The following is a 142,087-nucleotide window of genomic DNA, read 5'->3' on the forward strand; positions in this document are numbered from 1 at the left end:
TAGGTTAACAGCTAATTAATTACAGCTTATTGAATATCACACTTTCATTAACAGTCCCGTTCTCCGAAGGTAGTTAATAAAGCATCTCCTCCCCTGAACACTAGCACCACACTCCAGTACATTCTTCAATCCTGCTCCTGGTCACCAGCAGAACTTGCTGGTGACCAGACTCACACACGCGTATGCGCATAATACGCGAGTAGCATACCGACGTAATTTCAGTAAAAAACAAATAAGAATTTTTTAAAAAGACTTTCACTTACGTATATGTAGGTCTACTTGTAATTGAAATCCATGCGCCGATATTTCTTTGTAAAAACTCCTATCACTGCATTGTAAACCTCTTCATTCTTGGCCTTCAGTTCTTTCAGTCTCTGAGACTCGAGAGAAATTACTGCCAGGTCTGAAAGCCGTCCTTGACGAGCCCTATTCCGACTATACGTTTTTATCCGTTTCAAAGCAGAAAGGGTCCGTTCTACCGACGCAGTAGTGGCTGGAATTGTCAGGACCAGCTTCAGTAGTTTTGTTGACTCTGGGACCATTTTCTCTAGATCGCTGGGAAATCTAGCTTCGAAAAATATTTCCATTTTCTCGGCAGTTCTTGTTCCCTAAATGTAATGGTGGCTCGCAAATAAGCAGTTCTCAGCTAGCTACTGGGCGAACCAGGCGAACTTTCAGGGGCAAAAGCGAGGAGCCTCCCCCGTTGTTTTTGACTTCCCTATGCAGCTTCCCTATTGGTCAATGGAACTGTCTGTCTCAGTGTGCCGGTTCGAAAGCGAAAATGACAGCTACTTAGCTAGCGTTAATAAAATTGCAGGTAATAAGTAGCTAACGTTAGCTAAGTTCTAGCTGCAATGTTTAAACTACGGCTAATTTCTGCATCAGTTTCACCAGAAGCCCCCCGAGCCAAAGGCAAATACCGTTTTTCAGAGACCGTTATAACGTTGTCGCTACACTGAAGTAGCAAACTAAAGCTAGACTAACGCAGGTAGACATAGGGTGCTAAAATAATCCTTTGATATGCTTAAATATAATGTTTTTAGCTAGCTACAGGCATTTTGTTAGCGTTTCAGCCCTTGGTTGCATATTGTGGCGCCGATTGTTTTCCCCTCCGGTGGGCGTGGTTTTCAGATTATGACGCGTTGCGCTCTCTCTATACAGTGAGCACCATAATTAATTGGACAGTGACACATGTTTTGTTATTTTGGTTCTGTACTCTAGCACTTTGAGTTTGAAAGGTTACAGTGACAACGAGGTTGAAGTGCAGACTGTCAGCTTTAATTTGAGGGTATTTTCATCCATATCGGATGAACCGCTTAGAAATGACAACACCTTTTGTACATGGTCCCCCCATTTTAAGGTACTACAAGTATTTGTTGGAATTGGCTTCACAGATGTGTTTCGTTAGGCAGGTGTATTCATTTGTGTCGTTATAGTGAATGCAGAAGAGAGCTGTCGATGTCTAGTCTTGATTCTAGACTTTGCAATTGCTTTTGGAGATTGCTGTTGGGGTGTGACAACATGAGTAAGACAGCAGTGTCGATGCAAATGAAGCTGGCCGTCATAAGGCTCAGAAATGAAAATCAATCAATCAGGAACATTAAAAAAACCCTGGGCATGCCCAAGTCAACAGTTTGGTTCATCATTAACAAGAAAAAAAACAACTGGTGAACTCAATTATGTCAAAAGACTCGGTAGACCGAGGAAGAAATTACTGCCAGGTCTGAAAGCCGTCCTTGACAAGCCCTATTCCGACTATACGTTTTTATCCGTTTCAAAGCCGAAAGGGTCCGTTCTACCGACGCAGTAGTGGCTGGAATTGTCAGGACCAGCTTCAGTAGTTTTGTTGACTCTGGGACCATTTTCTCTAGATCGCTGGGAAATCTAGCTTCGAAAAGTATTTCCATTTTCTCGGCAGTTCTTGTTCCTTAAATGTAATGGTGGCTCGCAAATAAGCAGTTCTCAGCTAGCTACTAGGCGAACCAGGCGAACTTTCAGGGGCAAAAGCGAGGAGCCTCCCCCGTTGTTTTTGACTTCCCTATGCAGCTTCCCTATTGGTCAATGGAACTGTCTGTCTCAGTGTGCCAGTTCGAAAGCGAAAATGACAGCTACTTAGCTAGCGTTAATAAAATTACAGGTAATAAGTAGCTAACGTTAGCTAAGTTCTAGCTGCAATGTTTAAACTACGGCTAATTTCTGCATCAGTTTCACCAGAAGCCCCCCGAGCCAAAGGCAAATACCGTTTTTCAGAGACCGTTATAACGTTGTCGCTACACTGAAGTAGCAAGCTAAAGCTAGACTAACGCAGGTAGACATAGGGTGCTAAAATAATCCTTTGATATGCTTAAATATAATGTTTTTAGCTAGCTACAGGCATTTTGTTAGCGTTTCAGCCCTTGGTTGCATATTGTGGCGCCGATTGTTTTCCCCTCCGGTGGGCGTGGTTTTCAGATTATGACGCGTTGCGCTCTCTCTATACAGCGAGCACCATAACTCATTGGACAGTGACACATTTTTTGTTATTTTGGTTCTGTACTCTAGCACTTTGAGTTTGAAAGGTTACAGTGACAATGAGGTTGAAGTGCAGACTGTCAGCTTTAATTTGAGGGTATTTTCATCCATATCGGATGAACCGCTTAGAAATGACAGCACCTTTTGTACATGGTCCCCCCATTTTAAGGTACTACAAGTATTTGTTGAATTGGCTTCACAGATGTGTTTCGTTAGGCAGGTGTATTCATTTGTGTCGTTATAGTGAATGCAGAAGAGAGCTGTTGATGTCTAGTCTTGATTCTAGACTTTGCAATTGCTTTTGGAGATTGCTGTTGGGGTGTGACAACATGAGTAAGACAGCAGTGTCGATGCAAATGAAGCTGGCTGTCATAAGGCTCAGAAATGAAAATCAATCAATCAGGAACATTGAAAAAACCCTGGGCATGCCCAAGTCAACAGTTTGGTTCATCATTAACAAGAAAAAAACAACTGGTGAACTCAATTATGTCAAAAGACTCGGTAGACCGAGGAAGACCACTGTAGTGGATGACCAGAGAATACTCTCTATGGTGAAGAAAACCCCCCTGACAACAGCCCAACAGATCAAAAACACTCTCCTGGATGCAGGTGTAGATGTGTCAAAGTCTACCATACGTAGACGACTACACCAGCAGGACTACAGAGGGCACACTACAAGATGCAGACCACTGATAAGCCTGAAGAACAGAAAGGCGAGATTACAGTTTGCTAAAAAGCACCTAAAAGAGCCCCAAGAGTTCTAGAACAAAGTCTTGTGGACAGATGAGACAAAGATTAACATGTACCAGAGTGATGGAAAAAGGAAAGTGTGGAGAAAATAAGGAAATGCCCATGATCCAAAGCATACCACCTCATCCGTGAAACATGGCAGAGAGGATGTTATGGCTTGGGCCTGTATGGCTGCCAGTGGAACAGGCTCAGTTGTCTTCATCGATGATGTGACTGCAGACAGAAGTAGAACAATGAATTCTGAAGTCTACAGAAATATTTTATCTGCTCAGATAAAACCAAATGCCTCCAAACTCATTGGACGGCACTTCATCATGCAACAAGACAATGGCCCGAAACATATTGCTAGAGCAACGAAGGGGTTTTTGCCGGCCAAAAAGTGGAAAATCCTCGACTGGCCAAGTCAATCACCGGATCTGAATTCAATTGAACATGCATTTTACATGCTGAAGAGGAGACTGAAGGCAAAAAGTCCCCGAAAAAAGCAGGAACTGAAGATGGCTGCAGTGCAGGCCTGGCAGAGCATCACCAGGGAAGATACCCAGCGTCTGGTGATGTCTATGCGTCGTAGACTTCAAGCAGTCATTGCATGCAAAGAATATGCGACCAAATATTAAAAATGATTACTTTATTCTACATTGTTAAACTGTCCAATATTCTTTGATGCCCGAAAATGGGGGGGGACTATGTACAAAAGGTTCTATAATTTCTAAACGGTTTATCCGATATGTATGAAAATACCCTCAAATTAAAGCTGAGTCTGCACTTCAACCTCATTGTCATTGTATCCTTTCAAACTCAAAGTGCTAGAGTACAGAACCAAAATACCAAAAAATGTGTCACTGTCCAATGGATTATGGTGCTCACTGTATTACTCAAAGAGCGCAGCCCTGAGACTCACCTTTAGATCGAATGGGGAAAAAAGCAGAGACGGGGCGGCCTATCCTCCAGCATTCTCTTCATATTTGAAGCAGCATTAGCAGACATTTTCTAATCAAAAATCTTAAAACCATTGCAAACATACAGAGAAAGAACATAAAAAGCACAAAACATACATGCAAGTTTTTTTTAAATGTCTTTATTTCAGAAAAGCTCAATTCAGTGCTTTTCACAGGGTAGGCACTGCCTACCTTGCCTACCCTGACTGAACGTCACTGAAACGTATAATTCAAAATCATAGACCCAAACAATCCGTCCTCGCATGCGACACATTCCACTCTGGCACTCTTTCCTCGACCGCGTAATTATGCGGCGGCGGATGTTACCGACGTGGGTCAGACAACAAATAGCCATTAAAAAATCATTTAAATTTATTAGAACGCACATCAGTAGCTCCCTAAAATGCTATATGGACACTGACATCATCAGCAAAGCAGCAAATACAGTATTTCTTCAGATAGTCAAGGAAGTTAAGTGTCAAACAACTGGTTTGGTTATACACATCCATCGTAGAGATCCTTCCTACTTCATAAATCACGGTCTGGTATGGAAGCATGGAGAGCCACAGACAAAAAAAGCATTATCTGTCCTATTTGGAAGCACCTAAGATCACCACTAACCTACTGCATCCACCCAGACAGGCCTGGAGCTCAGGTGCGTCCACTTTTCAGGTACATTCTCTAGTGAGCCAGGCACTACTTTCCACACAACAAACTGCAACTTGTACTACAGGGGATAGCACTGACAGACACCCGCCTCTACCTTATAACTGGTAACCTGTTAAAAAAAAGCTTGGGCCAATTTACTGTAGGCCACACAAGTCCAGGAAAGATAAACATAATTTTAAGATAAACATAAAAATAGAAGGGCAGGCCTGTCTACACTTCTTTTAAATAAAAAAAGTGTTTGTTATGCAGATACTTTAGAAAAATATATATTGGTGTCCAACGTGGGGCTGTACATGTCCAAATCCCACCCTAATTTGGAATGTCCAATTTGCTATGTGCAACTGTGGTCCCAACTCCCCAACTGGGAGAGTGTAGACATCCGCAGTTCCCTTCCAAAACACCAGGTGTCACCAGCCTGCTTCTTTTAACACCGCAGGCCACGGCCAGCGGGGCTCGCTAAATACCCGACTGTCCCCTCCCATACCCTGGGTGAGGCAATCGGCAAATTGCAAATCACCCTCTGGAGCTACCGGCCACAGTCAGCACTGACACAGTCCAGATTCAACCTGAGACCATGGAACTCTAATACACTATTTAATAATACAACGCATAGTCAGTAGATAGGACAGGACCATTACTTAGTGGAAGTAAAAAAAAAAAAAAAAAAATAGAATAATTTTCACAGTGTAAATGCTCTTTTCTGTCACTGAGTCAGTTATACATGAGTCAGTTTAAAGTATATTAACCCATTTCCTCTATGTGCATTCCTTATTTGGTCATTTAATTGTAAATACATGAAAGCAAAATGTTCCTTTCTAAGGAGTTAAATATCAAGTCAAATTAGTACCTTCACAGGGAAAACATTCAATACCAAGAGCTGTACATAAAAGACAAAAATCAATCATTACATCAATCAAAACGGCAACCAATGTAAACAATTTAAAATCATTAGATACAAAAGCAAACACAGTCCAGCACCTGTTAGTGAAAATTCATCCACAGCTGATTATCAGCAACAGAATTAAATCGTAGGTGTCAACACACAGGTTGTAGCAGACCCACAAAGAAGAGCACAGGGGTTGGACAAAATCACAGACATACCGAAAGAAAAATGAATCGGTATCATTTGGAGCAGCCGATTTCACAAATCAGCCGTCAGCTATCAACATTAGCAATGTATTGGTCAACGTACACTTATCAAAATGTTGATTGTCAGACCTCTTTTTTAACTGAAACATACTGATAATTGGCATTCAAAATAACGTGATTAATCTGTGTACCTCGCCGCTTTTGACTTCGGACCTTCAGACTTCTGAAGTGTGGTGTTTCTGTTATTTTGTACAACCCCTGTAACTGTCAGAGTTAAAGCAGACACACTGTCCAATTAAAGTGCACCGCGACAAATGGCACGGCATTGTAACAGCCGCAGAGGAGGCGGAGCCTGTGCAAGGAGGCGGAGCCTGCGCAAGGAAAGCCTCGGTGTCTCCGCCTCCCTCACAGAGAGCAGAAGTAGTTGTGCAGCGGGATGGCCGTGACGCCGGAGACGGCGATGCCGAAGCTGTCTCCCACGCTGGCGGCTGACATGGCGAACTCCCGCTCTCTGCTTCCAGTCTGCAGGGAGACAGTCACACAGGACGCTCAGATAGGGAGAGGAGTAGGGGGTGAAATGGGCAAACACACACACTCACGCATATGCATAGACACACATACAAACACACACGCACACACACGCATGCGAATAGACACACACACACACACACACACACAGACGGCCACAGAGAGACACACAGAGAGACAGAGAGAAAGGAGGAAAAGAAGGAGATGGACTCGCCTCCTTGCTGATGAAATAGAAGGTGTTGACATAGGCTGCACCTCCAAGCAGACCCTCATAAACAACTATGGCAAACACCACAGGTGCACTGGGGAGAAACTGATAGTACACAGCCACTGTCAGGAGCCCAGCATTCACACACTGCAAAAGAGGGAAAGAGAGAGAGTTCATAAAACAAACTGGCCCATACAGTCCTTCAATACTGAATAACAGAAATGCGGCCATTCGTGAAGCACCGAGCAGTCTGGCTCCATTGTAATCTCTAATAACAAAAGTGACACATAGACAGTAAAAGACAGGAAAACAGACTGTTCACTACATTTCACTTTCACCACTTTTCTCTTATTCCTCTCTCCCTTCCTCCCTCCTTCCTTCCACCTCTCCACTCCTCCCGCTCTCACCTGCAGTACAGACAGGACCCAAACTCTCCTGAGTTTCATGCAGAAGAGAGACGAGCGGGAGAAGAACACTCCGATCTGGTACAGAGTCTGATACCTGTCACCACAGAGAGAAGGATGAGTGTAACTGACTGATACCTGCCACCACAGAGAGAAGGATGAGTGTAACTGTGACTGATACCTGCCACCACAGAGAGAAGGACGAGTGTAACTGTCACTGTAATTAAGCTCCCATGATGCACTTGAAGCCAAATAAGCGGCTTTTAACATTACAATTACTCAGTCTCGTCAGAGTGACAGATGAGTTTCAATTGAATTTTGGTTATGAATGCTCAACTCCCAATTTTACAGTTACTGTTAGAGCCCAGACACTAAATAAGCACACCCTTCTTTCATTTGAACTAAGTAGGTAATGAGTTTATCCAACAGAGCAACTGGTTACTATGTGACTGTAATGTAATGTAACTGTAATGAGTGTTTATCCGGCAGATTGACTGGCTGCCAAGTGATGTAATGTAATGTCATTGTAATGAGAGTTTATCCTGTAAAGCGACTGGTTGGTCAGTGACTGCAATGTAATTGTAATGAGAGTTTATCCTGCAGAGTGACTGGTTGCTAAGTAGCTGTACTGTAATGTAATAGTAATGAGGGTGATCCTGCAGAGTGACTGGTTGCTAAGTGACTGTAATTTAATGTAACCGTAATGAGAGTTTATCCTGCAGAGTGACTGGTTGCTGAGTGACTGTAAGGTAATGTAACAGTAATGCTGTAGAGCGACTGGTTGCTATGTGACTGTAATGTAACTGTAATGTAACAGTAATGAGGGAGGGACTCTGACCAGCGATACTGCTCTGCATGGGACATGTAATATCCGGGGAAAAACAGCAGCTCCAACTAGAGGAAAAAAAGAGGAAAGGAAGAGGGAAGAAATGTGTGTAAATGAGCTTCTCATTAACTTTTTATACACAGATTGTCTATTCAAGTCGTGTTTCCCCATTATCTTTAACAGATTCACAATTCTAATGCAATACCCTTTTGTTTAGTTTCTATATTCATTATGTTTTCAGCTTTTTCCCAAGCAGTACATCACAGTGTTCTTGCTGTTTCTATGTCCTACCTTTGTCTAAGGTGGTCAACTTATAAGCACTTTAGAGGGTTTTCCAAACACGTGATTATAAATTTCTTATTTATCTTAAAACTTTTTAAAAAGTTTTTAAAAGTGTGGGTGTGGCCAGTGTAAGTGCGGCCAGTGTGGGTGCGCCCAGTGTAAGTGGGGCCATTGTGGGTGTGGCCAGTGCGAGTGGGGCCATTGTGGGTGTGGCCAGTGTGAGTGGGAACATTGTGGGTGTGGCCAGTGCGAGTGGGGCCATTGTGGGTGTGGCCAGTGCGAGTGGGGCCATTGTGGGTGTGGCCAGTGTGAGTGGGGACATTGTGGGTGTGGCCAGTGTGAGTGGGAACATTGTGGGTGTGGCCAGTGCGAGTGGGGCCATTGTGGGTGTGGCCAGTGCGAGTGGGGCCATTGTGGGTGTGGCCAGTGTGAGTGGGGACATTGTGGGTGTGGCCAGTGTGAGTGGGGACATTGTGGGTGTGGCCAGTGTGAGTGGGGACATTGTGGGTGTGGTCTGAGATGAGAGGGACTCACCAGGCCCTGGTTGATGAAATACTCAGCAAAATACACAACGCTCAGAGGAATGATGAACTTCAGCAGACCCTGAGAGAAGGAATGGAGCAAACACACCCTTATATACAGGACAAACAAACACCAGCCCTAAAGAACACACACGCATATAGAGGCCAAACATACACCAGCCCTAAAGAACACACACACATATAGAGGACAAACAAACACCAGCCCTAAAGAACACACACACATATAGGCCAAACATACACCAGCCCTAAAGAACACACACACATATAGAGGCCAAACATACACCAGCCCTAAAGAACACACACTCATATAGAGGACAAACAAACACCAGCACTGAAGTACGCACACGGTCAGGTACATGCACTACTTGCAGAGCCTTTAAGCCTTTAAAAAGCGCACATTTATGACTTCATATAGAAATATAAATGGGCTACACGATGCTTAATGGTCAGATTTGTCAGTAATGTGGGAACAGGAATGTTTGTTGGGTAGAGCAACACAGGTGTGCACAGGACAGTGCAGAGACTCACTCGGAGGGCAACAAGTCTTTCTGCGCAAGTCAGATCTCCCGCATCGCCTGGATCTCCTGAGGCTGAACCTGAAGAGGAATAAACTCTGATTACGGGGCCACGTGCAAGAGGTTTGGAGTGAATTCCATGTCAATTCAGTCAGTTCAAGAAAGGAACTAAAATTCAATTCATGAACTAAAATTCACTTCATCAACTGTTAACTGTTATTCCATTCAGGAACTGAAGAAAGGCCTTGTGTTCAACGAGGATATTTCAATTCGTTTTCTGAAGTGACTGAAAAAACGTGTGTAACCCCAACTCTGGTGTAGTGTTGACACATACATTGGAATTCCCATCCAAATCTTTTCTCTTCAATCCCACTGATCATCTCCATGTCATTCATATTTTCCCTCTCCTTCCTGTCTCTTCCCACTCCTGGTTTCCCTCGGCACTCCGGGACCCTGTCGCGCTCACCCTCCTCTTCCTCCTGCTCTCGCTCCGCGTCGTCAGGGACCTCCGTCATCAGGGGCCGTCTCTCCTGAGCGCTGGGGTCACGCAGAAGCCCCTCCCCCTTTCTGCTCCGCCACTGAGGAAAAGAGGGCGGGAACTCCAGGAGGAAAAAATAGCTGCGGGGAGCAAATGGAGAGAGGTTCCGCACTGACGCGCTCACGTGCGACGCTGCACACTCAACAAAACTCCGGCATTCCACCGACATGCCAGATACACTCCAACAACTCATTTACACTATAGCCATTTAGCAGAAGTTCTTATCCAGAGCGACTCACACAACTTTTTCTACATAGCATTTACATTGCATCCGATTATACAGCTGGATATATATACTGAAGCAATGCAGGTTAAGTACCTTGCTCAAGGGTACAACGGGACTCGAACCTGCAACCTTTAGGTTACAAGACCCTGCTTCTTACCCATTATACTACACTGCCACCCACACTGCAACATTCCAACAACGCTCAGAACGGTAAAATGAGCCAGCTGTCACTCACCTGGCAGCCATGATGGCCGGGACCACCAGCATAATGAGCAGCGTTGCCCGGGGCGACAGACCCACTTGTGTGAGAGCGGAGTACAGTAATGCTCCTGCCACCCCTGCACCACCAGTCCCGGACCCCCAGCCCCCCAACACCGTCCTGACGAAGACAAGGGGGCGGAGTCAATGACACAGGGCTGAACAATGCACTCTACCACACTCCTGCTCCACCAGTCCCAGACCCCAGCCCCCCAACACCGTCCTGATGGAGGCACAGGGGCGGAGTCAATGACACAGGCCTGAACAATGCGCTCTAGCACACTCATGCATGGTACCAGAAAACTGTAGTGTGCGCACACACACACACTGTGTGTGCATGCGTGTGTGTGTGTGAGCGTGCAGACATATGCACAGGCGTGTGTGCATGCACGTGCATGTGTGTATGTATGCATGGGTGTGTATGTATGCACGTGCGCGCGTGCGTATGCATGCGTGTGCTTGAATTTGTGTGCGTGCGTATAAGCGTAGTTACCTGTCAAAAAACACAGTGAGAGAGAGGAATGACAGCTCCCCCAGTCCAGAACTAACACTGGCAAAGATGACTCCTGCAGTGAGACAGGTGGGTGTGAACAGGACATTTATTGTTACGCAATAACCTGTCCTGCACTGCCTAGGCAACCTGTGGTGTACATGTCCACTGCCCTCCCCACTAGCTGCAATAAACTTACTTCACCACGCTCATGCAAAAATTTGCTCAAAAACAGACCTAGAATGAGATACAAAAACAGAACTGTCCAATCTAATATTTCATACTCACATACTTATATTCTGTTCACAACTAACAGTGATCATGTTAATAATTTGAAGCAGTACCCAGAATGCTCATTCCCACAGTGGAAGAGAAGGACACCAACAGGAAACTGGAAGCTGCCGCAGCAACACACAGCAACACACGGAACCTGTTGACCGAAATTAGCCCAGTTAGTTAATACAACCAAAATTTTCAACACTACTTCTGTGATGGCAGCGGTAGAAAATCCAGGTTCAGAAAGTAAAAGTCCTCTTCAATATTTTGCTTAAATTACCTGGGTTTGCTAATTAGCACAATCCAGCCAGGAGGTAGAACTAATTAGTGAAATCATCTTGCTGAGGTCATGGGTGGAAAAAACGGACTTTAACTTTGCGACCCCAGGACCTCCCACCTCTGAGTGACAGTTAACAGAAAAGATTTAAATGTAGTAAAGTAAACTTTTACCCATAAGGACACTTGTGGATGAAGAAAGGCGCAGCCAATTTGATGAGGAGAGTCGGAAGAATATCGGCGAGGAGCACAGCCTAAAATTAAAGTTAGACGTCCAACTGTGTCACTGGCCTCGGCATACCATGCACAAGCTGACAGTTCACTGAGCCTACAAGGCAGTGCGAGGTAAAACAAGCCGGCCCATTAAATTTGCCAAAAAATGAATATTTTTAAAAAATGGAGGAGTTGTATTTTACCGCAGTAGAAACTGGGTTACAGTCATAGCGAGTGCTGTTGCTGTCATTCCTTCCCTCGGGTGTAATGAGCGATGCAGATAGGGTCTACAGACGGTGGGCAATGGAGAGTTAGTTAATACAATACATAAAAAATGAGTAGTAAACCGCTGGGCGGTTGCTGACAGTACCACGCGACAGACACCGTCACGCGGATAGTCTTACGTTGGTAGTGGTGTTGTGCGTCTCCTGTTGTTTCAGGATATCATGGGCGGCACTCAACATTACTACATAGGCAAAGTTGTTGCACAGTCCCAGCAACCTGGAGAAAGAGGTGGAAAATACCTCCAATGAGATTGCTTGAGGACACAACATACAGTATGGACTTCAAGTTGAGACATGAAGTAGAAATGCGTTTAATTCCGATGTGAAAATCTTAGATTATCTAACAACTCACCAAAACCCGCTTACATTTCTCCAGAATGACACGCGACCTATACCAGCGATGAAAACACAGAAAAACAAAAACAGGGATAACTGTCAGTTTGGCTGTCATTTTGGTAATCGGTAGTGGCACGTAACAGGAAGCAAAAAAGAATAATTACCACGTGAATTGGAAGTCACAATAGGTACGTGGTCGCCACTTAAAGTTTCCGTATGGTCCATGGCGAAAACAAATAAACACACGCCTACGCTGATGATATTACAGAAATTATGTCTTAAGTTACCTTTGAAAATCTACCCGGAAATCTGCCAAATCTAAAGATTCTGGTAGTTTTATTTAGCGATTTAGCTAAAGTATCTACATTTATTTTTTTAGCTACCGGTAGCTACTAGCCGACTACTGATTATAAAAATAGGCCATACGTCTAAGCTTGCAAGGAAGTAATCTAAGTAATCAAGCTGTACATCCGATAGCGAACGAGAAGTTTAACGCAAATTAGGTCAGTAGACAAACAGGGCACCAGTTACTACTTTCATTTTGGTTTAGGACTTCTACACTGTCTGTGGTTCATTGCCGCGTCCTTCTCGTTTTGTTTTACGCATAGAACGTACATGGGAACTGGCGACGGTAGGAGGAGCCAGGCGTTGAAGCTTAGGAAGTAAAGGGAACCAGCAGCCTCTACTGCGCATGTACAAATACGCAGGTTGTGGGCGAAACACTGGAGCTCGCATTAAAGTGAATGGGGAATATCACACTTTTGAAGGCAAAATATAACTTCCCCGATGGTATTTTGAAAATATGTTATGTAGAGAACGATGCACGTGAAGGATCCAAAAGGATAATCGCGGCATTATCTATCGTTCTTTCCATAAACAACGAGAATAGGCCATAGACCGTACATAGGAACTGGAGAGGGTAGGAGGGGCCAGTCGGTGAAGTCTAGGAAGTATGCATGTCTATGGGATACGCGCATGTGTGTTTGAAAATAGGTGTGGCCTACAGTTCAGTTCACAGTGTGGTTATAAATGACGATTTTATGGAGATCCAGATCGATTGTGAGGTGCAATGGGTACCCATTGTCAGCATATGAATAGTGGATTTCATGACACCTTTTCACCATTTTAGGATTGTTTGTCAATCTAGTGGATCTGGAGTGTGGACTGAGGAGTCTTAAGGCTTATTTACAGACTACATGAATCATGAATTTCATCAACAACAAAAAAACCTCTAATTTCTGAATCAACATTCCAAAATTTAATTCCTATATCTCCTGTACCCTATTTCAGAATGTTATTAACATTAAATTCTCCCCCTATCTCGCAAAGTAGTCCTACATATTCCTCTTTAACTATTACATTTACTATAATGACATGAAATACTGTTTCTTACTCTCAACCCTAACCACACCTGCCAGATTCATGTTTCTTTATGATAAACAAAGTTTAATCCTGTGTGACCAAGCCATAATCTAGTAATAACATCCTCCTCTTTCCTGTTTCCCCCACCAGACCTTATATTCCCAACCAGTGGATTAATGACAAATGTCACCCTTTACTGTCTCTATTCCATTCATTCTGCCTGACCTTGTCCCCCAGCATAATGTTGCAACATTCCCTTTATAACCAAACCCTACCATAGCACCGTGGTGTCTCAACCAAGTTGATCATGAAACGACTATTTTCATGATAACCTTGAAAAGTTTTCTTTTATTGTTTAGTGATCAAAATCAAAAATGTTAAAAGTGGTACAAACCACACTCTCTGGTCCTTCCCTGATCATAAATTAATATATTGGTTTAATAATTGACCATTCAATTGTCCCCCTATAATTATATTGTTGATAAATGACAGTAATAGTAATGTTTTGTGCTGAACTATGATTTTAAAAAATACTGACATGTTCCCCAGGGCTTTGAGGCCTGGGAACCACTGTGAGGCTGGAAATCAACGGCTTGTTGTCAAATTCTGTGTCCAGGCAGTATGTCTGGCAGCTCATGGGCTAATTCACCACACCTCCACTGCTTTGGCCGTCTAGGACAAAGGCTTTCTTTCTTTCTCATTTCCTGCCCATCTCCCTGGGCTCAAGGATTTGTCGCACATGGACTACCTCTGCTGGCTAGGGGTGGGCCCATGAAGGCTTGCAGTGAAAGCCCTGACCTCCATGACTGTAGTTCTTTTGCAGTAACTTACTCCTGAACTCCAATACTGTACTTCTTTTGCAGTAACATACCCCTGGCCCCCTCTGTCATTTTTCTGTGTTCCTTCCTCATCGCTCTCATGAATAGTGCAATATGAATTATATGGCTGTAATTTAACCTCACTCTGAGATAACTAAACTAATGTAGCACACCGATAACAACCAGTGGAACAGTGCTGATGGTGATTGATGTATGTGTTCTAGAACTATCTGGAAAATCCTACAGAGGCATACAAAGTGCAGACAGAAATTATCCACCAATAACCTTCAAGCTAGTTTGTTGTTACTAGTGTACTCCATGGTTGACAGAGGACTGCATTACGTGTAGCTTCCCCTGATAGTTATGGCGACTGTACACAAACCTTCCTCAAACCGAACCTAACCTGTGTTGCGTAAGCCTGGTGAAACACAAAAAGGATAACCTCCGGGTCTCCACAGTGTCTCGGCCACCTGCCAAAATAACCCATAACAACAGGAAAAGGAAGTGTGAGCTCACCGCCCAGCTAACACACAACCTTCTCACAATGTTGCTGCCTTGTGTGGCAATGTTATAACATTGACAAACATTCCGGTAACATTGTGACAACATTTAGTGTTAGCTGGGCTTTGTCCTCACTTAAAATCCAGCTCAACTCCAGTTCCCATCAGCCCACATATGGACCTCTAGATATCCCCTGTGATGGACCTCTCTAGCTTTTAATGCTTCCTCTGTGTCTACAGGGAGTGTCCAAGGAAGTATATTCCCTGGAAAAGAGTAGGGGGGCGGGCTCTTGGTGGTGGGGATTCCTGGCAAGACCTTATTTGGACGTACAAAGGGAAGTGTGTAAAGTGGAAGGCTTGCTCAGGATTGCATTTAAGGGAAGACCAAATGAACATTTGAGGGGAATCTGCTTAACAGCTCTCCTGGTACCATAGTCCTCTCCTACGAGCATTTTTGGTATACATCAAACCTCTCTTTATGTTTCTTTTCTTTGTCTTATTTTGTTAGAGTGTACGTTTTTCCCTTCTCATAGAATAGCATTCTTCATTTGTCTTCCTTTGTAGATAAAATGTTTACCTTTCAGCATTGTTGAAACTACCTATCTTTGGTTATAGCCAACTGTCATATTGTGCCATTATAAACTGTTTTCCCTTTTTCAGTGCATCTAAAGTACGTGGTTAGCATATACGCTGACCGGGGCGTGCATCTCTGTGAGGACCAATCAGAGCACTGGTCTTATATGTGGGTTGGGGTAATACTGTGAGAGGTTCAGTCACCGCATATGCAGCTGCTCTGGTCTAGCTGTTCGACCCAGTGTCCAGATGGATCCCAGTGTAATTCCATATAAAATAATAGAGGGATCATAGTCCAGGATATTTAGATAGCTTCACTTACCAGATGGAGTAACCTTAGTTAGGGTTCCCTGGTTCAGCTGTTATATTCGGTACCTGGACATACACATTTTTTCAGGTTGAAGTCGCTTCGTTATGGTGCAGAAACATTACTTGCAAGTTTCCCAAATGAGTAGCACCTTTACCTGCTGTCAGAGAACGATTAGATGAATGCCTGGCAGCAATACAAAGTCTTGCCGCCCATTATGTCAGCACGCCTCGGTCAACACACGTATATGCAAAAGCATATTCAAACGAACATTCACGTTACAGGATTTGAAGTTGTTGGAGTCAGATATGCTTTTTTTCCTCCGTGTGGCCATGTCTAAATCTTTACAGGTAACTGCCCTGAAATCTCTCTCCTTTTCCCTTCTCCACCTCGTCCAATCCTCACTAGTCCACACCCCACATTTAAAGATACGCATCATATCCTCTTGCCTCAGTTGTTGCAATCACCTCGAATGCAGCGAGAAGCCAGTAATACAGTTATGGGTTTCAACCTGACCAAAATTTGCAAGCGCTCAACAATTAATTTGTCCATGTTGTCTTCGTGTTTGCTCGCCATGTGACATGCATGATTGACGAAAAGCAACTGTACATTTGTTAAACGTACTGTCCGTAATGCAAGGCTATGGGCTGATCTGTTTCAGATCTGCCATTTGTCTGCTTTGAAGCTAAAATTAGACATGCTGCTGTAACTGTACTGACAATTGTTGGTCTGTATTCATCCAGAAGATGAATTTCTCAGAGAGGGTAAATTATATGTAAAGTAGACATAGTCACTGTGGTTTGTTGTAATACCTTGAATTACTTTACTTGTTACAGCTTTCTTTTAATGCAGAACAGAGCTTAAATTAAGATTATTTAAACATGGGGGATAATTGATGAACTTGATAAATTAATCAAATTGGTTATCCAACTTGAGAAATCACACACGCACACACGCTCACACACACGTGCGTGCATACACGCACACACACACACACACACACACGTGCGCGCATACACGCACACACACAGGAAGGCAACACCACATTGTACCCGCAAGAGGAAGAAAGACGGGGAGATCTACAGCCTTTTATGAAGCACATATCAAAGACAACAAAGCGAAACATAATTGAGCAACACAATTGCAGGGACTGATAATTACAACACGCTCATAAAAAGAGGGTCTACCTGGCACAATGCAAAGCAGAATAAACTCCACATCATACAAATGAACAGTTTACATATTTTTTTATGTTAGAGTGAAAAAGTTTACAGCTTGTACTGTCTGTGGAACAGGGGTGTCCAATCCAATCCGAAAAGGGCTGGTGCATGTTTTTGTTTTAGCCAAGCACGATGACGCCTGATTCTACTAATGAATGAATCAGTCTTCAATCAAGACCTCAGTGAGTAGAATCAGGTGTCTTAGCGCTGGGCTAAATCAAAAAACTGCACCCACACCGGCCATTTTCGGATAAGATTGGTCACCCCTGCCGTAGAGAAATGGACCAACGGTAGATTCAGAAACTGTGTTTTAGTGCATAATGTCTGTACTCTAGCACAAACACAGACAGAGGGTCGGTTGTGCACTACAGACCTCCTCTGTACATTTTCAGTTTGCCTAGGAGGAACCTTCCAACATACAGTCAGATATTCCTTGTCACACGCCAGCGTGCCACCCCAGGGAGGGTGATGCGGCAGTTCCGGGAAACACCATTGGTTGCACATGGAGAGAGAGAGAGAGAGAACGCACCCACACAAACACAAAAGGAAATAAATGAACATCTTCGCCCTGCATGGCCTCTTCATCCTCTTCCTCCCCCTGCAGTTTCTCGAAGTCTCCAGTCTCAGAGTTCCACATGCACTTTATTGTCACTTTGAATTCCACCATCTCAACACTGAAGAGTTTCAAGATCCGTGCCTGCTCTGGTATCTGTGCATCCCCATCTTTACACACCACATGATCCTTCAGCAATTTCACCAGGCCTTTCTTGAGGGCTGTGGGCAGTGCCAGGTGCCTCAATGGAGGCTCCATAGAGTGGGGGAACTGAGTGAGGGGCCCTTAATCCAGAATTATGGCCATGGGTGCCTTGTTTCCTGCCCGAGCAAAAACCATCTCCTCGAAGTTACTGAAAAAATCTAGCACCTCTTCCTTGGTTTTATTAGAGAACAGGACCCCCACTTCGCCTTTCAGGCACTTGCTGATCTTGTGTAAATTGTCCTTGTACTCGTCTGTTGGCCCCTTTCCCAGAGCGATCATCATGACTTTTTTTCACCAAAAAAAATCTACGGTGTTGCCATGCCATCCAGATGTCTTTTAGTTTGTTGTTCCTCATGCTGGCAACGGTGAGAATGAAGACGTATCTGTACACGTCCACACATTTCCGTGACTCTTAGTAAGTTCTGTTTCACTTCCAATCCCTTTTCAGTTGTTTTTCTTATATACATTTTCCTGTCCCTCTTTGATTTTGGCATGGTTGTCACGCTGGGCTGTATGACCCCTGCAGAAGGACTCCGTATTGCTGCTGTTGTCAGAATAAGGCTGAACAGCAGCTTTTCCGCTCATTGCGGTCGGTGCAGCTCTCTTGGTTTGGGGCTTCCCCGGTCACAGCTGCCTACTGGGAAGAGAGCACACTTTAAACGCCTGGACTAATTGGTAATGCACTCCAGGTGCGTGTCCCTACTTAACCAGTGGACGTGGTCCTTTAATTGCCCTGAACCTCTACCAAGGACCGAAGCCTGCCACATATCTATTACACGCTTTACTGAAGTTCCAATATACAGTCAGATATATCAGTTACATGCTTTACTGAAGTCCCAACATACAGTCAGATATATTTATTACCGGTTGTACTGAAGTTCCATTCCACAGCTGACAAATAGATGTGCATATTATGAAAGCATTTTCATAATGCTAAGCATTCCCCTTCTACTTGTAGAGGGCAAGGGTGTAAGTTTAGTTTTAATTTTGGGGGGTTGAAACGCATTGGCCTTGAGAACTGAAACGGTTTTGGGGAGGGGGGCATATTCAGAAATATCTCCATCCTGGGAGATATTTTTGAAAAGAACAGCTGTGAAATTATAAATTCCGATGAATTCCAAAATACTTCAGAGTACTGATCAGTATCGCCCAATCACAGCGTGAAATCCCCACTTTTATTATATGAAGTCATTTTTCTAATCATCATGCTATTATTATTATTAGGGGGTTATTTCATCTGTTTTGTAATATTGGGGGTTGTAACCCCCCTACTCCCGCCCCCCCCCCATAAATGCCATAAATGATAGTTTTCGTGGACCTTGGCGGAAGGTCAGTTCCATGTAATTCCAGCTCCCATTCATTCGATAAATGTTTCACGGCTAACATTAGCCCATTCCTTTTATAATTATTTTGTGTTTCAAAGCACAATATAATTGCAGGGAAAAGGTGAAAGGTAAAAGTGCTTATTGCAGGTGTGTGGAGCCAGGAGGTAACTGTACAATAAGATCCACACACTCCCAAACAAATGACACTAAAGTTGCTGTGGTTCTGACGATAGCCTAATGTTGAAACATTTGCTTTTTCCTTTTTTTTTTGTACTTACACAAGTACATAATTAATATTTGCTGGACCCCAGTGTGTTATTTTTTGTGTGCGGGCAGCACTTCCATTTTAAAGTAAAATATACTGTCATTTCCCTTTCCCTTATTAATTGTAACATGGACAACATGAACTGTGACTGACACAAAATGATGTCACAAAGCAAGCAATGGTGGATAAGATAATTTATTTCTCTATTTCCAGTGTTTACAATATGCTCAATATCTTCTTGCCTTAGCTGTTAGAGACAAGAAAAGGCTCATGTGTGGAATCATGTAATTACATCACAAAGGAAATGGAATCCTCACACCTTAGAGGTGCTTGGAGACGGGGGGGGGGGGGGGGGGAGCAGAGACAGGAATGGGGGCGGATGATTTCTGGATCTTCCATCTCCCGCACCAGAGTCGGAAAGCAAACGGCCATGTTTGTGGGACGTGCTTCTCTCTCCCTCGCTAGACATCGAAATGGCATCACTAGTACAGAATGGGAGGTGGGAGGAGTCTTAGCAGAGTGAACGTTACGGGAGCCCTGGCGGTTCCACTTCCTTGGGGTGTGGGGGGTGAGGGGGGGCGGTGCGCAGAAAAGCGTCGGCGTCTAATAGGCGTGGTTGGCCACGAAGAGGGACTCCCCGGCGGCGGCGCCCTTGTCCCCGGCGGACACGTATTTGCCCAGGGCAGCCTGGCTGTTGTTCTGCGGCAGGAGAGAGACAGACGGGAGGGGTTAGCACAGAGAACAAGCCCCTGACTGCACTACACCAGGGCGGCTTTGCTAGGATAGACTACGGTAGGCTAGGCTACGTAACAGGGCTCTCTTGATGCTCTCTTGTTGTAATAAAGATCATTAATTTATTCATTCACTCCTCCTGGCAGGCCTTGCTTGACTGCGCTACACCTGAGCGGCTACGCTATGCTAGGCTAGGCTAGGATACGTACCAGGGCTCTCTTGATGTACTCCTCCTGGCAGGCCTTGTCTGACTGTGCTATGCCCGAGCAGCTACGCTAGGATAGGCTACGGTAGGCTAGGCTACGTACCAGGGCTCTCTTGATGTACTCCTCCTGGCAGGCCTTGTCTGACTGTGCTATGCCCGAGCAGCTACGCTAGGATAGGCTACGGTACGCTAGGCTACGTACCAGGGCTCTCTTGATGTACTCCTCCTGGCAGGCCTTGCCGTTCTCCTTCTTGCCTCCCCAGGCCTTGAGGGCAGATGCCTGCAGGGCGCGGCCGTAGGAGAAGGTGAGGGCCCATGGCCTGTGCAGAGGACACTGGTTGATGGCGTTCAGGTGGATGGAGGCCTCCTCCTCACTCTGGCCACCAGACAGGAAGGTGACTCCTGGGGGAGTAAAAGAGCCGAAGAGTGAGCCTTCTGACACCCCCCCCCCAAATTCTGCACCCATTTTCAGAGCATGCTTATAGATCTGATATAGCACAAAGAACTAAGCCTCTTTCTTTTCGAATTTCCTTTGGGGATAGGAATGTTATAGGTATGCCTGTGTAAAGATTATCTGTATAGTAGAATTTACTTTTTATTATGATAGTAATCGTTTTTTTATTTGGCTAACGTTATACTTATTGCTTAAAAACAGGCCTTCTTTGTCTTTGTGGTGATATTGCACTTAAGCAATCCTGAGTGTTACACTGATGTTTTCTGTGTCGCTGTTGATAAGAGTGTTTGCTACGTGATGATAACTGAAATATAACAGAAGGATTTGAGTGAAGTTCAACTCATAAAAGAGATAAACAAAGCAAACTACTGAATATTTTCCAGTGAATATAAATTAGTTAAAGGAAAATTCCGTGCTGTTGTCAGGAAGTATTTTCTATGAAAAGAGTGAATTAACCACAGGAGTGTGCGCTGACGTGCACTTCTCACCGGGAACTGCAGGGGGCACTGTACGACGCAGGGCGGTAACAGTAGCCATGGCGACCTCCTGGGGAGTGTACTTGTGGGAGCAGGAGTGTCCGGCGGTGACCATGTTGGGCTTGAGCAGGGTCCCCTCCAGGTAGACGTGGTGGTCGGACAGGGCCTTGTAGACGGCGGCCAGGACCTTCTCGGTCACGTACTGGCAGCGCTTCAGGTCGTGGTCGCCGTCAGGCAGAATCTCGGGCTCCACGATGGGCACGATGCCATGCTGGGGGGGGGGGGGGGGGGGGGGGGGGGGGGGGAGGGAGAGGGGGGCGAGGGAGGTAGGCCGGATTCAAGATTAAATCACCGGAACGGAACCCGCGATGCCAACTGGCCAGCTTTGGTCTCGCGTGACTGGAATCCATCGGCGGATTAAGGCTTGAGGGACGTTTCTATGGCCCACATTCAGACATGCCAGCTGCCAGCTGCACGCTTAAACTCAAGCCGAAAATGCAATCGATGGAATTCGTCTGAAGAGCTGGGAGCTGCTGTGAAAGAGGCGCCCCCAGAAAAGACCAGAATCAAACGTGTTGATGAGATAAAGGGTCTGTGTGTTTTACTGGTCGAACTGGACACTACGGCACAGCCTCACAAACCCCACCAAGACCTCCTCATCTTCCTCCTCAGGACCTTACCATCTGGCAGATGCTGGCATATCTGGCCAGGACGTTGGCGTTCTCAATGATGGCCAGGCGGGAGGGGGTGGTGGGGGTGATCTTCAGCACGCAGCGCCACTTGGCAAAGTCGGCGCCATCCTTCTTGTACTGAGCACAGCGCTCGTACAGTCCGTCAAGACCTGAGAGAGAAAGGAGGGGAAAGAGAGAGAGAGAGAGAGAGAGAGAGACAAAGTGGAGAAAGCAAGAGAGAGAGAGAGAGAGAGAGAGAAAGAAAGAGAAAGAGAGAGACAAGGTGGAGAAAGCGAGAGAGAGAGAGACAGAGAGAGAGAGAGAAACATGGGAGAAGAGAGAGAGAGAGTCAGGAACACGCAATACATGGCAGGAAGTGAAGTGGGAGGGTCCAGGGATTCATGACTCAGTCAGATCATCAGTTGAAATACTTTAACCCTTTAGATTGCAGTAAAATTCCTGTGCATACATTTTTACCAAAAATGTATTTTAAAATTCCTATTTTTTCACTATTCTTGTATGCTCTGGTTAGCAATATGCTTTGTAGAAAATTCTCAGTAATCTGCAGTGGTTTTACATTCTATATTCTAAACAGGAAGTATTATAGATATGTATTTGATGCTTTTATTTGTCTGTGTGGGCAGGGGAAGGAGTCTCACCCTGGGTGGTGGTCTCGCCGTTGGTGCCGGCCAGGGGGACAACACCCTTATCGACCTTGATGCCGACCACCATGCCTTTCTCCTTGATCAGCTGGGGGAAGAGCTTGCCATCGTCGGCCTTCTGGTAGAGGGTCTCGTGGAAGAAGATCACGCCTCCGATGCAGGGCTTGACGCGGTCGTCGGCGGTGAACAGCAGCTGCCTGTACAGCCTCCTGTTCTCCTCGGTGTTCTCCGCATTGATGCTCTGGAAGCGCTTAGCAACGCTGCCTGGAGTGAAAGGAGGCGGGGTCAGACGGGTTTCCAGTCAGCTCAACACACATACACGCTTTTGTTACGTGCCATTTTGATGCTTTATTTCCGTTTATGTTTTCGGATTTCTCAGTAAAACAGTTTATCTTTCCACTAACCAGTTAAACAGTCTACTTATCTTTTTAATCAGCGAAATGATATATATATATTTATTACCTCTACAAAAATCTAAAGTTGTAATCTCTAGGGTAACACAATCTCCATTACCCGAGGAGCTAATATTGATTTGTCAGTGTTCTCTATGCCCGTGCTGTTAGCGTATTCACCTGTGGACTCGTCCGCAGCGAGGATGCCCTTGCCGGGAGCAACAATCCTCTGAGCAATGTCACTGAGCTCCTTCTTCTGCTCAGGAGTCAAGAAAGGGTAAGCGTGTGGCATTCTGGCTCTGAAGGAAAGGGAAGAGAAGCCAGCGGTACGAGTTAAGTCTTGCTTACGCACGTAGCGCACAGCGACTGGGCCAGCGCTGTACTGTGGCCCACATGACACAGAGAGACAAGCTGCTGGTCAAAACACAAAATCTTAACAGAAAAAAATAAAAACATATCGAATGAACAGTGCTTTTAGATTCCAAAGAGAACTAAATTAATGATAGAACAGACTGCAGATTGTCGAGGATAGCTCACACAGCCGACGGAATTTCTAAATGTAATGATCAAATTAATTATTTTACATTAACAGTATAGCTATTAATTACTGGGCTGTCAACACAAAGGACATGAGACCGGCTGGACCAGCTACAATGACCTTCAACTGACGGAAGTATTCTGCACCACGGCAGGCGGATGCCATGGTGAAACTGATAGCTGTAAGCATTGAGCTCCGAGCATGAAATTTTAATACTGCCACTGCGTCGCCTAAAGCAGCGCGAGATCAGCGCTTCCGCTCAGGAATTTACTCCTATAGGACGTGATGGGAGTTCCTGAGCGTATATAATGACATTTACGGGTGGGTATATTCTGCCACCAGCTTCATCGCGGATATTAACGATACTTTAAGAACACAACGCATGTGGTTATTCAAACAATGTGCGTGTGTTATTAAATTGGTTTCAGCATTCATCCGGGTAGATAGGTTTTGCATTCGTCCTTGACGCTGCATCTATTTGACCTTGTCTCTTGCTGTTCTGGGAGTTGCCGGAATCACGAAGCTACAAAACCACTAGTTCAAACCCGGAAAAAGATTGGATTTCCAGGGAGCATTTTAAAATGAAAAGTATTGTTACGTTAATCGGAAACGGTTGCGCTGCAAGTAAACGCGCCTTTAATAAACAACTCACCAGTCAATTCGTCTGCGTAGAGAAGTCCAACCGTACCTCAAGTGGGAGACGAGAAAGCGTAAGATGGAGTTTTATAAGAGCTGATAGTGTGGGTGGAATTCGCGTTTCTGTAAATGACTACTGGACAGAAAAGGGGGCAGGTGCTTGAGTTCGGTGGACAGACGAGATTGGTCTCCTAAAGCACAGTGGGTAGGGTTTATCCAACTGAATGGCGAATTTTCTGATGATTGACGTGTATTACAAAATGGAAATTAAAAGAAGGGGGGCTGGGCATCTGTATTCGAAGGCGTGTTCTTGAGACCGACACAGGGAACGGGGAGTACCCATTGAGTAACGGGGAAAAAGAATTCGCAATACGTGACAGTTCGCACATCCCGTGTGCCTTTTGCAGCAGCAAACGGCAGTATGAGGGTGTTGCAGTCTTGTTTGAAAGCATCACTTTTAGGATGTCGTCATAATGATCGTTGCGCGCCTAATACCAACATTACGGTCTTATGCACAGTTACTAGGCGCATCATTCAAGGTTCGGCAATAGGCAGTTACGAGCTGTCGGTTGTTGAACAGTTATTTTTCTTTATCATCCTTTATGATCCTTTCTCGGTTTTATTGAATTAAATCTTTATGTAATATATTCATATTGTGCTTTTACTCTATCGCCGGAATGGCACGTTTCCTCTTAATTTACGCGTTGCGTATCTCTTTATCGTTCTTTTATCGCTTTCGGGTGGAGACACGTAAAGATACTGGGGAACGCTGCAGCACTGGTTGCAGTCACTGACCTCTGCACTGTCTGTAACATTATGTCATCGAGTCATCGGCGCGCCTGTTGCTGCAGAGGACTTCTATTTATAGTGAAACAGCCGCCTTGGGATAATGAAGTTCAGTGTTTGCAGGGCTGGTGCTGGTGGAATTATCTTAAGCAGCAGATATGTTTTCCTTTGCCATTTCGTATTTATAACTCTCGATGTCTCATGTTCCTGCTCCATGATTTTTTTTTTTTGGTTTTCCTTACCATCCCTCACTGGGCCCCAGAACTAGAGAAGCTGAAACTCTTCAGCGCCCCCCCCCCCCCCCCCCCACCACCACGCCCCCCCCCCCCCATTCCGCTACCCGTTATCCCCTTTTCTCCACATCAAAAGGTCAGTCTAAGTATAGGCACATTAGGCTACCCTCTCTTTTGCAGTGGACCTGTGGTTGTCCACGTTCAGCAGAGGGAGGGACCACGTGAACATGCCAAGCAGCACGACTGACTGCACCAGCCCTTCTGTTCCCCGAGCACCCCGCTCTGCTCACACCCAGTTTCTGCAGCGTACGCCTCCTCTGTCTCTCTCTGCCGCTCTGCTTCAGCTGCGAGGACGCTTCTCAGTACATCATTCAGTTTGATAAATCAGTCGTGCCGTGCTGGTTCAGCTGTTTCTGCAGTATTTCCACATGCATCGATTCAGTTCAAATTTTAAGCTCTGATAAGTGTTGAGTGTAATGGGCGTGGGTGTGGGGCAAGCGTTGGCCGTGAGGGACTGATGCAACGTAAGAACACTCTGTACTGGAAAACTGAGCCTGAATGAAATTGCTGTCTGTTTATCTGACCTTGAAACCACTGAAAGAATGATGCACCAGTAGCCTTACGAAAAAGGAAACAGTCACTGTGCTGCTGTTGTCTATAGGGAGTGGCCTCGCCATTACCACCCAAAGCCAAATCCCCTAGAGTCTCATGCCGGGACGGAACGAACTGGATGCTGCTTACCTTTAGTGAGGACAGGAAAGGAGGGGAGAACTGACTCGTGTGACAGTAGAGTCCGAGAGAGAGAGAGAGAGGTGAAGATCCGGAGAAAGATCCGCGACACCCCCTCGTCCAGGGAGGCCGGCATTTATACGCTCGCCATGACCCTTCACATTTCGGTGTTCCGGCTAATCTTAGCACGGGGCGGCAATCGGAGAAGGGTGGCGACATTCCCAAAAAACTACAGGGGGGGACAAGCGTCCAGCGCGAAACTAAAAGGTTAAGAGTCAAGCGGAGAGAGGGAGAGAAACGTGGAGAAAGAGGAGGCCTGAACGCATGGCGGCTGAAAAGACAGAGTGGGGAAGAGGAAAAAGGCACATGGAGAAAGAAGAGAAAAATAAAGAGATTAGGACTGAGACGAAAGAGAGGGAAGGTTTTGGGATGGGAACGAAATGGTGGTCGGTGAAAGAACTGAAAATGGCAGATTATATAAAAATGGATGCAACCAGAAAGTAAAAATCAGAAATACGGTTTGTTTTCAGAAAGAAAAGTGGCAGAGGAAGAAAGGAACAGGCCATGACTGTGCTTTGTGTTTTCTCAGACACAGCAACTTGTTTAATGCTCATGCAACCCTACCAGAGTCTATAGGGGTGAAATGCTCTATTTCAGAGGTGATTTAACACTGAACATTTTACTATGCAGATTGGCTCTATTGTCTGCCTTTGGACTGTGGAAAAGGGTCAAGTTATTTTCCAGAAAATATCCATTCAAATCATTTAATCTCTCAGATAACTGGAAAAGTCTTTTCTAACTTAAAACGGAAGATGTAGGTTGTGCACAGATATGTACTACAATTGCAATATCTGTTTGAAGGTGATTATGTAAGCTAATGTACATATAGACCAACGTGGAATGCACAGTATGTATATCATACTACGTTTTCATATTTAAAAGATTTTTTTTTTTAAACTTCAAAATTTATATAACCCCAGGGGTGAGGGGGAGGGGCGGGGAGCAGGTGGGGAATGGGGAGGGGCAGGAGTGGGGGTGGGGGTGGTTTCTCACGCACTGTAACAAAGAGTCTCAATGCACCCATTAAAATAGTGCTTACTGTATGCATCCAGACTTGCTGTCTGGATACCTGATACCTTATTTAAAAAAAGGAAAAAATACATATATATATTTAAGGTAGGCCACCTGCTTTCTTTAAACGTTAAATAGGAGTTTCGACGCAAACAGGTGCTGGTCACGTAGTTGAGCACACATCAGGTCTTGTCACGTTGGGAATGGCATTGCCTGAGATAACTAACCGCAACCAGAGTAATACAATCTGCGCACTGTAAGTTTCTGAGAGGAATCCTGACCTTTTATTGACCTTTTCTAGATGGGGCGGGGTCAGAGGGATTGGATCGCAAAGGTCACAGCTGAAATATTTTCTGTTTGTCTCCATGCAGTGATGCCTTCTTCTCCATATGTATTCCTCCTGTGCATTATGGACCTCATGGAACCACGGCCTGATATTCATCATCAGTAGCAACATCGCTGCAATCATCAGATCTAAAAACATCCATGTGATGTCAAGCCACATCTGAACTTTATTCATGGTCTTATGCTCACACTGGAATATGGAGCACTTAACAATGAACTAGCTTGGGAATGGCAGTGCAGTACAATGGTTAGGGAACTGGGCTTGTTGCTCAGAGGTTGTGGGTGAGATTCAGTTGTACCCTCGAGCTGGTTAATTTGCCTGAATAGCTTCAGCAACCATCCAGCTGTGTAAGTGGATTGTATGTCTAAAAAGGTTTCGGTTGACAGGCTCTGATAAACACTGAGATGTCATGCGATTTATGACCACTTGCTTAGCTGCCCTCAGTCAGAGCAACTTATGCTACTTACACATTTACCTAATGCACTGCATTGCCGTATGTGGACACCTGACATCCAATATCTCATCCAAAAGTATGGGCATTATTAATGGATATCAACTCCATATTATGGAGTTGGTCCACCCTTTGCTGCTATAATAACCTCCACTCCTTAGGGAAGGCTTTAAACTATATGCTGGAGCATTGCTATAGGGATTTGCTTCCACTCAGCCAGAAGAGCATTAGTGAGGTGGGGCACTGATTGGGCGATTAGGCCTGGCTCGCAGTTGCCTTTCCAATTGATCCCAAATGTGCTGGACGGGGTTGAGGTTCAGGGCTCTGTGCAGAACAAAAAAGTTTTTCTACACCATTCTCGCCAAAACCATTTCAATATGGACCTTGCTGTGTGTCCGGGGGTGTGTGCTCAAACAGGAAATGGCCTTCCCCAAACTGTTGGGGAAGCACAGAATCGTCTAGAATGTGATCGTATGCTTTTGCATTAAGATTTGCCTTCACTGGAACTAAGGGGCCTAGCCAAAACCACGAAAAACAGCCCCAGACCAAGGGGTGTCCCAATACTTTTGGTCATATAGTATACACACTAAGTGCCTTGCTCAAGGGTACAACAGCTTTGCCCCACCTGAGCCTTGAACCCATGAACCCTTTATTTTTAAGCTGGTTGCTCACCTCTCTACTGCCCTGCCACCCCAATAATTATCCAATAATTCAGTCATGTTCACAAACACAATGTCATGTAGACGATGGCCCACAAATCCTTTGAGTTAGGATGGAACGTGAAGTCCGGATGCATCCGGGAAATTTCACACGCCAGGTTGCGGACCTCGACTTTGCCCGTTACTAACATTTATGCATCAATATCTGCCTCATTATGCATTCCAAACAATATTCTCATAATAATAATAATGTCTTATTAGTTTTATCCTGTCCACACAAACACAAAAGCTGTTCCAAACGTTCTAGTCGCTTCTCTATACAGAGCACAATTTCCTAACTAGAGTTGATGCAGTAACTGAATGAATGTGTGCTTTGCAATGATTCGTATTTGTTTAGAATAAGGGTAGGCAACCGTGTTCCTTGACTGTCAGAGGTTTTCCATCCAAACCCATAACCACATAATTGGATTAATTATTAGGCTTAATCAACACAGGTGACCCATGTGCTGGAGGTACTCAGTGCTTCACATTCAGGCTCTGAATGTTCACTCCTGCTCTTAATAATCCATCACGCCCTGGGAATCGGACTCAGATGGAACTAAAACCAGAAACGTCACTGGGGCTCCAGGACTGGGGCTGCCAACGCCTGGTTCACTATCAGCTGAACTACATACTTTTGCAAATCCGAACATTTTAGTTAATCTGACCTACCTGCCTCTCTAAAAACCTCTAATCTCTAAAAGCTCAATTAATGCCTTGCTTAAAGGTGATTTCATGTCAGAATTGTTTTTTTAATTTTATTTTAAAAAAAAGTAAATTACTCAAGTATGACTATCTCAGTGGTCAAAGATCTCAAACTCTTAAAAGCAAACTTGGTGTACATTAAAGTGGTCTTTTAAATGTGTTTGTTATATCACCACGGTACCGCTCAAGGTCAACAGAATCTGAAAAGCTATTTGTGTACGAGCATGCGTCTGGACCTGAACTCCACCACTCGACCCCTGACCTGAACGCACTAAGGAGAGGCCACTATCCGGCCGGTGTTTACATTTAGAACTGCACACGCCCAGCATTGCCTGTACCAGAGATCTGACAGTAAATTAATTTTTTAAAAGGTGTCTTTACTGTGGAAGGAATGACTTAGTTTGGGAATTAAAAATACAAGAGGCGGTGTGTCAAACTAAAGAAAAAAATGCTCAGTGTGTATTTAAAAAAAATGTTTTTTTATTTGAATAAAAAATATGTACAAGGTATTCAAAGATAGATCACGAATTTAAACATAAAAATGGATTTAAACTAAATACTTGGAAAAAGCTAGAACTATTGACTATGTAGAAATGTTATGGCTGCTCTCAAACAGTTATTAAGGCCATGGACAGCAGCTGTTAATGACCAGCAGTTGTACAGTAATTTCTTGAACACATGTTGAGCTCATGTGTTCAAGTATTTTAAAAACAATTCATAAGAAAAGGTTTGTCAGTCAAAACAACTGCCTTAGAATAGTCAAAACGGCAGATATTTACAAAATAATAAACAGCACTGGGAGACACTGGTGTACATTTTGAACGGCACTTATGTACAGTTACCTGCAGAATGAGTTTTTAAAAGTCTAATTCTGCCAGAATTGTGTGAACAGACATGTTGATTCACAAAAATGTGCCTGTAAACTGTGCATTTCAGAAGGATGAACCATAAACTGCAGCTGACAATGCAAAGCCATGTCAAGTTTAATTAATGTGTGCATGCAGAAGTGTGCTTTGAGAGCATCTGCAATGTTTCAAAGTAAACGATTAAGATTTCATGCTGACAAATTAAGGCAGAGGTCTCAAACGCCAGTCCTGGAGAGGACTGCAGTGTCTGCATGTGCAGCAACTAATTAAAACCTTGAGAACAAGGGGTGTGTGAACAGTTTAGCCAACCAGTGACTTAAACGAATCACTGGTGCTGAAACACACCAAAAGCCAGCAGGCGCTGCGGCCCTCTAGGACTGGAGTTAAATCTACAGACACTGCAGCCCCTCAGCACTGGAGTTACATTTACAGACACCGCGACCCACCAGCACTGGAGTTAAATCTACAGACACCGCGGCCCACCAGGACTGGAGTTAAACCCGCAGACACTGCGGCCCTTCAGGACTGGAGTTAAACCCGCAGACACTGCGGCCCTTCAGGACTGGAGTTAAATCTACAGACATTGCGGCTCTCCAGGACTGGAGTTAAACCCGCAGACACTGCGGCCCTTCAGGACTGGAGTTAAACCCGCAGACCCCGCGGCCCTCCAGGACTTAAGTTTGACACCGCTGAATTAAAGCATCATTAATGTTTGGGAAACTATGATATACTTTTGTTCAGCTGGTCTGGCACGTGCGCGATACACTTCCACATAACGCAGTAAGCAGGTTGTGGATCTCGTGTAGATAGGAGGCATATCCTGCAGTCATCTGTGACATTTTCAGCTTGACGAGAAGAGGCGAATGTGTTACTGCAAATATTGATTACAGGGATCAAGAAAATGTTTTCGGGTCACCAATCAGTGTTGCTATTTACGTGCAGATGTGCCAGCCTGTAGGTGCTGTTTCAGGAGTCTAGAGTTCATTTAAGCGCAGTGTTAGCACGGTGTTAGCACCAGTCTGTACATGCTGTTTCAGGAGTCTGAGCTCATTTAAGCGCAGAGTTAGCGCCAGTCTGTACGTGCTGTTTCAGGAGTCTGAGCTCATTTAAGCGCAGTGTTAGCGCCAGTCTGTACATGCTGTTTCAGGAGTATGAGCTCATTTAAGCGCAGTGTTAGCGCCAGTCTGTACGTGCTGTTTCAGGAGTCTGAGCTCATTTAAGCGCAGTGTTAGCGCCAGTCTGTACATGCTGTTTCAGGAGTCTGAGCTCATTTAAGCGCAGAGTTAGCGCCAGTCTGTACGTGCTGTTTCAGGAGTCTGAGCTCATTTAAGCGCAGTGTTAGCGCCAGTCTGTACGTGCTGTTTCAGGAGTCTGAGCTCATTTAAGCGCAGTGTTAGCGCCAGTCTGTACATGCTGTTTCAGGAGTCTGAGCTCATTTAAGCACAGTGTTAGCGCCAGTCTGTACGTGCTGTTTCAGGAGTCTGAGCTCATTTAAGCGCAGTGTTAGCGCCAGTCTGTACGTGCTGTTTCAGGAGTCTGAGCTCATTTAAGCGCAGTGTTAGCGCCAGTCTGTACATGCTGTTTCAGGAGTCTGAGCTCATTTAAGCGCAGTGTTAGCGCCAGTCTGTACGTGCTGTTTCAGGAGTCTGAGCTCATTTAAGCGCAGTGTTAGCGCCAGTCTGTACGTGCTGTTTCAGGAGTCTGAGCTCATTTAAGCGCAGTGTTAGCGCCAGTCTGTACGTGCTGTTTCAGGAGTCTGAGCTCATTTAAGCGCAGTGTTAGCGCCAGTCTGTACCTGCTGTTTCAGGAGTCCAGAGCTCATTTAAGCGCAGTTAGCGCCAGTCTGTACGTGCTGTTTCAGGTGCTTCTGCGTGGTCTCCAGGCTAACCGCTATCTGAACTTGATCTCGAAGCACAGGCAGTTGACGGACTCGCAGTCGGGGGGCTGGCAGGTGCACGCGCAGTCACACATGGCGCACTGCGGGAGGAAGAAGAAAGGGATTATGGGCCGGCGGCGAGCAGACCAGAGCAGAACTACACGCACTCTCACTCACAACTGCCAACATCATCAGCACAAAAAACACTTTCCACAGGGGCGTCACGCTCCAGTCCTGGGGGGGCCACAGTGTCTGCTGGTTTTTGGTGCGTCTCAGCACTTTAAAAGGAAAGAAATTACCCCACGTCACCGAACGCGTACGTTCTTTATGATGTTTATACTACAAATCCTGGCTCATTTTCACACGCGTTAGATCACACGTTTTTACAGTTCTGTCTGTCTTGTCGAAAGCAGCCTTCTGTTTCCAGTCTGGTATGTAGCAGATGTTCTCCAGATCACACGATTTACATGCAGCCTGTTTGCAAGGCGCAAAGCACTTCAGTGCCTCGCTATGGGGCAGTGCCCCAGCTCGGAATCGAACCCACAACCTTCGAGCGACAGGCAGAGACTGTGCAATGACCCACCGGAAACGCAGGAGAGGCCGCGCGCGCCGTCTTTCAGGCGAAACTTACAGACGGGGACGCTCAACAGACGCGGCAAATCGCTCGACCGACAGTTACCCGCGCGAGCCGTCTATTTCGAGCCGGTGACGCCTCCCCGAGACCACGAATGCCGATGTCCATCCCTTTCATAATAAAGAGCGGCGTTTTTTTCCACCTGTCGTCAGATGTGACATGTCAAACCTGTGCTCATAAAGCAGGGCATTACACAACGCGAGCTCTGGGTGTTTGCATTGCCGTCCGCAGATAATATAAAAAAAACTAATTCTTTTCCTTTTTGTGTGGCTTGCTCCTTTAAAAAGCAAATAATAGCAATTCATGAATGTGAATGATTGTATAAAGAGATTGCACACTCTGTTTTTGTTGCCCAAACGTGCAGTTGGCCGAAAGGAAACTTCACACATTGGCCCACCAGGACTGACAGCCCTGTTCTACCACAGCTTCAGCTTGGTCACGAACACCAGGGTTTCTCTTGCACAGGGAGACCTTTGGCGTGCAGGGCCGAGCACCGAAGCGGAAACGCCGGAAAAAAAGAAGACGGGAAATGCTAATCATGCGTGACGACCATCACGAGTGACCGTGAGCGCTAGCCCATTGTTGGGGACGCCGAAGAGCCTGTTCGTGGCAGGAGAAAAAATTAGATTGCATTCACAGAGGGAGGGGGGCAGGTTTGGTGGGGGGGGGAAGTGGCACTCACAGAGGGAGGGGGGCAGGTTTGGGGGAGAGGGGGGAGGTGGGGAGCGGCACTCAGAAGGAAGGGGCCAGGTCTTGCAGGGGGGCGGGGTGGGTGGGGGCAGCGGCACTCACAGAGGGAGGGGGGCAGGTCTGGTTGAGACAGGAGCGCAGGGACGGCGGACGGCAGTCACATGACTCCGCACACGCCAGGCAGTATTCACAGGGGCTGACGTCAGCACAGCAGTCACAGCACTGAGGGGAGCACTGGGCCTACGGGGGGAGACAGCCATCCTCACATAGGCATCCGAGACAGGAAAACGCGTTCAGCTGCACGTTAGCCTCGCACGTCTGTGAAGTACCTGACAACAATCCCAAAGATACACTCTGCCACCATACTTACAGACTCCTCCGTTTCTCTGACCGGTGGCGCAAGTTAAATATAACCGATAGCCAGCCCTCTCGAGTGGCAAAAGTTTTTTTATTTTTCCATTCCTCTCAAACCGCAGTGGACTGCAGCGCGCGAACATAGCGCCCCTTGTGCACATATAACGGTCCACGGTGGTCTGAGAAAAATGAAAGAGCGAGTGTTGGCTTTTCCACTCTTTTCGTAACCTGCGTGTGGAGCAACACTCGGCTCGGTAAGCTAATGCTCAGCTGTGGAAGCCAGAAAATCTGTGGTTGCTGCCCTGCTATTTAAAAAGTCACGCACTCCATGTGTAAACACAAAGGCGCAGCCAGCTTTTTTTATGAATGTATCTGCTCATATAGCCTTATAAAGTTATTCTGTTCACGCACCAAAGTACACAGCCGCGCTGAGCAAACTCACGTTTGCTAGGGGTATTGCACAGTCAGTGCTCTTCTGCAACAGAAGCAGCACGTGATGCCTGAACAGAGCTGTAAGCATATGTAAGGAACCTACAGTGAGCTCCATAATGTTTGGGACAAAGACTATCTATCTATTTATTTATTTATTTTATTTTGCTCCGGATGCCACAATTTTAAGTTTGTAATCAAGCAACTCACATGTGGTCAAAGTGCAGATTCTCAGCTTTTATGCCCCATTTGATGTTTGTAACTCATTCGTCTACTGTCTTGTGTAACGTTGTGTTTTTTGTCAAATATTATGGTGCCCTGAAATGGGGTGACTACGTATAAAAAGTACTGTAATTTCTACATGGTGAAACCAAAATGTATAATAATACCCTTTAAATAAAATCAGGAAATATACACTTTAACCACATGTGATTTGTTTAATTACAAATATCTGTGTCCCAAAAATTATGAAGCTCATTCTATATATGTCTGTACAGGTTAGCTTCATAAATGCATTGTGCCGTTTTCACTATCTAACACACATGCTAAAAACACCTCTCAAGTACAGCTTGAACGTTACATACTGTTTAGGTTTCACAAAACATTTTGCAACGATAACACATTTTTGCAAAAGTTACAGATGTGTAGACAGTGTACGCTTTTAAGAGATGAATGGTTTGGCTTGTTAACAATGAAAACATTTTGTTACGATTTACAACGGTTCAATTCGTGGTCACCCGTCTTACTTTAAGGCAATGTCGACACCAAAGCGCCACCAGCAGCATTAGCAAGTAGAAACTGACTGCTATAATCAGCACTGCTGGTAGAGGGATGGAGAGAGACCACACTGACAGTACCTGAGGGATGAAGAAACGACAATATCTGAGACGGGGACTCCACAGCTATGAAACGTTTCAAAAACCATCACAATGGAGGACAGGTATTAATCAGACAGAAACACCAATATTAAAATTCTTACTGTCATGGCCACTTCTTCCACCAACCAAAGTTAGTTAGCTAGCTAACCAGTGTGCTCATTCATGTCAGATCAACGAATCCTGTAGAAAATAAAATATGAACGGCAATTAGTTAACAAGCTAGCTAGTTGCCAGCCAGTAACCAAAACGTCGTGTTTCCGCAGATGTATGTGATGTATGTTAACGCTGTATGATCTGTTTCTAACTGTAAGATAATGAATTTAACTAAGTAACCTTCAACTAGCTTGGTGAATGAATTAGCTACCTAGCTAGATGTGGTAAGATTCACAACTAAGTCAGACTAACTAGATAGCTAGCGTTAAAGCATTAGTAACACCAGGCACTATTTTACATCACACAAGATAAATTTACTGAATGACAAGCTCAAGTTAGCTATAGCAGGGTAACATACTTGTTAAACAAGCGGATGCTAATGTTAGCTATCGCATGGAGAGCATGACGAAAACAGCCAAGTAGTATTTTACCAAATAATTGCTGTTTACCATTGGGCTACCATGCTAACTGAACCTCTAAAAGCTAGCTAAATTAATTGTTTATTGTAGTAGACTAGATAATACAATTTAGACGCTATCACTGGCACGTTAAATCGTTTGATTACCAGCTAGCTACCGTTTCGTGGCTGAAACAACTATGTTGTCATAGAGACAACAGTCAGTTGGAAATCCTTAAATCATAAAGAGAACCCTTTTTTTTGTTAATTCAGTAGTTCCGGTACTCGTGGAGTTATAGGTAAACTAAAGAGTTCCGGTCCGGTCGAATTATGGTAAAAAGAGATATGGGAACATAGGCCTATTTCACAAGATGGCGACCAAAACCGGATGTAGGGATACTTTGTTTCCGGTTACCGTTGCTACGGACCCAAGTCTTCTGACAGAGAAAAATTGAGCCTAAACAGCGACGTGTGGTCTCACAGTCCCTGATAGCTCTGCCAAAGTTCACTGTCCGATGTTATCCGCATTGTCGAAGCATTGCCAGTGAACGTTAAGCGGTCTAAACTGGACAAGGGCTATAAATTATTTTTTGAGAAGTTTATATTCGGTTATGAAGGTAAGTATAACGTTAGATCTGGTTCACAAGAAAGCTAAATAGCTAGCTTGCTAACCACATCAAGTTAGCCGATTAAAGAGATGTTGCACTTCGACATAACATACATTCTTTTCTGGAGGCGACTCCATTGTGTTTTCGTAGCGTGAAGCAACATCTGCTGTCCGTTAACAGCGTCTCTGTTCCTCTCGGTTGTCCCGAAAATGAATGAATAGGGAGCCTGACACCTGTGAGGAAAAGCGATTCTGTTAACGTTGACGGTCAGCAGGGGAGGCAAATGCTATGTAAGTACAATGTGTTAGGCTCCACAAAATTACTTATGTTATTATACCGAAGTGAAATATCTCTGAACTGAGTTTTGTACTACCGTTACTATTTTGTGACATGCTGTTTGTGCTGTACTTGTTCTAATAAAGATTTATATTGCTTGTCAGATCGCCTGTGTAATGGTGTTCAGTTCACTACCGAGCTGTTTGTTTTCATCGCTCATAAAAACTACCTACACATTTTTAAATCAGCTGATATATCTTAAGTAGGCTTGTCGCGATGTCCGTCAATACATTTTGTAATTACAATTAACAACTAAAATAAACGTGCATCTGCAGTTTCAACATTGAATATCCAAATATGTGCTTGCTAACAAGCTAGCTGTCTAAAATGTAATTTGCTAATCATAACATAACATATAGCTCGCTAACTGATTTTATGACATTCCAAACGTGTTTTTGACAATGTTGTCTTGATTATATAACCAAGGACAAAGTATTCACACACATGAATTATTATTTTTTGTTTCTCAAAGAGTGGTAGAGCCTATGTTTGGTGGAACTGTCATGGCAGGCGCACTGCCGCTAGCCATCTTTCCCGAATATATAAATTCAATTCTGAATATATAAGTACAATTCCTGAATATATAAATTCAATTCTGAATATATAAGTACAATTCCTGAATATATAAATTCAATTCCCGAATATATAAATTCAATTCTGAATATATAAGTACAATTCCTGAATATATAAATTCAATTCCCGAATATATAAATTCAATTCCCGAATATATAAATTCAATTCCCGAATATATAAATTCTCTTCTGAATATATAAGTACAATTCCTCAATATATAAATTCAATTCCTGAATATATAAATTCAATTCCCGAATATATAAATTCAATTCCCGAATATATAAATTCAATTCTGAATATATAAATTCAATTCCCGAATATATAAATTCTCTTCTGAATATATAAGTACAATTCCTCAATATATAAGTACAATTCCTCAATATATAAATTCAATTCCCGAATATATAAATTCAATTCTGAATATATAAATTCAATTCCCGAATTTATAAATTCAATTCTGAATATATAAGTACAATTCCTCAATATATAAATTCAATTCCCGAATATATAAATTCAATTCTGAATATATAAATACAATTCTGAATATATAAATTCAATTCCCGAATATATAAATTCAATTCTGAATATATAAGTACAATTCCTCAATATATAAATTAAATTCCCGAATATATAAATTCAATTCTGAATATATAAATACAATTTCTGAATATATAAGTACAATTCCTGAATATATAAATTCAATTCCCGAATATATAAATTAAATTCCCGAATATATAAATTCATTTCTGAATATATAAATTCAATTCCCGAATATATAAATTCTCTTCTGAATATATAAGTACAGTTCCTCAATATATAAATTCAATTCTGAATATATAAATACAATTTCTGAATATATAAATTCAATTCCCGAATATATAAATTCAATTCTGAATATATAAGTACAATTCCTCAATATATAAATTCAATTCCCGAATATATAAATTCAATTCTGAATATATAAATACAATTTCTGAATATATAAATTCAATTACCGAATATATAAATTCAATTCTGAATGTATAAGTACAATTCCTCAATATATAAATTAAATTCTCGAATATATAAATTCAATTCTGAATATATAAATACAATTTCTGAATATATAAATTCTATTCTGAATATATAAATACAATTTCTGAATATATAAATTCAATTCCCGAATATATAAATTACAATTCCGAATATATAAATAACTCAGTTTATAATCAGGCATATCACAAGACAGCCATTTTTATTTTTTGAATAATTTTTTTTTTCTTCATGGGCTACTTCATGGGCCATTTTCGTACCGCACTATAGTCTGAGTTGGCCTGCCGCTAGCCATCTTTCATAACAGGTAAAGATGGCTAGCGGCAGTGCACCTACCATGACAGTTCCACCAAACATAGGCCCTACCACTCTTTGAGAAACAAAAAAATAATAATTCATGTGTATGAATACTTTGCCCTTGATTATATAATCAAGACAACATTGTCAAAAACACGTTTGGAAACACTGTCATTGCTCATTTTAAACTGAAAGAGGAAACGCATCTAGCTAGCTAACTTAGCCAAGCACCTCAAACACCGACATCGCGAGTTATTCAGAATTTAAGCAGCTCATCTGTACTCTTTGCGCAGTTTGGAGAAGTGTCTCAGGTTGTAAACGGGAGCAGGGAAACGTTCGCCTGGTTGAGAGCCTCGGCAAAATAGCATGCAGACCTCTTCCTCCATAGTTTGGTGTGCGCTGGAACTTGGAATGTCATAACATATAGCTCGCTAACTGATTTTATGTTATGATTAGCAAATTACGTTTTAGCCAGCTAGCTTGTTAGCAAGCACATATTTGGATATTCAATGTTGAAACTGCAGATGCACGTTTATTTTAGTTGTTAATTGTAATTACAAAATGTATTGACGGACATCGCAACAAGCCTACTTAAGATATATCAGCTGATTTAAAAATGTGTAGGTAGTTTTTATCAGCGATGAAAACAAACAGCTCGGTAGTGAACTGAACACCATTACACAGGCGATCTGACAAGCAATATAAATCTTTATTAGAACAAGTACAGCACAAACAGCATGTCACAAAATAGTAACGGTAGTACAAAACTCAGTTCAGAGATATTTCACTTCGGTATAATAACATAAGTAATTTTGTGGAGCCTAACACATTGTACTTACATAGCATTTGCCTCCCCTGCTGACCGTCAACGTTAACAGAATCGCTTTTCCTCACAGTTGTCAGGCTCCCTATTCATTCATTTTCGGGACAACTGAGAGGAACAGAGACGCTGTTAACGGACAGCAGATGTTGCTTCACGCTACGAAAACACAATGGAGTCGCCTCCAGAAAAGAATTTATGTTATGTCGAAGTGCAACATCTCTTTAATCGGCTAACTTGATGTGGTTAGCAAGCAAGCTATTTAGCTTTCTTGTGAACCAGAGCTAACGTTATACTTACCTTCATAACCGAATATAAACTTCTAAAAAAATAATTTATAGCCCTTGTCCAGTTTAGACCGCTTAACGTTCACTGGCAATGCTTCGACAATGCGGATAACATCGGACAGTGAACTTTGGCAGAGCTATCAGGGACTGTGAGACCACACGTCGCTGTTTAGGCTCAATTTTTCTCTGTCAGAAGACTTGCGTCCGTAGCAACGGTAACCGGAAACAAAGTATCCCTACATCCGGTTTCGCCATCTTGTGAAATAGGCCTATTGGGAAGGGAATGTTCAAAAAAATAATTTAGAATTCATACTATGGCTCATAGATTTGGACAAAAATGTTTGTGTGCGCTGAGAGTACTTCAAAGGGTAACTTGCCCGGGAATAGTTTTGATAAACGTTTCAGAAAGAAAGAAATATCATTTTAAATTTTGATTTTGAAATGAAAACATATATGAAGACAATATATCCTGAAATAAAAAAATATTGGCAATGAGGTAAATGGTCATAATTCTGTTGTGTTGTATCAATAATAATTGAACATAATTGTTTACAGCAAAAAGGGATTTGGAACATTCTGTCTGCCATTTCCAATCCGTTTTGAGAAAATCTCCATTAAAAATTATTGTTCTAGATTAACATTATGCAAAGGAAAACAAAGAGAATCACATTTTAAGACTTGGGAACCAGGTGCAATTAGGTAGTTATGGGCAATAACGCTGTTTCACATAGAGAAGTATAAAGTACATAAATACGCCTGAATAATTGAAAGGCTTGTGATATACCTTCTGGTGCACTGAGAGAGCTCTAAAACTAGAAATTTCAGAGCTCATCACTCTTCCGAGGGCTACTTTTATTATAATAACCATGTTCTAGAAAATATGTTTGACACACTGACCTAGTGAACATCTCTCCAACTTACTCAGTCTAACTGAAGATGCATCTTAATCACACTAATTCAACCCTGGTCTAAACGGTAAACTCCTGGCCACCATACTGTCCTTTCTGTTAAAAATCCCTCCTCCTGGTCTTTTCTCAACCCTGCCCCCTAGTGGTGGTGGAATGAGCTTCCCACTACAGTCAGAACAGCAGAGTTGCTACCCATTTTCCACCACTTAGCCTACCAAGAAATGCAACTTGGCTGAGCATTTTGCCTGTGTTTGCTAGCGGTACCTATGCTAAATCTAAAATCATATCCCCTAACCCATTTGCTTCCTAATGGACGTGCATTGTCCATTTACCTGTTGCACCTGTTATGGCATCTGCCATGTTGTAAGATATACTGACCAAAACTATTGCCTGTGTCTGTATGACTTAGTATTGGCACTGTTCATTTGACTAAACCTGTACGTGTCCACTCACATAAGTCACTCTGGATAAGAGCATCTGGCAAATGTAAACATGTGGATGTATAGTGAAACTAAATAAACAAACACTTAGGACCTTAGTATGATCAAGAACATCAAGAAACATGTTTCTTAGAATCTTCCTGGATTCATTTATTTATTTATTATATTGTACATCCACTTTTAGGCATGTGGATGTACAAAATAAATAAATAAATGCTTTGAACCTTAGGATGATCAAGAACATCAAGAAACACATTTAATTAGACTGTTTTTATATTATTTTTATTTATATTCAATTATATATATATATACAACACCTGAGTACTTAAATGGCTTCAGATATGATTTCTATGGAGATGATTAACAATTTACCAAATTTTTAATAGGTATACAGAAGAGTGTGTATTGCGTAGAGCACATTTCCATTCCAGGCGCAGAATAATCAAGGCAGTAAAATTAATTGTGAATTATGAAAATAATACAGTATTAATAAAAAAAAGTATGAATTCCATGTGCAATGTTAGTACAGTACTATAGGGATTTGGTGATCTGTTAATTTGCCATACTATGGAAATTACACTTTATGGTCTTTACACAACAGCCATCTACAGTCCACCAGGTTGTGCCATGCAGCTACACACTGGCCAGCCAGGAGTACTGCATATGCTTCTGAAAGCAAGCTTTCCTCAAGAGTTCATTTTAGAGTCATTAAAAATAGAGTTTTATTGTTGTAAACATTTAAACACATGACTATGTTCATGTATTCTCTTGGTCAGCCGTGTTGTCCTAATGGAGTGTAATATTGAGCTCTGCATAGATACCCAGCATGTCCTCTGCCTGGTAACAGGTACCACAAGTAAGGGGCAGAGCGGCCCCTACTGGAGAAGGAAGGAAATGCGCAGTAGAACAGAAGAGAGCCCTGTTACTGACAGGGTACTGAAAAGCTGTAAAACGCCAAAGAAACCGTCACCAGTGATGCCAAGCAGCCCAGAAAGCATCTTCAGACCAGCTAAGCTTTATTCCTTTGGAAGCTGGGGAGGGGTGTGCAGTGGGGGTTGGGGGGTCTTAGTCTATGCAAGCAATTTATTCTGTAATTCAGATAAGTTTGTTCAGTGTCTCCCATCTGACGGTGACGGCTACGTTGTCTTCCCTGAGATATTGCGCTGTCCATAAATTATCTATACACAGGATAAATATAACAATGAAAAACCCAATTTACTTCAAAAGCATACATTGACAACTCACCAACAGAGCAGCAGTATTTATAAATAAAATTATCTCTGGTGCAACAGGTGAGTGAATGTGTCACTATTCTTCACACACACACACACACACAGTAATACAGTCTGTTCTAAATATTTTGTGTCATCAAGTGTTTACTTGTTCCTCCATTTTATATCACACAGTACCATAGCTGCAACTTACTACTGCAGATTTAAAAAACACACACAAGTGCACGCGTCCCTAAAAACACACACTGCAATTCCACGAGGAGTCACTATTGCACAGTGAGGATGCCCTGGAGATTGAAACCCTCCCTCCTTCCCTGCATAGGCCTGAGGAAACCCCGCCCACAGCAGGCACCGACAGCGTCAGGATCCGCTTCTGAACTGTGGAGTGCAGCACTGCCCCAAGACTAGTGCTTTTGTTTCCTGTGAGCTTAACCATGAATGAATGAATATATGAAGAATACATTCAAAAAATCTGCCACTGAACCTGTCCATAAGCATCTCTGATATAACCCGGGTAAAGTTTTCTTGAGTGTAATATATTTTATGCATTCTTGGTATATTTTGGAAAGTTTGAAAAACAGTAACAGGTTAGTGGTACCCTAGCCAGCCAGTACGCAGCACAAACAGCTGCATGGTCCTAGCTTGAGCAACTGGACAGAAAGCCAAGGAAGAGAGGGAGTAGGAGGACGGAGGAGAGAGGGAGAAGGTGAGCGGCCTCGCTCGTCGTTTTGGAAACGGAGGGGCCGGAGGGGCCGGAGGACGGTGCTGGGGTGACGGGGGAGGCCGGGGGAGGGAAGCTGCCCACGTTCTCGCGGAGGAACATGGAAAACGTGGCGGTTTTGGTGAAAACCTGGACAGCGGGGTCCATTCTGCTTCTGCTGCTGCTGCTGTTCTGAGTGGCATTACTGCTGCCGTCCACTGTGATCACTGCCAACTGGACCCAGGAATTTCCCTGCTTACACACCAAGGGCCCGCCCTCATCTCCCTGGAGACGGAAACGCACACACACATGCACACGCCCGCACACACACACACAAACACGCACACGCACGCACACACATGTACACACACACACACACACATGCACACACGAACAGAAGCACACACAAACACGCACACGAACACACATGCACACGCACACGCAAACATGCACATGCACACACACACACACACACGGGGCAGAGAGTGAGAGAGAGAGAATGAGAAATTACACATGATATACAAGGTGTCACACCAAATAAAGTAATGAATCGTGTCTGAGGACAGAAGGGCGGTTGAGGGAGCGCTGTGCCGTGTAGTCACCTGCTGCAGCGGCAGAAGTTGAGTGCAGATGTTGTCGGAGGAGGAGCCGTTCCCACAGCTGGCTATGGTGGTCTGGAACTCCTGCAGAATTTGCTGCGCTGTAGAGGGGAGTGTGTGTCACTCAACACTGATCCACTCTGCTCAGGCCACTGAGATACTCAACACTGATCCACTCTGCTCACAAAACTGAGATACTCAACAGTGATCCACTCTGCTCAGGCCACTGAGATACTCAACACTGATCCACTCTGTTCAGGCCACTGAGATACTCAACACTGATCTGCTCTGCTCACAACACCGAGATACTCAACACTGATCCACTCTGCTCACAGCACTGAGATACTCAACACTGATCTGCTCTGCTCACATCACTGAGATACTCAACACTGATCCACTCTGCTCACAGCACTGAGATACTCAACACTGATCCACTCTGCTCAGGCCACTGAGATACTCAACACTGATCCACTCTGCTCACAGCACTGAGATACTCAACACCGATCCACTCTGCTCACAGCACTGAGATACTCAACACTGATCCACTCTGCTCACAGCACTGAGATACTCAACACTGATCCGCTCTGCCCACAGCACTGAGATACTCAACACTGGTCTGCTCTGCTCACAGCACTAAGATACTCAACACTGATCCACTCTGCTCACAGCACTGAGATACTCAACGATCCACTCTGCTCACAGCACTGAGATACTCAAGACTGATCCACTCTGCTCACGGCACTGAGATACTCAACACTGGTCTGCTCTGCTTACAGCACTAAGATACTCAACACTGATCCACTCTGCTCACAGCACTGAGATACTCAACACTGATCCACTCTGCTCACAGCACTGAGATACTCAACACTGATCCACTCTGCTCACAGCACTGAGATACTCAACACTGATCCACTCTGCTCACAGAACTGAGATACTCAACACTGATCCACTCTGCTCACAGCACTGAGATACTCAACACTGATCTGCTCTGCTCACAGCACTGAGATACTCAACACTGGTCTGCTCTGCTCACAGCACTAAGATACTCAACACTGATCCACTCTGCTCACAGCACTGAGATACTCAACACCTATCCACTCTGCTCAGGCCACTGAGATACTCAACACTGATCCACTCTGGCCAGGCCACTGAGATACTCAACACTGATCTGCTCTGCTCACAAAACTGAGATACTCAACACTGATCCACTCTGCTCAGGCCACTGAGATACTCAACACTGATCCACTCTGCTAAGGCCACTGAGATACTCAGCACTGATCCACTCTGCTCAGGCCACTGAGATACTCAACACTGATCCACTCTGCTCAGGCCACTGAGATGCTCAACACTGATCCACTCTGCTCACAGCACTGACCAACGTTTCCCAGCATGCGTTCAACCACAAACCCCAGGTTAGATACAATAGGTCTCTGCATATTGTAGGACCAGCAATGATAGCGGTAACTGCACGCGGGGGAAACAGGAAACAGGAAGCCGTTCTCACGCGTGCGCTCACCTCCTCCCTGGCCGGCTCCCCAGCCGGTCACCCAGCACTGTGTTCCTACGCCAAAGCCCGTGCCGACGAGGTCCACGCACACCGGCTGGATGTAGTCGGTGAGCGTCGGCTTGCCGGCCAGCTTCAACAGCGCTACGTTGGCGCCGGTCCGGTTGCTCAGGGTGATGTTCGACACGTTCACGGCCATCTGGAAGGGGTTGGATCCGTTCTGGCTCAGACGACCCAAAAACACGGTCCATTCCGCAGGGTTGGGATTGGGGCTACGGACGGGAACGAGTCCCAAAAATTTAAAGGCTGCAATCTAAATCATTTTCAGTAGTTATACCATATACAAAGAGACAAACAAAACGTCAAAAAGCCAAGTGAACTCAAGAACACAGAAACAGAAACGTTCATCAAAACGTCATCTCATGTTGTTTCTGTTTCAGTTCTGTCACTGCCAAATTCACATCATTCCATTTCTCGGGGAATAAATTAATGGTGGTGTTTTCACTCAAACCTTCACAGGATATGTTGTTGTTCCATTCCATTTATCCTGGTGCCTTTAGGCTGAAATCGCGTTTCTCCAGGTGCTTTAAGGCAGAAATCGCATTTCTCCTGGTGCATTAAGGCTGAAATCGCATTTATCCTGGTGCTTTAAGGCTGAAATTGCGTTTCTCCTGGTTGCTGTGCTCATGGCTTTGTCCGAGCTGACATCCAGCTCTACGGCAGTGTCTCACGACCCCCGCGTGCTTATTGGGGGAGGTTCATGGTCGGTAGAATGTTTGTGACAGAAGAATATGCATGCAGGAGTGTTTACAGATTCCACACCAGGAAAAATATGACCTGGACTACTCCCAGACGCGATTCAGAGCAGAATCATTCTCACCCAATTCATATCTGATCTCTTCTGCTTGGACAACGAAAGGGGGAAATTGTTCGTTGTCAATTCAGACGGTTCCAGAAATAAATTGAAATTCAGTTCATGAACTGATGACAGCCACAGCAACTGAATTTCCTATTCATTTTCTGAACTAACTGAATTGAAATGGAAATCACTCCATATCTGGTGGAAACTCAGAACAGACCAAAAACAGTCAGTCTCAACAAGTATTTTAGTTTCATAGTTTGTCCTTGTCTTATTTCTACGTTTTTGTCAAAAAGGACAAGCAAACATCCATCCATCCACGCTGGGGGGGTGCTGGAGCCTATCCCAGCATGCATTGGGCAGGAGGCTCAAATATACCCTGGAGAGGTCGCCAGTCCATCACTGGGCAATCACACCACTCCTACACTCACTGACAAGCAAATAGTGTCAAGCAAATAGTTAAAACAAGCTAATATTTTCTCCCAGAGATTTAAAAAAAAAAAAAAAAGGTTCTAGGTGTCATTACAGCCCTAAATACATTTACTCAGACAGATATTTTTTGTGGAGGATGCATTGGTGCGGGTGTCTACCTGCCAGGTCTAGGCAGCGATGCGACGGGTCCGCTTGGGTATTTACCTGGAGAAACACTGTGAGGCGCTCATGACGAACTCCTCAGAGACGAGGGTGCCCCCGCAGACGTGGGAGCCGTTCCTTTGCAGACTGACCTGCCAGGGCCACGCCCCGCTCGCTGCCAGGCCACTCCCCGCACCAACGCGGCTGTTCAGGGGAGCGCTGCCGCACACCACAGCTGAAGGACGGAGGAAAGAGTTACTACAACACCCAGAATGCATCAGTCAGGATTCTAACTCAACCTGTGCGTGTGTGTGTTTTAGTGTGCGTTTTAGAGGTCTGAGGCTGCCGAAGCTCAACCCAAACCAGCCCAACAAGCTCTGGCCAAATTTGAAGCCCGCTGCCCGACAGAACATGATCACAGTAATAACCAGCCCACGACACCATACAACGTAATAGAACAGAAGACAATGCAGTATTCACCACAGGAAAGCTGCCAGGGAAGTGCTTGTGTGGGTGCAGAGCAAAGCTTCTAGTTTTTTTTTTATACTCAATTAGCAAATTAAAACATCTGTAACTGAGCTCTCACGCTTAGTTAAAACACGTTTTTCCATGGGTTAAATAAGTTTGTCACTTGACCACTGCAACACACAGCACATGAGCTACGTCGTTCTTTCTGTGTGTCTTCATAAATTATGTTTGTGAATGGAGGAATCATTAATATTTTCATGTTCGCTGTTATTAGATTAGGCTAGCTAGCTAGGTTTAGTGCCTGTTTGCCTTTTGCTAAACGCGACGTTAAAGAGTTTAAAGAAGTTAATGTAATTGTTTGATCTGAATGGGCGAAATGGCTCCTATGTGCCATGGCGTGCCTATAAGGGTGCAGGTAAAAGCTTAACACTCACGCTTGGGGGTGGTGGAGGGTACGATGGCAGGCAGGCCTGGGCATGTGACGCTGTCGTCACTGTTCGTCCCGCTGGATGTGAATCTGACGAAACCTGGGGTGTTAGTCGTGATAGTGGACGTGATCCAGGCCTGATAGCGGGACACCCTGGCGTAAACCCCCGGAAAATTAGGACGCGCGCAGCCAACTCCGAAGCTGACGACTCCTGACTGGACCCAGAGCGAGCCCTGCTTGCTCACCATCGGACCCCCGGAGTCTCCCTGCTCACAACAGAGAGAGACCCTCAGTACCACTTCCCCAGTTTGGATATTTTTTTGTTTCTGTGAATGGGTTAATTTTTCACATACAGTATATCAATAACGTAATGACTTAAATCACAGTTTTAACCCAGCACCATAGCCTCATTCTGACTAACTTGAAATATCTCTACGTACACACCATTTCAATGTGTAGATTAGAGATGATCTTTTCCTTTAACAGCCTCTTTCATAGGTGTAAAAACGTGGAAGATATTGCACCTGACATGGAGATTTGCCTCCTTCCAGTATGCCAGCGCAGATCATGTTGCTGGTGATGATACCATCTCCATATAGGCAGTTACACTTTTGGTTCCCCACCACGGGAAGTTCTACCTCCTGCAGAACGTTAGCCAGCAACCCTGCAGAGACACAAGATCAAAACTTACACAGGCCTCTATGAAGGAGCAGTGAGTCCTGCTGTAGACGGGAAGAGAATACAGCGGGTTACACGCAAGTGATATTATTAGTTTAAGTGCAGAGTGGCAGTAATGCCATTATGAGCAATTCTGTATGTCTGCATAAGAGCCAAGAAACAAACCACCTCACATCAAAGCTTCTGTTAAGGTAAAATTGTGACATGTATTTATGTGTCTGTGCGAGACCTGAAGTCATCAAACTGGGATCGATGCTTAAAAAATAAGATGAAATGAGTTAGCATCTGTGTCAGGCTGCAGTAACCACACAGGCCCATGAGATGTTCAATTTGCCGCGTAAACTTCAGATGGGTGTGTTGATTGGTGAGACATTCCAGATGGATAGTTATTGATGTTGCCCGTAGTGCAAGACACAGACAGGCGCAGTCACAGAACCAGAGAGAGAGTGAGCAAGGGAGTGAAAAATTAAAAATCAATTCATCAGGCACCATCCAGAAACATTCATTGGTCGACGGTGGCTTTAAATCGGTCAATCGGCGATGAGCTACGATCGACTCACTTACCACCTTCGATGAGTCTGCCGAAGCCGGTGACCCAGCTGTCGGTGCCGTTATAGAAGGTGCTGCCGTCCGCCGCCAGGCATACCGGCAAAATGTAGTCGCTGAAGCCGACGGTGGAGGACAGCTCCAGCAGGGCCATGTCGTTGTCCAGGGCCGCGCTGTTGTAATCGGGATGACGGATGATACTTACTACTGTTCTGTTCTGTTCATGTGGGTTGGTGCCCGACTGGACTTGCCGACCCACATAAACGAGCCAGTCTGCCGGATTAGAGTTGCTGAGGAGACAGAGAGAGCAAAAGGCGGTAAAATAGAATTCAGAACTGATGTTAAACTGTCACCGCAGCCCTCAATTCCTCCGCGCAGAATGGCTTCCAAACAAATGGACAGCCGTCAGCAGTATCACCGTATTACTGGAATTTCTTTAATGGTCAATTCATATTTATGAAAAAATTACCCATAATTCCTCACCTCCTGAAGCAGTGAGCAGCAGACAGCACCCATTTGTTGTTGATGAGAGACCCTCCACACACATGACTCCCGCTCAGATGCAGACTGGCTTGCCAAGGCCAGCTTCCCGGTGGGGCGTCCTCACCCCCCACAATCCTGGTGTTGAGGGCCGGCCTTCCGCACACTTGCAGACAAAAAGACAGAGGAGCATGAAGGCTGAATGATCAACAGCCACACTTCCACAGTCAGCCCAGTCAGGTTAAGCCCTCTTGTCAAACGCTCTTCTCTACTTCCTTCTCCATCGTTGGGTAAAATATCTCTCTAAATCCCACCCACGCAAGGCCTCGTTTGGTGTTCACGCCATATTTCATTGAAACATGCGTTAATACATGAAGCGAACCGTGATTACCCTGCCTTCAATCTTAGCCCCTCCCCCACTCCACCCAAATCATAGACAGTTTTAGCAGAGACTGGTCAGGTGCTAGCATTAGCCGTAATGCTCGTACAAATGAAGGGTAGCAACAATTAGCAAATCTTCCATTCGTTGTGATTGGCCTCACTATGGATTATGGGTAATTTTGCTACGAAGGAGTGCTCAGCCTGTTACTGGCTGAAAAAATGAATTGAAGTCAATTGGGAACTTCATTAAGGATACAACTTAAACCCTGATAACAGCGATTAGAAATATTTTATTCCCATTTTCTCTTCATGCACAAAAGAAAACTTGTGTGCCCCAATGTATGGCAAATCATGAGGCGTGACAACTAATATTTATCCAGCTGAAAATGCGGTTTTGACATGGTGCTCCACTTTTGGTGCTGCAATATTTTATTATAACAGAAGTATAATGGCACCTTATATTAGGGTGAACATGGTATACAGTGTAAGCCTGAAGGAAGTGTTCTGTAAGACATTGATAGTCGTCGTCGTATTCATATTTTTATTGTCGTCTTTCTGCCAACTGAGTTAGACATTATAGACTATATTATGTATATAATTCTGAATATTTAAACATAAAAGTAACTAGTTACTTCAAAAAAAACTATTTGAAATTGAGTTACTTTTAGCCATGTAGTGTATGTGGACAGCTGACATCCAACATCTCATCCAAAATTATGGGCATTAATATAGAGTTGGTCCACCCTTTGCTGCTATAACAACCTCCACTCTTCTGGGAAGACTTTATACTAGATGTTGGAGCATTGCTGCAGGGATTTGCTTCCATTCAGCCAGAAGAGCATTACTGAGGTTGGGCACTGATTTGGCAATTAGGCCTGGCTCACATTTGGCTTTCCAGTTGATTCCAAACGTGTTGGATGGAGTTGGGGTCAGGGCTCTGTACAGGCCAGTAAAGTTCTTCCACACTGATCATGACAAAACCATTTCTTTATGGACCTTGCTGCATCGTTCTTTCTGTGTGTCTGATTAAATTATGTCTGTGACTGGAGGAATCGTTGATATTGTCATGTTCGCCGTGAAAAGATCACGCTAGCCAGCTAGGTTTAGTGCCTGTTTGCCTTTTGCTAAACGCGACATTGAAGAGTTTTAAGAAATACATGTAAGTGTTTGATCTGAATGGGTGAAATGGCTGCGTGCCTATTAGGGTGCAGGTAAAAGCTGAACACTCACACATGGGGCTGGGCGTGGAAGGCCGGGTGGTGATGGCTACGATGGGAGGCAGGCCTGGGCATGTGACGCTGTCGTCACTGTTCGTCCCGTTGGATGTGAACATGACGAAACCCGGGGTGTTTGTCGTAATAGTGGACGTGATCCAGGCCTGATAGCGGGACACCCTGGTGTAAATCCCCGGAAAATTAGGACGCGCGCAGCCATCTCCGAAGCTGACGACTCCTGACTGGACCCAGACTGAGCCCTGCTTGCTCACCATCGGACCCCCGGAGTCTCCCTGCTCACAACAGAGAGAGACCCTCAGTACCACTTCCCCAGTTTGGATATTTTTTTGTTTCTGTGAATGGGTTAATTTTTCACATACAGTATATCAATAACGTAGACTTAAATCACAGTTTTGACACAGCACCATAGCATCATTCGGACTAACTTGAAATATCTCTACGGACACACCATTTTAATATGTAAATTAGAGAAGATGTTTTCCTTTAACAGCCTCTTTCATTAGTGTAAAAACATGGAAGATATTGCACCTGACATGAATCTTTGCCTCCTGTCAGTAGGCCAGCGCAGATCATGTTGCTGGTGATGGAACCGTCTCCATATAGGCAGTTACACTTTCGGTTCCCCACCACGGGAATTTCTACCTCCTGCAGAACGTTAGCCAGTGACCCTGCAGAGACACAAGATCAAAACTTACACAGGCCTCTATGAAGGAGTAGTGAGTCCTGCTGTAGACGGGAAGAGAATACAGCGGGTTACACGCAAGTGATATTATTAGTTTAAGTGCAGAGTGGCAGTAATGCCATTATGAGACAATGCTGTTTTGTCTGTATAAGAGCCAAGAAACAAGCCACCTCACATCAAAGCTTCTGTCAAGGTAAAATTAAAACCTGTATTAATGTGTCTTTGTGAGACCTGGGATGGATGCTTAAAAAACAAGATGAAATGAGCTACGATCGACTCGCTTACCGCCTTCGCTGAGTCTGCCGAAGCCGGTGACCCAGCTGTCGGTGCCGTTATAGAAGGTGCTGCCGTCCGCGGCCAGGCATACGGGCAAAATGTAGTCGCTGAAGCCGACGGTGGAGGACAGCTCCAGCAGGGCCATGTCGTTGTCGTTGGTCGCGCTGTTGTACTTGGGATGACGGATGATACTTACTACTGTTCTGTTCTGTTCATGTAGGTTGGTGCCCGACTGGACCTGCTGACCCACATAAACGAGCCAGTGTGCCGGATTTGAGTCGCTGAGGAGACAGAGAGAGCAAAAGGCGGTAAAATAGAATTCAGAACTTATGTTAAACTGTCACCGCAGCCCTCAATTCCTCCGCGCAGAATGGTTTCCAAACAAATGGACAGCCGTCAGCAATATCACCGTATTACTGGAACTTCTTTAATGGTCAAATTCATATTTATGAAAAAATTACCCATAATTCCTCACCTCCTGAAGCAGTGAGCAGCAGACAGCACCCATTTGTTGTTGATGAGAGACCCTCCACACACATGACTCCCGCTCAGATGCAGACTGGCCTGCCAAGGCCAGCTTCCCACTGGGGCGTCCTCACCCCCCACAATCCTGGTGTTGAGGGCCGGCCTTCCGCACACTTGCAGACAAAAAGACAGAGGAGCATGAAGGCTGAATGATCAACAGCCACACTTCCACAGTCAGCCCAGTCAGGTTAAGCCCTCTTGTCAAACGTTCTTCTCTACTTCCTTCTCCATCGTTGGGTAAAATATCTCTCTAAATCCCACCCACGCAAGGCCTCGTTTGGTGTTCACGCCATATTTCATTGAAATATAAGTTAATACATGAAGCGAACCGTGATAACCCTGCCTTTGACCTTAGCCCCTCCCCCACTCCACCCAAATCATAGACAGTTTTAGCAGAGACTGGTCAGGTGCTAGCATTAGCCGTAATGCTCGTACAAATGAAGGGTAGCAACAATTAGCAAATCTTCCATTCGTTGTGATTGGCCTCACTGTGGATTATGGGTAATTTTGCTAATTTTGTTTTGACATGGTGCTCCACTTTTGGTGCTGCAATATTTTATTATAACAGAAGTATAATGGCACCTTATATTAGGGTGAATATGGTATACAGTGTAAGCCTGAAGGTTCTGTTCTGTTAGACATTGATAGTCGTCCTCGTATTCATATTATTATTGTCTTCTTTCTGCCAACTGAGTTAGAATCATTATAGACTATATTATGCATACAATTCTCAATATTTAAACATAAAAGTAACTAGTTACTTCAAAAAAAACGATTTGAAATTTAGTTACTTTTAGCCATGTAGTGTATGTGGACAGCTGACATCCAACATCTTATCCAAAATTATGGGCATTAATATAGAGTTGGTCCACCCTTTGCTGCTATAACAACCTCCACTCTTCTGGGAAGACTTTATACTAGATGTTGGAGCATTGCTGCAGGGATTTGCTTCCATTCAGCCAGAAGAGCATTACTGAGGTTGGGCACTGATTTGGCAATTAGGCCTGGATCACATTTGGCTTTCCAGTTGATTCCAAAAGTGTTGGATGCGGCTGAGGTCAGGGCTCTGTACAGGCCAGTCAAGTTCTTCCACATCGATCTTGACAAAACCATTTCTTTATGGATCTTGCTGTGTTCCTGGGGACACTGTCATGCTGAAAGGGTTGGGGGCACTGTCATGCCCAGACTGTTGCCAAAAAGTTGGAAGCACAGAATTGTCTAGAATGTCATTGCATTAAGATTTGCCTTCACTGCAACTAGGGGACCTAAAAATCATGAAAACAGCCCCAGACCAAGGGGTGTCCAGACTCTATGACCAAACGTATCAGAATATGTACTGCCTGCATTTCCAAATATAGTGGAGTGAATGAGAGATCTCATAAAGGGCATAAATAGAGAGGTTTTAGTATCGGCTTGTAAGAGTATGTAGACTATGTAAAAAAACTGTTAGAATTTCTAAATTGTGAATCCAATATTTAAACAAATACCCTCTAATAACAGCTAGAATTTAACTTCATATGAATTGGCTGATTTCAAACTGAACTTCATGGGCCAGTTTTGTGGACACAGATAAAGCATAGTCCTAGACTAAGTTCAAATTTATATTTAAATTCTCCAAACTAAATTCCTCATTCTCTGCTTTAGAGCCAGAGTGCAGCCACCAGAGTACGTAGTACAATACGTAGTCTGCACCAGCCTAAGTGTGCCGGATAGCGGACTGCGGGCCGAGCTAGCGGTCTGTGGAGACGAGGTTCTCAGGTTCTGATTCCCCACTGAGCTGGAGCCCAGACATTGCAGCATATTTTCTCTGATCTCAAAAACAATTTGAACGGAGAGGTACACAGACAATGACTTCACATAAGGAAGACAACAGAAAACTCTGTGACAAAATGGAAGCAAACTTACCATTCTGCTGTGAGTGAGATCCTGAAAGACAAGAGGACGACAACTTAGCTGAATCTCGTTAGCAGTGAATAGTCAGTTTACAGAAAACTGTTCCTGTAGGGCAGTTTGCTTGGCAATTGCTTATAAAAAATGTGTAATTCAAACCTGCTGCTGGTAATAGCCATGCTTTAGAAACAAGGAAAATATTTATTCATATAGTAAATACCCCACTCTGTGAAGAAAATGTATTCATTTAGTATTCAATACTTTGTTCTCCCCTAAATGGTTTGACATTTGGCAGATCGGTATTCACTATTAAGAAATATCCTGTCATGTCTGCTGTTTGTTCTATGTCTATATAAGAGACTAACCGAAAAAGGCAAATGGACATTTCAAGTATTTCAAGAAAGACAGCAGACAGGAAATAATGCCAGGTGATTCCCAGTATCTGCATCAGCGCTCAGTGACATGAGGAATGCTCTATTGTACCATAGAGTGGCTAGTTGAGTGACACATTCCATTGATGTGCGTCAGACAGGATTTGAGTGAAATACAACATGATAATCTATCATGCTGTGTCTTTGGTTACATTCCCGGTAACACTTAAATAACTGACTCTCTGTTTTTACAGACATGATTTTTATTATTATTATTATTATTATTATTATTATTATTATTTGATAGGTTACTTTAAGTTAGCATGCTACACTGATTCAACCCCAAATCCCACAGAGGAAAATGTTGTCCTGGATCTTCAATAACATAACACTGAATCATCGTTGAAAATCAAAGCAAAATGTTCCGATATGAAAGCAACAGCTTCCCCACCAGGACCCTGAATAACCACAGTCAAATCCATCATCTTGGTTATTTCCATGCTTAAGCGAGGCTGTGTTTAATATTTAATAATTAACATTTAATAGTCAATTAAGTTTCTCCATTTGAATTGCGTGACTTCCAGCCCGTCTATGAGAACCCTTGTGTATTCTGATTACGGAAAACACAGATTTAAGTTCCATAATTTTTTTCTGACACAGATTCTTGGCTCATTACCATTTGCATTGTTCTTAAACTCTTCTAGCTGTATTAGATCTTTTTAACTGACTGAGTTAGTTTAAATTTTTGATCGCAGCTTTGTTTTTATTTGATCTCTGGGGTACAGTATATCTTGCCTCCAACTATTATCTTTCTTCTTTTCTTATTTTATCTCTGTTTTGTTACTTCTGTATAACACTTCCTGCTATTTTACTGAAAGGTGCTATAAAAATAATGTTTATTGTTATATTACAAGAAAATGCAAATATTCCACTTTTCACAAGCTTATTTTGTCAAGTTCGTTTCAGTAATAACTTAAATAACTGAGCCTTGTTCATAACTAATTCTTTCTTTCAGGAAAAAATGTTGATTGAACAGCTTTCATTTTCCACAAATGGTTTAAATTCAATGATCAACGGTTCAGTTTTAGCATTTTTATGTTCACTGATCTCAGCTGTAAGCCTATTAATTAATTGATGCAAAATGTTATCGTTCAAAATTATTTCCCACAGCACGTTAAAATCATTAAAGGAAATTAAATCATTAATTGTCCGGGAACTAATTTGACTGGTCGAAATTGATATGGGGTATTCATTCATTGTAACAGCAATATCATCAATATCCATTTCTGACATAAAGTGCCCTTAAGAGGATAAACAATCCCTCATCATACACTAACATATCTCATTTAATATTTAGCTTATCATTCTTCAGAAATTTCAGTTACGGTTGGAACACGACCAGTACTGCAGGATGTTCCAGGACACGAATTGAGATCCCCTGTGGAACATTATCAGGATTATGTGAGGCTACATTTAAAGCGAGGATCTCAAACTCCAGTCTTGGAGGGCAGCAGGGCCTACAAATATGTGGCTTCTTTACTATCAGCCACCTATTTTAGGCCTCAATGTGTGTGTGGGTTCTTTAGCCAATTGAGACAAAGTGTGTGGGCTCTTTAGCCAATCAGGACAAAGTGTGTGGACTCTTTATCCATCCACTGACTTAACCAGACAGACACGACAGCTTTCCAAGATTTGAGCTTGAGATCAATTTATTTTTACTATGTACCTTTACTACTGAATTGTCAAAAAATCTCAATTTTGTCCCAAAATGGCACAAGAAACACCAGATCCAACTGAGGGAGAAATCCTACAAAATGTCCTGACACAGAAACGACAAAAAATACTAATCCTGAAGCAGATTGCAGTTGTTTTAATGTTGTCCTTTTAGTGCCGTGCTGAATAATTAGCTACTGCTATTATTAAAATATGTCTATATTTTATCCCAGATGTTTGAAACAATACTCTTTATCTAAATTGTTTGACTGTTGCAAACATTACAGGCATTTAGCAGACGCTCTTATCCAGAGTGACTTACACAACTTTTTACATAGCATTTTACATTGTATCCATTTATACAGCTGGATATATATACTGAAGCAATGCAGGTTAAGTACCTTGCTCAAGGGTACAATGGCAGTGTCCTTACCCGGGAATTGAACCGGCGACCTTTCAGTTACAAGCCCAGTTCCTTACCCACTGTGCCACACTCCGTCCAAACAACGTGCACCAAAACTGCAAGCTTTTCTAGCATGTCTCTTTTTAATTGAGTGCAGAGACACAGATAATATTGCTTGCAATTAAAGACAATTCTGTTACAAACAAAAAAAGCCTTACAGGCTTTTATGTAAATTGGACACTTACCTGTTGCCAGAAGGATAAGAACAGTCACCACACAGATTCCTCTCCAAATTGCCATTTTGCTGAGTGAAGTTCTTAGTCGGCGTCTCTCTTTAAATGCCTCTCCTCTTTCTGTCTACCTGTTTACACCTCCCTCACTATGTATACCTGTAACCTAAACACGCCTCCTTGTGTCAACAACAAAAAAAAAAACATTAGCCTCTTCCTGTTCTTGCCCCTCTTTCATTTGCGTTGTACCAATGTACAAACCCTTGTACTAAAAAACTAAAAAACTATTCAAGTATTCATAAACACAGAGCAGGGTAATAACTAGCAGCCAGTATTCATAAACACAGAGCGGGGTAATAGCTAGCAGCCAGTATTCATAAACACAGAATGGGGTAATAACTAGCAGCCAGTATTCATAAACACAGAATGGGGTAATAACTAGCAGCCAGTATTCATAAACACAGAATGGGGTAATAGCTAGCAGCCAGTATTCATAAACACAGAATGGGGTAATAACTACAGCCAGTATTCATAAACACAGAATGGGGTAATAACTAGCAGCCAGTATTCATAAACAGGGTAATAATCCATTTCACAGGCAGCCAGGGTCCACTTAAATCCGAAAGAATTAAGATAAGCTCCTGACACTATGAACATTCCGAGGCTTCGTATTGGTTCTGTATCACTTTGGTGACACATTTGGATTTTTTAAAGGTGGTTACAATTATTTTCTAAATCACTGCTACAAGCTGACGGCATGTTTATCTTTATGTCAAATGATCGAGAATGTGTTTGACAAACAAGTTTCACAAGTATTATTCTTAACCACAGATACAAGTCTGATTATATCACATCCATTACTCATTTTCCAGTAATATTAATATCCTTCCACACCTTCTTCTCCAACGGATTGTTGTTTTTTTGACTCAAGCAAAAATTGATCAATGGATTTATTGATCAACTCTGATTTTCTTTTGTCAGAGACCAACCATAGCACCAGCTCAGAGAAATTATGGATATCCATTAATTAAACGTTTTGATAATGACCAAAATGGTATTTATAATGTCTATAAAGTGTTTGATACAGTCAGCCATATGTTTCCAGTTCAAAGTTTAAAAAACGTTTGGCACCAGAAATAATGCTGCTGTTTGGATCTAAAGTGGAATCACAACAGAAACGCAATGAACAAGACTCTGAATGACAGAATGATAAATGTTTGGCATTGGACTCCATATTACACAAGCCTTTAAGAGTATACTTCAATTTTTTTACCATTTGTCATGAATATTCTCTAAATGCCAGTGTGGAGAACGAAGAATATGGATGTCCACAATTTTTAATAATGTCGATAAAATGTACACAATTTTGCGATGCAAATGAAAATGTTTTTTTTTTTTTCAATCACCTATAACCTAATAACTGGATATATCTGATGGTATTAAGCATTATATAAATATAACAAATATAATATATAAGACTAGACAATACAATTTAGACTATATCACTGGCACGTTATATCGTTTGATTACCAGCTAGTAACCGTTTCGTGGCTGAAACAACGATGTTGTCATAGAGACAAGACAGTTGGAAATCCTTTAATCATAAAGGGGACCTTTTTTTTGGTTAATTGGGTAGTTCCGTTATTGGTGGAGTTATCGGTAAACTAAAGAGTTCCGGTCCGGTTGAATTATGGTAAAAAGAGACATGGGGACATTGGGAAGGGAACGTTGGCCTTCAAAAAATAGAATTTAGAATTCATACTATGGCTCATTGAGTTGGACAAAAATGTTTGTGGAGACGAGGGGACTGCTTGTTTTGTGTCTCACTCTCAACCATCGATGGCGCCTGTGGTTCCAGCACTGGTTGTGGACATGGAGCGGTGGAAGGAGGAGGTGTGAGCAGAGCTGCGGCAGTGTCCTTACCCGGGAATTGAACCGGCGACCTTTCAGTTGCAAGCCCAGTTCCTTACCCACTGTGCCACACTCCGTCCAAACAACGTGCACCAAAACTGCAAGCTTTTCTAGCAGGACACTCTCTCCCTGCCCTGGCAGCGCCCCCCTGGCCACGGTGTCCCGCATCGCCCCCTCACAGATACAGGGTGGGTGCGACCTGGTGCTGCGGACCCCCCGCCCGGGGGAGGTGCAGGTGGATGTGCGGACCGCGCAGGCGCCCCTAGGGGTGGGGAGCCCTCTGCCTCCTCCGGAGTTGGAGGGCCTCACCCCTGAGCAGCAGCATTGGGATTGGAGTCTGCTGGAGCGGTAGGCAGGAGTGTACGTGGCTCATGAGGAGGACTTTGGCCGGACCGAGGTAAGAGGTAATATACCATCAGATACCTACCGGTGATACTCCCCCTTGTCGTGAACGGTATCGCCCTCCTCCCCCAGGTCTGTACTGGGAGCTGCGGTCCTTGGTGCAAGGGATGCTGGAGAGCGGGGTGATCACCGAGAGTTCGAGTCCCTGGGTTGTCCTGGTCCAGAAAAAGGACGGCGCATGGCGTTCCGGCGCAAGGTGGAATTACAAGCTGACATCTTTTTCTGGAGTAAGACCGGACCAGAAGCTGCTGCACACGTGTTGTTGACGGCGTTGTTGGCCTTTTTAGTACAGTCTGGCTTGATTGAGAATTAATTCATACAGTAGGTGAGAGGATAAGCTTTCTAACCATGTATAACACGACTAATTTTGGTTTTGGAATATCAGTTTATAGAGGACAACCAAAGGTTTTCTCATCATCGCATTCAATGCATTCACTCTTTGTTAGCACTAGCAGTCAATGACGCTGCACCTGACGAAACGTCGTCAACGATTTTGCGTAATATCTTGTGAAGTACTATTATTATTGAGGACTTCTGGGTATGCTTAAGCCATATGTTTGTTGATGTACCTAGCTGACAACGTTTTCATTTGTAATTTTGCATTTGGAATATCGTTTTTATCGCGTTCACTTCCGCATTCAGCTATAACCTTTCTGGCGGCTAAGTCGCCAGGAAACCTCGTTTGAACAACACAATCCGTGCATGTACGTCTTCGTCAAGGTCTTGTCTACATTGTGGTACAAAGCATTTGAGGTTTACGAATGTGTGTTTTCTGTAATTACGACGAAAAGGGAAATATGCACCGTCTCTGGATTCTGAATTCCCAGTAGACAATGCAGGTCAAACCTATTGACAACTGCATTACGTGTGCAAAGCCGACCAATGCTGTAACTTCATCTCTCACATGTCTATTACGTCACATTTCCCATTCATTCTTGATGAATCTTGCTGGATTCATTTATTTATTATATTGTACATCCACTTTTAGGCATGTGGATGTACAATATAATAAATGAATTAATTAATGCTTTGGACCTTAGGGTGATCAAGAACATCAAGAAACACATTTAATTAGACTCTTTTTATATTATTTTTATTTATAGATTACATATATTCAATTATATATATATATATATATATATATATATATATATATATATATGTACACACACACACACATATACATATATACAACACCTGAGTACTTAAATGGCTTCAGATATGATTTCCATGGACATGATTTACAATTTACCAAAATTTTAATAGGTATACAGAACAGTGTGTATTGCGTAGAGCATATTTCCATTTCAGGCACATAATAATCAAGGCAATACATTTAATTGTGAATTATGAAAACAATACAGTATTAATAAAAAAAAGTTACTACAGTACTACAGGGATTTGGTGATCTGTTAATTTGCCATACTATGGAAATTACACTTTATGGTCTTTTCGCAACAGCCATCTACAGTCCCTCAGGTGAGACACACACTGGCCAGCCAGGAGTACTGCAAGAGCTCATTTTAGAGTCATTAAAAATAGTTTTATTGTTGTAAACATTCAAACACATGACCATTTTCATGCATTCATGCATGCGTTCACCGAACAGAGTGTAATATTGACCTCTGCATAGATACCCAGCATGTCCTCTGCCTGCTAACAGGTACCACAAGTAAGAGGCAGAGCGGCCCCTACTGGAAAAAGAAGGAAATGCGCAGTAGAACAGAAGAGAGCCCTGTTACTGACAGGGTACTGAAAAGCTAAGGTAAAACGCCAAAGAAACCGTGACCAGTGATGCCAAGCAGCGCAGAAAGCATCTTCAGACCAGCTAAGCTTTATTCCTTTGGAAGCTGGGGTGGGGTGTGCAGTGGGGGTTGGGGGGTCTTAGTCTATGCAAGCAATTTATTCTGTAATTCAGATAAGTTTGTTCAGTGTCTCCCATCTGACAGTGACGGCTACGTTGAGATATTGGGCTGTCCATAAATTATCTATACACAGGATAAATATAACAATGAAAAACCCAATTTACTTCAAAAGCATACATTGACAACTCACCAACAGAGCATCAGTATTTATAGATAAAATGATCTCTAGTGCAACAGGGTGCTGTAAACACAGCAAAGGTGAGTGAATGTGTCACTATTCTTCACACACACACACACACACACACACACACACAGTAATACAGTCTGTTCTAAATATTTTGTGTCATCAAGTGTTTACTTGTTCCTCCATTTTATATCACACAGTACCATAGCTGCAACTTACTACTGCAGATTTAAAAAACACACACAAGTGCACGCGTCCCTAAAAACACACACTGCAATTCCATGAGGAGTCACTATTGCACAGTGAGGATGCCCTGGAGACTGAAACCCTCCCTCCTTCCCTGCATAGGCCTGAGGAAACCCCGCCCACAGCAGGCACCGACAGCGTCAGGATCCAGTTCTGAACTGTGGAGTGCAGCACTGCCCCAGGACTAGTGCTTTTGCTTCCTGTGAGCTTAACCATAATGAATATACAAAGAATACATTCAAAAAATCTGCCACTGAACCTGTCCATAAGCATCTCTGATATAACCCGGGTAAAATTTTCTTGAGTTTAATATATTTAATGCATTCTTGGTATATTTCGGAAAGTTTGAAAAACAGTAACAGGTTAGTGGTACCCTAGCCAGCCAGTACGCAGCACAAACAGCTGCATGGTCCTAGCTTGAGCAACTGGACAGAAAGCCAAGGAAGAGAGGGAGTAGGAGGACGGAGGAGAGAGGGAGAAGGTGAGCGGCCTCGCTCGTCGTTTTGGAAACGGAGGGGCCGGAGGACGGTGCCGGGGTGATGGGGGAGGCCGGGGGAGGGAAGCTGCCCACATTCTCGCGGAGGAACATGGAAAACGTGGCTGATTTGGTGAAAACCTGGACAGCGGGGTCCATTCTGCTTCTGCTGCTGCTGCTGTTCTGAGTGGCATTACTGCTGCCGTCCACTGTGATCACTGCCACCTGGACCCAGGAATTGCCCTGCTTACACACCAAGGGCCCGCCCTCATCTCCCTGGAGACGGAAACGCCCACGCACGCACACGCCCGCACACACACACACACACACGCACACGCACGCACACACACACACACACACACACACACATGCACACAAACACACACGCACACACACACACACACACATGTGCACACGCAATGCATGCACACACACACAAACACGCACATGCACACACATGCACACGCACACACAAACACGCACACGCACGCACACACATGTACACACACACACACACATGCACACACGAACAGAAGCACACACAAACACGCACACGAACACACATGCACATGCACACAAACATGCACACGCACACACACATGCACACACACACACACACACGGGGCAGAGAGTGAGAGAGAGAGAATGAGAAATTACACATGATATACAAGGTGTCACACCAAATAAAGTAATGAATCGTGTCTGAGGACAGAAGGGCGGTTGAGAGAGCGCTGTGCCGTGTAGTCACCTGCTGCAGTGGCAGAAGTTGAGTGCAGATGTTTTCGGAGGAGGAGCCGTTCCCACAGCTGGCTATGGTGGTCTGGAACTCCTGCAGAATTTGCTGCGCTGTAGAGGGGAGTGTGTGTCACTCAACACTGATCCACTCTGCTCAGGCCACTGAGACACTCAACACTGATCTGCTCTGCTCAGGCCACTGAGATACTCAACAGTGATCCACTCTGCTCAGGCCACTGAGATACTCAACACTGATCCACTCTGCTCAGGCCACTGAGATACTCAACACTGATCCACTCTGCTCACATCACTGAGATACTCAACACTGATCCACTCTGCTCACAGCACTGAGATACTCAACACTGATCCACTCTGCTCAGGCCACTGAGATACTCAACACTGATCCACTCTGCTCACAGCACTGAGATACTCAACACTGATCTGCTCTGCTCAGGCCACTGAGATACTCAACACTGATCCACTCTGCTCACATCACTGAGATACTCAACACTGATCCACTCTGCTCACAGCACTGAGATACTCAACACTGATCTGCTCTGCTCAGGCCACTGAGATACTCAACACTGATCCACTCTGCTCACATCACTGAGATACTCAACACTGATCCACTCTGCTCACAGCACTGAGATACTCAACACTGATCCACTCTGCTCACAGCACTGACCAACGTTTCCCAGCATGCATTCAACTACAAACCCCAGGTTAGATACAAATAGGTTTCTGCATATTGTAGGACCAGCAATGATAGCGGTAACTGCACGCGGGGGAAACAGGAAACAGGAAGCCGTTCTCACGCGTGCGCTCACCTCCTCCCTGGCCGGCTCCCCAGCCGGTCACCCAGCACTGTGTTCCTACGCCAAAGCCCGTGCCGACGAGGTCCACGCACACCGGCTGGATGTAGTCGGTGAGCGTCGGCTTGCCGGCCAGCTTCAACAGCGCTACGTTGGCGCCGGTCCGGTTGCTCAGGGTGATGTTCGACACGTTCACGGCCATCTGGAAGGGGTTGGATCCGTTCTGGCTCAGACGACCCAAAAACACGGTCCATTCCGCAGTGTTGGGATTGTGGCTACGGATGGGAACGAGTCCCATAAATTTAAAGGCTGCAATCTAAATCATTTTCAATAGTTATACCATATACAAAGAGACAAACAAAACGTCAAAAAGCCAAGTGAACTCAAGAACACTTTGGTAAACAGAAACGTTTATCAAAGCGTCATCTCATGTTGTTTCTGTTTCAGTTCTGTCACTGCCAAATTCACATCGTTCCATTTCTCGGGGAATAAATTAATGGTGGTGTTTTCACTCAAACCTTCACAGGATATGTTGTTGTTCCATTCCATTTCTCCTGGTGCCTTTAGGCTGAAATCGCGTTTATCCTGGTGCATTAAGGCTGAAATCGCGTTTCTCCTGGTGCATTAAGGCTGAAATCGCATTTATCCTGGTGCTTTAAGGCTGAAATTGCGTTTCTCCTGTTTGCTGTGCTCATGGTTTTGTCCGAGCTGACATCCAGCTCTACGGCAGTGTCTCACGACCCCCGCGTGCTTATTGGGGGAGGTTCATGGTCGGTAGAATGTTTGTGACAGAAGAATATGCATGCAGGAGTGTTTACAGATTCCACACCAGGAAAAATATGACCTGGACTACTCCCAAACGCGATTCAGAGCAGAATCATTCTCACTCAATTCATATCTGATCTCTTCTGCTTGGACAACGAAAGGGGTCAGTTTGTTGTCAATTCAGACGGTTCCAGAAATGAATTGAAATTTTGTTCATGAACTGATGACAGCCACAGTAACCTCTGTGGTATTTATATTTTTTGCGGAGGATGCATTGGTGCGGGTGTCTACCTGCCAGGTCTAGGCAGCGATGCGACGGGTCCGCTTGGGTATTTACCTGGAGAAACACTGTGAGGCGCTCATGACGAACTCCTCAGAGACGAGGGTGCCCCCGCAGACGTGGGAGCCGTTCCTTTGCAGACTGACCTGCCAGGGCCACGCCCCGCTCGCTGCCAGGCCACTCCCCGCGCCAACGCGGCTGTTCAGGGGAGCGCTGCCGCACACCACAGCTGAAGGAACAGAGGGAAGAGTTACTACAACACCCAGAATGCATCAGTCAAGATGGTCTAACTCAACCTGTGCGTGTGTGTGTTTTAGTGTGCGTTTTAGAGGTCTGAGGCTGCCGAAGCTCAACCCAAACCAGCCCAACAAGCTCTGGCCAAATTTGAAGCCCGCTGCCCGACAGAACATGATCACAGAAATAACCAGCCCACGACACCATACAACGTAATAGAACAGAAGACAATGCAGCATTTAGCCTACCACAGGAAAGTTGCCAGGGAAGTGCTTGTGCGGGTGCAGAGCAAAGCTTCTAGTTTTTTAGGTTATACTCAATTAGCGAATTAAAACATCTGTGACTGAGCTCTCACGCTTAGTTAAAACACGTTTTTCCATGGGTTAAATAAGTGTGTCACTTGACCTCTGCAACACATGAGCTACGCCGTTCTATCTGTGAGTCTTCATAAATTATGTTTGTGAATGGAGGAATCATTAATATTTTCATGTTCACCGTGATCAGATTAGGTTAGCTAGCTAGGTTTAGTGCCTGTTTGCCTTTTGCTAAACGCGACGTTAAAGAGTTTAAAGAAGTTAATGTGTTTAATCTGAATGGGCGAAATGGCTGCGTGCCTATTAGGGTGCAGATAAAAGCTTAACACTCACGTTTGGGGGTGGTGGTGGAACGCTGGGGGACGGAAAGTACGAAGGGAGGCAGGCCTGGGCATGTGACGCTGTCGTCACTGTTTGTCCCGCTGGATGTGAATCTGACGAAACCTGGGGCGTTTGTCTTAATAGTGGACGTGATCCAGGCCTGATAGCGGGACACCCTGGTGTAAACCCCCGGCAAATTAGGACGTGCGCAGCCTTCTCCGAAGCTGACGACTCCTGACTGGACCCAGAGCGAGCCCTGCTTGCTCACCATCGGACCCCCGGAGTCTCCCTGCTCACAACAGAGAGAGACCCTCAGTACCACTTCCCCAGTTTGGATATTTTTTTGTTTCTGTGAATGGGTAAATTTTTCACATACAGTGAGTGTATCAATAACGTAATGACTTAAATCACAGTTTTAACACAGCACCATAGCATCATTCGGACTAACTTGAAATATCTCTATGGACACACCATTTTAATATGTAAATTAGAGATGTTTTCCTTTAACTTTCATAGGTGTAAAAACATGGAAAATATTGCACCTGACATGAATCTTTGCCTCCTTCCAGTAGGCCAGCGCAGATCATGTTGCTGGTGATGGAACCGACTCCATTTAGGCAGTTACATTTTCGGTTCCCCACCACGGGAATTTCTACCTCCTGCAGAACATTAGCCAGTGACCCTGCAGAGACACAAGATCAAAACTTACACAGGCCTCTATGAAGGAGTAGTGAGTCCTGCTGTAGACGGGAAGAGAATACAGCGGGTTACACGCAAGTGATATTATTAGTTTAAGTGCAGAAAGGCAGTAATGCCATTATGAGACAATGCTGTTTTGTCTGTATAAGAGCCAAGAAACAAGCCACCTCACATCAAAGCTTCTGTCAAGGTAAAATTAAAACCTGTATTAATGGGTCTTTGTGAGACCTGGGATGGATGCTTAAAAAACAAGATGGAATGAGCTACGATCGACTCGCTTACCGTCTTCGCTGAGTGTGCCGAAGCCGGTGACCCAGCTGTCGGTGCCGTTATAGAATGTGCTGCCGTCTGCCGCCAGGCATACGGGCAAAATGTAGTTGCTGAAGCCGACGATGGAGGACAGCTCCAGCAGGGCCATGTCGTTGTCGTTGGTCGCGCTGTTGTATTTGGGATGACGGATGATCCTTGTGACCGTTCTACTCTGTTCATGTAGGTTGGTGCCCGACTGGACCTGCCGACCCACATAAACGCGCCAGTGTGCCGGATTTGAGTCGCTGAGGAGACAGAGAGAGCGAATGGCGATAAAATAGAATTCAGAACTGATGCTAAACTGTCACCGCAGCCCTCAATTCCTCCGCGCAGAATGGCTTCCAAACAAATCGACAGCCATCAGCAATATCACCGTATTACTGGAACTTCTTTAATGGTCAAATTCATATTTATGAAAAAATTACCTATAATTCCTCACCTCCTGAAGCAATGAGCAGCAGACAGCACCCATTTGTTGTTGATGAGAGACCCTCCACACACATGACTCCCGCTCAGTTGCAGACTGACTTGCCAAGGCCAGCTTCCCTCTGGGGCGTCCTCACCCCCCACAATCCTGGTGTTGAGGGCTGGCCTTCCGCACACTTGCAGACAAAAAGACAGAGGAGCATGAAGGCTGAATGATCAACAGCCACACTTCCACAGTCAGCCCAGTCAGGTTAAGCCCTCTTGTCAAACGCTCTTCTCTACTTCCTTCTCCATCATTGGGTGAAATATCTCTCTAAATCCCACCCATGCAAGGCCTCGTTTGGTGTTCACGCCATATTTCATTGAAATATGCGTTAATACATGAAGTGAACCGTGATTAACCTGCCTTCAATCTTAGCCCCTCCCCCACTCCACCCCAATCATAGACAATTTTAGCAGAGACTGGTCAGGTGCTAGCATTAGCCGTAATGCTCGTACAAATGAAGGGTAGCAACAAATAGCAAATCTGTCATTCGTTGTGATTGGCCTCACTATGGATTATGGGTATTTTTGCTACGAAGGAGTGCTCAGCCTGTTACTGGCTGAAAAAATGAATTGAAATCAATTGGGAACTTCATTAAGGATGCAACTTAAACCCTGATAATAACGATGAGAAATATTTTATTCCCATTTTCTCTTCATGCACGAAAGAAAACTTGTGTGCCCCAATGTATGGCAAATCATGAGGCGTGACAACTAATATTTATCCAGCTGAAAATGCGGTTTTGACATGGTGCTCCACTTTTGGTGCTGCAATATTTTATTATAACAGAAGTATAATGGCACCTTATATTAGGGTGAATATGGTATACAGTGTAAGCCTGAAGGAAGTGTTCTTTTAGACATTGATAGTCGCCGTCGTATTCATATTTTTATTGTCTTTTTTCTGCCAACTGAGTTAGACATTATAGACTATATTATGTATATAATTCTGAATATTTAAACATAAAAGTAACTAGTTACTTCAAAAAAAAAACTATTTTAAATTGAGTTACTTTTAGCCATGTTGTGTATGTGGACAGCTGACATCCAACATCTCATCCAAAATTATGGGCATTAATTTAGAGTTGGTCCACCCTTTGCTGCTATAACAACCTCCACTCTTCTGGGAAGACTTTATACTAGATGTTGGAGCATTGCTGCAGGGATTTGCTTCCATTCAGCCAGAAGAGCATTACTGAGGTTGGGCACTGAATTGGCAATTAGGCCTGGCTCACATTTGGCTTTCCAGTTGATTCAAAAAGTGTTGGATGGGGTTGGGGTCAGGGCTCTGTACAGGCCAGTAAAGTTCTTCCACGCTGATCATGACAAAACAATTTCTTTATGGATCTCGCTGTGTTCCTGGGGGCAATGTCATGCTGAAAGGGAATCCCCAAACTGTCGCCACAAAGTGTCCACACAGAATTGTCTAGAATGTCATTGCATTAAGATTTGCCTTCACTGCAACTAAGGGACCTAAAAATCACGAAAACAGCCCCAGACCAAGGGGTGTCCAGACTCTATGACCAAACGTATCAGAATATGCACTGCCTGCATTTCCAAATATAGTGGAGTGAATGAGAGATCTCATAAAGGGCATAAATAGAGAGGTTTTAGTATCGCCTTGTAAGAGCATACTAAACATGGCTTCTTCATTTTTTGTCCCTATCTTTCTAGATGCCCTTAATTAGACTATGTAAAGAAATGGTTAGAATTTCAAAATTGTGAATCCAATATTTAAACAAATACCCTCTAATAACAGCTAGAATTTAACTTCATATGAATTGGCTGATTTCAAACTGAACTTTATGGGCCAGTTTTGTGGACACAGATAAAGCATAGTCCTAGACTAAGTTCAAATTTATATTTAAATTCTCCAAACTAAATTCCTCATTCTCTGCTTTAGAGCCAGAGTGCAGCCACCAGAGTACGTAGTACAATACGTAGTCTGCACCAGCCTAAGTGTGCCGGATAGCGGACTGCGGGCCGAGCTTGCGGTCTGTGGAGACGAGGTTCTCAGGTCCTGATTCCCCACTGAGCTAGAGCCCAGACATTGCAGCATATTTTCTGTGATTTCAAAAACAATTTGAACGGAGAGGTACACAGACAATGACTTCACCTAAGGAAGTCAATAGAAAACTCTGTGACAAAATGGAAGCAAACTTACCATTCTGCTGTGAGTGAGATCCTGAAAGACAAGAGGATGACAACTTAACTGAATCTCGTTAGCAGTGAATAGTCAGTTTACAGAAAACTGTTCCAGTTTGCTTGGCAATTGCTTATAAAAAATGTGTAATTCAAACCTGCTGCTGGTAATAGCCATGCTTTAGAAACAAGGAAAATATTTATTCATATAGTAAATACCCCACTCTGTGAAGAAAATGTATTCATTTAGTATTCAATACTTTGTTCTCCCCTAAATGGTTTGACATTTGGCAGATCGGTATTCACTATTAAGAAATATCCTGTCATGTCTGCTGTTTGTTCTATGTCTATATAAGAGACTAACCGAAAAAGGCAAATGGACATTTCAAGTATTTCAAGAAAGACAGCAGACTTTCTGAAAGGGAATAATGCCAGGTGATTCCCAGTATCTGCATCAGCGCTCAGTGACATGAGGAATGCTCTATTGTACCATAGAGTGGCTAGTTGAGTGACACATTCCATCGATGTGCGTCAGACAGGATTTGAGTGAAATACAGCATGATAATCTATCATGCTGTGTCTTTGGTTACATTCCCGGTACCACTTAAATAACTGACTCTCTGTTTTTACAGACATGATTTTTATAATTATTATTATTATTATTATTTGATAGGTTACTTTCAGTTAGCATGCTACACTGATTCAACCCCAAATCCCACAGAGGAAAATGTTGTCCTGGATCTTCAATAACATAACACTGAATCATCGTTGAAAATCAAAGCAAAATGTTCCGATATGAAAGCAACAGCTTCCCCACCAGGACCCTGAATAACCACAGTCAAATCCATCATCTTGGTTATTTCCATGCTTAAGCGAGGCTGTGTTTAATATTTAATAATTAACATTTAATAGTCAATTAAGTTTCTCCATTTGAATTGCGTGACTTCCAGCCCGTCTATGAGAACCCTTGTGTATTCTGATTACTGAAAACACAGATTTAAGTTCCATAATTTTTTCTGACACAGATTCTTGGCTCATTACCATTTGCATTGTTCTTAAACTCTTCTAGCTGTATTAGATCTTTTTAACTGACTGAGTTAGTTTAAATTTTTGATCGCAGCTTTGTTTTTATTTGATCTCTGGGGTACTGTATATCTTGCCTCCAACTATTATCTTTCTTCTTTTCTTATTTTATCTCTGTTTTGTTACTTCTGTATAACACTTCCTGCTATTTTACTGAAAGGTGCTATAAAAATAATGTTTATTGTTATATTACAAGAAAATGCAAATGTTCCACTTTTCACAAGCTTATTTTGTCAAGTTAGTTTTAGTAATAACTTAAATAACTGAGCCTTGTTCATAACTAATTCTTTCTTTCAGGAAAAAATGTTGATTGAACAGCTTTCATTTTCCACAAATGGTTTAAATTCAATGATCAACGGTTCAGTTTTAGCATTTTTATGTTCACTGATCTCAGCTGTAAGCCTATTAATTAATTGATGCAAAATGTTATCGTTCAAAATTATTTCCCACAGCACGTTAAAATCATTAAAGGAATTTAAATCATTAATTGTCTGGGAACTAATTTGACTGGTCGAAATTAATATGGGGTATTCATTCATTGTAACCGCAATATCATCAATATCCATTTCTGACATAATGTACCCTTAAGAGGATAAACAATCCCTCATCATACACTAACATATGTCATTAAAAAGAAATGTTTAGCTTATCATTCTTCAGAAATTTCAGTTAAGGTTGGAACACGACCAGTACTGCAGGGTGTTCCAGGACACGAATTGAGATCCCCTGTGGAACATTATCAGGATTATGTGAGGCTACATTTAAAGCGAGGATCTCAAACTCCAGCCCTGGAGGGCAGCAGTGCCCACAAATATGTGGCTTCTTTACTATCAGCCACCTATTTAGGCCTCAGGACAATGTGTGTGTGGTTTAGCCAATCGAGACAAAGTGTGTGGGCTCTTTAGCCAATCAGGACAAAGTGTTTGGACTCTTTATCCATCCACTGACTTAACCAGACAGACACGACAGCTTTCCAAGATTTGAGCTTGAGATCAATTTCTTTTTACTAGGTACCTTTACTACTGAATTGTCAAAAAATCTCAATTTTGTCCCAAAATGGCACAAGAAACACCAGATCCAACTGAGGGAGAAATCCTACAAAATGTCCTGACACAGAAACGACAAAAACTACTAATCCTGAAGCAGATTGCAGTTGTTTTAATGTTGTCCTTTTAGTGCCGTGCTGAATAATTAGCTACTGCTATTATTAAAATATGCCTATATTTTATCCCAGATGTTTGAAACAATACTCTTTATCTAAATTGTTTGACTGTTGCAAACAATGTGCACCAAAACTGCAAGCTTTTCTAGCATGGCTCTTTTTAATTGAGTGCAGAGACACAGATAATATTGCTTGCAATTAAAGACAATTCTGTTACAAACAAAAAAAGCCTTACGGGCTTTTATGTAAATTGGACACTTACCTGTTGCCAGAAGGATAAGAACAGTCACCACACAGATTCCTCTCCAAATTGCCATTTTGCTGAGTGAAGTTCTTAGTCGGCGTCTTTCTTTAAATGCCTCTCCTCTTTCTGTCTACCTGTTTACAGCTCCCTCACTATGTATACCTGTAACCTAAACACGCCTCCTTGTGTCAACAACAACAACAAAAAAACATTAGCCTCTTCCTGTTCTTGCCCCTCTTTCATTTGCGTTGAACCAATGTACAAACCCTTGTACTAAAAGACTAAAAAACTATTCAAGTATTCATAAACACAGAGCAGGGTAATAACTAGCAGCCAATATTCATAAACACAGAGCAGGGTAATAACTAGCAGCCAATATTCATAAACTCAGAGCAGGATAATAACTAGCAGCCAGTATTCATACACACAGAGCAGGGTAATAGCTAGCAGCCAGTATTCATAAACACAGAATGGGGTAATAACTAGCAGCCAGTATTCATAAACACAGAATGGGGTAATAACTAGCAGCCAGTATTCATAAACACAGAATGGGGTAATAACTAGCAGCCAGTATTCATAAACACAGAATGGGGTAATAACTAGCAGCCAGTATTCATAAACAGGGTAATGATCCATTTCACAGGCAGCCAGGGTCCACTTAAATCCGAAAGAATTAAGATAAGCTCCTGACACTATGAACATTCCGAGGCTTCGTATTGGTTCAGTATCACTTTGGTGACACATTTGGATTTTTTAAAGGTGGTTACAATAGTTTGCAAAATCACTGCTACAAGCTAATGGCATGTTTATCTTTATGTCAGATGATCGAGGATGTGTTTGACAAACAGGTTTCCCAAGTATTTTTCTTAACCACAGATACAAGTCTGATTATATCACATCCATTACTCATTTTCCAGTAATATTAATATCCTTCCACACCTTCTTCTCCAACAGATTGTTGTTTTTTATGACTCAAGCAAAAATTGATCAATGGATTTATTGATCAACTCTGATTTTCTTTTGTCAGAGACCAACCATAGCACCAGCTCAGAGAAATTATGGATATCCATTAATTAAACGTTTTGATAATGACCAAAATGCTATTTATAATGTCTATAGACTGTTTGATACAGTCAGCCATATGTTTCCAGTTCAAAGTTTAAAAAACGTTTGGCACCAGAAATAATGCTGCTGTTTGGATCTAAAGTGGAATCACAACAGAAACGCAATGAACGAGACTCTGAATGACAGAATGATAAATGCTTGGCATTGGACTCCATATTACACAAGCCTTTAAGAGTATACTTCAATTTTTTACCATTTGTCATATTGGTAAAATATTCTCTAAATGCCAGTGTGGAGAACGAAGAATATGGATGTCCACAATTTTTAATAATGTCGATAAAATGTACACAATTTTGCGATGCAAATAAAAATGTTTTTTTTTTTTTTCAATCACCTATAACCTAATAACTGGATATATCTGATGGTATTAAGCATTATATAAATATAACAAATATAATATATAAGACTAGACAATACAATTTAGACTATATCACTGGCACGTTAAATCGTTTGATTACCAGCTAGTTACCGTTTCGTGGCTGAAACAATGATGTTGTCATAGAGACAAGACAGTTGGAAATCCTTTAATCATAAAGGGGACCTTTTTTTTGGTTAATTGGGTAGTTCCGTTATTGGTGGAGTTATCGGTAAACTAAAGAGTTCCGGTCCGGTGGAATTATGGTAAAAAGAGACATGGGGACATTGGGAAGGGAACGTTGGCCTTCAAAAAATAGAATTTAGAATTCATACTATGGCTCATTGAGTTGGACAAAAATGTTTGTGGAGACGAGGGGACAGCTTGTTTGGTGTCTCACTCTCAACCATCGATGGCGCCTGTGGTTCCAGCACTGGTTGTGGACATGGAGCGGTGGAAAGAGGAGGTGTGAGCAGAGCTGCGGCGGGAGCTCCAGAGCCAGATGGCGACCCTGGGGATGACCCTAGTTACTGAGATTCAGCAGCAGTAGTCACAGGCTCCGCTCCCCCCGACGGTGGGCAAGTCGGCGCTGCAGGGGCAGGGCCCTGTTGGGTTCGGTTGACCCGGGGCCAGATACGGAGGTCCCGGCGTGCTCCGAGGTCGTACAGTGGCTACCTGTGGAGGGGCAGGAAAAGGTGGACGGGGAGGTTTGTTTGTTGGAGGGGGTGGTGGACGGAGGTGAATGGCAGGTGGGCCGGGCTGTGGTTTGCGTGTGGGGGGGTAAGGTTCCCCTCCGTTTGATTAACGTACACCCCTACCCTCTCTCCCTGCCCTGGCAGCGTCCCCTGGCCACGGTGTCCCGCATCGCCCCCTCACAGATACAGGGTGGGTGCGACCTGGTGCTGCGGACCCCCCGCCCGGGGGAGGTGCAGGTGGATGTGCGGACCGCGCAGGCGCCCCTAGGGGTGGGGAGCCCTCTGCCTCCTCTGGAGTTGGAGGGCCTCACCCCTGAGCAGCAGCATTGGGATTGGAGTCTGCTGGAGTGTATGTGACGCATGAGGAGGACTTTGGCCGGACCGAGGTAAGAGGTAATATACCATCAGATACCTACCGGTGATACTCCCCCTTGTCGTGAACGGTATCGCCCTCCTCCCCCAGGTCTGTACCGGGAGCTGCGGTCCTTGGTGCAAGGGATGCTGGAGAGCGGGGTGATCACCGAGAGTTCGAGTCCCTGGGTTGTCCTGGTCCAGAAAAAGGACGGCGCATGGCGTTCCGGGGCAAGGTGGAATTACAAGCTGACATCGTTTTCTGGAGTAAGACCGGACCAGAAGCTGCTGCACACGTGTTGTTGACGGCGTTGTTGGCCTTTTTAGTACAGTCTGGCTTGATTGAGAATTAACTCATACAGTAGGTGAGAGGATAAGCTTTCTAACCATGTATAACACGACTAATTTTGGTTTTGGAATATCAGTTTATAGAGGACAACCAAAGGTTTTCTCATCATCGCATTCAATGCATTCACTCTTTGTTAGCACTAGCAGTCAATGACGCTGCACCTGACGAAACGTCGTCAACGATTTTGCGTAATATCTTGTGAAGTACTATTATTATTGAGGACTTCTGGGTATGCTTAAGCCATATGTTTGTTGATGTACCTAGCTGACAACGTTTTCATTTGTAATTTTTCATTTGGAATATCGTTTTTATCGCGTTCACTTCCGCATTCAGCTATAACCTTTCTGGCGGCTAAGTCGCCAGGAAACCTCGTTTGAACAACACAATCCGTGCATGTACGTCTTCGTCAAGGTCTTGTCTACATTGTGGTACAAAGCATTTGAGGTTTATGAATGTGTGTTTACTGTAATTACGACGAAAAGGGAAATATGCACCGTCTCTGGATTCTGAATTCCCAGTAGACAATGCAGGTCAAACCTATTGACAACTGCATTACGTGTGCAAAGCCGACCAATGCTGTAACTTCATCTCTCACATGTCTATGACGTCACATTTCCCATTCATTCTCTATGGGAAGAATTGGCCAAAAAAGTCATATTTCTCAAAAACCGTGCAGAGAAACTTTCCACGAAGTAATAGCACACGATTCCCAAAGAAGCCGCTCAATTTGACATATTGCACGTGTATGTGGTACGAAAACTCTGGGAGGAGTAGCGGTCCAGAAAATGGGTGGAATAATAATAATAAATATGTGCGATAATAATAGTGTGATTGCCTTCGGCAATAAACCAACACTTAGGACCGTAGTATGATCAAGAACATCAAGAAACATGTTTCTTAGAATCTTGCTGGATTCATTTATTTATTATATTGTACATCCACTTTTAGGCATGTGGATGTACAATATAATAAATGAATTAATTAATGCTTTGGACCTTAGGGTGATCAAGAACATCAAGAAACACATTTAATTAGACTCTTTTTATATTATTTTTATTTATAGATTACATATATTCAATTATATATATATATATATATATATATATATATATATATGTACACACACACACACATATACATATATACAACACCTGAGTACTTAAATGGCTTCAGATATGATTTCCATGGACATGATTTACAATTTACCAAATTTTTAATAGGTATACAGAACAGTGTGTATTGCGTAGAGCATATTTCCATTTCAGGCACATAATAATCAAGGCAATACATTTAATTGTGAATTATGAAAACAATACAGTATTAATAAAAAAAAGTTACTACAGTACTACAGGGATTTGGTGATCTGTTAATTTGCCATACTATGGAAATTACACTTTATAGTCTTTTCGCAACAGCCATCTACAGTCCCTCAGGTGAGACACACACTGGCCAGCCAGGAGTACTGCAAGAGCTCATTTTAGAGTCATTAAAAATAGTTTTATTGTTGTAAACACTCAAACACATGACCATTTTCATGCATTCATGCATGCGTTCACCGAACAGAGTGTAATATTGACTTCTGCATAGATACCCAGCATGTCCTCTGCCTGCTAACAGGTACCACAAGTAAGAGGCAGAGCGGCCCCTACTGGAAAAAGAAGGAAATGCGCAGTAGAACAGAAGAGAGCCCTGTTACTGACAGGGTACTGAAAAGTTAAGGTAAAACGCCAAAGAAACCGTGACCAGTGATGCCAAGCAGCGCAGAAAGCATCTTCAGACCAGCTAAGCTTTATTCCTTTGGAAGCTGGGGTGGGGTGTGCAGTGGGGGTTGGGGGGTCTTAGTCTATGCAAGCAATTTATTCTGTAATTCAGATAAGTTTGTTCAGTGTCTCCCATCTGACAGTGACGGCTACGTTGTCTTCCCTGAGATATTGCGCTGTCCATAAATTATCTATACACAGGATAAATATAACAATGAAAAACCCAATTTACTTCAAAAGCATACATTGACAACTCACCAACAGAGCATCAGTATTTATAGATAAAATTATCTCTAGTGCAACAGGGTAAAGTGCTGTAAACACAGCTAAGGTGAGTGAATGTGTCACTATTTTTCACACACACACACACACAGTAATACAGTCTGTTCTAAATATTTTGTGTCATCAAGTGTTTACTTGTTCCTCCATTTTATATCACACAGTACCATAGCTGCAACTTACTACTGCAGATTTAAAAAACACACACAAGTGCACGCGTCCCTAAAAACACACACTGCAATTCCATGAGGAGTCACTATTGCACAGTGAGGATGCCCTGGAGACTGAAACCCTCCCTCCTTCCCTGCATAGGCCTGAGGAAACCCCGCCCACAGCAGGCACCGACAGCGTCAGGATCCGCTTCTGAACTGTGGAGTGCAGCACTGCCCCAGGACTAGTGCTTTTGCTTCCTGTGAGCTTAACCATAATGAATATATGAAGAATACATTCAAAAAATCTGCCACTGAACCTGTCCATAAGCATCTCTGATATAACCCGGGTAAAATTTTCCTTACGTTTAATATATTTAATGCATTCTTGGTATATTTCGGAAAGTTTGAAAAACAGTAACAGGTTAGTGGTACCCTAGCCAGCCAGTACGCAGCACAAACAGCTGCATGGTCCTAGCTTGAGCAACTGGACAGAAAGCCAAGGAAGAGAGGGAGTAGGAGGACGGAGGAGAGAGGGAGAAGATGAGCGGCCTCGCTCGTCGTTTTGGAGGACGGTGCCGGGGTGATGGGGGAGGCCGGGGGAGGGAAGCTGCCCACGTTCTCGCGGAGGAACATGGAAAACGTGGCTGATTTGGTGAAAACCTGGACAGCGGGGTCCATTCTGCTTCTGCTGCTGCTGCTGTTCTGAGTGGCATTACTGCTGCCGTCCACTGTGATCACTGCCACCTGGACCCAGGAATTGCCCTGCTTACACACCAAGGGCCCGCCCTCATCTCCCTGGAGACGGAAACGCACACACACACGCACACGTGCACAGAAACACACACATGCATGCATGCACACACATGCACACACGAACAGAAAAACACACAAACACGCACACGAACACACATGCACACGCACACACAAACACGCACACAAACATGCACACGGACACACACATGCACACACACACACACACACACACACGGGGCAGAGAGTGAGAGAGAGAGAATGAGAAATTACACATGATATACAAGGTGTCACACCAAGCAAAGTAATGAATCGTGTCTGAGGACAGAAGGGCGGTTGAGGGAGCGCTGTGCCGTGTAGTCACCTGCTGTAGTGGCAGAAGTTGAGTGCAGATGTTTTCGGAGGAGGAGCTGTTCCCACAGCTGGCTATGGTGGTCTGGAACTCCTGCAGAATTTGCTGCACTGTAGAGGGGAGTGTGTGTCACTCAACACTGATCCACTCTGCTCAGGCCACTGAGACACTCAACACTGATCTGCTCTGCTCAGGCCACTGAGATACTCAACACTGATCCACTCTGCTCAGGCCACTGAGATACTCAACACTGATCCACTCTGCTCACATCACTGAGATACTCAACACTGATCCACTCTGCTCACAGCACTGAGATACTCAACACTGATCCACTCTGCTCAGGCCACTGAGATACTCAACACTGATCCACTCTGCTCACAGCACTGAGATACTCAACACTGATCTGCTCTGCTCAGGCCACTGAGATACTCAACACTGATCCACTCTGCTCAGGCCACTGAGATACTCAACACTGATCCACTCTGCTCACATCACTCAGATACTCAACACTGATCCACTCTGCTCACAGCACTGAGATACTCAACACTGATCCACTCTGCTCAGGCCACTGAGATACTCAACACTGATCCACTCTGCTCACAGCACTGAGATACTCAACACTGATCTGCTCTGCTCAGGCCACTGAGATACTCAACACTGATCCACTCTGCTCACATCACTGAGATACTCAACACTGATCCACTCTGCTCACAGCACTGAGATACTCAACACTGATCCACTCTGCTCACATCACTGAGATACTCAACACTGATCCACTCTGCTCACAGCACTGAGATACTCAACACTGATCCACTCTGCTCACAGCACTGAGATACTCAACACTGATCCACTCTGCTCGCAGCACTGAGATACTCAACACTGATCTGCTCTGCTCACAGCACTGAGATACTCAACACTGATCTGCTCTGCTCACATCACTGAGATACTCAACACTGATCCACTCTGCTCACAGCACTGAGATACTCAACACTGATCTGCTCTGCTCACAGCACTGAGATACTCAACACTGATCTGCTCTGCTCACATCACTGAGATACTCAACACTGATCCACTCTGCCCAGGCCACTGAGATGCTCAACACTGATCCACTCTGCTAAGGCCACTGAGATACTCAACACTGATCCACTCTGCTCACATCACTGAGATACTCAACACTGATCCACTCTGCTCACATCACTGAGATACTCAACACTGATCCTCTCTGCTCACATCACTGAGATACTCAACACTGATCCACTCTGCTCACAGCACTGAGATACTCAACACTGATCCACTCTACTCAGGCCACTGAGATACTCAACACTCATCCACTCTGCTCACAGCACTGACCAACGTTTCCCAGCATGCATTCAACTACAAACCCCAGGTTAGATACAATAGGTCTCTGCATATTGTAGGACCAGCAATGATAGCGGTAACTGCACGCGGGGGAAACAGGAAACAGGAAGCCGTTCTCGCGCGTGCGCTCACCTCCTCCCTGGCCGGCTCCCCAGCCGGTCACCCAGCACTGTGTTCCTACGCCAAAGCCCGTGCCGACGAGGTCCACGCACACCGGCTGGATGTAGTTGGTGAGCGTCGGCTTGCCGGCCAGCTTCAACAGCGCTACGTTGGCGCCGGTCTGGTTGCTCAGGGTGATGTTCGACACGTTCACGGCCATCTGGAAGGGGTTGGATCCGTTCTGGCTCAGACGACCCAGAAACACGGTCCATTCCGCAGGGTTGGGATTGGGGCTATGGACGGGAACGAGTCCCAAAAATTTAAAGGCTGCAATCTAAATCATTTTCAATAGTTATACCATATACAAAGAGACAAACAAAACGTCAAAAAGCCAAGTGAACTCAAGAACACTTTGGCAAACAGAAACGTTTATCAAAGCGTCATCTCATGTTGTTTCTGTTTCAGTTCTGTCACTGCCAAATTCACATCGTTCCATTTCTCGGGGAATAAACTAATGGTGGTGTTTTCACTCAAACCTTCACAGGATATGTTGTTGTTCCATTCCATTTCTCCTGGTGCCTTTAGGCTGAAATCGCGTTTCTCCAGGTGCTTTAAGGCAGAAATCGCATTTCTCCTGGTGCATTAAGGCTGAAATCGCATTTATCCTGGTGCTTTAAGTCTGAAATTGCGTTTCTCCTGGTTGCTGTGCTCATGGTTTTGTCCGAGCCGACATCCAGCTCTACGCCAGTGTCTCACGACCACCGCGTGCTTATTGGGGGAGGTTCATGGTCGGTAGAATGTTTGTGACAGAAGAATATGCATGCAGGAGTGTTTACAGATTCCACACCAGGAAAAATATGACCTGGACTACTCCCAAACGCGATTCAGAGCAGAATCATTCTCACCCAATTCATATCTGATCTCTTCTGCTTGGACAACGAAAGTGGTCAGTTCGTTGTCAATTCAGACGGTTCCAGAAATGAATTGAAATTTTGTTCATGAACTGATGACAGCCACAGTAACCTCTGTGGTATTTATATTTTTTGCGGAGGATGCATTGGTGCGGGTGTCTACCTGCCAGGTCTAGGCAGCGATGCGACGGGTCCGCTTGGGTATTTACCTGGAGAAACACTGTGAGGCGCTCATGACGAACTCCTCAGAGACGAGGGTGCCCCCGCAGACGTGGGAGCCGTTCCTTTGCAGACTGACCTGCCAGGGCCACGCCCCGCTCGCTGCCAGGCCACTCCCCGCACCAACGCGGCTGTTGAGGGGAGCGCTGCCGCACACCACAGCTGAAGGAACAGAGGGAAGAGTTACTACAACACCCAGAATGCATCAGTCAATATGGTCTAACTCAACCTGTGCGTGTGTGTGTTTTAGTGTGCGTTTTAGAGGTCTGAGGCTGCCGAAGCTCAACCCAAACCAGCCCAACAAGCTCTGGCCAAATTTGAAGCCCGCTGCCCGACAGAACATGATCACAGAAATAACCAGCCCACGACACCATACAACGTAATAGAACAGAAGACAATGCAGTATTCACCACAGGAAAGCTGCCAGAGAAGTGCTTGTGTGGGTGCAGAGCAAAGCTTCTAGTTTTTTTTTTAATACTCAATTAGCAAATTAAAACATCTGTAACTGAGCTCTCACGCTTAGTTAAAACACGTTTTTCCATGGGTTACATAAGTTTGTCACTTGACCTCTGCAACACACAGCACATGAGCTACGTCGTTCTTTCTGTGTGTCTTCATAAATTATGTTTGTGAATGGAGGAATCATTAATATTTTCATGTTCACCGTGATCAGATTAGGCTAGCTAGCTAGGTTTAGTGCCTGTTTGCCTTTTGCTAAACGCAACGTTAAAGAGTTTAAAGAAGTTAATGTGTTTAATCTGAATGGGCGAAATGGCTGCGTGCCTATTAGGGTGCAGATAAAAGCTTAACACTCACGTTTGGGGGTGGTGGTGGAAGGCTGGGTGACGGAGGGTACGAAGGGAGGCAGGCCTGGGCATGTGACGCTGTCGTCACTGTTCGTCCCGCTGGATGTGAATCTGATGAAACCTGGGGTGTTTGTCGTAATAGTGGACGTGATCCAGGCCTGATAGCGGGACACCCTGGTGTAAACCCCCGGCAAATTAGGACGTGCGCAGCCTTCTCCGAAGCTGACGACTCCTGACTGGACCCAGAGCGAGCCCTGCTTGCTCACCATCGGACCCCCGGAGTCTCCCTGCTCACAACAGAGAGAGACCCTCAGTACCACTTCCCCAGTTTGGATATTTTTTTGTTTCTGTGAATGGGTTAATTTTTCACATACAGTGAGTGTATCAATAACGTAGACTTAAATCACAGTTTTAACACAGCACCATAGCATCATTCGGACTAACTTGAAATACCTCTACGGACACACCATTTTAATATGTAAATTAGAGAAGATGTTTTCCTTTAACTTTCATAGGTGTAAAAATATGGAAGATATTGCACCTGACATGAATCTTTGCCTCCTTCCAGTAGGCCAGCGCAGATCATGTTGCTGGTGATGGTACCGACTCTGTATAAGCAGTTACACTTTCGGTTCCCCACCACGGGAATTTCTACCTCCTGCAGAACGTTAGCCAGCGACCCTGCAGGGACACAAGATCAAAACTTACACAGGCCTCTATGAAGGAGTAGTGAGTCCTGCGGTAGACGGGAAGAGAATACAGCGGGTTACACGCAAGTGATATTATTAGTTTAAGTGCAGAGTGGCAGTAATGCCATTATGAGACAATGCTGTTTTGTCTGTATAAGAGCCAAGAAACAAGCCACCTCACATCAAAGCTTCTGTCAAGGTAAAATTAAAACCTATATTAATGTGTCTTTGTGAGACCTGGGATGGATGCTTAAAAAACAAGATGAAATGAGCTACGATCGACTCGCTTACCGCCTTCGCTGAGTCTGCCGAAGCCGGTGACCCAGCTGTCGGTGCCGGTATAGAAGGTGCTGCCGTCCGCGGCCAGGCATACGGGCAAAATGTAGTTGCTGAAGCCGACGGTGGAGGACAGCTCCAGCAGGGCCATGTCGTTGTTGCTGGTCTGGCTGTTGTAATTGGGATGACGGATGATCCTTGTGACCGTTCTACTCTGTTCATTTGGGTTGGTGCCCGACTGGACCTGCTGACCCACATAAACGCGCCAGTGTGCTGGATTTGAGTCGCTGAGGAGACAGAGAGAGCGAATGCCGGTAAAATAGAATTCAGAACTGATGTTAAACTGTCACCGCAGCCCTCAATTCCTCCGCGCAGAATGGCTTCCAAACAAATGGACAGCTGTCAGCAATATCACAGTATTACTGGAACTTCTTTAATGGTCAAATTCATATTTATGAAAAAATTACCCATAATTCCTCACCTCCTGAAGCAGTGAGCAGCAGACAGCACCCATTTGTTGTTGATGAGAGACCCTCCACACACATGACTCCCGCTCAGATGCAGACTGGCCTGCCAAGGCCAGCTTCCCGGTGGGGCGTTCTGACCCCCCACAATCCTGGTGTTGAGGCCCGGCCTTCCGCACACTTGCAGACAAAAAGACGGAGGAGCATGAAGGCTGAATGATTAACAACCACACTTCCCCAGTCAGCCCAGTCAGGTTAAGCCCTCTTGTCAAACGCTCTTCTCTACTTCCTTCTCCATCATTGGGTGAAATATCTCTCTAAATCCCACCTATGCAAGGCCTCGTTTGGTGTTCACGCCATATTTCATTGAAATATGCGTTAATACATGAAGCGAACCGTGATTACCCTGCCTTCAATCTTAGCCCCTCCCCCACTCCACCCCAATCAATATTGCAATATTTTATTATAACAGAAGTATAATGGCACCTTGTATTAGGGTGAATATGGTATACAGTGTAGGCCTGAAGGAAGTGTTCTGTTAGACATTGATATTCGCCGTCGTATTCATATTTTTATTGTCTTCTTTCTGCCAACTGAGTTAGACTCATTATAGACTATATTATGAATATAATTCTGAATATTTAAACATAAAAGTAACTAGTTACTTCAAAAAAAAGAAAAGAAATTGAGTTACTTTTAGCCATGTAGTGTATGTGGACAGCTGACATCCAACATCTCATCCAAAATTATGGGCATTAATATAGAGTTGGTCCACCCTTTGCTGCTATAACAACCTACACTCTTCTGGGAAGACTTTATACTAGATGTTGGAGCATTGCTGCAGGGATTTGCTTCCATTCACATTTGGCTTTCCAGTTGATTCAAAAAGTATTGGATGGGGTTGGGGTCAGGGCTCTGTACAGGCCAGTAAAGTTCTTCCACACTGATCATGACAAAACCATTTCTTTATGGATCTCGCTGTGTTCCTGGGGGCACTGTCATGCTGAAAGGGAATCCCCAAACTGTTGCCACAAAGTTGCCACACAGAATTGTCTAGAATGTCATTGCATTAAGATTTGCCTTCACTGCAACTAAGGGACCTAAAAATCACGAAAACAGCCCCAGACCAAGGGGTGTCCAGACTCTATGACCAAATGTATCAGAATATGTACTGCCTGCATTTCCAAATATAGTGGAGTGAATGAGAGATCTCATAATGGGCATACATACAGAGGTTTTAGTATCGGCTTGTAAGAGCATACTAAACATGGCTTCTTCATTTTTTGTCCCTATCTTTCTAGATGCCCTTAATTAGACTATGTAAAGAAACCGTTAGAATTTCTAAATTGTGAATCCAATATTTAAACAAATACCCTCTAACAACAGCTAGAATTTAACTTCATATGAATTGGCTGATTTCAAACTGAACTTTATGGGCCAGTTTTGTGGACACAGATAAAGCATAGTCCTAGACTAAGTTCAAATTTATATTTAAATTCTCCAAACTAAATTCCTCATTCTCTGCTTTAGAGCCAGAGTGCAGCCACCAGAGTACGTAGTACAATACGTAGTCTGCACCAGCCTAAGTGTGCCGGATAGCGGACTGCGAGCCGAGCTAGCGGTCTGTGGAGACGAGGTTCTCAGGTTCTGATTCCCCACTGAGCTGGAGCCCAGACATTGCAGCATATTTTCTCTGATCTCAAAAACAATTTGAACGAAGAGGTACACAGACAATGACTTCACATAAGGAAGACAACAGAAAACTCTGTGACAAAATGGAAGCAAACTTACCATTCTGCTGTGAGTGAGATCCTGAAAGACAAGAGGACGACAACTTAGCTGAATCTCGTTAGTAGTGAATAGTCAGTTTACAGAAAACAGTTCCTGTAGGGCAGTTTGCTTGGCAATTGCTTATAAAAAATGTGTAATTCAAACCTGCTGCTGGTAATAGCCATGCTTTAGAAACAAGGAAAATATTTATTCATATAGTAAATACCCCACTCTGTGAAGAAAATGTATTCATTTAGTATTCAATACTTTGTTCTCCCCTAAATGGTTTGACATTTGGCAGATCGGTATTCACTATTAAGAAATATCCTGTCATGTCTGCTGTTTGTTCTATGTCAAGAGACTAACCGAAAAAGGCAAATGGACATTTCAAGTATTTCAAGAAAGACAGCAGACTTTCTTAAAGGGAATAATGCCAGGTGATTCCCAGTATCTGCATCAGCGCTCAGTGACATGAGGAATGCTCTATTGTACCATAGAGTGACTAGTTGAGTGACACATTCCATCGATGTGCGTCAGACAGGATTTGAGCGAAATACAACATGATAATCTATCATGCTGCGTCTTTGGTTACATTCCCGGCACCACTTAAATAACTGACTCTCTGTTTTTACAGACATGATTATTATTATTATTATTATTATTATTATTATTATTATTTTTATATATATTTTTTTTTTGATAGGTTACTTTCAGTTAGCATGCTACACTGATTCAACCCCAAATCCCACAGAGGAAAATGTTGTCCTGGATCTTCAATAACATAACACTGAATCATCGTTGAAAATCAAAGCAAAATGTTCCGATATGATAGCAACAGCTTCCCCACCAGGACCCTGAATAACCACAGTCAAATCCATCATCTTGGTTATTTCCATGCTTAAGCGAGGCTGTGTTTAATATTTAATAATTAACATTTAATAGTCAATTAAGTTTCTCCATTTGAATTGCATGACTTCCAGCCCGTCTATGAGAACCTTTGTGTATTCTGATTACTGAAAACACAGATTTAAGTTCCATAATTTTTTCTGACACAGATTCTTGGCTCATTACCATTTGCATTGTTCTTAAACTCTTCTAGCTGTATTAGATTTTTTTAACTTTGACTAAGTTAGTTTAAATTTTTAATCGCAGCTTTGTTTTTATTTGATCTCTGGGGTACTGTATATCTTGCCTCCAACTATTATCTTTCTTCTTTTCTTATTTTATCTCTGTTTTGTTACCTCAGTATAACACTTCCTGCTATTTTACTGAAAGGTGCTATAAAAATAATGTTTATTGTTATATTACAAGAAAATGCAAATGTTCCACTTTTCGCAAACTTATTTTGTCAAGTTAGTTTTAGTAATAACTTAAATAACTGAGCCTTGTTCATAACTAATTCTTTCTTTCAAAGTTTAGGAAAAATGTTGATTGAACAGCTTTCATTTTCCACAAATGGTTTAAATTCAATGATCAACGGTTCAGTTTTAGCATTTTTATGTTCACTGATCTCAGCTGAAAGCCTATTAATTAATTGATGCAAAATGTAACATTCAAAATTATTTCCCACAGCACGTTAAAATCATTAAAGGACATTAAATCATTAGTTGTCCGGGAACTAATTTGACTGGTCGAAATTGATATGGGGTATTCATTCATTGTAACAGCAATATCATCAATATCCATTTCTGACATAAAGTGCCCTTAAGAGGATAAACAATCCCTCATCATACACTAACATATCTCATTAAATATTTAGCTTATCATTCTTCAGAAATTTCAGTTAAGGTTGGAACACGACCAGTACTGCAGGGTGTTCCAGGACACGAATTGAGATCCCCTGTGGAACATTATCAGGATTATGTGAGGCTACATTTAAAGCGAGGATCTCAAACTCCAGCCCTGGAGGGCAGCAGTGCCCACAAATATGTGGCTTCTTTACCATCAGCCACCTATTTAGGCCTCAGGACAATGTGTGTGTGGGCTCTTTAGCCAATCGAGACAAAGTGTGTGGGCTCTTTAGGCAATCAAGACAAAGTGTGTGGACTCTTTAACCAACCACTAACTTAACCAGACAGCCACGACAGCTTTCCAAGATTTGAGCTTGAGATTAATTTCTTTTTACTATGTACCTTTACTACTGAATTGTCAAAAAATCTCAATTTTGTCCCAAGATGGCACAAGAAACACCAGATCCAACTGAGGGAGAAATCCTACAAAATGTCCTGACACAGAAACGACAAAAACTACTAACCCTGAAGCAGATTACAGTTGTTTTAATGTTGTCCTTTTAGTGCCGTGCTGAATAATTAGCTACTGCTATTATTAAAATATGCCTATATTTTATCCCAGATGTTTGAAACAATACTCTTTATCTAAATTGTTTGACTGTTGCAAACAATGTGCACCAAAACCGCAAGCTTTTCTAACATGGCTCTTTTTAATTGAGTGCAGAGACACAGATAATATTGCTTGCAATTAAAGACAATTCTGTTACAAACAAAAAAAGCCTTACAGGCTTTTATGTAAATTGGACACTTACCTGTTGCCAGAAGGATAAGAACAGTCACCACACAGATTCCTCTCCAAATTGCCATTTTGCTGAGTGAAGTTCTTAGTTGGCGTCTCTCTTTAAATGCCTCTCCTCTTTCTGTCTACCTGTTTACACCTCCCTCACTATGTATACCTGTAACCTAAACACGCCTCCTTGTGTCAACAACAAAAAAAAAACATTAGCCTCTTCCTGTTCTTGCCCCTCTTTCATTTGCGTTGTACCAATGTACAAACCCTTGTACTAAAAGACTAAAAAACTATTCAAGTATTCATAAACACAGAGCAGGGTAATAACTAGCAGCCAATATTCATAAACAGAAAGCAGGATAATAACTAGCAGCCCGTATTCATAAACTCAGAGCAGAATAATAACTAGCAGCCAGTATTCATAAACACAGAATGGGGTAATAACTAGCAGCCAGTATTCATACACACAGAGCGGGGTAATAGCTAGCAGCCAGTATTCATAAACACAGAATGGGGTAATAACTAGCAGCCAGTATTCATAACCAAAGAATGGGGTAATAACTAGCAGCCAGTATTCATAAACAGGGTAATGATCCATTTCACAGGCAGCCAGGGTCCACTTAAATCCGAAAGAATTAAGATAAGCTCCTGACACTATGAACGTTCCGAGGCTTCGTATTGGTTCAGTATCACTTTGGTGACACATTTGGATCTTTTAAAGGTGGTTACAATTATTTTCTAAATCACTGCTACAAGCTGACGGCATGTTTATCTTTATGTCAAATGATCGAGAATGTGTTTGACAAACAGGTTTCACAAGTATTTTTCTTAACCACAGATACAAGTCTGATTATATCACATCCATTACTCATTTTCCAGTAATATTAATATCCTTCCACACCTTCTTCTCCAACGGATTGTTGTTTTTTTGACTCAAGCAAAAATTGATCAATGGATTTATTGATCAACTCTGATTTTCTTTTGTCAGAGACCAACCATAGCACCAGCTCAGAGAAATTATGGATATCCATTAATTAAACGTTTTGATAATGACCAAAATGGTATTTATAATGTCTATAAAGTGTTTGATACAGTCAGCCATATGTTTCCAGTTCAAAGTTTAAAAAACGTTTGGCACCAGAAATAATGCTGCTGTTTGGATCTAAAGTGGAATCACAACAGAAACGCAATGAACAAGACTCTGAATGACAGAATGATAAATGTTTGGCATTGGACTCCATATTACACAAGCCTTTAAGAGTATACTTCAATTTTTTACCATTTGTCATGAATATTCTCTAAATGCCAGTGTGGAGAACGAAGAATATGGATGTCCACAATTTTTAATAATGTCGATAAAATGTACACAATTTTGCGATGCAAATAAAAATGTTTTTTTTTTCCAATCACCTATAACCTAATAACTGGATATATCTGATGCTGCACACGTGTTGTTGACGGCGTTGTTGGCCTTTTTAGTACAGTCTGGCTTGATTGAGAATTCATTTATACAGTAGGTGAGAGGATAAGCTTTCTAACCATGTATAACACGACTAATTTTGGTTTTGGAATATCGGTTTATAGAGGTCAACCGAAGGTTTTCTCATCATCGCATTCAATGCATTCACTCTTTGTTAGCACTAGCAGTCAATGACGCTGCACCTGACGAAACGTCGTCAACGATTTTGCGTAATATCTTGTGAAGTACTATTATTATTGAGGACTTCTGGGTATGCCTAAGCCATATGTTTGTTGATGTACCTAGCTGACAACGTTTTCATTTGTAATTTTTCATTTGGAATATCGTTTTTATCGCGTTCACTTCCGCATTCAGCTATAACCTTTCTGGCGGCTAAGTCGCCAGGAAACCTCGTTTGAACAACACAATCCGTGCATGTACGTCTTCGTCAAGGTCTTGTCTACATTGTGGTACAAAGCATTTGAGGTTTAGGAATGTGTGTTTTCTGTAATTACGACGAAAAGGGAAATATGCACCGTCTCTGGATTCTGAATTCCCAGTAGACAATGCAGGTCAAACCTATTGACAACTGCATTATGTGTGCAAAGCCGACCAATGCTGTAACTTCATCTCTAACATGTCTATGACGTCACATTTCCCATTCATTCTCTATGGGAAAATTGGCCAAAAAAGTCATATTTCTCAAAAACCGTGCAGAGAAACTTTCCACGAAGTAATAGCACATGATTCCCAAAGAAGCCGCTCAATTTGACATATTGCACGTGTATTTGGTACGAAAACTCTGGGAGGAGTAGCGGTCCAGAAAATGGGTGGAATAATAATAATAAATATGTGCGATAATAATAGTGTGGTTGCCTTCGGCAATAAACAAACACTTAGGACCGTAGTATGATCAAGAACATCAAGAAACATGTTTCTTAGAATCTTGCTGGATTCATTTATTTATTATATTGTACATCCACTTTTAGGCATGTGGATGTACAATATAATAAATGAATGAATTAATGCTTTGGACCTTAGGGTGATCAAGAACATCAAGAAACACATTTAATTAGACTCTTTTTAGATTATTTTAATTTATAGATTACATATATTCAATTTTATATATATATATATATATATGTACACACACACACATATACATATATACAACACCTGAGTACTTAAATGGCTTCAGATATGATTTCCATGGACATGATTTACAATTTACCAAATTTTTAATAGGTATACAGAACAGTGTGTATTGCGTAGAGCATATTTCCATTTCAGGCACATAATAATCAAGGCAATACATTTAATTGTGAATTATGAAAACAATACAGTATTAATTAAAAAAAGTTACTACAGTACTACAGGGATTTGGTGATCTGTTAATTTGCCATACTATGGAAATTACACTTTATGGTCTTTTCGCAACAGACATCTAAAGGTTCCTCAGGTGAGACACACACTGGCCAGCCAGGAGTACTGCAAGAGCTCATTTTAGAGTCATTAAAAATAGTTTTATTGTTGTAAACATTTAAACACATGACTATTTTCATGCATTCATGCATGCGTTCACCGAACAGAGTGTAATATTGACTTCTGCATAGATACCCAGCATGTCCTCTGCCTGCTAACAGGTACCACAAGTAAGAGGCAGAGCGGCCCCTACTGGAGAAGGAAGGAAATGCGCAGTAGAACAGAAGAGAGCACTGTTACTGACAGGGTACTGAAAAGCTAAGGTAAAACGCCAAAGAAACCGTGACCAGTGATGCCAAGCAGCCCAGAAAGCATCTTCAGACCAGCTAAGCTTTATTCCTTTGGAAGCTGGGGTAGGGTGTGCAGTGGGGGTTGGGGGGTCTTAGTCTATGCAAGCAATTTATTCTGTAATTCAGATAAGTTTGTTCAGTGTCTCCCATCTGACAGTGACGGCTACGTTGAGATATTGGGCTGTCCATAAATTATCTATACACAGGATAAATATAACAATGAAAAACCCAATTTACTTCAAAAGCATACATTGACAACTCACCAACAGAGCATCAGTATTTATAGATAAAATGATCTCTAGTGCAACAGGGTGCTGTAAACACAGCAAAGGTGAGTGAATGTGTCACTATTCTTCACACACACACACACACACAGACACACACACAGTAATACAGTCTGTTCTAAATATTTTGTGTCATCAAGTGTTTACTTGTTCCTCCATTTTATATCACACAGTACCATAGCTGCAACTTACTACTGCAGATTTAAAAAACACACACAAGTGCACGCGTCCCTAAAAACACACACTGCAATTCCATGAGGAGTCACTATTGCACAGTGAGGATGCCCTGGAGACTGAAACCCTCCCTCCTTCCCTGCATAGGCCTGAGGAAACCCCGCCCACAGCAGGCACCGACAGCGTCAGGATCCAGTTCTGAACTGTGGAGTGCAGCACTGCCCCAGGACTAGTGCTTTTGCTTCCTGTGAGCTTAACCATAATGAATATACGAAGAATACATTCAAAAAATCTGCCACTGAACCTGTCCATAAGCATCTCTGATATAACCCGGGTAAAATTTTCTTGAGTTTAATATATTTAATGCATTCTTGGTATATTTCGGAAAGTTTGAAAAACAGTAACAGGTTAGTGGTACCCTAGCCAGCCAGTACGCAGCACAAACAGCTGCATGGTCCTAGCTTGAGCAACTGGACAGAAAGCCAAGGAAGAGAGGGAGTAGGAGGACGGAGGAGAGAGGGAGAAGGTGAGCGGCCTCGCTCGTCGTGTTGGAGGGGCCGGAGGACGGTGCCGGGGTGACGGGGGAGGCCGGGGGAGGGAAGCTGCCCACATTCTCGCGGAGGAACATGGAAAACGCGACGGTTTTGGTGAAAACCTGGACAGCGGGGTCCATTCTGCTATTGCTGCTGCTGCTGTTCTGAGTGGCATTACTGCTGCCGTCCACTGTGATCACTGCCAACTGGACCCAGGAATTGCCCTGCTTACACACCAAGGGCCCGCCCTCATCTCCCTGGAGACGGAAACGCACACACACACGCACACGCCCGCACACATTCACACAAACACGCACACACATGTACACACACACACACACACACATGCACACACGAACAGAAGCACACACAAACACGCACACGAACACACATGCACACGCACACACAAACACGCACACAAACATGCACACGGACACACACACACACACACGGGGCAGAGAGTGAGAGAGAGAGAATGAGAAATTACACATGATATACAAGGTGTCACACCAAATAAAGTAATGAATCGTGTCTGAGGACAGAAGGGCGGTTGAGGGAGCGCTGTGCGGTGTAATCACCTGCTGCAGTGGCAGAAGTTGAGTGCAGATGTTTTCGGAGGAGGAGCCGTTCCCACAGCTGGCTATGGTGGTCTGGAACTCCTGCAGAATTTGCTGCGCTGTAGAGGGGAAAGTGTGTGTCACTCAACACTGATCCACTCTGCTCACATCACTGAGATACTCAACACTGATCCACTCTGCTCACATCACTGAGATACTCAACACTGATCCACTCTGCTCACATCACTGAGATACTCAACACTGATCCACTCTGCTCAGGCCACTGAGATACTCAACACTGATCCACTCTGCTCACATCACTGAGATACTCAACACTGATCCACTCTGCTCACATCACTGAGATACTCAACACTGATCCACTCTGCTCACAGCACTGAGATACTCAACACTGATCCGCTCTGCTCACAGCACCGAGATACTCAACACTGATCCACTCTGCTCAGGCCACTGAGATACTCAACACTGATCCGCTCTGCTCACAGCACCGAGATACTCAACACTGATCCACTCTGCTCAGGCCACTGAGATACTCAACACTGATCCACTCTGCTCACAGCACTGAGATACTCAACGATCCACTCTGCTCACAGCACTGAGATACTCAACACTGATCCACTCTGCTCACATCACTGAGATACTCAACACTGATCCACTCTGCTCACATCACTGAGATACTCAACACTGATCCACTCTGCTCAGGCCACTGAGATACTCAACACTGATCCACTCTGCTCACATCACTGAGATACTCAACACTGATCTGCTCTGCTCACAACACCGAGATACTCAACACTGATCCACTCTGCTCACAGCACTGAGATACTCAACACTGATCCGCTCTGCTCACAGCACCGAGATACTCAACACTGATCCACTCTGCTCAGGCCACTGAGATACTCAACACTGATCCGCTCTGCTCACAGCACCGAGATACTCAACACTGATCCACTCTGCTCACAGCACTAAGATACTCAACACTGATCTGCTCTGCTCACAAAACTGAGATACTCAACACTGATCCACTCTGCTCACAGCACTGAGATACTCAACACTGGTCTGCTCTGCTCACAGCACTAAGATACTCAACACTGATCCACTCTGCTCAGGCCACTGAGATACTCAACACTGATCCACTCTGCTCACAGCACTGAGATACTCAACGATCCACTCTGCTCACAGCACTGAGATACTCAACACTGATCCACTCTGCTCACAGCACTGAGATACTCAACACTGATCCACTCTGCTCACAGCACTGAGATACTCAACACTGATCCACTCTGCTCACATCACTGAGATACTCAACACTGATCCACTCTGCTCACATCACTGAGATACTCAACACTGATCCACTCTGCTCAGGCCACTGAGATACTCAACACTGATCCACTCTGCTCACATCACTGAGATACTCAACACTGATCCACTCTGCTCACAGCACTGAGATACTCAACACTGATCTGCTCTGCTCACATCACTGAGATACTCAACACTGATCTGCTCTGCTCACATCACTGAGATACTCAACACTGATCCACTCTGCTCAGGCCACTGAGATACTCAACACTGATCCACTCTGCTAAGGCCACTGAGATGCTCAACACTGATCCACTCTGCTCACAGCACTGAGATACTCAACACTGATCTGCTCTGCTCAGGCCACTGAGATACTCAACACTGATCCACTCTGCTCACATCACTGAGATACTCAACACTGATCCACTCTGCTCACAGCACTGAGATACTCAACACTGATCCACTCTGCTCACAGCACTGACCAACGTTTCCCAGCATGCATTCAACTACAAACCCCAGGTTAGATACAAATAGGTCTCTGCATATTGTAGGACCAGCAATGATAGCGGTAACTGCACGCGGGGGAAACAGGAAACAGGAAGCCGTTCTCGCGCGTGCGCTCACCTCCTCCCTGGCCGGCTCCCCAGCCGGTCACCCAGCACTGTGTTCCTACGCCAAAGCCCGTGCCGACGAGGTCCACGCACACCGGCTGGATGTAGTTGGTGAGCGTCGGCTTGCCGGCCAGCTTCAACAGCGCTACGTTGGCGCCGGTCTGGTTGCTCAGGGTGATGTTCGACACGTTCACGGCCATCTGGAAGGGGTTGGATCCGTTCTGGCTCAGACGACCCAGAAACACGGTCCATTCCGCAGGGTTGGGATTGGGGCTACGGACGGGAACGAGTCCCATAAATTTAAAGGCTGCAATCTAAATCATTTTCAATAGTTATACCATATACAAAGAGACAAACAAAACGTCAAAAAGCCACGTGAACTCAAGAACACAGAAACGTTCATCAAAGCGTCATCTCATGTTGTTTCTGTTTCAGTTCTGTCACTGCCAAATTCACTTCCAAATCGTTCCATTTCTCGGGGAATAAATTAATGGTGGTGTTTTCACTCAAACCTTCACAGGATATGTTGTTGTTCCATTCCATTTCTCCTGGTGCCTTTAGGCTGAAATCACATTTCTCCAGGTGCTTTAAGGCAGAAATCGCATTTCTCTTGGTGCATTAAGGCTGAAATCGCATTTATCCTGGTGCTTTAAGGCTGAAATTGCGATTCTCCTGGTTGCTGTGCTCATGGTTTTGTCCGAGCTGACATCCAGCTCTACGGCAGTGTCTCACGACCCCCGCGTGCTTATTGGGGGAGGTTCATGGTCGGTAGAATGTTTGTGACAGAAGAATATGCATGCAGGAGTGTTTACAGATTCCACACCAGGAAAAATATGACCTGGACTACTCCCAAACGCGATTCAGAGCAGAATCATTCTCACCCAATTCATATCTGATCTCTTCTGCTTGGACAACGAAAGGGGTCAGTTCGTTGTCAATTCAGACGGTTCCAGAAATGAACTGAAATTTTGTTCATGAACTGATGACAGCCACAGTAACCTCTGTGGTATTTATATTTTTTGCGGAGGATGCATTGGTGCGGGTGTCTACCTGCCAGGTCTAGGCAGCGATGCGACGGGTCCGCTTGGGTATTTACCTGGAGAAACACTGTGAGGCGCTCATGACGAACTCCTCAGAGACGAGGGTGCCCCCGCAGACGTGGGAGCCGTTCCTGTGCAGACTGACCTGCCAGGGCCACGCCCCGCTCGCTGCCAGGCCACTCCCCGCGCCAACGCGGCTGTTCAGGGGAGCGCTGCCGCACACCACAGCTGAAGGACGGAGGGAAGAGTTACTACAACACCCAGAATGCATCAGTCAAGATGGTCTAACTCAACCTGTGCGTGTGTGTGTTTTAGTGTGCGTTTTAGAGGTCTGAGGCTGCCGAAGCTCAACCCAAACCAGCCCAACAAGCTCTGGCCAAATTTGAAGCCCGCTGCCCGACAGAACATGATCACAGTAATAACCAGCCCACGACACCATACAACGTAATAGAACAGAAGACAATGCAGTATTTAGCCTACCACAGGAAAGTTGCCAGGGAAGTGCTTGTGCGGGTGCAGAGCAAAGCTTCTAGTTTTTTAGTGTAAGGTTATACTCAATTAGCAAATTAAAACATCTGTAACTGAGCTCTCACGCTTAGTTAAAACACGTTTTTCCATGGGTTACATAAGTTTGTCACTTGACCTCTGCAACACACAGCACATGAGCTACGTCGTTCTTTCTGTGTGTCTTCATAAATTATGTTTGTGAATGGAGGAATCATTAATATTTTCATGTTCACCGTGATCAGATTAGGCTAGCTAGCTAGGTTTAGTGCCTGTTTGCCTTTTGCTAAACGCAACGTTAAAGAGTTTAAAGAAGTTAATGTGTTTAATCTGAATGGGCGAAATGGCTGCGTGCCTATTAGGGTGCAGATAAAAGCTTAACACTCACGTTTGGGGGTGGTGGTGGAAGGCTGGGTGACGGAGGGTACGAAGGGAGGCAGGCCTGGGCATGTGACGCTGTCGTCACTGTTCGTCCCGCTGGATGTGAATCTGATGAAACCTGGGGTGTTTGTCGTAATAGTGGACGTGATCCAGGCCTGATAGCGGGACACCCTGGTGTAAACCCCCGGCAAATTAGGACGTGCGCAGCCTTCTCCGAAGCTGACGACTCCTGACTGGACCCAGAGCGAGCCCTGCTTGCTCACCATCGGACCCCCGGAGTCTCCCTGCTCACAACAGAGAGAGACCCTCAGTACCACTTCCCCAGTTTGGATATTTTTTTGTTTCTGTGAATGGGTTAATTTTTCACATACAGTGAGTGTATCAATAACGTAGACTTAAATCACAGTTTTAACACAGCACCATAGCATCATTCGGACTAACTTGAAATACCTCTACGGACACACCATTTTAATATGTAAATTAGAGAAGATGTTTTCCTTTAACAGCCTCTTTCATTAGTGTAAAAACATGGAAGATATTGCACCTGACATGAATCTTTGCCTCCTGTCAGTAGGCCAGCGCAGATCATGTTGCTGGTGATGGAACCGACTCCATATAGGCAGTTACACTTTCGGTTCCCCACCACGGGAATTTCTACCTCCTGCAGAACGTTAGCCAGCAACCCTGCAGAGACACAAGATCAAAACTTACACAGGCCTCTATGAAGGAGTAGTGAGTCCTGCTGTAGACGGGAAGAGAATACAGCGGGTTACACGCAAGTGATATTATTAGTTTAAGTGCAGAGTGGCAGTAATGCCATTATGAGACAATGCTGTTTTGTCTGTATAAGAGCCAAGAAACAAGCCACCTCACATCAAAGCTTCTGTCAAGGTAAAATTAAAACCTGTATTAATGTGTCTTTGTGAGACCTGGGATGGATGCTTAAAAAACAAGATGAAATGAGCTACGATCGACTCGCTTACCGCCTTCGCTGAGTCTGCCGAAGCCGGTGACCCAGCTGTCGGTGCCGGTATAGAAGGTGCTGCCGTCTGCCGCCAGGCATACGGGCAAAATGTAGTCACTGAAGCTGACGGTGGAGGACAACTCCAGCAGGGCCATGTCGTTGTCGTTGGTCGCGCTGTTGTAATTGGGATGGCGGATGATCCTTGTGACCGTTCTACTCTGTTCATTTGGGTTGGTGCCCGACTGGACCTGCTGACCCACATAAACGCGCCAGTCTGCCGGATTTGAGTCGCTGAGGAGACAGAGAGAGCGAATGGCGGTAAAATAGAATTCTGAACTGATGTTAAACTGTCACCGCAGCCCTCAATTCCTCCGCGCAGAATGGCTTCCAAACAAATGGACAGCCGTCAGCAATATCACAGTATTACTGGAACTTCTTTAATGGTCAAATTCATATTTATGAAAAAATTACCCATAATTCCTCACCTCCTGAAGCAGTGAGCAGCAGACAGCACCCATTTGTTGTTGATGAGAGACCCTCCACACACATGACTCCCGCTCAGATGCAGACTGGCTTGCCAAGGCCAGCTTCCCTCTGGGGCGTCCTCACCCCCCACAATCCTGGTGTTGAGGGCCGGCCTTCCGCACACTTGCAGACAAAAAGACAGAGGAGCATGAAGGCTGAATGATCAACAGCCACACTTCCACAGTCAGCCCAGTCAGGTTAAGCCCTCTTGTCAAACGCTCTTCTCTACTTCCTTCTCCATTGTTGGGTAAAATATCTCTCTAAATCCCACCCATGCAAGGCCTCGTTTGGTGTTCACGCCATATTTCATTGAAATATGCGTTAATACATGAAGCGAACCGTGATTACCCTGCCTTCAATCTTAGCCCCTCCCCCACTCCACCCCAATCATAGACAATTTTAGCAGAGACTGGTCAGGTGCTAGCATTAGCCGTAATGCTCGTACAAATGAAGGGTAGCAACAATTAGCAAATCTGCCATTCATTGTGATTGGCCTCACTATGGATTATGGGTAATTTTACTACGAAGGAGTGCTCAGCCTGTTACTGGCTGAAAAAATTAATTGAAGTCAATTGGGAACTTCATTAAGGATGAACCCTCATAACAACGATTAGAAATATTTTATTCCCATTTTCTCTTCATGCACCTAAGAAAACTTGTGTGCCCCAATGTATGGCAAATCATGAGGCGTGACAACTAATATTTATCCAGCTGAAAATGCGGTTTTGACATGGTGCTCCACTTTTGGTGCTGCAATATTTTATTATAACAGAAGTATAATGGCACCTTATATTAGGGTGAATATGGTATACAGTGTAGGCCCGAAGGAAGTGTTCTGTAAGACATTGATAGTCGCCGTCGTATTCATATTTTTATTGTTTTCTTTCTGCCAACTGAGTTACACTCATTATAGACTATATTATGTATATAATTCTGAATATTTAAACATAAAAGTAACTAGTTACTTAAAAAAAAAACGATTTGAAATTGAGTTACTTTTAGCCATGTAGTGTATGTGGACAGCTGACATCCAACATCTCATCCAAAATTATGGGCATTAATATAGAGTTGGTCCACCCTTTGTTGCTATAACAACCTCCACTCTTCTGGGAAGACTTTATACTAGATGTTGGAGCATTGTGCCAGGGATTTGCCTCCATTCAGCCAGAAGAGCATTACTGAGGTTGGGCACTGATTTGGCAATTAGGCCTGGCTCACATTTGGCTTTCCAGTTGATTCAAAAAGTGTTGGATGGGGTTGGGGTCAGGGCTCTGTACAGGCCAGTAAAGTTCTTCCACACTGATCATGACAAAACCATTTCTTTATGTATCTCGCTGTGTTCCTGGGGGCACTGTCATGCTGAAAGGGAATCCCCAAACTGTTGCCACAAAGTTGCCACACAGAATTGTCTAGAATGTCATTGCATTAAGATTTGCCTTCACTGCAACTAAGGGACCTAAAAATCATGAAAACAGCCCCAGACCAAGGGGTGTCCAGACTCTATGACCAAACGTATCAGAATATGTACTGCCTGCATTTCCAAATATAGTGGAGTGAATGAGAGATCTCATAATGGGCATACATACAGAGGTTTTAGTATCGGCTTGTAAGAGCATACTAAACATGGCTTCTTCATTTTTTGTCCCTATCTTTATAGATGCCCTTAATTAGACTATGTAAAGAAACTGTTAGAATTTCTAAATTGTGAATCCAATATTTAAACAAATACCCTCTAATAACAGCTAGAATTTAACTTCATATGAATTGGCTGATTTCAAACTGAACTTTATGGGCCAGTTTTGTGGACACAGATAAAGCATAGTCCTAGACTAAGTTCAAATTTATATTTAAATTCTCCGAACTAAATTCCTCATTCTCTGCTTTAGAGCCAGAGTGCAGCCACCAGAGTACGTAGTACAATACGTAGTCTGCACCAGCCTAAGTGTGCCGGATAGCGGACTGCGGGCCGAGCTTGCAGTCTGTGGAGACGAGGTTCTCAGGTTCTGATTCCCCACTGAGCTAGAGCCCAGATATTGCAGCATATTTTCTGTGATCTCAAAAACAATTTGAACGGAGAGGTACACAGACAATGACTTCACATAAGGAAGACAATAGAAAACTCTGTGACAAAATGGAAGCAAACTTACCATTCTGCTGTGAGTGAGATCCTGAAAGACAAGAGGACGACAACTTAGCTGAATCTCGTTAGCAGTGAATAGTCAGTTTACAGAAACTGTTCCTGTAGGGCAGTTTGCTTGGCAATTGCTTATAAAAAATGTGTAATTCAAACCTGCTGCTGTTAATAGCCATGCTTTAGAAACAAGGAAAATATTTATTCATATAGTAAATACACCACTCTGTGAAGAAAATGTATTCATTTAGTATTCCATACTTTGTTCTCCCCTAAATGTTTTGACATTTGGCAGATTCACTATTGAGAAATATCCTGTCACGTCTGCTGTTTGTTCTATGTCAAGACACTAACCGAAAAAGGCAAATGGACATTTCAAGTATTTCAAGAAAGACAGCAGACTTTCTTAAAGGGAATAATGTCAGGTGATTCCCAGTATCTGCAGCAGCGCTCAGTGACATGGTAAATGGACTGCATTTATATAGCGCTTTTATCCAAAGCGCTTTACAATTGATGCCTCATTCGCCAGAGCAGTTAGAGGTTAGGGGTTAGGTGTCTTGCTCAAGGACACTTCGACATGCCCAGGGCGGGGTTTGAACCGGCAACCCTCCAACTACCAGACAATCGGTCTTACCTCCTGAGCTATATCACCCCTTTATGAGGAATGCTCTATGGTACACGTAGAGCGGCTCATGTTGAGTGACACATTCCATCGACGTGCGTCAGACAGGATTTGAGCGAAATACAACATGATAATCTGTCATGCTGTGTCATGCAAAGTGGCCTTGGTTACATTCCCGGTACCACTTAAATAACTGACTCTCTGTTTTTACAGACATGATTTTTATTATTATTATTTTTTGATAGGTTCGTTTCAGTTAGCATGCTACACTGATTCAACCCCAAATCCCACAGAGGAAAATGTTGTCCTGGATCTTCAATAACATAAAACTGAATCATTGTTGAAAATCAAAGCAAAACGTTCCGATATGAAAGCAACAGCTTCCCCACCAGGACCCTGAATAACCACAGTCAAATCCATCATCTTGGTTATTTTCATGCTTAAGCGAGGCTGTGTTTAATATTTAATAATTAACATTTAATAGTCAATTAAGTTTCTCCATTTGAATTGCGTGACTTCCAGCCCGTCTATGAGAACCCTTGTGTATTCTGATTACTGAAAACACAGATTTAAGTTCTATATTTTTTTCTGACACAGATTCTTGGCTCATTACCATTTGCATTGTTCTTAAACTCTTCTAGCTGTATTAGATCTTTTTAACTTTGACTAAGTTAGTTCAAATTTTTAAAATCGCAGCTTTGTTTTTATTTGATCTCTGGGGTACTGTATATCTTGCCTCCAACTATTATCTTTCTTTTTTATCTCTGTTCTGTTACCTCTATAAAACACTTCCTGCTATATTACTGAAAGGTGCTATAAAAATAATGTTTGTTATATTACAAGAAAATGCAAATGTTCCACTTTTCACAAGCTTATTTTGTCAAGTTAGTTTTAGTAATAACTTAAATAACTGAGCCTTGTTCATAACTAATTCTTTCTTTCAAAGTTTAGGAAAAATGTTGATTGAACAGCTTTCATTTTCCACAAATGGTTTAAATTCAATGATCAACGGTTCAGTTTTAGCATTTTTATGTTCACTGATCTCAGCTGTAAGCCTATTAATTAATTGATGCAAAATGTAACATTCAAAATGATTTCCCACAGCACGTTAAAATCATTAAAGGAAATTAAATCATTAGTTGTCCGGGAACTAATTTGACTGGTCGAAATTGATATGGGGTATTCATTCATTGTAACAGCAATATCATCAATATCCATTTCTGACATAAAGTGCCCTTAAGAGGATAAACAATCCCTCATCATACACTAACATATCTCATTAAATATTTAGCTTATCATTTTTCAGAAATTTCAGTTAAGGTTGGAACACGACCAGTACTGCAGGGTGTTCCAGGACACAAATTGAGATCCCCTGTGGAACATTATCAGGATTATGTGAGGCTGCATTTAAAGCGAGGATCTCAAACTCCAGTCCTGGAGGGCAGCAGTGCCCACAAATATGTGGCTTCTTTACCATCAGCCACCTATTTAGGCCTCAGGACAATGTGTGTGTGGGCTCTTTAGCCAATCGAGACAAAGTGTGTGGGCTCTTTAGCCAATCGAGACAAATTGTGTGGGCTCTTTAGGCAATTAAGACAAAGTGTGTGGACTCTTTAACCAACCACTAACTTAACCAGACAGACACGACAGCTTTCCAAGATCTGAGCTTGAGATCAATTTCTTTTTACTATATACCTTTACTACTGAATTGTCAAAAAATCTCAATTTTATCCCAAAATGGCACAAGAAACACCAGATCCAACTGAGGGAGAAATCCTACAAAATGTCCTGACACAGAAACTATGAAAACTACTAACCCTGAAACAGATTGCAGTTGTTTTAGTGTTGTCCATTTAGTGCCGTGCTGAATAATTACCTACTGCTATTATTAAAATATGTCTATATTTTATCCCAGATGTTTGAAACAGTACTCTTTATCTATATTGTTTGACTGTTGCAAACAATGTGCACCTAAACTGCAAGCTTTTCTAGCATGGCTCTTTTTAATTGAGTGCAGAGAAACAGATAATATTGCTTGCAATTAAAGACAATTCTGTTACAAATAAAAAAAGCCTTACAGGCTTTTATGTAAATTGGACACTTACCTGTTGCCAGAAGGATAAGAACAGTCACCACACAGATTCCTCTCCAAATTGCCATTTTGCTGAGTGAAGTTCTTAGTCAGCGTCTCTCTTTAAATGCCTCTCCTCTTTCTGTCTACCTGTTTACACCTCCCTCACTATGTATACCTGTAACCTAAACACGCCTCCTTATGTCAACAACCAAAAAATTCATTAGCCTCTTCCTGTTCTTGCCCCTCTTTCATTTGTGTTGTACCAATGTCCACCCTTTTAATACTTTCCCGTTTTCATTTAATTCATTCCTTATTCATTTGAGATTAATTTTTTTTTTTGAGGGTGTCGAGAATTCATGTGGTCCCCACCGGGGAAGCCGGTACTAACACAAATTCATGTATTAATTTAAGCATAGATACCCTTTCATACATTTGTTTTAAATTATTAAATGGAACACCTTGAATACTGTGAATGTCCACTGTTTGCATTTTCTCTCATGTCCACTGGTTGACCTCTGCTTTCAGTTCCTGAAAAGTTTTATGTTTTTATTTTTGTTTGCCAATGTCTGCTGATAGAATTAAATTCCAAATGCTATGATTTCACCTTCTTTGTTTCAATGTGGACAGACGTGTACCAAGTTTGATTAATTTGACAGTAGTGATCAATACTTACAATAGTAGTCTAAATAAAATTATATTGTTTAGTATTGATTCTGATCAATCCATAAATACACTGTTTATATTTGTTAAATGTTGGATTTGTTCCCAGTCATTCTGTCAGAACCATTCTTTTTCACGTTTTCAATTCTTATACTTGTGTTCACTGTAATTCACTCTTTCCGTCTGTTAGAACTCATTTGTATTTAACACAACATTCTACCCCTGCATCTTTTGCTTCCTGTTAATCAGCAGTGCATTTGAGTTAAATATTAAATTCTACAGTCTGTCCAGAGCACAGACTAACAAACTAGAAGTATTCATAAACACAGAGCGGGGTAATAACTATCAGCCAGTATTCATAAACTCAGAGCAGGATAATAACTAGCAGCCAGTATTCATAAACACAGAACAGGATAATAACTAGCAGCCAGTATTCATAAACACAGAGCGGGGTAATAACTAGCAGCCAGTATTCATAAACACTGAGCGGGGTAATAACTAGCAGCCAGTATTCATAAACACAGAATGGGGTAATAACTAGCAGCCAGTATTCATAAACACAGAATGGGGTAATAACTAGCAGCCAGTATTCATAAACACAGAATGGGGTAATAACTAGCAGCCAGTATTCATAAACACAGAATGGGGTAATAACTAGCAGCCAGTATTCATAAACACAGAGCGGGGTAATAACTAGCAGCCAGTATTCATAAACACAGAATGGGGTAATAACTAGCAGCCAGTATTCATAAACACAGAATGGGGTAATAACTAGCAGCCCGTATTCATAAACACAGAATGGGGTAATAACTAGCAGCCAGTATTCATAAACACAGAATGGGGTAATAACTAGCAGCCAGTATTCATAAACAGGGTAATAATCCATTTCACAGGCAGCCAGGGTCCACTTAAATCCGAAAGAATTAAGATAAGCTCCTGACACTATGAACGTTCCGAGGCTTCGTATTGGTTCAGTATCACTTTGGTGACACGTTTGGATTTTTTAAAGGTGGTTACAATTATTTGCTAAGTCACTGCTACAAGCCGACGGCATGTTTATCTTTATGTCAGATGATCGAGAATGTGTTTGACAAACAGGTTTCACAAGTATTTTTCTTAACCACAGATACAAGTCATTACGTGTGATTACATCTCACCCATTACTCATTTTCGAGTAATATTAATATCCTTCCACACCTTCTTCTCCAACAGATTGTTGTTTTTTATGACTCAAGCAAAAATTGATCAATGGATTTATTGATCAACTTTGATTTTCTTTAATCAGAGAACAACCATAGCACCAGCTCAGAGAAATTATGGATATCCGTTAATTAAATGTTTTGATAATGACCAAAATGGTATTTATATTGTCTATAAAGTGTTTCATACAGTCAGCCATATGTTTCCAGTTCAAAGTCTAAAAAAAGTTTGGCACCAGAAATAATGCTGCTGTTTGGATCTAAAGTGGAATCACAACAGAAACGCAATGAATGAGACTCAGAATGACAGAATGATAAATGTTTGGAATTGGACTCTCTGTGTATTTATGGAATACTGGTAGTGTAGATCATGGTGCTGACAATGCACGTGCCAATTGGATGAATATTTATAATGTTCAAAAGTGCCCTTTCATGCTATACAACATAATAAGCATGCATAATAGTACACACACACACACACAAGCACCAGCATACACCCATATACAAACATATATATGCATCCATACACAAGCCCTAGCACACAGATTCATACACAGGTGTATACAATTCTTAGGTTCAGCTATTTCAAACACACTTACACGGGAAGCCAATACAATCACTATAATGAAGAAATGTCATCATAGACTCTACAGCTAAAGATGTCCAGGGCTAGTCAGGAGGAAATGAGGTCATATTATAGGGCAGCGGTTAAGAACGCACTGATGTACTCATTCACAGTCTGGTACGGGAACACATCAGCACAAGACAGGAAACAGCTGTAGAGAGTAGTACACACAACTGGCAGGTTAACTGCCAGCCACTTGCCTTCTGCGTCCTTGATTTCCCTTACTCGTATCCATAGCAACTCCCTCAGTGTCCTTCGACCCCTCTCATCCCGAAAACTGCTTCTTTAACCTGCACCCATCTGGGGGGAGATGGAGGTCCATTCAGAAATATTAGCGACCCTGTAGCAATCCCAACACTGACCTCTTAACAGCCCGGTGAACCTGTCTAACTGCAGCCCTGTGAGTCTGTCTAACTGCAGCCCTGTGAACCTGTCTAACTGCAGCCCTGTGAGTCTGTCTAACTGCAGCCCTGTGAGCCTGTCTAACTGCAGCCCTGTGAGTCTGTCTAACTGCAGCCCTATGAGCCTGTCTAACTGCAGCCCTGTGAGTCTGTCTAACTGCAGCCCTGTGAACCTGTCTAACTGCAGCCCTGTGAGCCTGTCTAACTGCAGCCCTGTTAGTCTGCCTAACTACACTGTAAAACTTTGTATCTACACTTTACAGCTATTTGTATTTTATTATTGTATTCCAGTCAACTTCTGTTGAAATGGCAATAAAGAATTGAACAAACACACACACACACACACACAAGCATGCATGGTATTCACACACCCAAAACATTTTCTTTGCTGACCGGGGCTTATGACATGCAAGCTGATACCTGTCTACAAGATAATTTTATATTCTTTTATATATATGAAAGAAAAATCATTCAATTTCAGGATTGCCATCTCGCGCAAAGCCTACCTGGACCTTGTGAAAAGAAACGGCCAATCAGCAATCACTGTCACGGCAAGTAAACATAGCCGACGCAGTGTATTTTCCTGAACATTCCCTGTTAAAGGTGAATGATGACAAGCCATTTATTAACTTTTATTAAGCCATAACTTAAGCAGGCATTCCCATTGAGATAGAGAATCCCTTTCACAGACCTAGTGCAGGGGGAAGAAGGGGCTGGACAGACGGAAACAGCACATGAAAAAGGACTTAAATTCTCAAGTAACTAAATCCAAATTAGAAAGGCAGGTACACGAGTCAAATTAATCTGAATGTCAGCTGTAAAAAAAGGTCTGAGGATCAGCACTTTGATATCCAAGTTTCCGTGGCTTGACTAACAGAGCACCGATGAAGCTAAATATATGGCGCCTAAAATTTAGGTGTATAGGTCACAGAAAAAGAAAATCACTCATTGTGGCAGGGGGAACAGTGACAGAGATTATGACAGAATGTGCCACATATAGACAAACTGCTTCGGCAGCAGTGAGAGGAACAGTGGTCGCAAATTCAAAGCTCACCAGGTATGGAGACGCTTAACAGGAAACTTGCAAAACACACTTCAAAACCCTCAAAAATGACCACAGAACTTAATCAATACCTGTGTCACCCAGTCTCAACAGCAAGTCATTCTGCATTGCATTATGGGCCAGCAACTGGCTTTTGGACTTGAAGAAATAACTGAGGAAAATGAAGCACATATATTTGCGCATCGCAATGCTGTGTAAGTCACAAGGTATTCACAAACTCAAATGCAGCCAAGTTTTCAATTGTTCAAAAAGCACCAGAAACAATGACCTATTGATTCTCAACAGAATGACGACAGCAGTCAACTTTTGAGAGATTATTATTAACAAAGCAAACACGGCTCTAGACAATGGAGATGCAAAGCCATAGACTTATGCCTCCGAGCTGTGTCATGGTTCAGTGGGCAGTCCATCTTAATGCACGATCATTGGCTGGGAAGACAAAATGCATTCTGCTCAGCCAATGATGTAGCAGGATACCGGAGTCCAAGGAACAGCACCGTGATGCTTGACCTTCAAACACAGATGGCGGTTATCCAAATGAGCCAAATGGAAAAGCATGATGCAGATAAAGGAACTTGTGCGCAACGTCTTCACAAACTAACCCTACTGGTTTTGTAGGTAATTGCCCACAAGTACATTCCAATGGTGCTTACAGGTGTCTCAAAGACAAAGCTTCCCAAGGACTTATTTGCACTGTTTGGATTGTTGGCTTTTGCAGTCGACTCACCAGTCAACTATTCTATTTCCAGCTGAGTGCCTGCTATGGTAGTTTTATTGTTACCATAGTACATTAATGTACACAAGTGATGCCAAAATGGAATTGTACAATGTTAAAGTTGCTGGACATCTATTTTTCTACCCTCCTTCATTTTGTTTTGTTAAATTCAAACATAAAGGAGAGAGAGAAACAGGCACTGACAGGATACTGTTTAGTGATAACTGATATCCTTTCTGTAAAGCAAGATTAAAATAAAAAAAAACAAAAAAAAACAAGCCTTTAAGAGTATACTTCAATTTGATAATTTTTGTCATGAATATTCTCTAAATGCCAGTGTGGAGAATGAAGAATATGGATGTCCACTATTTTGCGATTCAAATAAAAATACTTTTTTTACTCACCTATAGCCTAATAACTGGATATATCTGATGGTATTGAGAATTATATAAATATAATGTGCTTATATTCATAATGCCAACATTGAAGTTCTGAAAATGCACTTTATTTTTTTACTTTTACTTTATTTTAAATTGCAATTATAAAATACTAGTATTGGCAGTGTGGAAAAACTCCACCTGTGTCAGTTCACGCACTGCATGCCACCAAACACTGCGACAACCTACTTTCTGCCTTACTTTTCCTTACTCTGAAATCACGGACGTCCATCTGTCCAAGTTTATGCTCCTTTTCAATCGCTGACACTTCCGTGTTTTCTGATCACAACCGCGAAATCTGAATCGGCACTCGCCACTGGTGTGTTCTGTGGCAAAAAGAACATTTTTGCGCTGCAGTGAGTATGCATATGTTTCTATGAGGCACCAGATTCGGCAGTGGTTCGATTTCGACCAAGTTCGCCTTCTAATCAAGGAAGCTATACTCCCAGCTTGACTGAGGAGGCAAGAGCACATAGCCTGTAAATAAACTAAATAAAATAAGCGTGTCTATGGTCGAAAGCAAAGGAACAAATTGGATGGGCCAGTGGGATGAGTGTAGTGTGCACACGGTGCTCATGGGAGTTGTAGTGTCATGTAGTATCACCTCAAATTGACTTATTTCAGTTGCCTTTTGTAAAATACAATTTTTTTTTCATAGAAAATGCTACCAAAAGGTCACCCACTAACGAAGCTGATAAGAGTGGCAACGCCACTGGCGAATTCTACCCGTATTTGGCGGGTGTTAATGTCAAGCCCTTGTTAGGTGGCCGATTCGCACACAGCCTGGTTCTCCCTTCTTTGCGTTCTTGCTTTTAGAACAGAACTTGGGCCATTAAGTGTTACATCACGCAAATTCGCATGGACACAAGACCAGACAAGAACAGATATTGAGAAACGTCCACTGGCTGGACACCATGGTGCTGATGTACCGTTAGAGCCTGTATCCAAGGATCAGCTTTAGTGATCATGGAGACTGACCCCATCCCCTCTTCCCTCAGATTAACATCTGGTTAAGCATCATTTTCACAATGTAATGACACCCATTCATCCTGGTGTGGCTGGATAATTGCAGGGACAAAATCACATCACTCGTAGCCAGCATGAAAGAGGAGACACGGCAGATCGAGTAGTGCAAGAGTTTCTCGTTTTAATTCAAATTAATCTTAAAACACATTTCAATACTTCCCAACACAAACAAAAAAACCTAACAAAACAAGATGGCAGGAGTGCTTCAGAAAAGCAAGCTAATAAAAGATTCGCTGTGATACAGCGGGGGGAAAGAACTGCGTTTCTCCACACCAAAGACCAACAAGCTCAGTGACAACTTAAAGACAACACTTAGGGAGGTGGGTGAGGAGAGAAGGAGAGAATAAAACAGGTCCCTGGGTGGAGGAGTGGACCTCAGTACGGTCGGTCTCTGCGATCCTGTCTGTGTTCACCCCTGAAACAGAATAAGCAAACAGGCCCTCCTTACACCAGTGAACTGCAATCTCATTCCGTATGCAGTAAAGTCTGTACTGTACATTGGAGTGTAGGTTATGAGAGTGGATGTTAGGTCTTGAGTGTGGATGGTGGGTCTTGAGTGTGGATGGTAGGTTATGAGTGTGGATGGTAGGATATGAGTGTTGACTGTATGTTACCGGGATGGCAGTGTAGTATAATGTGAAAGGAGCTGGGCTTGTAACCTGAAGGTCACAGGTTCCTGGATGGAGCACTGCCGTTGTACCCTTGATTAAGGCACTTAACCTGCATTGCTTCAGCATATATCCAGCTGTATAAATGGATGCAATGTAAATGCTATGTAAAAAAAAAAAAAATAGTTGTGTTAACTAAATGCTTGTACTGTAATGTAATCTAATGAGTGTTGATGGTAGGCCATGAATGTGGATGGTAGGTCATGAGTGTGGATGGTAAGTTCTGAGTGTGGATGGTAGGTTATGAATGCTGATGGTAGGTTATGAGTGTGGATGGTAGGTTATGAATGCTGATGGTAGGTTATGAGTTCATTTCAGTTCCAAGAGGAAGCAGGCACAAAGTAAGAGTTGAAGGACAGAGGGAAAAAAAAAAACAAAATGTGCAAATTTTCAGAATTTTCAGAATTCCCCTGACGTGTGAGGCCAAACCCCAGACAGATCCCGGAGCGGGGTGTGCAGTGTCCCTCACCTGCTGTCCATCTTGCCCGGTCCGAACCCTCCCCGGTCTCCGCCTCGGCCCCCCCGGAAACCACCCCGGTCCCCGCCTCGGCCTCTGAACCCGCCCCGGTCAAAGCCGCCCCGGCCTCGGTCACCTCCGTACCCCCCTGACGAACAGAAACAGCCGTAAGGCAAGCATCGGCACACTTCACCAACACACAGGCACTTCCTTAAGGAAACCGCTCCTACATGTTAAACATAACCTAACAACAGTGACCGATGCGATTAGCATCAACAGATAAAAGTTCACGGTGTGTACGTACACAGGACATTCAGTAAAGCAACACCGGTGCCCATTCATCACCGTCAGACACCTGAACTTGTTCCTGGTTTACAATACACTCCCGGTGGTTGAAAAGGCAGTGGAACAACCGGTCGGGCAATAAAATCAGGCTCCATGAGTTCAGCATTTCCAGACAGCCCTGAACACGGTGCCCCTGGCAACATCGCTTAGGGGCGTGGCCCCGGACCCTACCTCCTACAGGCGACGTGCCTCCTCCCGCCCCCTCGGGTTTGGGGGCTTTACACTGGTTACACTCGTTCCTCCAGGAGAAGTTGAGGTTGCCGCACACCCTGCGAGACAAAGCCAGAGTGAACGGCTGTGATTGGCTCGCACTGAAAAGGAGAGGGGCCCCAGGCATGGAGCGAATAGCTAACAGAGGTGTGCGGATTTCGAGGAAGAGCTCGAGTCAAATTCATACCAAGTCCTTCCGGTTCCACTGTACATTTAGTGCGTGAAATTGTACTTTTAAAGTTTTACCGTAATACAGAAGCAACAGTACTTTTAAAAGCAGTTTACTGTAATACTGAAGCAATAGGGCTTTAAAAACAGTTAAACTGTAAGAATAAGAGAATTGCGCTTTTAGAAGCATTTTAAAAAGTGCTTTTAAAAGCGGCTTTATAGTATGTACAAGAGAATTGTGCCTTTAAAGGCAGTTCCACTGTAATACAGAAGCAACAGTGATTAGTTTGCTGCACGCCAACAAATGGGTAAACAGGAGATTTCTACCAAAATGCAAATGCTCTTGGCTGCGGATGATTTACTCCGACACACTTCCCACTACGTCATGTATATACTCCTTCATTTCCTGTTCAAAGCTATTTTTGTGCATGGCAGCAAGACAAAAGAAGAGTGCAATGATGTCACAGATTGACAATGACAAAAATAGAGATAAAATCTCTCCTGAGATAACAGGACGAGGAGATAGTGGGGATGGATAACCGCAGCCTAATCACAACCTGCACGGCCGGGGACTAATCACAACCAGCACTGTCAGGGACTAATCACAACCCGCACGGGGACTAATCACAACCAGCACTGTCAGGGACTAATCACAACCTGCACTGTCAGGGAATAATCACAACCTACACGGCCGGGGACTACTCACAACCTGCACGGCCGGGGACTAATCACAACCAGCACTGTCAGGGACTAATCACAACCAGCACTGTCTGGGTCTAATCACAACCTGCATGGCCAGGGGCTAATCACAACCTGCACAGGGACTACTCACAACCTGCACGCCCGGGGACTAATCACAGAACTGGGTCTCCAAGACAACGGATGACTCACGGGTTCGAGCACTTCCAGTCTCCGGCCCTCTGTTGGCTTCCTCCTCCTCCTCCTCCGTCATTGTTGCTGGGATACCCTCCGCCTCGGCCCCCTCCAAAACCACCACGGCCCATTGGTCCTGTGGGCAGGGGCGACAGAGCAGGATTAAAGACAGGCACAGGGCCAGGTGGCAGGACGTTCGAATCCGCAGTATTTTAGCCTTAGCTAAATAATTCTGCACTGCTGGCTGGCTGGACCAGAGAACTGGATAAAGAGATATTTTGAACATATTTTCTGTTTTTCCTTGGCTAAACAGAAAATATGTTCACATGGCAAAGATGATGTAAGCCATCCCAAATTTATAAAGAAATATGGAAAGAAATGGGGGAAATCTAAAGTCAAGAACTAACAGATGAAGCAAGTGAGAAATCTGTAAAGTATAACGTAGCGCAGCAATGCCACCTGTCCATCTTGACCAGGCTCCACAACAGACCGAGCCGGAGCCAGGGGGCAAACAAGGAACCGGAAGTAACTCACCCCCGCGGCCACGCCCTCCCCTCATGCCGCCGCCCCCGCGCCCGAAGTCCGCCCTGCGGGTGGCGAAGGACACCTTGATGGGGTTTCCGTTGAAATCCTTGCCTGTATACGGGAACATACACCAGTTAGCGATGACGCGGCTTTCAACAAAACACCTGAGGGACTAGTCTCCATTCCACACACTCAAACTCTGAGAGCATCTGGAAGCTTCCATGGCTTACACTTCCAGTAATCTCCACTCATTTGGATGACGTTTTCAGACATTTCCGGAAGCTCTCTGAGAGATTGAGTATGTGGAATGGAGACCAGTCCCTCCGGTGGTTTTTCTTTTTGCGCACCCACCCAAGAGAGTTTCTGCCCCCGACTCGTACTTCCTGTAGTCCGGCCGTATCTATCATCCATCTAGACAGTGCAAGCATTCGGGAACTACAACCCCCCCCCTTCCGCATTATGAAGATGCTAAACACAGCATAGCTACTTTTGGTCGGCTCTTCACGGCAGCATTCCTGAGATTCATTAACAACAGGGAACAGAGCTGAACATGAAGTCCGTCCACTGCGTTACAGAAGTGAATTTGAGACGTTGCTTGAGCATAATGGACCGTGTAATTCTGAGAGCTGTTTGAAGGGCAGGCTCACAGGCTGGCCCACTTAGCAAGGTTGCTACCCCGCTGGCTAGGCCCGCTACTAAGGTCACTAATGTTTTACACCTGCCAGTTAGTTAAAGTTATACAGCAACCAATATGAAATAATACCTGCGAACCAGCCACGTAGCTGGCTGGCTAAAGTGGGTGTGTTACAAGAGGCCTGCAGTTGTCTACAATAACATCATGTTTGCCATTCCCAACAGCTAGCCAGCTGACATTTTACTAAGGTCTGCTTGTGGTGTCTGTCAAGGTTTATGAAAAATGTCATCCAATTGCTGTGGCAAGGAGACATATCACATTCTTTCATTTCAAGTCAAGACATTCTTGCCCGTGAAGCTAGCCACAAGTTTTGGATGGGGTATAAAGAGAAGTTTTCTTAAAGGAGTACCATGGTGATTTTCACACTTTCTCGGTTGTATGTGCTATTTGCACAAGAGGCATTGAAGAAACACAATGAGTAAAGTATTAAATATGTCCGTTCTGTATTTTTGGAGAAATATGCGTTTTAAATTTATCGTCCTACTTTCAACCGGTTGAGAAAGTTGTCAACTTGGTGCATCACGAACACAGTAACCACTCCCCTTTCCACGCCCCGTAAACCCATGGATAACTCGAGAGCCATAGTTTGCGCCGCTGGCTTACAGGCAAGACAATGCAAATATTTGACTAACGTTAGGTTCACTTAAATTAGAGTGCCTTTTAAGGACTATTAGATTATTTCTGGTTATATTCATTTAGCTAGCTAGCTAACATTAGCTAGCTAGGTAGTTTGCTTTCATAAGGCAATGTTATCGATAACGTTAGCTAGCTAGTTTGCTTTGATGAGGACGTTATAGTTGTGCTTTTATCTTAACTTGGGTAGCTAGATAGCAAAAATTATCACTGGATATAAGTCTACGTCCTTACCTTAGCTATCTATCGATACTTGACAAACTACTAAGCTAGCTAGCTTTTGAAAATTCAGTCTCCCAAATAGAGCGCGTATCATGGGGGTAGCTATGGTAATGGGGCACGGTCTGTCAATCATAGCTAACTGACAGTTCTCATTACCACGCCCAGACGGTTCGGGTGAACTTTTATAGTGGGAAATTTAGGCTTAGAAAAAAATATGTTTTAAAGTACATTGAAATGACTAAATAATACAAAATTTGTTTTGTTGTTGCCTAAAGACAACTGGGAAGTGTCACGTTCAACCACCATGTTACTCCTTTAAGAAATGCTGCATTTCCCATGAATCTGTGCTGCAAGAATTTCCTCTGGCTACTCTGCAACCCCAAGCTGCAGCACAGCAAGGAAGTGAGCGATAACATTTCCCCTCTTTCTACCCACTAGATGTTTTAGCACAGGAGTTTGGCAGCTTCTGCTCTTGGTCATTAAATAAGCCCGATCGTTTACATGACCCCACATTTTAGCTCAATTTCTATAGATTCCATTATCAATGAGCTCATTAATCACAGCTGAAGACGGTTTGTGTGTCCCTACTAGGGGGTGATACCGTTTACTCGAGTAAATGCGCTCTAGCCAGCAGATTCATAAACATTTTGACAAAAAAAACAAAAAGTCAGCAAATAACTGCAAAGCGTGTATAATGTAGTCTGTTATTGCAACAACAATAAACAAATCTAATCAAAGAGCGTTGTCGCACAGGCTAGCCTACTCGTTTGACACTTTCTAGGAAAAATTTCATTCATTTCATTCCTTGACAAAAGAAGTTCATTTGTGGGCGAAACTAGCAAATGCAATGCAACCAAATTTCCTAATCAAGCTGTCAACAACCTGACGGGGGAAACGCTCGAGGGCTCCCTCCGTCCGGCCCGCCACCAGGGCGGCTCGGAGCGGACGTGGGTGGAGACCCAAGGCTCGGAACTGCGGCGCAGGCCTGCAGGCAGACGCGGCGGCCATCGCGGCCTCCCGGCGGCACCTCACACGCACCGTCAAACCAGTCGATGGCGGCCTTGGCGGACGGAGGGTCGTCGAAGGAAACGGTGGCCTCCCCTTTGAGCTTCCCCGTCTCCCGGTCCGTGTACAGGTTGATCATGGGCAGGCCAGTCTTCTTATTGATCTACGGGGGGGGGGGAGAGAGGGGAGGAGAAGACGAAGCAGTCAGTAAATGGCAAGTGAGACCATGGCTGCATTCTGCATAAGCCCTCAAACCATCGAGAGCACTGCCTTTGACCACCGGCCATCGAGCACTGACTCCAGGGCCCAAGGGATGCTCATAAGGGTCATTAAGGACGGCACCTTAAACGAATCATCACTAAGCCACAGCTCCACTCGTCTTCATCTGGTGCTACTAGTGTACAGGATCCATTATGGCTCATAATGGGGTCGAAGTTTCCGAGCCCCTTACGGACCGGAAGTGTGCAGGAGGTCTAGGCGTTTGCAAATCGTGGTGCACTGTGGGACGCATGTGGTGGCTGCTGGGGTGGTTTTTGGGGAGTCTCCATTGAGGGGCAATGTCGAGGGCTTCTTTGAGCGACCTCTCTGTGCCGACTTCGTTTTGGCACCGCCCTCTGCTCGGAGCGTGCTGCCGATACCCAAACGCAGGGCTTATGGGGCACCATTGGGGGGCAGCCTGTAATCAGGGCCCACGATTGGCTGAAATTTTGGGAGTGGCTGAAATGAGTAGCTGAATGGTACCTTGATGATGCCGATCTGTTTGAAGAAGTCTGCGACTGACTCAACCGAGTAGCCGTCTCCCAGGCCCTGCACAAAGATGGTGTTGTTGTCGGAGTTATCCTGTTCCTCCACTGTAAAGGGGGGAGAGAGAGGGGAGAGAGAGCCGTTTATCCTCCACCAGCCCCTTGACATGCATTGGGAATGACTGCAAACAAGAAACTAGTCAACATTTGTTGTGAGACCAAATTTATCCTCATACTGCATCACCACTAAACACAGGCCAGCCCCCAAGGCTGGACTACAGACCTAGTCACCCCGCAGTCAAACAACCCACTATTAAAATAGAAAAAAGCGGTTATGAAATCCGCCATTCAAATGCTGATAACAGGTACCCACTACACCCCACTGTGGGTCTGGATCTCCATAAAATCATTTATAACCACACAGAAAACTCAAAAGTAGGTCAGACCTATTTTAAAACACACACACAGACACACATGCTTATCATTGCTTTTACAGAAAGAACAGTGAGTAATGTAGTACTTATCCTTTCATATCATTCAAGTATGCCCTGAGGGCTAGGGTTAAGTATTGACAAGGATGACAAGCGCATGTTTGTTTTAATTTAGGTGCGGCCTGCAGTTGAGTTCACTGTGTGATCATAAACCATGGCATTAGGGAGATCCAGACCCATTGTAAGGAGTAACGTGGTGTACCCATTATTAGCATATGAATGGTGGATTTCTTTTCAACATTCCAATTATGGATTTTTGGACATTCCGATAACCACAGGTTTCGGGTTGATTACATAGACAAGTCATTCACACATTACAGATTAACATAAGAGGAGAGTGCGCATTCAATCTGTCCCTCTTTCACACCATCAGTCAATAAGCAGGAAGCACAAAAACACATTTTCCAGCACAGCCACTTTTCACGGCAACCCTGACACAGACACCAACAATTTTCAGCTTTATCCATTTCTCCCAGACCAGAATGTCCTGAATGGGTGGTTTACTCAACCTTTTAAGTCTGGAAACGGTGAAAATGATGCACTTTGAAGTGAAGGGCCAGGTGAGAAGACACTTACTGCCACTGGGTCCGCCGAGGCCTTGGTCCCTGGGTCCTTCAGGGGGAGAGAAAGGACCGGAATAAACATGTAGGCCAAGAGCAGGGTGAGAACACATACAGACATCATCCCTCCGAAACTACATTTCCCACACTCACACCGTCTGACAACCTTAAACATCCTACCGCCACCACTCAGTGGGGTTACTACACGTGCACCGCTGACTGCCGCACAGAACGCCAGTGTTCGTTAATGGCGCACTCCACCCAATCACAGACATGAACCGTTCTGAAGATGAGTCGCCATGGAAACGTGGTTATGGACACATCTGCTCAGCCACGAAGTTCAGCACACATTAATGATGTAGGTGAGTCTTCTCCAATCAGAGAGCACGTTCATGACGGGAAGCATTTATAAACATGGCCTTTCACACGTGCCGACACCCAAACAAATGCGTTACCACGTGGGCAGTGCAAACTTATACACCACTGTGACCGATGTGCATTGATAAAGGCAGATACAGCAGCCGTGTCCACGTTCCTAAACACACGTAGCTACCGCATAGCTGAACGCCAGGATCCGCCCCATTCCACCTTAAACCATTCCAGTTTTGACCGGCAGTTTTGCCAGTACACTCACACCATTGAAGAGGTACACCGAAGTTCCAGTGTGAAGCGAGTTTATCCACCGGAGATTTGACGTTTTGCGTCAAGAGTGACGCAAGAGATGTCCCATCGATGTCAAAGGCGCATTTCTTCAGAAGCCAACGTTCTCTCACCTGGATTTCCCTGCCACCAAAATGCTATACATATGGGTCAACGTTCACCAGTTTTGAGATGATCCTCAATGGAGGAAAGACCAAGGCGACTACCTCTCATTTAAGGTGGACCTTAACCTCACAACCACACAAATGAGGAGCCACAAATTCACCCATTTCAATCAGATAGACATTGAGAGAGGAGGCAAGAGGAAGCAAACGAGATATTCAGTCTCAGTTCACACCAACAAAACAATTCAGAGTGCATTTCTCCAGACACAAAACCAAATATTACACATGGATTCATTTTTTCAGACCGTTCAACCAACATTCAAACTATATTTATACAATTTTTACCCATGTGCAAACGCTTGTATTAGCTTCTGATCTGAGCATGTGTAGATCACACCGCTAACAGCATTTCCCCACAGTTATGAGGGCGGCGGAACCAGATATAACCGCACACCAACCATCGCCAACCAACCGCCAGATGCGTTGCACCTTCAGTTAGCGCCATTCCAGGGAATCTAAACCATTAATCCAGTGTTTGTGTTTGCATACCCACCATGTAGTGGACATCACAGCAGAGCCTCAGGCCTGAAAGCTTTAGCTTGTATAAAACATTTGATTTAGTCCGCAGTCACCACACGACTACACAACCACTGATTTGTGTACCTTTTCCAAGGACATCGGTTTAAAACTGGATTTGTGTTTTTTTTGTGCCAGAACCACTTCATGAGAATTTATCCCACTTTTTTGTATTCATGATATGATGAAGGGCATTGACATACTTCACCGGAACAATCTGGAAAACAGGATGTCCCTACAGTGACCCTGGAGAACTGCCACACTCCCACCCCCCCAAAAAAACACCCAAAGAAAAACTGCCATAGCAGGCCTTGTTTGTTGGATAGGTACGGCCTCATCTAGGACTTGGGAGTAACCAGTGAAATGTTACAACATGCCATTATTCACTGCTGACCAGAGTCAAGAGTGCTTCAACCTTCGCCTGGTTGAGATTGGGTTCTGCATCATTGCCGGGGCCCCTTAGGCTAAGGAGAGAAAGGAGGCGGCTCGACCCCCCCGCCACAGGCGGCACCGCAATGACCCTACCGACCCTTGGGGGCTCTGTCCAAAAGCTCGGGCGGCATTCACACCGATACACAGCGCTGTCCTGGGGCTTTAGAAACGTCCAGATGAGCAGCTCAACAGCCGGCCCACCTCCAGGGGACAACTGCTGGAAGGCCTTACACTTCAGCCACCCTATCGTCCCATGACCACTCCCATTCCAACATTTGCTTATTCAACACTGAAGATACAAAGACAAACTACCAGGGTGTAAATGCATGAATATTTTAATCCAGAGCTCAATTACTCTGATGTCTAAAACATGACCACATCTTCAACATTTCATTCATGCCAATAATTCCTGTTTATGGTACTGTAACCCGGTTTTAAACATTGCTTTACCTAGACAAATGAATAGCATATTTTGCATGCATGTTCTAGACTAATTGCGAAATTCAAGTTTTACCGAAAATCACCAGGAAGTCGGCTACAAATCCACAGCCAATCACAACTGTGAATTATTTCATTGCTGCTCATCAAATGTAATAAGATGCAACCCCTTTCAGAACTGACAAACACTCAGAAACCAATCTGGCTTCTTCAGATTTTATTGTCTCAAGCCCAGAGAATGGGGAAGTCCAAGGTCAAATTGCTGTGTTTTATTGCAAAAGTGAAGGTGGTAGATCTTTATCTCCATGCATTCCAATTTACCATCAGGGAAGGAGGAACAAAATAAAACTGATGACTCATACTTCCTGATCATACAACTCCTCCCACACTTGGACAATGACACATACAAAAGGTGTAAACACACACAAATACACACACACAAAATGCTAGTTCCCAGATAAAATTCTGTCATCTTTAAAAATAAAAATTAAAAATTAAAAAACAAAACAAAACTGAGCACATGCAAGACCACAACACATGCCACATAACATATTGAGGTGCTTTAGGAATCACCATGCATAGAATTTAAACTCAAGGAACCTTTTTTGGAGACCCTAACGTACTGTCAATCTAATGTATTTAGAGTTTACAGCTTACCCTTCGAGAATACTAACCATCTGAGACAAATATACTTTGTCTTTTCCCCCAAAAAAACATCCCTCTCCCCACCTCAACATGCTATGCATTCCCACATACGTCTCGCCCTTCCTGGTACCTTTCTCCGAACTCCACAAGAGGTACTCTTAGCAACAGGCTAATATTGCACTGTGCAGTACAGAAGCTTTTAATTAAATTTCCATGTCACCTGTGACTTGTACCACCTTCTAAATCCACCATTCGTTCGATACGGTTTCATGGTAAACTTGAGAAATGCTGTCAGAACCGCCCCCCTCCCACACTCTCAACACCCAGTGTCCTTCTCTCTCCCCTGAATTCTGTTTGAAAATTTTGGTCACTTACCACCATACTTATTGAATCCTCCTCGATCGCCCATTCTGATGGAGACACAAGCGAGACGCCATGAAGACTGGGGGCGGGGGGGCTGGGCGGGGCCATTTCCCAGGCCCCTCACGTACTCAGAGTCACGACGTCTTCCCCCAATCCCCGAACCCTTCCTCTGTCCTCTTCACTACCTCAATCCGCAGGTTTCACCCTCAAAACACACCCTCTTCTTCCCCAAAGTATCCCCCTCCAGCTTAACCCAGCCGGACCTGCATGCCCTCATCTTGGACAGGTTTGAGTCACAGGACACGGGTTTTTTTTAATTTTATTTTTTTTAAAGTAAATTAACACTCACCCTTAACATTCTTGCAAATTAGTAAGGCAATAGTAAAGGTGATGTCATTCAGTGTACTGGGGAACATAGTGAGTCATCACTCACATAACGTACCCTTTCAATTGACCCAGACCTTCTACAAACCATCTTGACCTTTGATAGTATTTCATTTTAATACTGTTTCAAAGACCGTAAGAGTACTTGAAACCAGTGCCTACAATTAGTGCGGGTTCACCTGAAAAACCTACCGCAACCCCAAGGTTAGAGTTGACGACACTGAGACATCAATGTGGCCGCGTGCTTATCCGGATTACTGGGGGCGTACCGGGTGTTGGCGGAACAGATGACCGCGTTACCGTCATTAACACCTTTTCTGAGAAAACCTCTTTACCGTGAAAAATCAGTACACCTCTTTCAGTACACCTTTTTTGAGTTTTATTTCAATTCCCCTCCTTCCTAGTATTCCCCCCAGTACCCTAACCACCAATCATTTCTCTGAACTTTTACAAAGAAATAAAAAAAATAAAAAATAAAAAAACTCCTGAGAAAAGGCCTAGGAGGAGATGCAGAGATTCATTAAAGCAATTAAAATCATCACAAGGACAAGGCAAGAAACAAGGGAGTGAAGCATTATGGGTGTAAGGAAGTGATTTCCATCAGCTCATTCCCAGCACAGGTAGCACACATTGCACCCCGTTAACTTTTAACTGGACTGTGTGCAAACCATACGCCAAAAGCACAGAATGCTTACCCTCCGCTTTTACACTACATTGTACACTTTTGGATTTAGGTTTGTTTTGTTCTTTTTAAAAAGCATTTCATCAATCTTGTGCTCATCATGTAACACAGGTTTGCTTGTATATCTCATTTCCAATGAATTTGCATAATGTTTTTTAATCACAGTGACCAGCTGCGAATAGCAAACATTACAAACGTACACATCGGTGCCAAATTCAAGAAATCGCATTTGCCTAGTTAGCACGTTAGCAATTCTGTTACTCTCCTTAACCATCGATTCAGGCTTTTCATACCAGAACAAGATTAACTAGTCCCGCAGAAAGCTCCAGCTAAAGACCACTTGTTTTCATTGCTGAATAATCCTTGAAAGGGTACATTCCATTCAGCTGACAGTGCTTCATTGGATTGCACATCTTAAAGTTCACGGCATTGTCAAATAAAAGAAAAAATAAAACTCTATTTGAGCACTTGGCTCATTTACTTGAACACTTACATAGCCAGGCATTCTTAAGCAAGTCATGGTACAGTTGTTATATTCAGACACCAGAGATGGACGAACTGCAGCTCTATTACACTCAAATTTTCAGAATATTTAAAACATACAAATTGATCTTCCTTGACCACAAGGGGATTTTTGGGACTTCTACTGGACACGCGTGAGCAAGTATACCAAGGGTCTGCACTGCAAACGGCTGTGTGTAGTTTATCGAGCAGCCAAAAACCTGAACGACTGTTGCTTTTGTGGATGGGAGCACTCGTGTTTTTGGATTCAACAGCACCACCTGGCCTCCACTTGCGTGAATGACACCCACTTTACATTATGTGACTGCGTATGTGAAGCAGCTCTTACACAACCCAAGTCATGCAAAAAATAAATATGTCTTTATATACATACATATTTTAAAAACACACATTTCAACAATATATACACATTTCATAGTTTCTGTTCGTGTAAACTGCTAGCCGTGTGTGTTTGCAACACGCAAGCACTGGACTTCAAACAGAGTCTGGCTGGGTCACTGTCACTGCATTATTCAGTCTGAGCCTGGCTGGGTCACTGCATTATTCAGTCTGAGCCTGGCTGGGTCAGTGCATTATTCAGTCTGAGCCTGGCTGGGTCAGTGCATTATTCAGTCTGAGCCTGGCTGGGTCAGTGCATTATTCAGTCTGAGCCTGGCTGGGTCACTGCATTATTCAGTCTGAGCCTGGCTGGGTCAGTGCATTATTCAGTCTGAGCCTGGCTGGGTCAGTGCATTATTCAGACTGAGCCTGGCTGGGTCAGTGCATTATTCAGACTGAGCCTGGCTGGGTCACTGCATTATTCAGACTGAGCCTGGCTGGGTCACTGCATTATTCAGTCTGAGCCTGGCTGGGTCAGTGCATTATTCAGACTGAGCCTGGCTGGGTCAGTGCATTATTCAGTCTGAGCCTGGCTGGGTCACTGCATTATTCAGTCTGAGCCTGGCTGGGTCAGTGCATTATTCAGTCTGACCCTGGCTGGGTCAGTGTCACTGCATTATTCAGTCTGAGCCTGGCTGGGTCACTGCATTATTCAGTCTGAGCCTGGCTGGGTCAGTGCATTATTCAGTCTGACCCTGGCTGGGTCAGTGCATTATTCAGTCTGACCCTGGCTGGGTCACTGCATTATTCAGTCTGACCCTGGCTGGGTCAGTGCATTATTCAGTCTGACCCTGGCTGGGTCAGTGCATTATTCAGTCTGAGCCTGGCTGGGTCAGTGCATTATTCAGACTGAGCCTGGCTGGGTCAGTGTCACAGCGGAGCCGAAACTAAAGACACACTTACCCCATGCCTCCTCGCCCCCTCGGACCCCCGCGGCCTCCGCGATCAAAGCCACCCGCGCCGCGGCCGCCGAATCCGCCCCCCCCTCGGCCACGCCCGCCACGGTCCTGGCCGCCGTAATCACCGTCCTGGCCGCCGTAACCGCCTCCTCCGCCTCCTCCGCCGCCACCGCCGCCCATTGGTGGGGAGTCCTGCCCGTATCCTAGGAAACGGAGCGGAAGAATCAGCACACGCACACCTACGGCAGTTCAGGCACGATCTACGCAAATCTCATTTATTGCTTTTCAGTGCTTCGTTCTGCACATCTAAGCTAGAGTGTTTAGCCAATTTACTGTCCACATGAACCCACGGCTAGCATCTTTAGCATCGATGGCCAAACACAATGGGAGTCTGGGTACCTGCAGCTGCACGTCGGAAACTAAGTACAAATTACCTCCCAGAAACTTCTATTCAATTCCCTTAGACAAGTGATTCATTTAGAACTTGAAAATCTACAATATCCTCGACTTCCAATATGACCTTATGCAATATCCAATGACACTTTAGCAGATAGGAGCACATGTGGCAGACTCAGGAGAAGCCCACTGCACTGACAGAAGCGCCAGGACTCACCACCACCCTGGCTGTACGGGCTCTGCTGGCTGTAGCTCTGAGGGGGGGGGGAGCTGTAGCTGGGGGTCTGGCTGTAGGGGGCGCCCCCGTGCTGGGACTGCTGCTGCTGCTGCTGGCCACCGCTCCCTCCCCCGTACCCGCCCGCCGGGCCCCCATAGCCCCCCCCACTCTGGGGCTGCCCGTAACCGGAGGTCTGGGAGCTACTGCCATAGCTGAGAGAGAGAGAGAGAGAGAGAGAGAGAGAGAGAGGTGGGGGAAAAAATTAGGTCTTAATGTAGGCTGTCATCTGCCTAAATGTAACTAATTTATAAAGCCGACAGCGTCACCATAAAAGATGCTCCAGGGGGCCGTGACAGAATATAGGGGTCTCTGAATCCATGGATGGAATCGTAAGACACACCTTTTTGGCATCGCTTTTACCAAGGTTTTTTTTTTTTTTTTGCATTACCTTAATGTATTTTCCTTATATACATTTTTTCTGCATTTTTATCCATTTATTTTTATTATTAGTGTTTAAAGCCCGAAGGCCTTTAACCACTATTGTTTTCCTGCGAGCTTATCATTATTATTATTGTTGTTGTTGTTCTTAAGTTGGCACCATTATGCAAACCAGTTTCCTCCACCCCCCCCCCAAGGCATTTTTGTTTCAGCACAGATTTGAATGGCACTTATAGAATATTTTCAGGTTCATACCTACTTACACTTTGTAAGTATACACCAGCTCGTTGGAATAAGAAGTTATTTATGGGTTTGAATTTTACAAAAATTCTATTATTTAGCTTTGAATGCCATAGGTGCTTCTACATTTTGCATTTCTTACGATATGAAAAAAAGAAAAAAGAAGAAATTTGCCACACGAAGCACAGAAAACAACGGCTACGATGAAGGAGCAGACACTTAAGACAGATGGACGTTGATTATTTTAAAGTCACTTTATTTAACGCATGCAAAACAGAAAAGCACAAAGAGAAGACGGCATGTTCATGTGCTCAATCAGACGAGGATACGGGACGCATCCGTGTAGCCATCCGTGCAGTATTTTAGATTTTAATTGCAGACGATGTCCGCGCTGATGTCAGTGTGTGAACATCTTGGGTATTCGGCCAGGAGGGACGGATACACTGCCGTAGCCGAAGTCAACGCAGAGCTATGTTTTTTTTCTCCGAAATCGCATCGTTTCGTTCGTACGAACCAGCCGAAGTTTGTTTCGGCAGCGGGCACACACATAATCTAATGCTGATTGGCGGAAAGGCCGCTGCAGGCTCACCTGCCAGTGGAGGCCGCTGCAGACGGCTGCTGCCCGTACCCGCTGTAGGACGACTGCTGGCCATAGCTGTTCTGGGGAGGCTGGCCGCTGCTGTAGCCCCCAGAGCCGTAGGACTGGCTGGACTGGCTGGACTGGCTGTAACCCTGGGGGGACGTCTGGGATCCATATCCACCTGAGCGCGCAAAGCGGAGGACGCAAAAGTTACACGATCGCCGAGCGAGAACAGCTTCAATAGACAGCTACAGAACACAAAGTGACTCAAACTTCAACTACAGTTAATGAAGGAACTCCACTGTTACATATTTTAACTTGATCAGCACAACTAAGTAGTAATTCAGACAAATAAAAATCAAATAACAGTGAGCATGCTCTCTACGGACTGCCCATAGCTGTACATGTGATGTTCTAATGCAGCCTAGTACAGTGGTATGCAGGAGTCTCACTTACTGCTCGTGTGTGGCTAAACTGATGGCAGATATTTTTAAAGCTGAACTTTGTTGGTACCACCTACATCCACCCATATCACATCGAACTACAACTAAATGAGCAAGGTCTAATCCACCCATAGCACACTGATCTGCAGCTACATGTGCAAGGTCTAATCCACCCATATCACATCGATCTGCAGCTACATGTGCAAGGTCTAATCTATCCCTCCACCCATATCACATTGATCTGCAGCTAAATGCGCAAGCTCTCATCCACCCATATAACATCAATCTGCAACTATATGCAAGCTCTAAGTTGCTTTGGGAAGTTGCTTACTCGCTTATGACTGAGTTTTAAGTCTACCCCAGTTAACAGAGAAATGTGTGTACGAGGGTGTTCCTACCCCAGTGCTTGCCTGAGTTTACTTTACGTTACAAATGTCAACAATATCACACACTGAACAATACACTTCAGAAAATACATCAAAAAAAAAGACAAAGGCATTCTGGATATAGCATTTTGCCTAAGGCAAACAGGTGGGGTTTAGTGATCTACAGCCAAGATGGGCGATTGTGCACATTGTAATAAAGAGTCATGAATGGCTTCAAAAACTGTCCAAACGGGGGTTCCCAAACTGCAGGTTACAACCTCATGTCGGGTCGCCTGATTTGAGGATGGGATGGCCTGAAAACTTTGGGGGGGGGGGGGAATAAATAAATAAATAATTTAAAGGTCATGGTGTATCGCTAATGTAGTCAAGGCTAAAGGGTGTTGTTAGGCACAAGGCATATGTTTGGTGTTGGGGTCACGTAAATTTGTGGACATTCATTTGGAGTGACATCAGAAAAAAGTTTGGGAGCCCCTGAGTTAGAGAACAGGAGCAACAGCATGAAAATTTTAAATGAAATTGGATGTTAGCGCCATGTTCGTGTGGCAATTTGTTGTGTGCAATGACACAGAGTGCAGGTCACCTGAGTGCGACTGTCCGTAGCTGGACCCATAGCCTCCCTGGCTGTAGGTGGCGCTGTTGCTGCCAGTGCCCTGACTGTATCCGCCATAGCCCTGCTGACTGTAGCCCTGGGACGCAGGCTGGCTGTAGCCTTGACCAGCCTGGCCTCCATATGCACCATAGCTGAAAAGTAAAAATAAACAGACAAAAAAATAAAGAGTATTGCATTAAGGCAGGCAACATAACCCTAATGCGAGACCAGTTATCAGACTTGACTGGATCATATTGTCCAAATTCTGACAGGGTCACACACACACTGATATTACATGTAGTCGTAGAAAACATACCCATCCAGCAGACTGCACATTCATTCATTCATAAATTAAATACTAAACCAGGGCATATTAAACATTCATGACAACAACATCGATCAGGCATCTCTGTTTGGTTCAAGTCAGGACTTTGACTAGACCACTCCAAAACTTTCATTTTGTTTCTTTTCAGAGATTCAGATGTAGACTTGCTTTTGTGTTTTGGATTGTCTTGCTGCACAACTCAGCTGCAGCTAATGGACAGGTGACAGCACAATCTCCTTAAGAATTTTCTATTACAGAGCAGAATTCATCGTTCCTTCAATAATGGAAAGCTGTCCAGGTCCCATGGAAAGCATCCCCACACCATCACACCACCACGTTTGACTATTGGCATGATGTTCTCCTGTATTTGCTTCACACCAGATATAATGGGACCCAAGTTGTCCAAAAAGTTCCACTTTTTATGCATCTGTCCATAGAACATTATCTCAAAAGGCTTAGGGATCATCCAGGTGCTTTGTTGCAAATGTGAGATTAGTCCTGATGTTTCTCTTGGTAAGCAGTGGTTTCCGCCTTGGTACTCTCAGGAATCCCATTTTTTGCCCAGTCTCTTTCTGTGGAGTCATGAACACTGACCTTAGTTGAGGCTAGAGAGGCCTGCGGTTCTTTGGATGTTCTTCTGGTATATTTTGTGACTTCCTGGATGAGTTGTCACTGTACCCCTTGAGAAATTTAGGCAGGCTGGCCACTCCTGGGAAGATTAACCTCTGTTCCAAGGGTTCTCCATTTGGAGATAATAGCTCTGACTGTGGTTTGTGAAGTCCCAGAGTCATAGAAATGGCTTTGTAACCCTTTCCAGACTGAACAAATATGCAATAACAAAAGACATTAGGAAGGCGTAACTAGTAATACTAAGCTTCAACTCACCCTTGAGATGCAGTTTGGGAATAGTCTGAGGGGAAGAAGGATTGACAGTTAGACACTTGTCACTATTACATTATAGAAATCCAACCACAAATATACACAGCGACTGTTGATCTGTCATTACTGGGGCACGATACAGAGAACTGAGTCTTTTCATTGAAAGAATGGGGAAATGGCGAAGACGCAAAGCTTTACGAATAAAGTCAGAATTGGTGTCTAAGCATGGTCGGAGCTGAGGGACGAAGACGGCCAAGTGCGCCATTCCATACTGCCGGCAACGCGTGGAGCCGTTGTCATGGGCAACCACAACATCCGCTGGATTTAAACACATTTTGCCAAATAAATGCTAAATCCGACATGCATCTGGCTGGGTGTCAACTATAAGGTACATTACCTGAGACAAACATGACCACTATAAGGAACCAGACAGTTCCACAGTTAGCTAAATTCATGCACGTATAACTAGTATGGATAATGATCCTGAACCGGTCTGTGAACAAAATGGCGGAGACGTTCATCTCTTTTGTCTGGCGAAAGCTAGCAATGACACATATCCATACGTACACAATTCAATTGACTGGGGAAACTGTGAAGCATATCTGTTAGGCCAAAAATGCAATTACTAATGCCAAAAGCTCCCCCAAATAAATATACAGATGACTTGCTGGCTGGCAGTAAGTTAAATAGCTGCATATCTAGCTAGCTAACAACCTGGCTAGTGCTTGCGAAGTAGCATTTTTCGTCAGATAGCCATAGCTAACGTCCATCATAGCATAAATAACTAATCACTTAAATTAATCTCCGCTAACATTTTATTTTATAGCGATATGTCAGCCAACCGACGCAGGTTAATGAGTTACATGCGGCCGAACAGCAATTGCAACATGGGCTAAGCTAACGTTAATTGCCCGGGTTCAACTTAGCTTAGCTGTTTTTAGTCTAGGATTTTTTGAAACCCACACTTATCTTCTTATCTAGCGAGTCAAAACTCTGTATTGTCTTACCATTAGACGCCATCTCCACGTATTATCCCTAGGGGACAATAAAAACAGGTTAAAAAAGAAAGAATTATCAATCTAACTATAGACAATCCACTACTGCTCGCCACAGTCGCAACAAACTACCGACCCCCCAGCTTTGGCTTGGTCTATAATTTAAAACACAGTTAATGTAGGATTGCACCATCCCTCAGAATTAAAATTCTAGGGTGGCATCTGAGCGTTACGTTTATAGCTAATATATGCTGACACCACTAAGCTTTGCGAAAATAACCACTTGGGTTAACCTTGTATGTACTGGGTTTTATTTAGAAATGTTGAAGTTCTTATCGTGGATTCATATTAAATGTCTCACTTCTTGGTTTGTTAGCAGCAGTTAGCGCACTGTTTAGGTTGTTGTGATGCTGCTTGACCAGTCCTGTCAAAACACAAATTTGACTTAAATGACTAAATTGGCTTATTTAAGAAATAATAACCGTTTTGATTTTGTTTAGTAAAAATAACTGGGAAATTAGGCATGTGGAATGCGATATCACACCTAGATTTAGCTAGATTTTGGTCGCAATGTTAGGAGCCATGTGCTAGCACTTCTATCAGTTGTTCAAGATTGAGAAAAAGTATAAAGTGACTCACAATGTGATTACTAATTGGCAGAGTGAGTGAGTCAACAGGACCAGGAATGCAGCAGGCACTACCACACACAAGGAAAGCCATCCATTTTCTATACCCGCTTATCCTGGGCAGCGTCACGAGGGGTACTGGAACATATCCCAGCGTGCACTGGGCAAGAGGCAGGAATACAATCCTGGACAGGCCGCAAATCTATCACCGGGCACACACACCTATGCGCAATTTAGAGTCACCAATTAGCCTACCTGCATGTCTTTGGTCTCAATAAACCAGTACTGTCCCCAGAATGTTTGTTTTGCTGTAGAAAGGGTAGAGAATGTATTTTGGGGTTGTTCCTTTACACAGGATGTGTGGGCAGAGTGTTTCGAAAGGATTTTGTGATGTTGCAGGGATTGACTGTAAAGGGAGTGTTGTTTGGGGAGGGATGGCAAGGAATGGGAGGTAAGGACAGATTTTTTGTGTTATTGGTTGTTTCTTTGGCTGAGAAGGCATTGTGGGATGCAAGGTGTGTGGCTGTGAGGTCTAATGTGCACGTAAGGGTCATGGGGATTGTGGGGTGTGTAAGGGCAGAGCTGGGCTGGAGATTTCAGGCTGAGGTGGAGAAATGGGGCTACCATGCAGCGAAAGATAAATGGAAAGTAATATGGGCAGGTTTGGTCAGTGAATGTTGAAGCAAGGCTTTTTTTTAACGTATTGTTTGATGTATTGTGTTGACAGAACAAGGGCATATTCTATTTATTGATTTATAAGTTAATAATTGTAACCATGGAAAGCTATGTACTGCAGCTAATAAGTAGCACACATATTTATTCCTTGTTTTTTTTCAGTTGCTAGCTTGTAATTGACAAAATTGATAATGTCAGTTATCAATGTTTAACTGCTGGCAAAAGGAAACCAGGTCATATGTCACAATAAAAACCCATGTACCATCTGTGTATCCATCCAAAATGACCATTAAAAATCAGTGCACTGAGTACTTTACCACGGACGGCCTTGCCCACTTAAGAGGAAAAATTACATTAAAATGAGCAATAGGCTTGTACCAGACCTGGGTAAAGAGATTTCACAGACCAACAAGTACAAATGAAACATTACCGAAGCATTGATGCAAGATAGCTTTGCCCTGCCCTCTTTGACCCAAAGCCCAAGCTGTCAGGAAGTGGAGCTTTTCTCATCTCCACACGAGGAACCCTGTGTCCTGACAAAGCACAAGGGTGCATCCGTGCATCTAAGGCCCCTCAGGCAGGAAGTCATAATTCTGCTCCCTTTCAAACTTCCTGCTTTTCCCAAGTGCTCCCTCCCATGCTCAACTCATAGACTGTAGAAAAAATATGGACAAAGTGGCTGTGAGGTCACCCACTGACTTTCCGCAAGCTTGCTTTGAAGTGTTTTGTGTCATCGTGTTTGGCAAAATGGAGCCAGAGACTGCGCATTAGGGAAAAGTGGAGACACTTGTATGGCCACAAAGTCCCGGCCGGGTCCAGACACAATGTGATTGACAGTCCGGGGCCATTACTAAACGTGTGACATACCGATGTCCCCCCCCACCCCCCCATCTTGATTGACAACGCAGTGACTTGGCGGTGACACAACCTGTCCCTGATCGGTCCACAATATATTTGATTATTGTCCAAATAACACAAAAACTTAACAAAGTTGACACATGGGGATACATGCGATGAAGGAAAAACACCTATTGCGACTACATGTTCTTATGGGAAAAAATGACAGGGACAGCAAACCACTTCTCCTCTCTGCGAGGTCAGCCAATCATGCTCAGCCATCGAGAGGAGAAAGGCTGATGACAACCAATGAAATGAGGGAGTCAGAGAGAAAGGAGAACCACAGATACATTGGCAGCAGCAAATGGCACTCAATCCAGGGTCCTACTGACAAACCCATTTTCCAGGAAGCGTCCCTCTCTCTCTGACATGAACAAGGTGGGCATATTTAGAGCTGAGGTAGGTGTGCGGGGGGGCTTACTCGGGGCTGCTTGGAAATTAGTTAAAAATAAAGCACTGGAATTACAGCCACGCTTTGAAGTGAAATATGACACGTTACAGAACTGGACAGGTCAGAGGAGGAGGGGGGTGTGTGTGGGAGTGGTGGGGGGGGGGGGTGCAAGACCTGCCCATTCTTCAGCACTGATCCTCCAGGCCACGCCCACTAAGTCAGCCCCGCCCCCAAGGGTTTTGGCCATTAGTGTCCCAGGCTGGTCCACAGGAAAAGGTGCTGTGGAGTGAGGGTGCAAGCCGGGGTACCGCAGCGGGAATAGCCTGCACCCCATCCTGAACTCTGGGGGCCAGGGACATGGGGAAAATTAACCCCGACTTCAGCAGGAAGCCCCGCCCACACAATATGAAACAATATATATAATATGTAATAATACATCTCCCTCTGCGTGCTTTAGCCTGTTTGGCTGTAATGTTCTGTCTCTCTTTGTGCAGCAGTGTTTTTCTATTTGCAAAAGAGTGCGATTGACACACCCAAAAGAGAACAATACACAGAGCAGGGGAACTAAACTTATCAGCATTCCACAGACAATAGGGTTTGGTATCAATTTCAGTTCAGTCACCTTAGTAAGTTAAAGTTCCCATAGTGTCTCTGGGGATTTTTCAGTTCGAAACCATTTTCATGACAATAGAACTGAATCCAACTCTTAGCACACACACAATGAACACAGTACACGAGCTGAGCCCTGTGTGTGTTAAATTCAGTTGGCAGAATGGACAATTGTTTCATGAGCTGTGTTTCCGAGGAATTTTAGGTTTGTTTTGTAGGAGAAGCATTGTTATTGGACCCTACAGAACTGTTCCGAAATATTTCAGTGAAGAGCTAGCTGTAAAAATAAACACGGTATGGGGAAAATGCATGGTATGAAAGTTACCCTGGATACAAAACCCCCGTTAAGCAAATAATGCAATGACGAGACAGCTTGCATGTCAAGTGACCTCTGTCTCAGCTGGTGTTAACATTCAGTCTGTCAGCATGCGCTATGTTAACCTCCCGTCCACACATTTTTCCAGTGACTCCGCCCCCGCTTTCGGGCTTGTCCTCCGATTGGCCTGGGCTGCACTGAATCGCCGCTTCAGCGGGACCAGCTCAGATCCTCGACGACCCTCTCAGAAATGCTCACCGTTTCTCACATCTCAGCAGTTGCAGGGGTCCTCCGTTGGAAGAATATATCAGCATCACACTAATTACTGAAAACAGTGGTGTTACTAATTGCTATAATCACAAAGATTTCAGGGTTATGCATTGTAATTTTACTTTTAATCAGAATCGATTACTATTATTGCCAAGTATGAATTTATTTTACAAGCTCATTACAGGCATTGTTTTGGTATGTGTAATGGCGGCTAATTTAAGGAACAGTTCACTTGCTGCAGTTTCTGAAAAAATGTCATTTCAGTTTTAGTGTATGTCTTCGATTGGCCCAGACAGTTTTTGTGTGCGATGAAGGACATTTTCGATACACACGCTTCTGATGATGTGTGGGCTTTACAATGGCTGGAACTGAGGCATTTGGGGATTTGAGGACCAAAGTAAATACACTTCAGGTGCCTCCAATGCCGCTTGCACAGCGTTGTTTTGCCTCCAGAGGCTGCATGTGCGTATTTCACCTGATTGTTTTAAGCACTTTCAGAGGCGCATGCAACCTGCGACTCGCATGCAACTGATGCACTCAAGGAAACAGGTGCTGGCACGATACAAAAACCGATGTTTACGTTTATAATTGTGAACAAATGCTATAAAATGGATGTGTCCGTAAGTACAGAACTCTGGAAACAAAATGTTTCTCTACAAGCTTTGCCTGAAGTGCGTTTTCTTGCTTTAAACCACAAACTTGCGAATGCCCATACATGCTCTGCCCCAGCCATTATAAAGCCAGCAGTTTGTTGGAAACTTCTGGAAGCATCCAAGATATCCTTCACCACAGGCAGAAACTGTCTGGGCCAATCTGAAACACACACTACACTGAATACACTCAAACTGAAGCAGTATCAAAAGAATGTGAAATAACACTCGGAAAGTGAACTATTCCTTTAACTTGACAAACTGTTTACTTGCTGGTGTTCTGTGGGAGACAATGGAGTTGGGGAAAATCAAAGAAATGAATTACTCAAGGGTAGTAAAAAACAAAAAAAACAAGGGAAATTTATTTTTAAAATGTTGAAATGTTGACAGAAGAATGCACAATTTTATGGCACTTGGTGCTGTAGCACAAAACAGCATTGCCCAGTCCACTGGGAGGCAGTCACGCACCAGTAGTGGTTTAAAGTTGTTAATGTGGCAGACAAATTCACACAAGTATATATCAATGTGCACAGATCCACATATTGTACATAAAATAAAATAAAAATCACTAGAGTGAATAGGTTATCCTTCATTTCATTGTTGATAAATTCACAGCTGACATGACAAAGTTGAACTAAATTGTAGTTCCAGGTCAGCACTTAGGTCAGAAAAGTAGTTAAAAAGCAAGTTTCTTGCGAATCTCATACCTAAAAGAGTCCCTTGGTAAGAAACATAAGTACCGGCAAACAGCTACCTGAGGAGTCATGGTTTTTCACGACCTGCTGAACTATCATGAAGAAGAAAGTTATGAAAAAGCACTCTAACTGCCATTACTGTTCTTCGTGTCTAACATGTTGATCTGGGATGGCAAGTACTGACAGGCACAAAATGCAGGAAGCGTGAATCACAGTTTGTTATGGTTAGGCAGGGAAGCTATGTGAGGTCAAACAACAGATCTTATCTTTTTTATAAATTCAATTTTGTGAATTAACACACAAATACGTATGTGCAACAAAGTAGAGAGTTCTGCTATTTGCAATGTACCAGCAAGCACCTTCGTCTCATAAACAACTGAACTGCAATGTCATTTATGGTTGCACATGTGCACGTTACCTGATTATTCTTAGAAACATTCTGTATGATCTTTTTTTCATTAGGAACTATTTCTTTTGCCATATGCAGCCTGAGACCACTGCGCTCAAAGAAAGAAGTACTGGCAGGATATAAAAACTGATGCATGTGTTTATAACCGAATAAAAATAATAAAAATAATTATTCAAATAAAAAGTCTGTGCTTTCGAGTTCCCTGAAGTGTATTTGGGCCAATCAAAAACATAAAATTTTTTTTTTTTTTTTTTTTTTTTAAACAAAAACATATTAACAAATCCCAGGAAGTCAACTATCCCTTTAAAGCAGTAAATGCTCTCGGCTCGTTTTGGTTGGTTCTACTCCACTAAAAAGCCAAACATCTGCATGCTGTTCTGAATATAATTCCCTTGAAAGAGCATTGCCACCGGTATTACGGTACTACAACTGAAGTTGTAAATTCAGTAAAAATAAAATTCATCTTCAACAAGGTGTTTTACAGAGCAAACACAAAGGAGTTTCAAAGACATTTAAATTTAAAGTAAATCTTTGCATATTGCACAATTTTTTCATATTAAAAAATGGCATGTTTGATGCCTTTTTACAATGGTATTTTTGTAGCAATATCGATTCAATGTGTTTGCCTTCTGTAATTTCTCCTCTATATGCTATTTTCCACTGGTGGTGTCTGGTTCAATACCATTTGCAATCCTGCCATTTGGTTCAATATTATTTGCAATCCTACCAAGTATTGAAACGTGATGATGCACGCACAGGAACTTGCATGCCGACTGTTAGAGAGAAAGTGTCTAAAATCCGAAAGGAGTCTTACATGTTGCTCAATAGTACCATCTCAGAGGACATTGTTAGTGGTCTCTAGGCAGTTTTCTCCAAAATACACATCCGTTGGATTATACTCTAAGAAAAATAAGCACTCGATGTGCCCCAATATAGCTTTGTTTCGAATGGAACTCAGGTATTTGGAGTGTGAAAATGAACTTTTGTGACCACCAGTCACCACAGATGTTGCCACGTCCACCAAAACTGAAAAATTATGGACAAACACTTCAGGTTTTGTAAAACCAATAGGCAGATGAACAGGTTTTAACACGTTATAGCCCAGCTGTGGGCACCAAGAATGAAAATCTACAGACAATTGTGTCTGGGGCACCGCTGCAACACACAGCCAAGAGATGGGAGACCCTGGGCAGCGCCAAGCATCAGAGTAAGCATGATCTACTGAAGCGTCAATCAAACAAAACCAAGAAAAACCGGAGAAATAACCTCTTTACACACGACACGCAAGGTGCCACTTAGGCCATTAATAAAAAATAATCTTTTTTTTGTTCTGATGATATTATACAAATAGAATAGCAACCAGCAGCAACATATTTATAATTGCTGCTTCGGGCCCTCGGCGAATGGTTGGCACGGACTGCGCAGCGCGGGGCAGCAGACGAAACGGCGGACGAAGCGGCGCTCAGCGAGCCAGCGGGAGCAGGGCCAGGGAGACGAGCGTGGCGAGCAGCGCCTTCCTGGCGGCGCCGGGCCCGCTGGGGGCGCCGCGGCTGAACAGCTGGATGTCGGGCACGGTGCGCTGGACGAAGCTGGAGAAGGCCGTCGCCCTGGCGTAGACGCCCGGCTGGTTGGGCTTGGCGCAGCCCAGGCCGAAACTCACCACCCCGGCCTGCACCCACGTCCGGTTCTTGGGACACATGAGAGGTCCCCCAGAATCCCCCTGGAAGGAGGGGGGGGGGGGGGGGGGGGGGAGGTTAACCGGCTGTGAGCAGTGACGCGTGGGTGTGTATCAATGTTACAGGATGTACAGAGGACAGGGAGTGTACGTGTGTGTACGTGCGTGTGTGTGCGTGTGTGTGTATGTCAATATCACAACTTTGTACATTGACAAGGAAGTACAATGAAATCGCAATTAAATCAGAAAGTAGAAATACCAGCTCTATCAAAAAAAACGACCTATAAAATTCCAAACGATTATCACCACAGCCAAAGCTAGTTTGAGCTGGTTCTTTCAGAAAACTCTGGAAAAAAATGAAAGAAAAACTCCATTGTCTGGAGTGCGTGTGTGGTCTCGTTTCCCAAAATTGCACCAAAAGTAGCACCTGACAACTTCTATCTTTGTGTGACCCTTTTCTATACCTGTAAACATTAACGCCACTCCTTTGTGTGGAGTGCTATTTAATTTAACTGTAACTTGTACTTGGATGATGAAGAGTATGTGCGTGCAGAACGTTTATTAATGTAATACAGAGCCCGGCCAACCGAACCCTCCCTAACCCTTAGTTGACGGCAATCGGCAATTATGTCTCGCTTTGCAGGAACACCCGTCACAGCCACCGTGGACGCAGTCAGAATTTCACCGAAATTTAATGCTTTTCAGTTACAGCCACTCTCGATCAATCACCATTGTGCTACATTAACATTAGCAGGCATTTGGTTCACTACCATTTTCTCTGTCTTTGAGCTCTTAATTGCTTCAGTGACCAAGCATCCCACACCGTCAGCAAATAGGACCCATGTGATTTCACCTGCCAGTCCATAAATTAGTCGATTCAGAAACGTAACCTCCTTTTAAATTAGGGCATATTACAAAAAAGTGTTCATCAATCAAACAGATGAAATGCCTTGGGAGGTGAATATCGCACAAAACGAAATAAAAAGCGTACAACGTACAACATACCCTTAAGAGGCTAAACTTTCCCTCAACAAGGAAAGTTTATCTTTAATTAAGAAAGCCTAATAACAAATCAATGGTTGCGACAGTATAGTATAATGGGTACTGGTCTTGTAACCTAAAGGTCATAATGACCAAACATTTATATGATGTAGCAGTACCTCCAGAGGTACTCTGACATCATTGGGGCAGGGCCAGGGTGGAAAGCATTTTTGAAACGTTAGAGAGCCGCACCAAGACATTTTCTACCATTTTTTTCTGGCAAATGACGCAGGGAACTAGTCTTGTAACCCAAAGGTCACAGGTTCGATTCTCGGGTAGGGTATGCCGTTGTACGCTTGAGAAAGGTGCTTAACCTGCGTTGCTTCAGTGTATATCCAGCTGTATAAACGGATACAATGTAAAATGCCATGTAAAACTTGTGTAAGTCGCTCTGGATAGGAGCGTCTGCTAAATGCCTGTAATGTAATGTAATGAAATGGTTGCGACTGTGATTAGAAGACAAAGCAGCACCGAGTGTGGGCCCACCGATGCAGGGTCATGAGTGAGGAATGTAGCGTTTCTCTCAGGTGTGTGCCCTTACCTGGCAGGAGTCTTTGCCCCCTTCCTGGAAGCCCGCGCAGATCATGTCGGACAGGATGTCCACGCGGTCGGCCGGCGGCTGGAGCTGGTACATCGACTGACAGGAAGACTGCGCGATGATCGGCACCTCCACTTCCTGTAGTGGCCCGGTGCCCGCCAGAGGCACTGGGAAGGAAGGAGGAAGAAGAAGGTAGGGGGAAAATTTTCCGTAGTGACTGATCAGGTCGTCGGGGCAACAGGTGTGCCGGGGGCAGGGCGAAAGGTGAGATAAGCGGTTACGCCATCCGACACGACGGCAGAAACGACGGGGCGCCATTTGATCTTTGCTCAGAGAAGGGTCGAACAAAGAACAGTAAATATTTATGAGCGGAGGTGTCTATACACAACTGAATCCCATTCTGTGGGAGGGGCAAGCGCACAGAAAACAGAGCCGAGTCCCCGAGTGAACAGCGCAGGAGCGAGGGAACCCAAAACCGTGAGAACGCAGAGGACGGCATGGAATTTCAGTTGGGAAGAAAGTTTTTTTTTTATTTTGCCCGCGCTTGAAAAGAACGGCGATGCTTTAAGCGGTTAAGTAAGGGGTCTGTTCACACACCCTTCGCCCAGACCGGACATAAAATGTTAATCTGTCACCTGTTAAAAATAATAATAAGAACTGAGCTAAGCTTCCAAGCAGTTCGTTATCTCTTCTACCAGCCACTAAAAGTGTAGTATGAACCCATTTTTCTTCGGGCTGTAGCCCTTTGTATAAAAATCTATGATATAAATAAGCATTATGAGTATTACTGGAATTATTGATAATGTAAAGCGTCTTTGAGTTCATGAAAAGCGCTATATAAAATAAATTTATTATCACTATTATTATTAATAATAATAATAATAATAATAATAATAATAATAATAATAATAATAATAATAACAACAGAAGAGGCCACTTTTGACTAATGCCTCGCTCAGAGGTTGCTCTCTCCTTCTCCCTCTCTCCACCCTTTCTTTGCTCAAATGACACCCCCCCAGCCCCCCCCCTCCCCCCTCCTGGACGTGCCCCCAGCCCCCCCTCCTCTTACCCCCCTCCTGGATGTACCCCCAGCCGCTGACGTAGCAGAGGGTGCCGCTGGGGAACAGAACGTCGGCGTCCGGCAGGCAGATGGGCTGGATGCGGTCTGTCCAATCGACGGGCGAGGCCAGCTGCACCAGCGCAAAGTCCCGCCCCTCCTCTGGGCTGCTGTACCCCGGCGCCACCACCACCCGCAGCACCAGCCGGCTCACTTCGTGCGTGTTGAAGCCGTTGAGCGTCTGCCTGCCCAGGTAAAGCACATACGACGACACCTTGGACGGCCTGGAGAGAGAGACAGGCATGAGGGAGGGGTCAGATTATACGGACAGCAGGAATGGGGGCGGGGTCAGATTATACGGACAGCAGGAATGGGGCAGGGTGCAGTAAATAGAGGCTACAGCAGTGAGTAGGTGTTGTAAGTGCAGTGTAGTGTATAAGTATAGAGACACGTACTCCGGGAAGCAGTGAGCTGCAGACAGCACCCAGTCTTTAGTTATGATGGTTCCTCCACAAACGTGGTTTCCGTCCATCTGGATGTCCACCTGCCAAGGCCACGCCCCTTCTGGTGCCGCCGTCCCTCCCACAATCCTGTTACCCAGGGGGGCGTAGCCGCACACTGTGAACGACAGACAGACAAGCGCTAACAACACGCACTCGGTCCACACAGTTTTAACCATCCATCCATCCATCCATCCATCCATCCCCTTTCTGGAAGATTCCGGCACATTAGAGCTCACAAATGCCCGAGGAGAGAAACAAGTCCACAACCCCCATTAAAGTGGGCACGTTTTACGGAGTGCTGTTAGCGTCCATGTTAGCATGAACGAGCGGTGCACACCGCCACACAAACAGACCGCTGCTCACCTTAGCTCAGTCACACAGCTCACGATTTGAATTAGGCAATATTTATCGAGGCTTAATGCAAATGCAACTTTGGCATCAAGGTTCTGGTTGTTATCACTCCCTGTTTGCATGAGCCGGCCAAAATGATAACTGCGAGTGACCACTTCAACCCCCCCCCCCCAATCCCCCCACCCCACCCCACCCTAGCAGCATGGCAGAATGAGTAATGACATGAACAGGTAAGGTGATTTAAACAGCTCTCCCATTCAGGCGTAAGCAATCATGTGAGCTCACAGTGATTTCCTGCTTCTGAAGTTGTCTGCCTGAACTAGTTTCACAATTACCTTGTGCGTCACATGTCCGAAAGCCTATGTGAAACAATAGAAGAAAACAGGGATTATTGATCAGGTGATTTCATTTTCATTTTCATTTCAACTACAGCATAACCAACTATAACTGGCACATATTGACCGTGACATTTTGCATGCAAGTTATTTCTGAGACAGCAATGTACAACAATGTGTATGACTATACCACATGAAAATCTATTTGGGTTTAACCTTTTTCTGAAGCTAGTTATCGTGCCATAATTTAGCCATGTATGCTCTAAAAATAAATAAATAAATGTCCCATATTCACATTCCAGGAATTTCAATCAGTCAGACTAACTTAGGTTCAGTTAGTGTGCTGTATGTTCTATATGCCAAATAATTCCAAAAGGAAGAGGTTCCATTTTTAATTGATTCAATTGCAAACTGACAAGCGAAATCAGTTGGGCCTCATTTGCTCAGAAAACCCGCAAACCAGAACCCAGCGATGTAATGAATGGTGTTTACTGACAGCAAATGGCAACAAGGCAAACCTACATTGTGTTAAAATAGGTTTAACCACACAACTGAGCTAGAACACATTTTCAACAACCTAGACTGACCTAGGGATTGGCTTTGATAAAAACTAGCATACGCAGTGGGTCCCCGGGACCAGGGTTCAGAAACGCTAGCCTATTACGTCATCCACTGTAAGGCAGTAGAAAAAAAACAAAGTTTACTCACCCAAATGAGTCAAAACAGCGATGACCAATATGTTCGATTTAAAAAACATCCTGTTTTCAAATCACCTAGGCGAACGCACAAAATGTTTTTTTACGCGTATTGTCCTCTTGTCCTAGCCAGAAAAGTTCAACATTTTTAAAATTATTTGTCACCACACCGCTTCAAAGGTAATATATGGTAATACACGATTTCGAAACAATTTAAAGAAACGAACACGATAATCGATGCACTGCAGTGACATTTTATGAAGTGTGCTCAACAACATCCCATTGTGACCTTACCTGTATTATAGAGGTCCGTTTAAGAAAACAAGAGCACAAAAGCTTTCTGTAGCTGCATATAGCCTAGCTTGTCGGGGGGGGGGGGGGGTACCGAAACCAAACACCTGGATCCTGGATAACAAAAAGTACTGAATCACTAATCGACTAATAACCTCGCATCTCTGTATGCGGTTTACAGGGTCTTGGTAGCATTTGCGACTGAAATAGCCTACAATAAAACGCGGATAAAATGAAAACGAAAAGAAAATGGACAGACTATAGCCTACTGGAAGAACACCGGCGGGATTACATTCTTGCGTGTATCTTACCTGAGCAGCACGCACCCAATCAGATCGCACACCTCCTCTTTGCTCCGTATCAATGGCCACTCCCAAGCGGACCGTTGCCCTCGCTTATCGATACAAAGCGATTCAACCGAAACCAGGTCGCCGGACACAATTACTAACAAAGTTATTACTTTATTCAATTGAAGATATTAGTTTTGTATTATTGTGGTTACATTTTACTGAGGTAAACATAATCAGTGAACAATTTCCTGGAACTGGTATATGAACGTAAACTGATTTCGTTAAAAAATCTTTATTATTAAAAAGCAACAGTAGGCCTAAATGTGCTGTTTGAACAAATTCATTTGAAATGTTATTGCCATTCCATATTTTTGGGAATTTACTGTAGCCTAGCCTATATCTGAAGCCTTCCTTCATAGGTGAGTCAGAGGGGAGTTATAAAGACCAGGAAAATACCTGACACTTTTTCTTTTCAATACCCTAAAATCTACGGAGACAATAGTACGCGAGCGGTGCTTTGTGACGGTGAGTTTGTCGTGTGGTGTCGTTTTCCAGTTCTCCTCACCTGGTGCCACGCGATTGTTATCTGTTCACAATTCTGTGACAATCACGCGCTCATTAGAGAACTCGGGAGTTTTGTTATTTGGCAGCTCGGTCATTTTCAAAGTTTCGTACCTATTCTTCAATAGCTTTTTTTTTCTTTAAAAAACACCCATGGACCTTACTTTAAATAAACGTTAAAAAACCGAACAAGTTAACATTTATGTTACTGGAAAAGGAAATCCGTCATCGTCGTTTTTCATGGGATTTGGGGGCTCTGGAAAACAGTGCTTGTCGCTAAATTAAAAAAATTATCTTGATGGATGACGAGGCGTACGTGGAAAAAAATGCAACAACTACGGAAAACCCTTCAGCTTCGAGTACTCTGGAAATCGATGCTCTTCACAAAATACAATTTTCACATATAGATGCTAAATCATAAACTGAAAACAATAACAACGATATCATAAGCTGAAAACAGTAACAACGACATTATAAACTGAATACAATAACAACGATGCTAAATCATCAAATGAAAACAATACGACGTTATTTTTGTTGTAATTTCCCATATTTCTCAAAAAGATACAAATGTGAATGCTGCTATGCTGCACCTACAGTTATAGAAATAGTCTGGTGTAAACATTTTCATGGAAACCACTCCCCCTTTAAGAATGAGAAACAAACAGTTATGTTCCAGTTTTTATTGGAAAGGTGTGCCATGTTCTTTGACAAGGAAAACAAGGAAGAGAAAGGGACACGCACAAATGGTCTAACGCAACAATTGTTTTGTCACCTTCACTCTTTGGAGAACTTTGCCTGCTTGTTCTTGGGTGGAGCCAATTTCAGACAAACGCTGTCCACTGAGAAACAACAGCAGAATACAGGTAAATCCAGGAAGTCAAAGAGAGGGAAGAGGAGGGAGAGAGGGTGGAAGGGAAGGGGGGGGGATGGAGGGAGAGGGCAGGAGAAGGGGGGAGGGCAGGGGGATGGGGGGGGTGGACGGAGAGAGCAGAATGTACTGTAATGGAGAGCAGAGACCCAAACATGTAGCAATGCTGTCATCTCTTTTCTATTCCAGATAAGTTTCTCGATTCGTTTTTACACCCAAGAAACTGCTGCTTTGGTAGTATGATCATTTGGTAGCATATCAATGCTAACAGAGCTGGCTTCTTGTACCGGGCACTCTTCATGTGCTCCTCCACCTGCCTGGCCATCACACAGATTACATGTTGTCCTTACAAGGACTTCACCATGTTTAGGGACTGCAGCGTGCTGATGATGTCACTCTGGGTGATGCTGGCCATGTGACTAGGGTCAGGCGCATTGCAGGAGGTGGCATAAGGCATATCCTTAGATGGAAACAGAAGACACCATCCTAACAGGATCACCTGAGTGCTCATGGTGTTCTGATATGCAGTAATCTTAGTTGTGTACACCATTTCTAGTAGGATAAAAAAAACACAAAATGGAGTCTCCATCTAACTGTTCCCTACTGTTCATGCATCTAAGTTACAACTTCCGCGCCATCAGCTTTCTGAAGTGGGTAGGAATTACATAAAAGCACTTATTTGGTTGGCTATTTTGTCAATATTTATTGCAAAATTACCTTAATTTACAGGGGTACTGTGCTAGCAATCCACAAAATCTCCACTATAGAGAACCACACAAGTTTTGTGCTGTTATCAGTTATTCTTTCAAAGATAGAGTGAAAGAGAACAGCACTGGAGAATTCCCTCTTTTCTCAAACACTCGTTAGTCTGGTTTTACAGGACAATGACGATACATGCGAAATACACATTCCCAATAAAATATAATTTCCTCCGCTTTCCCTAAAGGAAATAAATACGTTCCATTTCGTGCAGTGTTTCCATGGACACAGCACTGAGGATTCCTCTGCTCTGGGGGATGCCCGCTGTGTCTGGCAGCCCAAACTGCTTGAGTGCGCCATAGCAAAGGGCTGGGCCCGCCGCTGCAATGTGCTGTGACAGCGCAGCATCATCACCGTAGTAACGTACTACACCACAACAACTGGCTGGAAACACGCACTCAAATTGCAACGGTGCCTGCCATTAGTTCCTATGGCAACTCACCACATTCTAAGGATGGGCCTAAACTATTAAAGCTTTGTAAAGTGACACAGCACAGGCTTTTTCATGTCTTATTTTTCCACATAAGTTAATCAACATTTTTCACTGTCTTTATTGACCGATGTAATATTACTAGCCTAATTAGTTATACAATAATGTCGCTATTAGTTACTGAACACAAAATGAAATTAATATTCCAGTTGTTATTGTGAACATACAGTGTGGGACAGAAATTAACCTTGTTAAATGGTGTAGTTTTCATGGCATATTTCTGGGGCATTCCGAATGGTGGGAAAATGAGGATATATTAGAAAAAAGAGTTTAAAGCTTTGTGAGCTGGAAAATAATAGCAGGTTGTTCCAGTGCTGGCTACTTTGTGTAAAAAAATTAAAATAAATTAAAATAAAATCAATAAAAAAAATAAATAACACATTTTGCATTGTGGAAGTATAAAAAAAAACACCCTTATCTGGAACACATTCTCACGCCGGGATATAATTTCCTTTAAGGGGAGGCCCAGGAGAGGCCACCAGAGTGTGTTATCAGAATCT

At 43.8% G+C, this 142,087-nt stretch overlaps 8 protein-coding genes, 1 long non-coding RNA gene and 1 pseudogene across 24 annotated transcripts; 1 reads left to right on the forward strand and 9 right to left on the reverse strand.

Moving 5' to 3' along the window:
* Window positions 1-4,549: 4,549 nt before the first annotated feature.
* On the reverse strand, window positions 4,550-12,801 carry cln3 (CLN3 lysosomal/endosomal transmembrane protein, battenin). 2 transcript variants are annotated; one of them, XM_035398183.1, is made up of 15 exons: window positions 12,324-12,801; window positions 12,176-12,212; window positions 11,944-12,040; window positions 11,743-11,826; window positions 11,501-11,580; window positions 11,119-11,204; window positions 10,778-10,850; window positions 10,262-10,405; window positions 9,597-9,880; window positions 9,276-9,343; window positions 8,740-8,808; window positions 7,936-7,991; window positions 7,101-7,194; window positions 6,700-6,840; window positions 4,550-6,479 (listed from the first exon to the last, which is right to left on the reverse strand). In XM_035398183.1, exons 1-15 carry the CDS (start codon window positions 12,382-12,384, stop codon window positions 6,363-6,365), a joined length of 1,491 nt encoding a protein of 496 aa, XP_035254074.1. In that variant the 5' UTR covers window positions 12,385-12,801; the 3' UTR covers window positions 4,550-6,362. The 2 variants fall into 2 exon arrangements, with proteins under 2 accessions (XP_035254074.1, XP_035254075.1); XM_035398184.1 differs by having other exon boundaries at window positions 9,729-9,880; window positions 12,324-12,799.
* A 4,342-nt stretch (window positions 12,802-17,143) lies between these two features.
* LOC118216751 lies at window positions 17,144-19,366 on the reverse strand (annotated as a pseudogene).
* A 99-nt stretch (window positions 19,367-19,465) lies between these two features.
* On the reverse strand, window positions 19,466-25,967 carry aldoaa (aldolase a, fructose-bisphosphate, a). 2 transcript variants are annotated; one of them, XM_035398186.1, is made up of 7 exons: window positions 25,813-25,967; window positions 23,059-23,177; window positions 22,484-22,750; window positions 21,834-21,994; window positions 21,166-21,424; window positions 20,426-20,625; window positions 19,466-19,985 (listed from the first exon to the last, which is right to left on the reverse strand). In XM_035398186.1, exons 2-7 carry the CDS (start codon window positions 23,168-23,170, stop codon window positions 19,890-19,892), a joined length of 1,095 nt encoding a protein of 364 aa, XP_035254077.1. In that variant the 5' UTR covers window positions 23,171-23,177; window positions 25,813-25,967; the 3' UTR covers window positions 19,466-19,889. The 2 variants fall into 2 exon arrangements, with proteins under 2 accessions (XP_035254077.1, XP_035254079.1); XM_035398188.1 differs by lacking the exon at window positions 25,813-25,967 and adding an exon at window positions 24,069-24,222.
* A 3,543-nt stretch (window positions 25,968-29,510) lies between these two features.
* Window positions 29,511-35,771, reverse strand: si:ch211-198p11.6 (metallothionein-2). Of its 10 annotated transcripts, XR_004763060.1 has the most exons (6): window positions 35,310-35,757; window positions 34,900-34,978; window positions 34,667-34,777; window positions 33,240-33,377; window positions 31,787-31,914; window positions 29,511-31,732 (listed from the first exon to the last, which is right to left on the reverse strand). XR_004763060.1 is itself a non-coding variant. In XM_035398216.1 (5 exons), exons 2-5 carry the CDS (start codon window positions 34,903-34,905, stop codon window positions 31,828-31,830), a joined length of 342 nt encoding a protein of 113 aa, XP_035254107.1. In that variant the 5' UTR covers window positions 34,906-34,978; window positions 35,528-35,748; the 3' UTR covers window positions 29,511-31,827. The 10 variants fall into 10 exon arrangements, 8 of the variants coding, with proteins under 8 accessions (XP_035254107.1, XP_035254106.1, XP_035254105.1 ...); XM_035398216.1 differs by having other exon boundaries at window positions 29,511-31,914; window positions 35,528-35,748; XM_035398215.1 differs by having other exon boundaries at window positions 29,511-31,914; window positions 35,517-35,748.
* Window positions 34,666-41,595, forward strand: LOC118216761. Its single transcript, XR_004763063.1, has 2 exons — window positions 34,666-34,860; window positions 41,497-41,595. It is a non-coding gene; the product is annotated as an uncharacterized LOC118216761 (long non-coding RNA).
* A 372-nt stretch (window positions 41,596-41,967) lies between these two features.
* On the reverse strand, window positions 41,968-71,193 carry LOC118216733 (transmembrane protease serine 9-like). 2 transcript variants are annotated; one of them, XM_035398173.1, is made up of 19 exons: window positions 71,091-71,193; window positions 68,606-68,626; window positions 66,413-66,575; window positions 65,947-66,218; window positions 65,508-65,647; window positions 65,038-65,254; window positions 52,726-52,762; window positions 51,765-51,959; window positions 51,299-51,570; window positions 50,860-50,999; window positions 50,327-50,603; window positions 48,719-48,881; window positions 48,254-48,525; window positions 47,536-47,675; window positions 47,019-47,277; window positions 46,180-46,351; window positions 44,697-44,956; window positions 43,184-43,281; window positions 41,968-42,866 (listed from the first exon to the last, which is right to left on the reverse strand). In XM_035398173.1, exons 1-19 carry the CDS (start codon window positions 71,143-71,145, stop codon window positions 42,519-42,521), a joined length of 3,501 nt encoding a protein of 1,166 aa, XP_035254064.1. In that variant the 5' UTR covers window positions 71,146-71,193; the 3' UTR covers window positions 41,968-42,518. The 2 variants fall into 2 exon arrangements, with proteins under 2 accessions (XP_035254064.1, XP_035254063.1); XM_035398172.1 differs by lacking the exons at window positions 52,726-52,762; window positions 65,038-65,254; window positions 65,508-65,647; ... (2 more) ...; window positions 68,606-68,626; window positions 71,091-71,193 and adding exons at window positions 53,720-53,740; window positions 56,437-56,558 and having other exon boundaries at window positions 51,765-51,927.
* A 4,055-nt stretch (window positions 71,194-75,248) lies between these two features.
* Window positions 75,249-86,477, reverse strand: LOC118216736 (serine protease 27-like). 2 transcript variants are annotated; one of them, XM_035398177.1, is made up of 10 exons: window positions 86,376-86,477; window positions 83,855-83,875; window positions 82,081-82,243; window positions 81,615-81,886; window positions 81,176-81,315; window positions 80,645-80,921; window positions 79,819-79,990; window positions 78,732-78,991; window positions 77,253-77,350; window positions 75,249-76,933 (listed from the first exon to the last, which is right to left on the reverse strand). In XM_035398177.1, exons 1-10 carry the CDS (start codon window positions 86,428-86,430, stop codon window positions 76,610-76,612), a joined length of 1,782 nt encoding a protein of 593 aa, XP_035254068.1. In that variant the 5' UTR covers window positions 86,431-86,477; the 3' UTR covers window positions 75,249-76,609. The 2 variants fall into 2 exon arrangements, with proteins under 2 accessions (XP_035254068.1, XP_035254069.1); XM_035398178.1 differs by having other exon boundaries at window positions 76,845-76,933; window positions 77,253-77,345.
* Window positions 86,478-89,035: 2,558 nt separating this feature from the next.
* Window positions 89,036-101,424, reverse strand: LOC118216735 (prostasin-like). Its single transcript, XM_035398176.1, has 10 exons — window positions 101,333-101,424; window positions 98,622-98,642; window positions 96,435-96,597; window positions 95,969-96,240; window positions 95,530-95,669; window positions 94,993-95,269; window positions 94,157-94,328; window positions 93,074-93,333; window positions 91,154-91,251; window positions 89,036-90,832 (listed from the first exon to the last, which is right to left on the reverse strand). Exons 1-10 carry the CDS (start codon window positions 101,385-101,387, stop codon window positions 90,500-90,502), a joined length of 1,791 nt encoding a protein of 596 aa, XP_035254067.1. The 5' UTR covers window positions 101,388-101,424; the 3' UTR covers window positions 89,036-90,499.
* A 6,099-nt stretch (window positions 101,425-107,523) lies between these two features.
* On the reverse strand, window positions 107,524-126,824 carry fus (FUS RNA binding protein). Of its 3 annotated transcripts, XM_035398180.1 has the most exons (15): window positions 126,605-126,822; window positions 125,604-125,628; window positions 124,385-124,545; window positions 122,985-123,156; window positions 121,718-121,929; window positions 121,109-121,307; window positions 118,252-118,286; window positions 115,038-115,073; window positions 113,969-114,078; window positions 113,261-113,390; window positions 110,683-110,784; window positions 110,167-110,284; window positions 109,069-109,166; window positions 108,565-108,700; window positions 107,524-107,842 (listed from the first exon to the last, which is right to left on the reverse strand). In XM_035398180.1, the coding sequence occupies exons 1-15, from the start codon at window positions 126,615-126,617 to the stop codon at window positions 107,803-107,805; spliced, it is 1,587 nt and encodes a 528-aa protein (XP_035254071.1). In that variant the 5' UTR covers window positions 126,618-126,822; the 3' UTR covers window positions 107,524-107,802. The 3 variants fall into 3 exon arrangements, with proteins under 3 accessions (XP_035254071.1, XP_035254072.1, XP_035254073.1); XM_035398181.1 differs by lacking the exon at window positions 118,252-118,286 and having other exon boundaries at window positions 126,605-126,824; XM_035398182.1 differs by lacking the exons at window positions 108,565-108,700; window positions 109,069-109,166 and having other exon boundaries at window positions 126,605-126,823.
* A 6,693-nt stretch (window positions 126,825-133,517) lies between these two features.
* si:dkey-16l2.17 (serine protease 33) lies at window positions 133,518-138,878 on the reverse strand. The gene is made up of 7 exons (XM_035398203.1): window positions 138,620-138,878; window positions 138,339-138,450; window positions 137,631-137,654; window positions 136,897-137,059; window positions 136,454-136,725; window positions 135,388-135,551; window positions 133,518-133,850 (listed from the first exon to the last, which is right to left on the reverse strand). Exons 2-7 carry the CDS (start codon window positions 138,385-138,387, stop codon window positions 133,593-133,595), a joined length of 930 nt encoding a protein of 309 aa, XP_035254094.1. The 5' UTR covers window positions 138,388-138,450; window positions 138,620-138,878; the 3' UTR covers window positions 133,518-133,592.
* Window positions 138,879-142,087: the final 3,209 nt, after the last annotated feature.

This window comes from Anguilla anguilla, chromosome 17 (assembly GCF_013347855.1).
Source record: "Anguilla anguilla isolate fAngAng1 chromosome 17, fAngAng1.pri, whole genome shotgun sequence".
Taxonomy (NCBI): Eukaryota; Metazoa; Chordata; class Actinopteri; order Anguilliformes; family Anguillidae; genus Anguilla; species Anguilla anguilla.

What these genes read in the sequence shown, in the direction of transcription:
- cln3 (XM_035398183.1), bottom strand. Translation starts at nt 12,384, where the DNA reads ATGGACCATACGGAAACTTTAAGTGGCGACCACGTACCTATTGTGACT. An exon ending in GGGTCCTGTCTGTACTGCAG is followed by an intron (nt 6,841 to 7,100) that starts GTGAGAGCGGGA and finishes CCTCTTTTGCAG; the next exon opens with TGTGTGAATGCTGGGCTCCT. An exon ending in TCTATTTCATCAGCAAGGAG is followed by an intron (nt 6,480 to 6,699) that starts GCGAGTCCATCT and finishes GTCTCCCTGCAG; the next exon opens with ACTGGAAGCAGAGAGCGGGA.
- aldoaa (XM_035398186.1), bottom strand. Translation starts at nt 23,170, where the DNA reads ATGCCACACGCTTACCCTTTCTTGACTCCTGAGCAGAAGAAGGAGCTC. An exon ending in CGGCGAGACCACCACCCAGG is followed by an intron (nt 21,995 to 22,483) that starts GTGAGACTCCTT and finishes TTTCTCTCTCAG; the next exon opens with GTCTTGACGGACTGTACGAG. An exon ending in AGTGCCCCCTGCAGTTCCCG is followed by an intron (nt 20,626 to 21,165) that starts GTGAGAAGTGCA and finishes TTACTCCCCCAG; the next exon opens with GAGTCACCTTCCTGTCTGGT.
- si:ch211-198p11.6 (XM_035398216.1), bottom strand. An exon ending in GGTGTCGACATTGCCTTAAA is followed by an intron (nt 33,378 to 34,666) that starts GTAAGACGGGTG and finishes CTCCCCCCGTAG; the next exon opens with GCCCAGTGCTCCCCTCAGTG. An exon ending in AGACCTGCCCCCCTCCCTCT is followed by an intron (nt 31,915 to 33,239) that starts GTGAGTGCCGCT and finishes TTCCTCCCGCAG; the next exon opens with TGCGCCATGTGTGACTGCGC.
- LOC118216733 (XM_035398173.1), bottom strand. Translation starts at nt 71,145, where the DNA reads ATGGCAATTTGGAGAGGAATCTGTGTGGTGACTGTTCTTATCCTTCTG. An exon ending in GCTCCAACATCTAGTATAAA is followed by an intron (nt 51,960 to 52,725) that starts GTCTTCCCAGAA and finishes TTGATCATTCAG; the next exon opens with CCTTCATGCTCCTCTGTCTT. An exon ending in GAGGCAAATCTCCATGTCAG is followed by an intron (nt 47,278 to 47,535) that starts GTGCAATATCTT and finishes TGTTGTGAGCAG; the next exon opens with GGAGACTCCGGGGGTCCGAT.
- LOC118216736 (XM_035398177.1), bottom strand. Translation starts at nt 86,430, where the DNA reads ATGGCAATTTGGAGAGGAATCTGTGTGGTGACTGTTCTTATCCTTCTG. An exon ending in CGGCAGACTCAGCGAAGGCG is followed by an intron (nt 81,316 to 81,614) that starts GTAAGCGAGTCG and finishes GTGTCCCTGCAG; the next exon opens with GGTCGCTGGCTAACGTTCTG. An exon ending in GCCTCACAGTGTTTCTCCAG is followed by an intron (nt 78,992 to 79,818) that starts GTAAATACCCAA and finishes TCCCGTCCATAG; the next exon opens with CCCCAATCCCAACCCTGCGG.
- LOC118216735 (XM_035398176.1), bottom strand. Translation starts at nt 101,387, where the DNA reads ATGGCAATTTGGAGAGGAATCTGTGTGGTGACTGTTCTTATCCTTCTG. An exon ending in TCTTATCCTTCTGGCAACAG is followed by an intron (nt 98,643 to 101,332) that starts GTAAGTGTCCAA and finishes CTTGTCTTTCAG; the next exon opens with GATCTCACTCACAGCAGAAT. An exon ending in GCTGCTCACTGCTTCAGGAG is followed by an intron (nt 96,241 to 96,434) that starts GTGAGGAATTAT and finishes CTGTCTCCTCAG; the next exon opens with CGACTCAAATCCGGCAGACT.
- fus (XM_035398180.1), bottom strand. An exon ending in TCCCAAACTGCATCTCAAGG is followed by an intron (nt 124,546 to 125,603) that starts GTGAGTTGAAGC and finishes TTTACTTTTCAG; the next exon opens with CTATGGTGCATATGGAGGCC. An exon ending in AACAGATCGGCATCATCAAG is followed by an intron (nt 113,391 to 113,968) that starts GTACCATTCAGC and finishes CCCCCCCCGTAG; the next exon opens with ATCAATAAGAAGACTGGCCT.
- si:dkey-16l2.17 (XM_035398203.1), bottom strand. Translation starts at nt 138,387, where the DNA reads ATGTTTTTTAAATCGAACATATTGGTCATCGCTGTTTTGACTCATTTG. An exon ending in CGCTGTTTTGACTCATTTGG is followed by an intron (nt 137,655 to 138,338) that starts GTGAGTAAACTT and finishes TGTTTCACATAG; the next exon opens with GCTTTCGGACATGTGACGCA. An exon ending in TCGGACATGTGACGCACAAG is followed by an intron (nt 137,060 to 137,630) that starts GTAATTGTGAAA and finishes TGTCGTTCACAG; the next exon opens with TGTGCGGCTACGCCCCCCTG.